The sequence below is a fragment of the Parasteatoda tepidariorum genome, chromosome 3, assembly GCF_982258835.1.
Source record: "Parasteatoda tepidariorum strain Cologne lab strain chromosome 3, Ptep-v5.0, whole genome shotgun sequence".
In the NCBI taxonomy this organism is placed as follows: Eukaryota; Metazoa; Arthropoda; class Arachnida; order Araneae; family Theridiidae; genus Parasteatoda; species Parasteatoda tepidariorum.
The window spans coordinates 19984119-20106014 of NC_141757.1; the positions used below are offsets into that span (position 1 = coordinate 19984119).

Below are 121896 nucleotides of genomic sequence, written 5' to 3' on the forward strand. Positions count from 1 at the left end.
ACCAGCACCGAGTTTTGAGACTGAAGTACCATGGTCCATTCCTTCTAGTGCGGATTCTCAGAGTGCTGTGGTTGAGCCCACAATACTAAAACAAGAGTTTTCTGTTCCAGTTCTAAAACAAACTTCAAGAACTTTGAGGCCCAGACATACCATCGTCAGGCGAAGCAGGTTCAAAGACTTTGTTCTATCGTACGTCAAAGGGGTGTTGTGATGTCAGCCGACGTCATCTTCAGTGATCACTACGAGTTAATGACGACAGCCTGTAGTTTCTGAACAGAGGCGCTGCCTTACCTTTCCAGAGAGTATACAAACACGTTACTAAGAGATGTTCATTCACTAATCTTTGTTACTTGCTGCTAGCATGTGGTTGTTATGTTTTATTGTTTATTAAATATATATTTTAAGTTATAATGTTTCTTACTTGGAATACAACACCAAGGATACTCACAATTCAACATTCTAACACTTCAACACCTGCTTGGAGTTCTAAAAATCTTGAAGGGAGATTCCAGAGGGAAAGAATTTCCCTCTGGAATCTCCCTTCCAGAGGGTACTAACATGTATTCATGAACTAATATGTAATAACTAACATGTATTCATGAACTAAGGACAAGCACAAAACACAAAGCCAACTGATGACACTTACAGCTTTTAGAAATAAAATAAATAATGCCGCAGTGGCCAAGAGTATAATTTTCTACAACAGGTGCAATGCATTGAAAGGATATTTTACTTTTTTCATTCTTCTTTTGAAAACACCAGAGTTTTCAATAGTTTTGTATAGGAAGGTGTTAACTTTTCGCTGCAGTGGGGAGGGGGGGGGAAGCTTTTATTATCCAAACAACAATAGTTTGTGGTCTTGAACACTTTTCTCGAAAACTTCGAGAATGAAGTAGTGCAACGCTGTGTTTTTTTTAAAGGTTATAATTTTTAAATAACATTATGCCGAAACGTAAGAAGGCATTGAGTGAAAAATCAAAAATTGCTGCTCATATCCGATTCGGAATTAAGCGAGTTAATCTGGTGAAGATGATGGATGGCTGAAAGAGTTGATTGAAAATGAAGGCTCATATTTCCTAAAAATAGATGAGGATTTAGAGCAATCCGCTGCAGGCTTAAAAGAAGCAAAAAAATCTGAAGACAATGATATTTTTACATGGAAGGATTACGTAAATAAAAACTTGATTCCGCCACCTATTTCCCACAGTGGTGGATGACCATGCCATGATTTGCCTGAAAGATTTAATCAGTTAGATTTTTTTAAACTATTAGTCACTCCCGATATGATTTATTATACGACTCCCGATATGATTATGATGGTAGCCCTGGATTCGGTGAATCCAGGGCTACCATCAATTCCTTGGTACCACTTTCGAAGAGTTGTGGGGTGAGGCAAACACGAAAATTTTTTTCTAACATAGAGAAAAAAAAAATTCTAACACGAACAAATCAGAATAAACACAAGCAAATATGCGAAGTTTACGCAAGATAAAAATTCTTAAAGAGACATAAGCCTAGATATCAAAGACTTTGATGAAGACACAGATGAGACAGATTCAAAAGATTTTCCTCCAATCACAGACTAACAGGAGCTGTAGAACTTCACAGTGTCTTTTCACAATGAGCACAAATAAACTTCCACGACCCACAGACTATTGGTCTAAAGATCCTCTGATGTCAAATGTATTCATCAAATCAATTATGTCGAGAAAAAGATTTTTGTAAATTTGGCGGTGTCTGCATCTATCCGACAGTTGAAGCAGAAGTGCGGGCGAGCCATGAAAACTATCATGGAATGCAGAAACTTAACCCTTTTATGGCAGGCATTAGAATAAATTTTCAAAAATGTATAAATCCAATGATGTCTCAGTCGATGAAGCCCTAATAAAATATATGGGAAGACTGGACATTGTTCTGTATTTGCCCCGGAAGCTGGGAAAGCGTGGAATAAAATTTAGAATGCTCTGTATGTCAGTTTTTGGCTATGTTCTGAACTTAGAAGTTTATTGTGGTAAAAACGACAAGGTGCGAAGAAGTGAAAATGGGTTAGGATATGACACCGTACAACATGTGTGCAAATGTCTGGAGAAAAAAAACATGTTACAACATTTATTTCGACAGATTCTTGGTGAATGATTTGTTAGAAAAAACACATATTGTTGCGGCACTTTGAATCAGGCACTAAAATCTTTACCGCAGAACATCACATAAAGCTCCCTACAACTGGAATGTCAAAATCAGTCCAGTGTGTAGAATCTCCTAATATTGCCCGCACTCTTTGGAAGGATAAAAAAGAGATTGCTCTTTTTTCTTCGAATTCGCATTTAAAAGAAACTGCCTCGCAAAGAGGGGTACTGCTACTGCTTCCACGTTAAGACGTTTGGATACAGTGCATCATACGGCTTTACGTATATGTAGTGGCGCATTCCGCACCTCACCAGTAGAGAGTTTATATGTCATTTGTCACCAATCATCTCTCGATTTTCGTCGCATGCAATTGTCTTTAGCGTATTACTATCGTGTGAAATCCTGCAAATCTCACCCTCTAAAACACGATGTCCTTCCATCAAGCTTGGAACGATTGTATGACGCCAAACCTTCATATGTCCGTCCATTTCATGCTCGCGTGTGTTCTCTCATACAAACATTTAACATTTGTGAGGTGCCAACACAATCAATAGATCATCTTCTCATACCACCATGGATCATCTCACCATATCGGTTTTATTCCCTTTTTAAGTTGTACAGTAAATCTAATGTTGCATCCATCATTTATCAACAAATATTCAATTCTCATCGCCACCAATATTTTGAGTATATGCCTGTATATACTGACGGGTCAAAATCGACGGGATACGTAGGCTGTGGTGTCATCATCGCTGATGATACTTATAGCTACAAGATCCCAGATATTTGTTCCGTCTTCACTGCGGAAGCTGTTGCCATCCTTTTGGCATTGCGGCTGATTTCTTCACGCTCCGAACGAAAGTATTTTATATACTCCGATAGTAAGAGCGTTTTGAACCAGTTAGAAAATTTTCGCAGTGATACTCACCCAATCTTATGCTTCATTAATCATTTATTAATCGCTCTTCACAAGAAGGGATTTAATATTTCATTTTGCTGGATACCGAGTCACGTCGGTATCCCAGGGAATGAGTTGGCTGATTCTGCAGCACGATCTGCAACTACTGAATTAACAATATCTGTACCATTCTCAGACATTAAACTACATGTTCGACAGCTCATCTCGTCCCTTTGGCAACAGCATTGGGACCTTCAAACTCAAATTAAACTTCATAACATCCAACCATATATAGACCCCTTACCTGTATTACGTTTACGTAATGCAGATGTAAAGCTTAATCGTCTCAGAATCGGCCACACTCGACTCACGCATCTTCATCTGTTGTTTGGAGAATCTCCTCCCAAATGCGACTCTTGCAATACTTTACTTACGGTTCATCACATTTTAACCATTTGTCCTTGTTTTAACTAACATCGTCTTACCTTTTTTAATAGCACGATTTTATGTATGAAGGATTAGTTAGATGATATTCATCATCCTAACATTTTCGCATTTCTGCGAGCTATTGGTATTTTATATTGTATATAACTGTTTTATCTGATTTTATTCACTCTTATTTCCTACCCATGCACCGTTTTACCTTTTCTGTGTATTTAATAGAATTACGCTTTTATCGATTTTATGAACTTTTAAAAATACGTGTCTTGAGATAAACAATTTTATTCGTTTCATTTATTTTATGACAATGAAACTATTATGTGCAATTTACCATTAGATCTAACTCAACAAATTGTTTGGCGCAGCATATCCTCCTTTGGATCTTGTGCCATAAAACTTCTACATTCAATCAATCAAGCCTCGCAAAGAGGAATTGGAGGGGAAAAACACGAAGTTAAATGTCCTATTTCATTTGTAAAGAACAAGTCAAACATGTGAGGTGTTGGTCTAGCAGATCAAAACAGAAAATAATACAACACTACAAGAAAGAGTAGAAAATGGTGGCAGTATATATTCTGGTTCCTGCTGGACACTGCTGTTAATAATTCGTTTATTTTATACGAGGGTTGTAAATTAAATAGTCGCAACTTAACCTCACAACTCACAGAAGGGCGGGCATGCGCAAATAGGATCTGGGAGCGGTGAGATGGCGCTGTTGTCGATGTGTAGAGTGCAGAAAACAGTCGATCTGCTTAGAAGGGTAGTTGTTGTGTGGCGTTAAAGTGAGGAGTTTCGTTCCCATCGCTCTAAAGCATGTTTTTAAAAGGTGATCAGCGGTCGTGGCTTAAAATCGAGGTTGCCCGTGGCAAAAATGCAACAGAATGCTATCGAGGATTAGTGAAAGGCTGTGGCGCAAATGCTTTACCGTACAGTATTAATGAAAAAAGTAATTCTATGTGTAAATTGGCTTAAATGAGAATTCCAATTCTTCGGAAGAAACGAAATTCGCTATATTGGCATGACGATGTATGCGTTAAATCGATATTTCCAGATTTATCGCCCAATCCTAATCGGTAGTATACTTAATTTGTACGGTATTCATATTTAGTGAATTATAAGACGTTTGTGAATATTAAAGAAATCAGATGGGTAAAAAAATCAAATAGTAAGCAGCCGAGCATAACAAAGAATAAATTATATCACTTAAATACAACCAAAATAAAATGCATCAGTTGCTACTAAACTATGAACCACAAGTGTTTAAAGTTCAAACTCAAAATAGATCAACGAGACTGTTGCGAATAAACAATCAATTACAACGGTTAAACTCAATACCTGAATTTAATAAATTTAAATATTTAAAAATTATTTTAAGCAATACCTATACAACTCAAAAAAGTCAATCCAACCTTTAGTTGAATATATGTTTTATCGTTATGGTAAAAATAATTATGAATAATATTATAAACACTATAGAGAAACTAAAATAAATAAATTTCATGAAATATGTGTCAATTAGATGGCTGAGACTGTATTTTAGATACCAGTTACGATATGTTTGGTTCATAGTTGCTGGTTGATATTCTCAAAATTGATTCCAAATGTTCATCAGTTAATTTGCTTCTTGTTTATATTCATCAATGAAAACGTTTGTTCACAAATATATGTGCTACCAAACATTGTAGCACACACATACTTGCATTTTTTTTTAATGTTTTCAAATTCAGATGGCAAGGTTTTATAAAATTCCAGAAGTCCCAATTCCCTAAAATTCGACTTATGTATATCAGAGATCTTAAGATCAATTAACTCTAGCTGAATTTCTTCTGCGGCTTCATCAATTGAAACACCAAATGGATCCCCAAACAGTTTTATTCTGTCCTTTTTTGTTTCAAAGTCTATAATTCGTTTTTGAAATGAATCTTGGAGTACTTTCATTTGATGGGAATAATCTAAGACTTTATCTGGGTGTACTTTTTTTTAAAATACGGGAAAGTTAACGAAATTCTGGCTCTCCAGCTGTTTTAAAAATAAGCTTAACTTTAACTTATCCATCGACTTTCATTTACAGGTTGAGAAATAACTTGATTTTTCCCCATTATTTTCTTATTTAAGTCATTTAAATGCCCTGTTATGTCAACTAAGAAAGCCAAATCACGGACAAAGCTTTCTTATTTCAAGAATCGCGTTGGCTTTCCTTTCTCTTCAAGGAATGTTATGACTTCATTCAATACATCTGCAAATTTTTTTACAGATTCTCCACGACTCAACCGTCGTACCTCTGAATAGTATTGCAAATCATTATGCAATGCATTGGAATTTGACAACATATCCTTAAACTGGCTATGATTGAGCGTATGAGCACGAATGAAATTAATTGCCTCTGTCACCATCTTCATCCGTCTTTCAAACCCTCATTCCTTACCACAGAGCTGCTCTTGGTGTATAATGCATTTCTTTTCGCTTAAATGTTGACGCAGTAAACCGACCATTCCATTTCTTGCCATCATCTTTGCTGGAGCACCATCGGTTGTAATGCTGACAATTTTGTTCATATCAAGATTTTGAGATTTACATAAATTTAATACTGAAGATAAAATATCTGCACTAGTTGTTGTGCTCTTCATGAAGCTCATTCATAGTTCCTTCAGTTACATCAAAATTGTCGGCTACGCCTCTAACAAATAGTAAAAAGCGCGCTGTCAAAGTAATATCCGTAGACTCATCAACTGCCAAAGAAAAATATTTAAATTTAGAGACAGCATTTTGCAGCTGTTCAGTCAAATCTTCTGGCAGATTTTTAACTCTTCTCTGAATTGTTGTTCTACTTAAGCTAACATTTTTGAAATTGTTTGCAGCATCAGGGCAAAGCTTTTCAGCAGCTATCATTAAGCATTCTTTTGAGAAATCACCACCACTGACAGGCCTTCTCGTTTTAGCGATGAGGGTCGCTATTTTTAGACTAACTTCAACTCAAACATCTAATTCCTCTGAGACTTTTTTAAACAAACCTTTCTGCGCAATTAGAGAATGGTTTAAAGTTTCATATTTTTTTTGCATCATTGCTATTTAAATTAGCGAATGTTGGGTGTTTGCTCTCATGTCTTTTCAGATTATATTCCTTGCATGCACTGATAGTTGTGTTGCATATTAGACATGTAATAATATTTGCAGACTCTACAAAAAAAATACTTAAGTCCCCACGAATCAGAAAACTTTTTATTTTCTTCTGCTATTTTCCATAATGTAAAATCAAAATATAATTTATGATTTAAAAAAAACTAGGAGGCTCCGCCCCCTGCTCGCCAACCCCCGAGAATTGCTACGCAATCCCATGTGGTTCACGCCGTGAACCATGGCTCGCTGCACTCGCTCGCCAATGAACACAATGTTCTAGCACAAAGACATAGTATATTATCATCAAAGACATAGTACTGTACTTATGTACAAGAATTCTATCAATGTTCTTATTGGCTTTTAAAGAAGTATATTAGCTAATTAGATTGTACATGGTGAAAAAATCAAAACATTAGCTAAATGAGAAACATATTAGCAAAATAAATTATCAAATATTGCAGTAACTCGCCTAAATTCAACTAAATGTGTACAATAAATTAGTTAATGCTAGAAATTCTGAAAGTTTTAGAAAAAAATTTTAATATTTAAAAATATAAACTTTAAACCCTAACTTTTCCTTGTGAGATAATAACCCTCAAAAAGTCTCTCATTTTCAAGAACACAAAAATGTGTTTTATCGCCCTAATGAAATATTTTTTGGTGATCAGCATTATTGAAATCAATTTCTAATTAATTAACATTTGTGATAAAGTACATAACATTTTAGAACAAAATAAGGATGTTTTACATACAATAAATTGAAATGCATGGCTGTTAGCATTACCCGAGAAATACCACGTGGAGGTCGCCATGCTGCATTTCTAATCGGGGAGTTTTAATTTTGGCAGTTCCCCTTGCCTACTGCCAATAGAAGTTTCAATTAAATTTTTTCCAAAAAACATTTTTTTCTGCAAAGCTCTAAGAAATTAACACTAAGCATTTAGAATTTCTTTGAAAACACAATTATAGATTTAGCATCTTGGAGCAATTACTGAAAGGCTGTCAAATGACTTAACTCTTGACAGGCCAACATAAAGTTGTCCATGACTAAAAACTTGTTTAGTCAATACTAAACTGATTTTCTCAAAAGTCTGACCTTGTGACTTATTTATAGCCTAATTAATTCCTAATTGGGTATAATATAAAAAAAACACAACTACTTCCACTTAGTAGGAATAACATTTACCATGACGCAATGCTAAATTCTATGCCACTCTCCACATAAATGCCACTATCCACATAAATCAATTATTAATCAAAAATCGAATATCAATTACTTTTCTTTATAATGCAATAAAATCTGGCGAGCAGCTATTTAAACGATCAAACACTTCGTTTGTTTACTTGTGGCTTGAAGTTAGGCTCGTAGAAAATGCCGTTCATGGGTTAAATTTAGTAGGAATAACACAACCTGTGACGTAGGCTATAGTATACCCAATTGAGTTTAAATTAAATATTATCATGTTTTTAGGGCATGAATCTGAATTGAACAACCTGATAATACTCACTCTGGTTATTGTTTCCGTTTTTAAAGGAGCTATATGTTGAGCCACCTCATGTGACATTTGCCATGTGACATTTTTAGCAGCAATCATTGATCGATTTTCTAACGTTGCCATTCGGGGAGTTGTAATGAGGCTTTTTTTTTGGTGCCGTGTAAGAGAAATATATATATAGATCCTTAGAAGTGCAGCTTTAAGAACTAGCATAACAGAATCAGCTGTTAAAATGGGAAATTAAACAAGAAGTTTCGATTCTAAGTCCCAAAACAGAAACTAAGACAACGACAGGTAGGAGGGAGGGAGTTCAGGAGTTTCTTTCTTTTTAAAGTTTTTTTTTTTTCTTTTGCAAATATAACTCGTATTTTATTTATTTTTGTTAAGCGAAAATCGCTGCAGAAATTTGATGCCCTTAAATTAGCGAAGGATGTTTGATACAGATAGTTTGAATATTAAGGTGTTATATTTAAATTTTCATAAAATTGTTATTTCAGCTGTGCAGTCAAAAGGGATCTTTTCTAAATTAAATCGGAAATCGCTTAACAGTAACGATTGAATTTCCGTTTTGAAGAATAATACTAGTAAAAAAAATTATAAATAATAATTTTAAATAGCTTTTAAAACTTTCGTTAACGTTTACTATTATTATTAGTTTAATAAATTTTATTCCAGGTGTTCTAGCTGTTTCATTTTTAGCATTTTTATTTATTTTTAATTTTTCATAATCGAGTTGTTATTACATAAATCTCTGGATCCTTTAAATTAAAAGTTACCAACAGTTTATCTTAAATTTAAGTTTTATCACATTTTACATTATCGAAGAGTGTAACATTCATTAGGGAAATATGATTAAAATGACAAAGAATATGGGATAAAAATTACCATTCTTTATACACGGGTGTGGTTCATTTTCGTTCTTCAAGTCTAAACAACAAGTTTTATTATTATAACACCCTGGTGTGGTTCGTTTAACTGAAATATATTTATTTTATTTTATTAATCCATTCAATATCATTAGCATGAAATCTGATTGTTTAGAATTCTTTTTTATTTTCTTTCTCTTGCTTTTTTTTAACTGTGTTTCACGTAATCGATGACATAGTTTATTGTTAAAATCATTTTTTTAATGATTAAACACCGTTTCAACAATACGATTTTTTTACTAAACTGTAATTCTTATATTTAATTAAAGCAAAAATACTTACGAGGAGCGTGATCCAAACATCCACGAACGAAACACAAAGGTCGACAGAGAAGTGCAATAAAGAGTGAAATCGCGGGAAAAACGAATTCGAAAGTAATCGAAAAAAAGAAAAGGGAAGGAATCGCTGATTTTTTCCCTTTCTTTTTGTTAGATATTAAAATACTTAATAAAAAAAGAAGAATAAATAGATATAAAAATAAGATTTTTTTAAACATTTTTTTCATTATGTACAAAATGCGATCGCGGGCGGCAGATTGTGCGTATAGGGTGCATATCACAACTTACTGTATTGTATACACTTTAAATCTAGAATTCGCGAAATATTTTCTTGTTTTCGAAGTTTGTACACTATTTTTTTTTATTTATATAAGTAATGTAAGTTTTTCAAATTTTTTTCAACTTGAAATTATTTACATATTTTAAAAATGTGAATTGTTCATATTTTTTTAAAAATTTTATTGCTTTACAATCGCATTTCCCCCCCCCCCCTTCATTTTAGTAGTGTAAGGTATTTTATTAGTTATTTTTTGAAAATGAGTGTGTGTATGTATATATATATCGCTCAATTTGGTTCAAAATAAAAAACTAAGACTCATCACAGGTTCTACGATTTCAATCCCTATTCCTGCCATGCAGCTACAGACAGAAATTTATAATTTTTCTAACAGACGAACTTATGCTGCCCTTTCTTTTGGTGAAAGATTGTTGAGAAAGGAGCAATTTTGGCTGTACTTTATTCTTCCTCAAACTAGACTCAAATCTCAACATTCTTTTCTTTTTGAGTACCGGAGACTTGCAGAGATCTTTGAGGTCTCCTACTCCAAACTTTGCGTCGATAGGCCGCCGTTGAAAATTCACTTGATACCGGAGAAGATACACAATTTTTATATGAAAATCCCTATTTTCCATCAAATAGGATCTGGAGTCGAGGTTATTAATTTTCTCCATTAAATATGATTACTTTATTTTGATTTTTTTTTATTTTATGTTTATGATTGTAGGCCTCGTATCACGGCGACAGTGAGGATGTACAAGCACACAACTCCGATCATTATCACATCGCTTACGTATTTTTATTGACAACTCTTTTTTTTATTTGCACTTATATTTTGCTTATTATTTCTCATAAAATGTTTTTATTTATTTTTTAAAAAGGGTTGAGGATGCTATTATATTAGAAGAACCGTTTTTAGAGCTGGAGTTAATCCAAACCGTCTGTCGAATAATGTGAGAATTAATCCTATTGAGCTCGATCTCAGCGCAGTCCGAGATTTATTTTCTGCTATAATTCGGCGCATTACCCGGGATTAAAAATTATCTGATCTGACTCGAATATGCATTCAGACAGAGGGGTCTTGATAAGCCAATCAGTACGAGTATTAAGTAATTTGCACATCTCACAGCGGAAAAAGTAATGGCTGAAATTGTCAAAGCTATTCAATCTAAGGAAAAAATAAAATTAGACAAGGCTTTAATTAGTCGACGTCATTACAAAAAGACGTCCTATAGGCGTCGGCTGAACGAACATAAAAGTGATAAACATAAACGTTGACAGGTACTCTAAAAAATCAATTTTGACTGCAACAGAAGACGATGAGGGTCTTTGTTGTGCTAAAGCCATTATATACGCTTTGGCACATAAAAAAGGTGACTTAAGAGCAATAAATGCACTAAAGGACAGACGGTGACCTGCTCTAACAAACCAAACCAAAGCCCTGTTCTTGGCCGCGAATGTTCCTGTTGGACCATGCACTCTTAACAGAAATAAACACCTCAAAATTCAAATTGCTGTATTTTCTGCTGAAAATCTAAACCAAGTAAGAAAAAATGATCTTCTATCAATTTTTCTTCTATTTTCGTACGTACTTTTGTTATTATTCACTTACTTATTTTTATTTCAGTTTATCTACAAAGGAGAAGCACAGGACGTGAGAATAAATTTGTGGCTCCAAGATCATCATAAAGTCTGCTAAAGGGTTCTTTGCCGCAAATTTTTTCTGTACGGAATGCGACAAACCATTCAATAGAATGGAAGACCACCGCTGTGCAGCGCTTTGCCCTATATGCTTAAGAGGTGAATGTTTACTAAATATAAGTCTCAGGAGGTGCAACGATTGCGACAGGCTATGCAGATCAGAGGATTGTTTTAAAGCTCATAAAGCAGTGTCCGGAATACAAGAAAGGTCTATTTGTGACCGGGTAAGTATTACTCTTATTTTCATAACGTATTTAATTTCCCCAAGATTTTTATAGTTATTAATTAATTAATTAGCTTATTTATCAAAGTACTTATTAATTTATGACTGTATATATAGATTTCTCAGGGCAGAAAATGCTGCAAAGTGATTCATTGGAGAGACTGCCTATGCGAAGAACACCAATGTGGTACAAGTTCTTGCGGAAAATATGTAGATGCCACGAAGCATCTATGTCCAACCAACCGAGTAGTCCAACCAAAAAATTCGAATGATAAGATCGTATTCTTTGAATTTGAAACTGATCAAGAATTCGGAGAACATCAAGTAAATTTTGCGGTAGCACAGTACTCCAGTGGTGAAGAATTTTTAAAGGTTACGATGCTTGTGCAGAGTTTTGTACCTGGCTCTTTTCATTGAAACATCAGGGATATACAGCAATACCACACAACATGAAAGGGTATGTTTTTTATGGTAGACGGAAAAAAAGGTCCCGGAAAAAAAGGTACCTTCATAGGGAAAATCTGTAGGGATATTTCCCCTCTCGCTTTCTGGGCAGCATGAATGCTTCTCGCTGTTTCAATGAATATTCTTTTTATCTGTAATAATTCAGATTAGATCATTGAGGTAAGGAGAAGGGTAAGGGCTGGTTGTATTACGCTTTTTTTTTTTTAAATTTTATTTCATTTATTTATTCTTCTTTGATTATTTTTTAAAGCGGGAAGATACTATTTAAATTTTTCAATAATGTTTTACTTTTTTTTTTTTGTTAATTTTTTTAAGTGAAAAATGTGTTATTTTCTATTTTAAATTATATTTTGTGAAGAAGTTGCTAATGTAAGGCTTAAAGTAGCCAATCGGGGAAGTTTGGAGAATTTATGTGTTGGATGTTTATTCGTGATTGGAGGTGAAAGTATTGGTCCTTTTTAATTAGTTAAAAACGCGCGACACGAAAAAAAAAAAAAAAAAACATGCACGGAACAGCAAAATGCGCTTCAATCTAATCTTCTCATTTCAAATATTTTCCCCTACAGAATTTTCCCTACACAGGTACCTTTTTTACCGGGACCTTTTTTTTCCGGGGACCTTTTTTTCCGGGACCTTTTCTCCCAGGTACCTTTTTTTCCGGGACCTTTTTTTCCGTACCTTTTTTTCCTAGAACCGTATTTAATTGTCCAATGCATACGTCCAATATTGCATGTTTGCATTCACGCCAGAATGTAGAAATTTGTATGATTGTATAGGTCATAGGTGGGGAACCTGCGGCCTCCGCGAGGTTCTTGTGCGGCCCTTTGCCACCTAGTACAAAATAGTAGAGTTCGTTTCAAAAAACAACTATTGTACATCAACGCCATGACAGTTGTGCGAAAAATCCCGCCAAAGACTGAAAATTCCACAATGTTTATGTAATTTACATATCTAAAAGAAACGAATAATGTTCTATGTAATATTTATTTGAAAATAAATTAAAATTACAAAATACTATTTACAAAATTTGTTGGTTTCAGATCTCCCATTTGAGTGTCACATCTTGCTTTGGCTTCTCTGACTCGCATCTCTCAACGCTTCCCTGTTGCGATCTTCAGCAAACTGTAGTTAACAGTGCGCGCTTATAACAGTTACACGGCTTATAACAGTTGTTAAAGATATTATTTGATATTCGTTTTTTTAACCATCATGTCAAATAGTAAGAGAAGAAAATTAGGTGATAAAAACAGAACATTTAATGTAGTTAGATTTGTTCTTTACTGCTGAGAAAGATAAAATGATGTGCTTGTTGTGCAATACAGTTTTAAATACTTTAAAAAAAGCGAATGCAAATAAACACTATTTGACTCATAAAGAACATAAATATTTCGCTTTAGAAGGTGAATCACGAAAAGCTGCACTTCAAAAGTTGAAAAATGAGAAGCATCATCAGCAGGCATCTTTTAGTGCCTTTGTAAATCAAAATTCCGCTGCAGTTGCTGTTACGTATAAAATAGCATATATACTTGGAAAAAGGGGCAAACCATTTAGTGACATTGAAATAATTAAAGAATGTATTGTTGAAGCAGTGAGTATGTTAGATCCAAGAAATGTCGACAAATACAAACAATTACCTCTTTCAAGAAGAACTGTAACAGATCGACAGCACGAATTAGCGCAAAATATAACAGAGCAACTTCATACAATTATACAAAATGAAGATGTTTATTTTTCAATTGCTTTAGATGAAAGCACTGATAAAACAGATTCGGCACAAGTTTTATATTTTATTCGTGCTATAACTAAAGATTTTCAATGTTACGAAGAACTACTTGCGTTGGGTACACTAACTGGAAGAACTCGCGGATCGCGGAAGCCGATATTTTCGAAAACTTCAAAGAAGTATGTAATAAATTACAATTGAATGTCAGTAATTTAGTCAGTGTCTGCACCGATGGCGCACCTTCCATGAGAGGTAAAAAAGAAGGATTCGTTGCTTTGTTAAAAAAGGAAAACTTAAACTTGAAAAAATTGATATCATTTCACTGCATTTTGCAAGACACTCTGGATAGAACCATTGCCATTGTCAACTATATTAGCGTTAATGCAATGCGTCATCGTGAATTTCGGCAGATGCTCTCTTTAGATGAGGAAACGTATAGTGTTGACCTACCATACTACTGCAATGTTCGCTGGCTATCAACAGGTCAGATTTTGATAAAAGTTTTGTCTTTACGACGACAAATTTTAAACTTTTATCAAGAACAAGGAAAACAATGTGATCTATCAGATGAAGTATTTCTCAGAAACCTTGCATTTTTGTCTGATATGATGACAAAACAAAACAATTTAAATATTTGCCTGCAAGGTGAAACGAGGTATATTTATGAAATGTGGCAAAAGATCCAAGCGTTTAGAAAAAAATTATCATTTTTCAAAACATTGCTTTGTCGATCGGAAATATCTGCACAACACTTCCCGGAGCTAGCTAAAATGTTAAATGAGCAGAACTGTGAAAATAAAATATTCGAAGAATATGTAGGTGTCTTGGATTATTTAATAGAAGAGTATACTAAAAGATTTTCTGATTTTGACGAGCACACTCCTGCTATGAAACTGGCATTTGAACCACATTTAATAGATATATCCGAGGCTCCTGCAGAACTACAAATGGAGTTAATTGATTTAGGGGAAGATAGTATCATCAAATCCCTTTTTAAAGCTAAAAAGGATTCCATAGAAATCTGGAAAAATGCTGTTGAATATCCATGCCTTCGAGAACATGCTCGCCGTTTACTTTCCTGCTTCGGAAGTACCTACTGTTGCGAGACAACATTTTCTCTCATGTCAAAAATAAAAACAAATTTAAGAAAGCAAATTACAGGTGCACATTTAGAGGATCAATTAAAGCTGTGTGTTACGAAGCTTGATCCAAATATACAATTACTGTCAAACAAAAAACAAAGCCAAATAAATCACTAACTTAGTGAATAAAAAAATATTTTTTATTGTATTTTTTATAATGTTTTTATATTATTTTATATGTACATTATATTTAAAATTTTGTAGTATTATATTTTATTTTTTCTATATAATGCAATAAATTGTTAAATCTATAGAAAAACTATAATAATTTCACAAAAGTCACTTTCTTAGGTCAATCAGCTTATGCGGCCTCTCTTATTGCTGCCTAATTTAAATGTGGCCTCTAATGGTAAAAAGGTTTCCCACCTCTGGTATAGGTTTTGTATGAATAAGCCCATACTTCAACTCGTCGTAAGTAGTTTCTTTCAAAATAATCTCGAAAACTTTTTGAAAGTTGATTTCTTGAAAAAATTTACATATGATAACACTATAAAAGTGTTATGATCTGGTTCTGATAACAGACGTCGTGTGATCCTTCCAAGCGTTGTAGAATGACTCAAGTATCATCCGTCATAAGAACCTTGGGTGAGATATTCTCATAAATACGTTTAATGGTATTAAAAGTTACAGAAATAGCAATGTATACCTACCTGCTACTTTTATAATAAATGCAGCAGGAAAGCCTGCTGTTTTATCGTCTAAAACTACAATGGCAGCAAGATGAGTGAACTCAATACAAATAACATCATTCCCATATTGAGTTAACATATGAGTCTGAGAAGAGTTCACTATGACCAAGAGGAAGTCCTCTGGGGTTAATATATGTGTTGAACTCTGTGGTTTATATAACACAACTGGAGACTCTTCGCTGTTTTTCATACTCTCCGCCTAAGTTTCCACTCTCGTGGGGTCAAGAACAACATTACAAATAATATTGTACTGATTTTTTTATGTTTAAAATGTCTTTTCTGGTCAAGAGATAGACTGCATGCAATGGAATCACGGATATCATCTACTATAGCTGTTATAGGTACTTTGTTCAACAATTTAGAAGCAACGCCATTTCTCTGTTGTTCACTAAACTTCATTCTCACGTCATTCTTATGGTCTTATGTCCGTTATTGTGTATTCTACAAAGAGAGATTTTTTTTCTTCCTACAACCCTTATCAAAGCAGGACAGTTACAATTAATTTTGTTGCTACCCATACATTTTATGTTTCTCTCACCAGTACCTCTTGAATTAAACATTCCATTCCGATGACATTAGTAGTAGATTGTATTATAATTACCATTCTCTTTCTATTCAGGACAAACATAATATGATTTTCGTATTCAATATTTTCTTTCCAAGAAAAAAATAAGTTGAACGAAAAAATTTCTAAAATTTCCTTCTGGATTTTAATATCATGTGTCTGTTCAACATGAAATTCCATTTTCGCTTTCTTTTCATATTCAACACATTTATGTTGAATATCCTCCATTGTAAACTACAAATAACAAACAATAATTAACTTTAAAGTAAAAAAATAAATAAATAAAACGACAAAAACAAAACAGATAATAATTAAAAATATATATAACGAAACATTTCAACAAATAAGGTATTTTAATCTCGTTCGAAAACGATAGCAAACGTCGAAAAAAATAAACAAATACAAAGGTGACTGCCGACCTTTGAAATTTAGCCAAGGAGGCAAATGGAAAAAATCCCCAATATTCGATGCGTAATTTCCCTCCTTCCCAATTTTTTATATTCTGACTTAACTAAGTTTTTTACATTATATAATCTTCCTCTTAGTCGCTTGTTAAATACAAATATATATACAGTGTTCTCTCTTTACCCTTTGTGTAAAAATAAGTTGCCTCTCTTAAAAAATCTGTCTTTTTATTCACAATCCATTTTTAAAGAAAATTAATTCACTGTTTAAATAATTTCACTCTGGTAAAATTATCTGTGTTTATAGGCTTAACTCGGATAACTATTATAAATATTTATTTTGTCAATATTATCCTCAACTAGCTAAATTTTTAAAAGTTTCTCTTTTCTCGGGGAAAAGAGGTATATTAATAAATTTTTAAACGATTTTAAAATTTTTTCAATAAATACTTTTTTTTTTTAAAAAAATGCACCTTTAAATGTTTGTCTCATAATTTTCAGTTTAAATAATAGAAAAAAAGTTTTCAAGTTGTTTATCAATTGTTCATTTTTTTAATTTACTTTTTTTTTTGAAAAAAATTTTACACCATGATTGTCTTTTAGAATGTCTTTATTTTACATAAACTGCAATATTTTTTTCTTATTTTGATAATAAGTGTGTACTAATTTTTGAAATACACACATAATATAGTATAAGAAGAATTTTTGAAGATCAAATTGTTTTTACATAATGTTACAAATTTGATAAATTTTAACGATGTTAAAAGCCCTATCAAATCTTAAAGTGCCCTTTTCTGTGCGGAAGCAGTTCTTTTTTTTTATTCCAAGGGAGAACTCTGTATAAATGTTTATAATTGTGTAATTTACAAATTACTTGCAATTAGAAGAAAAATTCATTCATTCGTTTTTGTGCCATTTCTGATTAAATTTAGTTAAAAATTATACAACTTACAAAATAATTTATAAAATATTCAGTAATTTAAATTAAAAAATTCTCTCACTACCTTAGTGCGCATTATTATAAATTTTAAGTTCTAAACTACACTCATGTCCATAAATTAAGGATAATGAAGTTCAGGCGCAGAAAGAGACAGAAGCCAAACAAATTTGACTTATTTGTAAAGTCTATGTATTAAACAAGAGGTAAAGAGCAAAAAAGATGCTATATGTTTGACATAATTAATAAAAACTGCGATTTTTACTCCCTGGAGCAAATTAAAAAAAAAGAACCTATTTACAAAAAACAGTATAACATGGTTAGTATGATGGTTAATACGGAGTATGTCTCCCGGACGATGCAATACAGGCCGTACAACGCCTAGGCATGCTGAGTATCAAATTATCAATCTGATCTTGGGGAATATTACACCACTCATCAAGCAATGCCCTCCAAAAGTCCGGTAGACAGGTGGGAGGGGTTGACGGGCTGCAATTCGTCGGCCAAGCATATCCCACACATGCTCTATTGGATTCAAGTCCGGTGAGTATGCTGGCCAATCCATACGGGTGATATCCTCCGATTGAAGGCATTCGTCTACAATGTTTGCACTGTGAGAACGGGCGTTGTCGTCCATAAACAGAAATTCAGCACCCATGGCGCCCCGAAACAAACGTACATGTTGTTCCAGAATGACATCCCTATAGATGTGGCCTGTCATCGTTACACTCTGAACATGCAGGTCAGTTCTGGAACCAAGAATAATTCCTCCCCAAACGAGCCATCCTGCACCACCGTAACGGTGTCGTTCAATTGTGTTGTCTTGGTGGTAACGGGTACCTGGCGCTCTCCATATGAAAGTCCGGCGAGAATCAGACTGCAAACTAAACCTGGACTCGTCGGAAAACATCACACAGGACCACTGTTGCGGTGTCCACAATGCATGCTCTCTACTCCAGGCTAATCGCAGGCGACAGTGAGTTGCGGTAAGTGGAACACATCTGACAGGCCTACGAGCATATAGACCAATGTGCCCTAAGCTTCTGTACACGGTCTGCCTTGAAACTGTCGCACTGGTAGCTGAAGAGAGCTGACGAGACAGGTCTGATGCTGTGCTCTGTCTGTTTCTTTTGGCAGTAACTGCCAAATACCGGTCTTCATTCGGCGTTGTAACTCGGGGGCGACCTGTGCTGTAACGTCTACTCACATAACCATCATCTTGGAATCGTTGCCAAAGCCTGGAGATGACACTCTGGGTGATTCCAAGTTCCTCGGATACTTCCTGCTGGGTACGTCCACATTCCAGTCGTCCGATGATTCTGCCACGTAAAAAATCATCCAAATGCTTCCTTTGTGCCATAACTATGCGGTTATTGCACTGAAAGGCTTTTAAAGCGCTTGTGAACAATTTTACTTCTTTGCCACCATTCCTTATATACCCCTCTCTTACACTCTCGTCATTGTGACGTACTACCAGCGTCATCTAGTGGTTTCTTGTAATTTGCATATTCTTCTTCAGGATGTGTGTCATAATTCTTCAGGTGAAATTTTAATTTAGAGTTTGATTTCCGTGTGATTCTGAATTATCCTTAATTTATGGACATGAGTGTATGTCATTTTATTGCTAAGGAAAAAAAAATCTTTATACCTATGCATTTTGCTAGATATAGGAGAGGCACATAACATTTGTCACATAATTTTTTTAAAATCATATAGTTAGTTTAGTTTTAATTACTCTCATCGCACAAATTTAAAAAATTTGTACTTTTTTTTTAACAATGTAATTTCAATTTCAAAATTTGAACGAAATCTCGTGAATACGAGAAGAAATAAAAATATGAGTTTTGAATTTCTTTTCATAAAAAATTGAATTATATTATATTTAAAAATAAATTCCTAGATTACGTTAAACATTGTTACGTTTCTATTCAGAATTTTCTAATCATTATTATATCAAAATATATTACTTATAATAGTAAAAATATATTACTTATTTATTGTGTTAATTTGTTTTTAGATCAATTAGTTACTCAAGTGTGACGCCCGGTGGCTGAGTGGAAGCGCTTCGCGCTCCCGTGCCACAGGTCCTGGGTTCGATCCTCGGACCGGGCAAGGTTGACTCAGCCTTTCATCCCTTCAGTGGGTTGATAAATGAGTACCAAGCATGCTTGGGAACTAAAAAATGGGGGTTTCGCGTTCGACTGACCACCAAACCGGAACATCAGCTCCTGCACCCCAGAGCCCAAGGTCAAGAAAACTGAGATGGGCACAGTAGGCCTTGGCGCTCTTTGGGCTGTCACGCCACTGAGTTTAGTTAAGTTTAGTTACTCAAGTGTGCGAAAAAGCGTGATTAGTTCTAGAGATACAACAAAAAGTGAAAAATAACATTAATGGGACATAACTCTCCAAAAATAGCTAGTGTGGGGGTAAATTAGCATGAGCCACAGAATTATGAAATAAAACTAAATTGCCAAAATAAACTAATTATTAAAAACTTTAAAATAAAGACAGGCCTAAAACATACTTGAACTTCCAAAATAGCTGGAAAAAGGAACTATGCGTCCTGAAGCTCGCATAAAAGCTAAAGTAATAAAAATAATATAAAACCTTGAAGAATTCGACTATTGAATTCTAAGGTTAACACGCTATACGAAATCGGTAATCCAACTGACAAGCAGATGAAATATTCCAGAGTTTCAGAGAGCATGCGTTACAAAGCAACAAATAACAAGAGATTTCTACTAACAAATTATTGGTAAATTATTCATCTACGGCTAAACATTATTCCAAAATTTTCAGAATAACAAACAAAACAAAAATTACGTGTTATGTCTTTATTTTTAAATAAATGTTTTTTACCATACACTTCTGCAAAATTTTCAGCCCTCGACCTTCGATTGACTTTCACAAAAACATAAAATGAGCACTTACTTGCACAGTTTTGGTATCGGAGTAGCATTTTTTTTTCTCACTGCTCTGATTTTCAATTTTTCCCTTAATTTTCGGGTTGCCAATTTCCCTCCGCTTGACTCATGCTTATGGCACACAGCTCGTGCTTTGTACATGTCATTTTTTAACGTGCAGCACATGTACATTTCCAAAATTGTGAACATCTCCAGTTAGAAGGGTCGCCTACTTGTTTCATTACATTAAAAATATTTTCGTTACTCATCCTCCTCTTTTTGACGACATGAAATGTGTTCATAACATGAAACGTGTTCAGTTGAATATAAAATAGGACTAATGGACTGAGTTCTTGGGTTGGGTAAAGAAGAGGATCTTTGCTGTTCGCTTTTATCCTCTCTGCTCGCGTAGTTTTATGGCAAGTATTTCACGCATAGGTCTAAACCCAGTCATACTCAAAATCCAAAAATACATCTCTCGACTATATGACAGAGGTTTCAATATTTAGCTCTGTTGGATACCATCCCATGTCGGTATACACGGGAATGAATGTGCTGATGTAGTTGCAAAAAGTACTCATAATATAAGCAGGAATGTTTTAGCACCATTGGACATCAAGCTAATTTGTAAATCATCAGTTTATCAAACCTGGAAAGAACACGAACCTGCTCCTATTTGTTCATTCTGTCAAGTTGTTATCACCATTAAGCATACTTTTACTGACTGCAGACGATTCAAATACTTGAGAAACAAATTTTTTGGCAGTTTTAACCCTGATCTTCAATCTTCACTTGGTGACCCTATACATCACAATCTTTTAAAATTTATCAAAGCCATAGGATTTTATCCTCTGCTTTAAAAAATAACACCTTAGTTTAACCTTGTGACCAAATTTTAACCTAGCGCCTGGCGCAGTATAGCCATTTCTGGCTCTTGCGCCAATAAAATCCAACCAACCAACTAAAAGGAATATTCGTTGTCTCCCCAAATGTTTGTTAAATGATTAATGGTACGACTTTGGTATTATCAAGAAGCAATTTATTGAAATCTTCTAAACTGACGCGCCTTGACTCGTTGTTTAAAGATAAATTTTTACAATAATAATTTAAACGAACTTTAAAGTATAGATGCACAATTGAACGCATAAGATCCACAAGATGATTGGCAGTAGGTTCGGTATCAAACTGATGTAATTATTTTTTAATTTTAGGTGAACGAGAACAAACTTTTTCAAGAACACTAGGAGCATTTTTCATAATCAATATTTTTGAGTTTTTACAATTGGTTTGAAAGATTTCTTGTCTGAACGCAATCTCACATTCTTTGCAAATATGAAGTACATCATTTGATGGATAAACTTGTCCACTAGTTGTTTAAAGGAAATCAGTGATAACGAAGTTGGCATTTCTTTGGAGTACAACTTTATGGCAGAAACACATACTTCGCATTTTAATTTCGCTTAAACTTTTAACAATCCAGCCTGAAAGGTAATAAATAATGTCATTTGTGCATTCACTCAAATATGCTTCGGTGAAAACAGTATCATGATCAGTAGATGTCTGTGTAGAAGAATGACTATCACGAAATGTTACACTAGTTGTTGCATTTATATGACCGCTTTAGAAGAGATAGTACTTGATACATTTAAAATTTTTATATCTCCTAGTGGAATGCAGTTTCCTGTGGCAGCGGCTTTAATTTCTGAATTTATCAGTATTTTCCTATAGGCCGCTCTGAAATGGTATTTATTCAAAGAAAAAACGAAAACACTTGTCATTAAAAGTTAATCGTAAGCAATGAAAATTTAGGATAAATGAACCCTTAATGTTGTTAAATATACACGATTTTGCGAAGTCTCAAATTGAACAAACAAGATCCTAGTTTACAAAACAAAATCTTACCTGTGAAAAGTGAAGCCAGGAATTTTCTTAGATGTCCTATTTGTGCAGTTAACCGCAGCACAGGAACCCATTGGGTACTGTTTTTTTTTCAACAATAGACTAATTGCTAAAATAAAATCTATTAGTCTATTAATAAAATCTATTAGTATTATGTTAAAACACATACAGCTCTAGTTAAACGAAGTTCGATTTGTTTTGGTTGTACCAATATGGCGCCGCGGTTGCAGTTAAGGCTTCACGTGTTTGCGGGCATGCTGTCTCCTCCTATTTATTACTCTATGTGTATAACTGCCAACAAGGTTACATTTATTCTCACGCTATACCCCTATTACCTATGTAGTGCAACAAATGCATAGAAAGTCCTTATTGAAGAAACGACCTATTCTTCTTAACTGAAAAATGGAAATTCCATTCTAACTGGTGAAACATTTCTTAAAAATAAACAATTTTCTTTCTTTTCTGTACCTCTTCTTTAAGCAATTAAGTGGGACTAGAAACAACAAGTAACCGCTTGAACGAAGAAATTTAACATTACCGGAACCAAATCATTATGTATAAAACTAAATCTCCTTCGTGTTAAGCGGGTTATTCGATTATCCGATATGGAATTAAGTGGGGACGACTGTACTGCTTTCGAAACTCCATACAGCGTCGCCGAAGAATGTCAACATCAGAATACTTGTCGACATTCCAGCATCTCTTTTTGAAAATCGAAAGTATCATCTTCATGTATTTCATACCAATTCAAAAATATTTCTCGGGTTTTGTGATTCATTGAATCTGGATGATACCATTTCAAAGGCATGGGCCCAACGTAATTTTGATTCTCCCCAACATTTAAACCATGGAGAAAGAACCCTTCCTTCAGTTCTGCTAAACCGAAGCCTGCCGGTAGCTTGGCTAATAGCATTGGTAAAAAATTTAATGAATCGATGACAGTGATGTTCAAAGTAGAATGGGTTAAATCCATTATCAGAGATCCATTTGGTAATGCCTAGGCGCTACTCCTTGCTCTAACCGCCGGGCCATCACAAATTGACAATCGAAACTAAAATAGAAAAAATATTTAAATAAATTAATAACAAACGCATGCGTTTATATACAATATATAAATACAAACAAAATTTGTATTTATATATTGTATATAAAATATATTGTATATAAAGTATATAAAATATATTTATATATTGTATATAAAAAACGGTTCTAGGAAAAAAAGGTACCGGAAAAAAAGGTACCGGAAAAAAAGGTACCTGGAAAAAAAGGTCCCGGAAAAAAAGGTCCCGGTAAAAAAGGTACCTGTGTAGGGGAAAATATTTGAAATGAGAAGATTAGATTGAAGCGCATTTTGCTGTTCCGTGCATGTTTTTTTTTTTTTTTTTTTTTTTTTCGTGTCGCGCGTTTTTAACTAATTAAAAAGGACCAATACTTTCACCTCCAATCACGAATAAACATCCAACACATAAATTCTCCAAACTTCCCCGATTGGCTACTTTAAGCCTTACATTAGCAACTTCTTCACAAAATATAATTTAAAATAGAAAATAACACATTTTTCACTTAAAAAAATTAACAAAAAAAAAAAAGTAAAACATTATTGAAAAATTTAAATAGTATCTTCCCGCTTTAAAAAATAATCAAAGAAGAATAAATAAATGAAATAAAATTTAAAAAAAAAAAAAAAAGCGTAATACAACCAGCCCATAAGTCCCCCCCCCTTACCCTTCTCCTTACCTCAATGATCTAATCTGAATTATTACAGATAAAAAGAATATTCATTGAAACAGCGAGAAGCATTCATGCTGCCCAGAAAGCGAGAGGGGAAATATCCCTACAGATTTTCCCTATGAAGGTACCTTTTTTACCGGGACCTTTTTTTCCAGGGACCCTTTTTTTCCGTCTACCATTAAATACATTTACTTATAGGAGGAAAAAAGTCAAATGCTGGACTAAACAATTCATTGCCTCATGCAATTTGTCAGAGATAAGTTGTTTGACAGATTGATTTTGTATAGAGAAAGGCAAGATCTCTAAGTTACGCAACAGACACAAGGCAAGTAATAACTCTAGCATATGATGTATATCTTCAAAATTAAAATGAATGGATAAATACATTCTCAGGCAAGAATTGGGGAATTGTATTACATTCATAAAGCTGATGAATGGAGTAAAGAATGTGGTTCTCGCATTCATATATACGTATATATATTAATTTTTTGGGAAAAGTTAAAGAAGCAACAGTTTAGCTGGATATCCACCGAGAGTTGCCAAAGTTGCGCTACGGCGCACAAACGCTGTTTCTCCATGTTGCCGTTGCTTCCAGTTCAAGAGTTGGAAACGAGTCAACTTTTGTTGACGTTGCCCAATCAGTTTCCGCTCCCAACCCTCGTGTTTGGATTGATCTCTTTAAAACACGTGAATAAAGCGGTGCAGCGATTTGAATTTGATAATTTGTTTTTAATTTTATTATTAAGAAAAATGGAAGAGCAATTGATTGACTTTGTGCGAAACAGCCCGTGGTTATATCATTATAGCCGAGCGGATTTTAGAGATGCGGAAAAAAAGAAACAAACTTGGATTAAAATAGCTGAAAAGCTTAGCATAAGATGATGAGTAAAATTTTACTATTACTTATTTTGTATTATATTTTTGTATTTACTTCATTAATTAAATCAATGTTATGTAACCTATTAATGGAAAGTACTTTTAATTTATTTCTAAAGGTAATTCAATACTAATATTTTTGACTGACATAACATAACAATAGTACTTAAGAAGTCATAGATGTGGAAGAAGTGCAGCTTCTGTGATCAATGAAGACCGGAGCACCAAAAGGCAGAAGGCTGACTCAGCTCCTTCACCAGCATACTTTAGCTGGGCATAGTGGAATGGCCTTCACGCCTAGGGTGGCCCTACCAGGAGATTAAACTCCCGACGTACTTCGCCCAGTGACACCACCCCGCCACGATGAGGCAGTATGCAGGACTTGAGATGGTTATGAATATCTCTAAAGTGGACCTCTTTTCAGATCCACTTTTTGTTACAGACTTGCTCAGAGTCTCTGGAGTCATGGACTTGGTTTAGCTCTGCTAACCGTGTGGGCCAGCAACAACATAGTACTTAAAGTTACTCTTTATAAATAACTAAATATATATTCTGTAAGGAAGTTCATTTCTGATGAATGAATTGTTCCACTGCTATATTAGAACCCTTAATTGATATTTTTAAAGCCAAATAAACAGTATATCCTTTGAACATGGATCTTTTCTGTTAGATAATTTCTTCCATGCACATTCTGCTACAATACATTCTCTCACCTTATTTTTTTTTTTTTTTAAATAATCTTGTTTATGAAATTCACTCTATTAGTTCTTATAAATTATTTTTTTAGAAAAAATTTTTGTGGGAAAAAATTTTATAGATTTCTTAAAAATGTCATTTGAATACTGTATTTGAAATTTTTGTCTTGAGAATTTATTTTTAATATTTTAAAGTGGTTGAAGCCAAACGCAAGAGGAAATGTCTGAGAGCTTCTTCTGTAAGAGAGAAGAAACTAGGACCAAGTGGCACTGCTGCAAAAAAGAAAGCAGAGTGGATCCACATGAAAGCAATAATATGATCGTTAGATATACGAATCAGAAGGCTATAACTGTTTATCTATACATAATAATAAAAGCGGCTGTGTGTGTGTGTGTGTCTGTAATCACAATATATCGCCCCAGAAGCCTCGCCCAGGCACGAAACTCGGCACATAATTGTGTTTTGACATAATGAAGAAGTATTTTTTTTCTTTTTTAAAAATTTGGATTAGTTATTTAGTTATCAGTCATTTTGTAAGTCTATGCTTTTCGTCTGCTTTTTCGTCTTCAAAGAGCCATATTCAAAAAACTATTAAAAAATGCATATACTTTTCCCCACTCTTATAAATGTATGCTAATGCGAACCTTACAATTGAAATATTAATTTTCGACAACTTAAACCAATGATATACGAAGGAATTAATAATTTAATTGTAAAGTTCGCATTAGTTTACATTTATTAAAGTGGAGAAAAGTTTAACTTTTGTATTAAAAATGTGGCAACATATTCGATACGTAAATAGAACGCTTCGATTTGATATATTTGTCGCTGTTCATAATTGTTATAATAAGTTTTTCTTCTTCTTTCCACGCTCTATTTTTTTTTTCTTAAGCGAAGACGATAATTTTTATAGCGATATTGTAGTACTTTGTACAACTAAAAATTCTTTTCACAACACTTTAAAAATATTTACTTTATTTTCTTTATCTCTCTATTTTTTTTTTCTTAAGCGAAGACGATAATTTTTGTAGCGATATTGTAGTACTTTGTACAACTAAAAATTCTTTTCACAACACTTTAAAAATATTTACTTTATTTTCTTTATATATACAGAGAACAGTCGGCAAAGAATTCGATTAGGTTGAAAAACATTTTGCTAAAAAGGAACGAATTCCAAAAGAAAAAATAAGCAACTTAAAGAATAAAAATGCTGATGCCAGCCAATTTTTTAAAAGTTAACTTAGAAATAACAAACCAAACGATGTTAAATAACAAACCAAACGATGTTAACAAAATGACGTAGAAAGCGCAACTAGATCAAAATTATACAAGCACACAACTAGATCAAATTATAATACCTGAGTGCTTGACGTAACAGATATAGAAATAGAATTTGATACCATAAAAAATTATATAGAAATAGAAATTGATACCATAAAAAATTTATTCGTTTTCGTGTTCTTTTCATGTATTTAGCATTTTAGTTTTTTATTTCTTAAGCGTTGTAGCTATATAATTTCAAACATCCTCAAGAGCTATAACACATCTGCAGCAGAACTGGATATGAAGACAAAATTGCAGGACAGGAACACTTTATCTATACATAATAATAAAAGCGGCTGTGTGTGTGTGTGTCTGTAATCACAATATATCGCCCCAGAAGCCTCGCCCAGGCACGAAACTCGGCACATAATTGGGTTTTGACATAATGAAGAAGTATTTTTTTTCTTTTGCAAAAATTTGGATTAGTTATTTAGTTATCAGTCATTTTGTAAGTCTATGCTTTTCGTCTTCAAAGAGCCATATTCAAAAAAATATTAAAAAATGCATATACTTTTCTCCACTCTTATAAATGTATGCTAATGCGAACCTCACAATTTAAATATTAATTTTCGACAACTTAAACCAATAATATACGAAGGAATTAATAATTTAGTTGTAAGGTTCGCATTAGTTTACATTTATCAAAGTGGAGAAAAGTTTAACTTTTGTGTTAAAAATGTGGCAAACGTAAATAGAACGCTTCGCTTTGATATATTTGTCGCTGTTCATAATTGATATAATCAGTTTTTCTTCGTCTTTCCACGCTCTATTTTTTTTTTCTTAAGCGAAGACGATAATTTTTGTAGCGATATAGAAATAGAAATCGATACCATAAAAAATTATATAGAAATAGAAATTGATACCATAAAAAATTAATTCGTCTTCGTGTTCTTTTCATGTATTTAGCATTTTAGTTTTTTTTTTTCTTAAGTCGTGTAGCGTTACACTTACCTTGGATCTCTTTGGTTTTTCTATTCTTTATTTTAACAGTTTTTATTAAATGTAATTAGTTATTTTCAGAAAGTTTCAGTTTGCAGGTAAGCACTTAGATTTTAATATTGAAGTTTCATGACTTGCTTTCATAGTAATTGTTGTTCTAAAGTATTCGTTGACTTTTTAAAAACCCGATTACTGACATGGCAAAACCGCCTTCCAAAAAACTTTGTATTTTGTCAAAGAAAAGATATTAAGAGATTCTCAAAGAAGAAGAAGAAGGGCCCAAGAAACGTCTGTGGAACGTCAAAGAAGGATGGAACATGACCGAATTTCGACAAGCAATTCTAGAGCCCAAGAAGTATCAGAGACGTCAAAGAAGATTAGAAGAGGTTTTCAGCTATTGACCAATGATGATTTCGAAAGCAACTTTTGGGGTAGACTATACTTCAGGGTGCCCTCGCCAAGTTGCGATCGCGATTGACCGCCAAGCTGGGCGATGTTGAAAACCAATCGTGATTCTGATTAGTTTAGAATTTAGCATTGTTTTTAAATGAATTTTTAAATGTAATTTCAGAGATCCGTTAGTTCTACTTTGGATACCGGATGGTAAGGTTATTTTTGCTTCTGGTACTAAAAATGAATACTGTCAATAAGATAAATCTAAAGTTTCTGTACGATTTGAATAACAATGAAAAAAAAACAGTGATTGACTGGTGTCTGAATGACGGTTTAATTAGTAATAGATATAAATGTCCTGTTTGTGGGTTACCACGGCGTTCCGGGCAAACAAGTATGGCGCCAAACATAAGTCGCCAGTTTCGCCAAGGGACACCCTCAAGTATATTTTTCCTGTTATATTATAGGTTAGGTTACCATAGATCTTAGGTTACATAGCAAAGTTACATCTTCAAACATCCTCAAGAGCTATAACACATCTGCAGCAGAACTGGATATGAAGACAAAATTGCAGGACAAGAACACTTTAATTGTCCACTAATCTTTAGATTTCCTGCTATGTTTTAAAAAACTTTATTTGTGAAAACCTTTAGCGTGGCGGACAGCTGGCCGCCTTAAGCGGCTAGTGACAAATATAATCGAGACAATCCACGAAAGAAACAACTAATATGGACGAAATTGACAGCTGAAGAATTTCATGCTTTTATTGGGATTCTACTAACAGCAGGTGCTAATAATTCCAACACTGATGATACACGCGAAATGTGGAAAACAACTTCATATCCGCTTTACAGAGCAAGTATGAGCATAAATAGGTTTTGGAATATCCTTGGATTCATTCGATTTGATAATCAAAACACCTACTGCACGACTCGAAAATGATAAAGCTGCAGCAATTCGTGATCTCTGGATTTTACTAAACGATAATTTGGGTAAAAAATATAAGCCATCGGAAAATCTGAGAATAGATGAGCAATTATTTCCATATAGCGGAAGAACGCGATTTACACAGTTTATGCCAAGTAAGCCCGCAAGGTATGGTGGATATGCAGCTGAAGAAGATGCTCTTAATTTTTATCTTCTCTCTGGACAATTGTATACTGGAAAATCCAGTATATCAATTAATAATTTATTTGTGTTTACTTATTAATTTATAACATGAGTTAATTTTTATTGTTTATTCTGATTACTTTCATTTGTTAATTTTATTTTTATAGATTTTGAAGCAATTCTTATCTTATTTTTATAGTGTGATGATGGAACTGAATTTAATTTCAGTGAACCAGGTTTTGATTTTAACGAGTCAGATAATGAGGAAACTATAATTTTTTTTTTTTTTTTTTTTTTATCTTTGAATTAAAAATATTATTTTTATTTATTAAATTTATTCGACATAATTATTTTAAATCAACTATTATCTTCAGATCTTAGGTGAGTAGTCTCAAAAATTTCTTTAAGGTGAAGATGTAATTGGGGAAACTACGCAAACTTTCTTCGAAGACGAGGATTCATTAATGAGTGAAGTTACTCAGGGTTTTATAGTAGCTACACAAGTTTTTCAGAATTTACCACTTTATTACCAAGTGTGTTCGGGTTTAGAGGTAATAATTTTATTTTAGTATTTTAAATCTATTTTCAAATTGAAAATAACTCTTCCCCCTCCTAATATCATCTAATTTATTTTTATTATCAGTCTAAACCAGACCTTTCCAGTAGTGGATCAGTATATGTTGAAGGATTATCGCCTCCTGCACAAATGGATGATGTAAGTTTTAACTGGAATTATTCTTTTCCGTCTTTTTATTTGTTTTACGCTTATTTATTTATTATCTCAACTAAAGACAGCTTCCAAAACCCCCAATGGTTACTTTTACCACAATCTTAAATTAATTATATTATGTTTCTTGTAACTGATTTTTCCAGATTTTCGTGTTGTAAAGTCTACATGTAATTTTTTACTTATTAATTTTATTTTTATTTAGTTTAACCCTGCGATAATCCTTGAATTACGATCTGGGAGGAGAAATGAAAAATAGAATGCGGATCAAGTCTGTTTCCAGGCAAGGATAGATCCCGAAAAATTACCAATGAATTTGCAAGGGACACCACTTTCAACAGTTGTTGACACTGTACATTACTTATTCGATTTACTAATTCAGAGGGTTTGTAACCCTAATCATGGTTCTCCTCCGTTAAATCCTAGTGATTTAATCCGCTTCTGCATCCAAGCGGAGGGGTTGGACAAACCTATATCAACATGCATAATGCCAGTTTCAGAACTCACAACTGAGAAAGTTGCGTCTTGTGTTATCAAGGTGCTACAATTCAAAGACCAGATCGAATTAGATACTGGATTTTATATTTACATCATAACAATTAGGAGAGACGTTAGCGCAGGAAGAAGTGGAAAATAGAGTGCATAGTGGATTCGACCCACTTGAAAAAGCGTGCAGAGTGGAGGCTATACCCCACTTAGAAAAAAGCAGTGGTGACGTCCACTTTAATAACCGCGGAGTGCACCAGGAGAAGGGTCCTCGTCCCGCACTCTGGATGGTTCATAGAACCAACGGATTCTCCTGTCTTCCTGATTTAAAATTAATGTTAAAGTAATTTTATAGAAAATATCTATTGATCTAACTTAAAGTAATCATTTTAAAATCTTAACTTTAAATCCTTTAATAAAATGTTTTTGCTTTTTGTAAAAATAGTTTCAAACTTTTTATTAACATTTTCCAGAAAATATTTTGATTATTGAGGGAAACTTTCTAATATTTTTTTTTTTAGTAAAAAATAAGATCTATCTTTTAAGAAAATAATTTTATTTTTGTAAAAAAATTTCTAACATTTCAGAAAATATTTCTTATTTTTATGAAAATTTTCTATCTTTTAGTAAAATATTTTTGCTTTTTGTAAAAATATCTATCTTTTAAGAAAATAATTTTATTTTTGTTAAAATTTTCTAGTTTTCCAAAGAAAGTTTTTTATATTTTCTAGTTTTTTCAGAAAATTCTATATATTATTCTGAAACTTTTTGTATTAATTATTAAAGGGTGTATTTTTTTATTGAATAGGTAATATTGAATAGTTTAATAATAATTACAGTCATTTATATCAACTATATGTATATCAAAAAATACCTAAAATGGAGAATTATTAATATATTCTCCTTCTAACATTTTAAGTATAGATGACACCATTAGAATATATATAAAATGATTACATTTATTTTAATAAAACCTTAAGTTTTTCCTCTGATCTCTGTACATTCACAGGATACTGATTAACAAAACCAAGCCCACTACTTGTCGTCGGACTAAGCGTAGGAGGTTTTCTTCTTCATATAACATGGATACTCACAAAGTCCTCTTCGAAGACATGTATTGTCTCAAGATCTAGGAGTTCCCTTGTCTTCTGGGTTCAAAATGACAAGACTACATGTGATAGCCGTAAATCCAAACGATTGTGATAAAATATCTAATCTTATAAACTAATATTCATTGATTTAAAATTAATATTCCTTTAATTATAATACTTTTAATATTCACAATATTCTTAATAAATACAATTTTTACTTTAATATTAAATCAATTTATTTAAAATACATTAATTAATATTGATTAGGTTAATAGTTACAGTCATTTATATCAACTATATTTATGTTAAAAAATAACTAAAATGAAGAGTTATTAATATATCCTCTTCAAGTATAGATGGAGCCATTAGAGTAAAAGCATGTGCGTGATATCATTTATTTATTATGTAATAAAAAGATAACATCATTACTTCATAATATACAATTTCTCCCCCAAATAACAAAGTTTATAAGTATTGCCATCCTAAGCAAGTAAAATAATATTAATAAGTGTTGCCACCCTCAAAAAAGTAATAAATGAAAATAGTATCAAAAAACGAAACTATATTAAAAACCGAAACTAAAAACATTTTAGGCTTCAGAAAAAAAAAGAAATAAGCTCCGATTGACTTTGGGTGATGACATCATTTGCGTAGCTTAGATCGCGTGGCTGGTTTGACGTTTGAAGAAAAAGCAGTAAGAAAGAACATATTCTTTAGAGATAGTGAAGAAAAGGCATATTCTGTCAGGCTAAATCATCGACGCCTAAGAAACATCTAATAAATAAAAATGAGTCTGCTTCTTCATTTCAATCTTTAAATAATACATTAAAAAAAAAAGAAAACTCAGCTGCTGGTGTTCAAATAAGGTGTTATGCAGTCTTATTAAAGACTTTCAAACGATAGATAATACTTTGAAACAATTCTGTCGAAATAAGACCATATCTAATTAAAACTTATATAAAATTAATGAAGAGAAATGCCTGAGTTCATAGAATTAATTAAGACAAAATGTCTGGCCTCCATAGGATTTTCTGATGATTTACGCAATCTAACTCAGTTGTTCAGCAATTCTCAGTGATATTGAATTGAATGGAAGGTTTAGTGGCACAAGGTCCAAAAAAATGACTTGCTGCGGCAAACACACGTTTTTAAAACCAGAATATGTAACATGTATTAACATTTAAAATTATTTAGCTACAAATTAAACAAAACTACTAAAAGCATATTTCGTATAGCAAATGCAGAGTTTTTTTTTTTTTTTTTTTTTAAAGCTTTGAGATCCGAGTAAAAAAAATATTCTTTGAGTAATATTTTGCAAAATTAACTGCACTTATAGCATATTTTAACTTAGAAAATTATAAATGCAGAGGTGCTTTTGAAATTAGAGGACAATAGCCTTAAGTCAGACAGTCTAATGCATGTTTAATCACTTCAGATAAAACAAAGGCGAAGGAAACGATTGCGCGGTATTATCAGTTCAATGTGCGCAAATATAACAGATAAAAAAACGCTTTGTTTTAGACGATAAATGAAAATGCCACCAAACGAAAAATTCTTTATATATATATACAACTGAGTTATATTTATTTTTAATGAAACGTTTAGACGACTTTTACATGAATTCCGCATTTCATTTTCATAATCATTATAGTTGACAAGTCAATCATAATTCAGAAAAATGAGTAGCGCACGATTGAAACTTCGAAATTTTAGATTCACGTATTTATTGCCATGTTTTTTCATTTTCTCATCTGTTCTGTTTTTAATATCATATCATTTAAATACACATCACCAGAAGGGAAAAGATCGACAGCAAAGTAAGTAGATATTTATTATTCCTTATCTATTAAAAACCGTACATTTTATAGTCTGATAACTATTTTCAGTTGTAAATAATCATGTTTTGCATTCAAATTAACCGAAAGATCTTCTTTAGTTTTGATTTGCTGATCGGATTACAGTCCAAAAAATAATCTACTTAACACTAGATTGCCCAAGGGAATCATTTTGACTGCTTTTTAATTTCAATTAGAAAAACAATGATGTATATAATGACACAATTTCTTAGAATTTTGTGACTTCTTGTATAACATATAATTTTTTTATTGTTAATATTTACTAATAACTTGTTATGTAACTGTATAAATTAATTTTAAACAAATTTCACTGTTTTCGGGCAATACAGGTGTATAGTAAGTTTCAGTCTTTCTAGTATTAAGGGGGATCTTCACCACTGTGCCTTGTAGCGCAAACACATTTTAAAACTTAGCCCTTATTTTAAGTGACCACTTTTTTCATCAGTTCTACTTTATATATAGAGGAATTGTCGGCTGAAACAGATAATTGTAATATCTTTGCTTTTTTGAGCCCTTTTTGTAATAACTCTTGTATTCTTTTTGTATTTTTATGCGATTTCATTTCTAAGAACTATACCACTCCGGGCAATTAGGTTAATAACAAAAGTCTGATTTTATTTGTTTACATCCCCAAAATTATATTCCTTAATTAAAAATTTTATAGTCTAAAAAATTTAACAAAATAATTTAATTATCACTTCACAAAAGATGAGGTTGGTGGTTTGGAGTTTATAGGTACAAAAGCCAGAACACAAAACACGAGGAGAAGCTTTTCCACCACAGAAGAATGTTTAAAGAAAGAAAAAAAAAATATATGACGTGAAAATTTTAATGTGCGTTTTCTTAGAGCAATAGATTTTTTTTTATTTATTTACCAATGGAATGTAACCAAAAATTAAGTACTATTAATAATTTAAAAGAATATTTAGTGTAGTTGATAAGCATTTCAAAACTATAATAATTCGGTTTTCAATGTAGAGTAATAATGTCTATAGAAACTTAGCATAAGTTTTATGAGCATGACAAAATGCTAAAATAGTACCAGGAATTCCAAAGTAAAAATTTTTTAAATTAATCAAACTATGCTTTGTCTGAAATAAGAACTCCCCCAGACATTTGTCTGGACCTGTAACGGGGACTATGGTAACGAAGTATGACTATTTCAAGTAGGGGTGCGGGGTCACTGTTTTGGAGTGGTTTCGGTGAGAGAAAGGGAATCTTTTTCTTTTGTCTATTGTGTTATTCCTAGAGTGAAGCTACCCTCCCTAAAATGAGCCATTCTTGTTTCCATAGCACTAGACGGCCTCAGACTTTGTGGCAGGAGGAGTTCTTAGCTTAGACAAATACTTGTGATTTAAATTGTCGTCTCAAGGTCACATTTTCTGCCTTCTTCGCAATGTGACAGGCAATAACACAATTCTTTTTAGTCACACGGCAGTTAAAGGATAAATATGACTCATAACTGTATATTATAATACCTTAATAATAACGTAATGGTGTAGGGAAAAAGCAAGGTTTGTTGATGTCTTAGAAACGGAGAGAAAAAAAAAATTGGTAAATCGCTTAACCTTGAAATACCTATTTTATTTACGAAATGTGACTGGGGGTATCTCAATCCAGACTGGTTGTTGAAACGCGGCATTTGTTTAAGTTAGCAACTGTTCTTCCTACTCTATATTCCTTCACTATATATTTTTTACTCAACACAAAGGAAGGCTCGAAGAAGCCATGTAGAACATATAAAAACTAGTTAGTCACCGAAGTTACGAACAAAACGAACGAAGGTACACAGAACAAAAATATATTAACGTTAACTTAACGTTAATTAACATTATAACTTATGTGGAGAAACTCAGTTTTACATTAACACGCCATCTTGTTAATGGTACTCGTAAACTCAAAATTGGGTCGGCTGTTCAACGACGATTATAAAACAGGCGCTGAGGCCATGCGTCTGTTTATCAGGATCGTCTTTTTCTCAGGTTGCAAAATACCCCATTACTGCTAGAGATTTATTTCATTTTAAAATGGACTTTTTTTTTAAACAATTAACTGTGTAGCGTAAAATTTTGATACGTCTGAATAAATCTTTTCTAAGATATTATGTTACAATACTTTCTTAAAATAATGACAATGTTTTCAAAACAACTTTTGTGAATTATGGTAGGATTTGGAAAACAAAAATTTCTATTAAGAGATGGCGCCATATGCATAAAATAATAAAAAGTTGCAATAGAATATGATTAAAAGTATTAAAAATTAAATTTAAAAAAAAAACGTCCCAAATCCTAAAATAATGCAATTGTACACATTATGATCCACTGAAAATGCCAAATAAATGTGTAATAACTAACCCTTGAAAGTCCCGAAGTTATAAAAGTTTACACTCCATTTCATTAGTTAATTGAAGACATGGCATTTTTTATTTTAAATACTTTTCTGTAGGAGGAGTTAATATTTAGATTAGCTAAATGAGGAAATGGTTATTATTTATTTATTAAAGATAGGTTATTTTTTTTAAAAAAAAAATTTATTATTTATATTAAAAATATTTTTACATTTAACGTTATAATAATAATTTTTTAAAGTATAACTGTCATAAATAGGAAACATAAAATTAGAAGAAGAAAAAAATAGTGCGTGGTGTCCCTCCGCTCGGAAGAAGTTAAACTTCGTAACCTGCGACGTTAATTGTAGAAGAATCGGCAGTCGTAGAAGGATCACTAGTTCTACTCAACGACTATTTTGCTTGCTCCGCTCGCTTCCGTGCTCTGTAATAACGGTAATATTGTGCATTTTTCCCTCGTGGACCTCTTGAACCAGTGGAAGTGCTTGTGGTTGCCTCATCGTCTCGCCATGGAAAATGTATTTGCATTAATAATATATCGATGGTTTATAAAGATACCGGCACAAGTGCAAAAAATGACTTTTTGAGTATTTGGTATCAAAATATTTGTAATTTTATGCTCTATTTTACTAGGATAACGACAGTTTTGTAACTTCAAAAATGTATCTCCTGGAGGCACTAGTGTCTTTAGTGTTTTTAATTTTACGCGCGATTTTGAGCCTATACCAGCAGCCGATAGTGACGCTTTGTCCGTTGTGTCAGTCATTCGCAAAACATTGATGGGAGAAGTCACGCAGCTGGTGAGTAAATTTAACTAATGGTTGTTGCGTCATTATCTTTTTAAAGTCTCTCTGTATATTGATATTGTTTTTATGCTATACCGACACTTCTGCTTAAATAACATGGAATACATCGGTACTAGATAAAACTTGCCTCACTTACAGGGCAAAACTTTAAATCTTATAATGACACATCTGCAAATATTTTCAAAATTTAAAGGTTTATATGAAATTTGTTTCATTTTCCTCGTAGATAATGTAGAAATATAGGTAAGTGCAAAAAATTATACAGATTGAATGAAAACTGAATGAATAGGAGCATTTTTACCAGGAGAGTTTTCATTAATAACTTTAAATGAATCAAATCTCAAAACTATAAATTTGCAGATGCGCCGGTATCTTTATAAACCATCGATATGTGAATGCGTCATAATGTAATTTCAAAAGAGAAAACCTAACAATCAATTGATATTCACAAGAGACGTACCTTGACTTTCCGTGGGATTGTTTTCACTCATTTTTTACAATTGTTATCCACTAAATTTGAAAATAAAAAATACTATCCTATTAAATTATATGTGTATCAAATCAAACTTAAAAAATATTTATAGAAAAACAATACTTTTATGACTTTTATTATTTTTATGCTAGTGAGAACCAAAACAATATGGAAATGAATAACGGAACACTGGATCCTACCACGTGATTTCCCGGCCAATAAAAATGTAGCGTTAAACGTTTAACGCAACCTTGTTGGAAGTCGCATAAGAAGTATAACTTCAAAAAAATTACCCATTGAGTTAATGCAACAACAGAAACTCGATCTTAAATAGAACGGTAAATGAGAGCTTCTAACTCATCTTCTCATTTAAAATATTTTTCCTTACACTGGTAACTCTTTTTCCTTGTCCTATATTCGAATGGCTCATAGGCTGATAAAAGTTCTGTTGATCCTTTTGAAGTGTTGCCAAACACGAGCTATGCTATAATTAAAGATAATATTTAGAGTTGAGTCCTATGTGATGATTTAAAGAAATTGGTGATTTCTAATCACAGCACACTGAGATTTTCAACAAAATTGAAATTACTTTTGCCTTTAAAAAAAGTTCTAAATTTTCATTATCCAACAACAGAGAAACTTTCGATGTAAAGTAATAAGTTAATAAAAGTTTTCAATAATATTTTTGGTAAGATTAACTAAAGTTTCAAATATGCAAAAGAGGTAGTTCATTAACCACTTAATATTTTAGCGTGTTAACCCCTTATAAATTGATTGGCGTACATTTTTGTCCCAAAAACTATGTTTTGCCTCATATCGCGTCTAAAACTAAGTTAAAGTGGAGAATTGGGCAGCTGATGTAGGGCAATTATTTTATCAAAGAATTCAATCATTTAATAATATTTATTATTATTTTGATGCTTACAAAAATCTTCTTCTTTTTTTTTTAAATAGCTATTTACTTGTAAGTTATCTTATCATCATAAACAGAGTAATGATACTATATTGATAATAAAAAATTACGTTCAGAAAAGTGAAAAATCAGATAATCAATATTGATTAAGACACATGATTAGATTCTGACTCAAAAAACAGATAATACAGAGAATAATAATCAAATACAAAAACAAGATTGACATGTAGAAACCAGATGTTTGACGTTAATTATATTATCCGAAGATATGCCTGTGCGTCAATAGACTAAATTAAGATATTCTAAAATTAAAATTTCTGCAACATTTGTTTAAAAAAAGGATAAAAGTCTCCAAAATACGATAAGAGATAAATACGATATGGTGATGTTTTTCAAATATTGTGACAATTGTGGGTTGAAAAATCTAAACGCCATTTTAATTTTTTTTTAAATTCCATAAAATCTTAAAATTTGCAATTGATTTTAAAATAAATTTTTTTAAACAGTTCAGAAATAATTCAATTACAGCAATTTTAATATTTGGAATGGGCAAAACGCAAGGAAACAGATACATCCTCAGGAAAACATTTCAAATCGGAACCTACATAGGATGGCCCGATTTAATGATCACCTCTTCAAAACATCTGGCGAACAATTCAAACAGAACTGTACTTGCAAAAAGAAATTTTAAGTGATCATCACTCAACATAATATATTACTTTAAAGCGTTATAAAATCAATTATTCGAATTCATGTACAATGGATACCCTCACACGTAGATATATCAGGCAATGAAATGGCAGATAGTCTGCAGGTGCAGCTGTCGGCAGGTGCAGCTGAGGCCACTGCGCCTCCAGTGTCTCTTACATTCTCAGAGCTCTTCTCCATTGCTAAAGCCAAAAATCAATCAGCATGTCCACCCAGTCACAATTGGTACCAGGGTACCAGACCGGGTAGCTGTTTGACAGCTGTCAAAGACCGTCAGTCTCAAACCGCCGTCACACGTCTCCGCTGTGGACACCTAAAATCACTGAGGTACTCTGGAGGAGAAAAGTGCTTTGCCCTCTGTACCAAGTGCTCTTCGGCCCAGGCATCCCCTGAACATCTACTGGACTGCCTTGGTCTTTTAAAACAAGACCTAATTGAAAGACCCTTACTTGTTTTAGACTTTTTGAAGGTGAACAATTTCATGGACCTTGTCTAGCTAGGCTAGAAATGGGGATTTGAAAGAAGAAGAAGAAAATCAATTATGGAGATTTTACTAAATTTAATAAACATTGAAGTCCACTTCTCCCCACAATAAAAAACAGCATCTTTTATCACAAAATAGAGATACTCTTGATATTTCAACGGATAACCTAATCAACACAATCATCATCGCCTGCAATAAATCGTTTAAAACAAAAAAAAAACATTAAAAGTTTGAACCCAAATTATCATGGCGGACTCGGAGCTTACAAATAAAGAGAAAAGAATTAAGAGCAATTAGAATAAGATTACAAAGAACGCAAGAAACAGAATAAAATATTATTAAACACTATAATTAAAAGAAAGCATTATATTTCAAGGAAATTAAGAAAATCAATTCGTGGAGGACTTTCTGCACAAACATGACCAAACCATTCGATAGGGTATACAAAATAACATTTAAAAATGGGGAATATCCAAATAACCTAATTAAGCAAGATGAAATTGCAACATGTAAAAACAATGCTCTAAATATCATACAAAAAATTTAAAAATAACTAATCAAAACGATACACAGCAATAACTCAAACAAAAACAAAATGTTCACCCAAGAAGAACTAGACTGAGTTGCTCCAACTCTACCGAAAAAGAAAGCTCCTGGAGTAGATGGAATCGTCAATGAAATTTTAACAGTTCACCATACAGACAAAGAACTTTTCCTGTGCTTGGCCAATGCGTGTCTGCGTATAGGATATTTTCCCAAAGCTTTTAAAGTAGGGGATCTGATTCTTTTGCTTAAAAAAGGAAAAGACAAACATAACATATTCAATTATAGGCTTATTACGCTTCTCCCTATGATTGAGATATCAACAGAAAAATTAATGACATCAAGACTGATGTTTCACCTAGAGGCAAACAACTTACTAAGTGACTGACAATTTGGTTTCAGAAAAGGCAAATCAGTGAACGACCTTCTATTCAACTATTTACATACATAAAAATAAAGAAAAACATATGCTGCTACTCTCAGTGGACATTAAAAGAGTCTTTGACCATCTAAGGCAAAATGATATGCTAAATAGCCTTAATAATAAAAATTGTCCAAGTAATGTCTTTAACATTTTTAAAAGCTTATTAACGGATAGACTAATTAAGGTTTAGCTTCAATAACATAAACCATAGGAACTCCTCAGGGCTCGTGCAGCGGTCCTACCTCTTGGATAATCTCTGCTGATGAGCCATTACAATTCAACTGGACGGATGCTACGCAAAATCTAAAACATCCTACAGCAGCAGACGCCCAACAATTTGCTTTTGCAGATGACTTCAGCTTTGCCATTACAGCTAAGATAGAATTAGATCTTGGTATTATAACAACAAATATATTAAATATCCTGAATAGCTGGGCCATTATGCATGATCTAGAAATCTCAAAAGAGAAAACTACATACATTCTGATTAAAAGCAAACTAGTTAACGGCCCTGTAATAAAGCTTAACAACACGAAAATAAAAAGATCCACACCAGTTAATATTTTAGGCCTTCTAATTGATGAATAGGTTAACTGGACAGAACATATAACAACACAAGGAAATAAAGCATTAGCATAACTTCAAGCAATTCAAAGAATAGCAGGAGGATCTTGGGGAATTAAAAGAGACCATATACTAATCTTATATAAAGCATGTGTAGTGTCAGAATGTTAGCACACAGTACAGTAATATTGTGCTCAGAACCGCAGCAATACATATAAGACAAGATGGACTCAGTACAGAGGAAGTTCCTACAAACAGGCGTATATACGGCAACAACGCCTACAAGCGATCCTGGGTCTACCTCCTCTTCATCTAACATTGCAACAAGAAGCAATTAGAATTTACTTACTAAAAGATTCCTTTTACACAATTCTGATAACGATTTAATTATAAGTAATGAAAAAAATAGATACGAAGATTAACCTCCAGACTTCAACATAAACACAACAGGCAATATTTACACAAAACAAAAAAAATGACCAAAATAGAAGAATTAATATATACACAGATGGTTCGAAGATAGAGGCAGAAACCGGAGCCGCCATAATAATCTTTAATGCCGACACAAAATCAAATACATTAAAATGAAGTTTTCTAATTGGAAAGCAAAAGCTATTTTAGAAGCAGTTGAAATAGCAAAAAATAACAGTAGAAATACAACAATTTGGACTGACAGCCTTTCTACCTTACATGCAATCAAGAATTATAATAAAACGCATCATATTATACGAAAAATCCAAAATATTTTAATCAACAACAATACAGCTAGACAGAATACAACTAGAAATCTCATGAATAAAGGCACACGCCGGTCACACGGGCAAATGAAGATGCGGCAGCAAAAGATGCAGTCATAAACACAAATCTTACATCAACAAATTTGGGAATGCACTTATCACATATTAAAAAGAAGGAAAAATAATTAATTTTAAATTATTGGCAGCACCTTTGGACTACACACAAGAATGGAAGAACAACTCAAGAAATTCAACAAATTATCAGTAATAAAACTCATCTGAAAAAACTAATAACTTCAGACAAAATTATGAAAAATTTCTAACCCCAAGCTAAAATTTACAACTCTCCAACTAATAATCAACATTGAAATACATCCACCTACAATGTAATCCATTACCATAGTGTAGAATCCATACGCTAACCAGGTTTTCATATTATTCAACCCATATAATTTCTCAATTTTTATTTCAGTAAATTCCCTAGTTATTTTTTATATCTTATCAAACAATAGTAATTCACAAAGACTAACATATCTCAGTTTTTATTTTGTATAGTGCATAATAATTAACAAACTTACCAATAGAATATTTCTAAACCTTATATTGTCTTAAGTTCTCATGTAATGATTTTAAGTATAAGCTCAAGCAGTTTCGAATCATACAGTGGAAGAACTTTTTAACATTTGTATTAAGTTATATCAAGTTTATATAATGCCTTAATAATCTTTTATGTATGTATCTACTAGCAAACCATACTTAATTGATTGGACCTACATGAACAAATTGGCATATCCTGATTATAGCCTACCATCATTTAACATCAAGCTTATGTGCATATGCACAATTACTACAAATTTTTGATGGAGTCATTTTTGACAACTATTAATGAAAAGCATATATAGTTGATACTAACAATTCCACAAATGCATATTGTGTTCCAAATATAAATCCCCAAATATAAATTCCAAATAAAAATGTATTTAATTTTCCTACTTCCCATTTTTTTTCTTGTATCATATTAGTGTTTTTCCTACATTATCTCATGCAATGTTAAAACAAAGAATAAAAGTTATAAAATAGATTGAGTAGTTAGTTAATTAATTAAGAATAAATTATTGGCGCAAAAGTCATTTGTGGCTATGCCGAACCTACAACTTGTCTTATAAAGAGCATTCTGCTATGAGTTAAAGCAGAGAGAGTAGAGTTGAGTATAGGTGCAAAAAGTAAATTATTGATATTCAGCTCTTTGTTTTTTTGTGCAAATAAAAAACTTTTAATATAAATGTTAAGTAATAAATGTCTGAGTATGCAAACTTAAATACATTTATGTTTATTTTCCAGATAGAAAGCTTTTGGAGCTTGTGAGTGAGGAGGAAATTTCGTGCATTGAGTCAGGAATACATTCTTTTCCGGAAGATTTCTTTACACAGGAACAAAGGCAGAAGGGAGGTGTAATAATCCATGTGTTAATCACGCTATACGTATGCGCCATGATTGCTAAAGTGTGCGACATATATTTTATACCGTCTTTGGAGATTGTATCTGACAGTAAGTGGGTCTTATATTTACTTCAGATTCTCTTATTCACTTTATTTTTTCACGACAAAAAAGAATAGCGGTGCTGATAATCAGTTCAATACTATAGCTTTTCGTCCTTTGCCGCTTGCCACCCTCGAGCTTGCTTCAGAATTATTTTTGTTTCTAGACGATAGCAAGATTAAAATGACGAATCTAATCTGGTGTAAACTACTCAATAAATAGATCCCAAAAATCTTTTTCTAGTGACACAGACTTAGAATGTGGTTATAATTTGCTCAATTCTTTCAGAACTGAAATTACCTCCGGACGTTGCGGGAGCAACTTTTATGGCAATAGGCGCTTCTTCACCAGAATTGTTTTCCTCTATTTTGGGTGAGTAAATTCTTTAAATATTCATTTTTAACTATGAAATACAATGTTTTTTTTTACAACGATACAAATCTACTAATAATGCACGGAACTACAAAAGGAGAATAAAAATGATGTTAAAATTTGACCTGACTTAACTAAGGGTGTTTCTACAAACAGAAAAAAGGTTTTATTTCATTGAGGTTAACCTAAAGTATGTTAACGCAATTTCTTTAATCATTCGTTCTAATGAACCAAATTTTAACTATAATAAGTTATAAAAAAGTATTAATCCTTACAAGCTTAGAATTTTGCAACTAAGCTCAACACAACACCTTATTTTATCACGTTCGCAAAATTTTTTTGAGGAGTTGAAAACGATAAAGGAACGTTTAGGGAATAAACTTTTCCGTAAAAAGACCTTAAAACAGATTTTCAGCACTAAAGTTTAATTTAATTGAATGTAGAGTTTAATGGCACAAGGTCCTAAAAAGGACATGCTGCGCCAAACAAACGTTTTTTTTCTCCAAAAATTTAAGTTACACAGAGCAAATTTTTGCTAAAATACATGATATTGTTAAAACTATGCATGATGCATAAAACATTAAGAAATCAATAGAATCAGAAAAAAGTGTAAATAGAATAAAATTATATTGAATGATACGAAGGTAATAAAATACAGAATGAATAAAATTAGGTAAAAGCTGTTATATGCAATATTAAATATGAACTAGGCGTAGAGATGCAAAGTTGTTAGGATAATGTGCTTTATCCAACAAGTCTTTTATACACAAAATAGAGCTATCAAAAAAGGTAGAACCATATTATCTAAAACATGGTCAAATGAGATGGATCATGAGTAAAACGTTTCTAGTGTTGCAGTGAGGAGGAGATTCACCAAACATCTTTTTCTTGCTAATTACTAAAACAAAAATTATAAAAATTCATTTTTTACGTAAGATTATCTGGATTAATGAGTCAAAAATTGGAAAAAAGGTATTTTTTTTCAGAAGAAGTACGCTTTTAGGCCTGATTTCGTAGCTTAAAATAGAAGTCTACACAAATGAAATATTAAAGGTCAGTCCATCGAAATATCGATATCCACAAGTACGAGAAAATCTCATCAATGGTTAATAAATTGTTGTTCCTTTTATTATTTTACGAACGATACAAGCCAAAACTAGAGATACATAATCCATAGAAAACTTCCAAGAATGACTTCCTTTCAGCATTCAAATAGCAAGGAATTCAATAACATAGGGTACTGAACTGCATTCTATTAAAATACTCTGGATTTAATATATTGTAGTTAAATATTATTTTTAGGATCTTTTGTGACAGAAGGCGATATAGGCGTGGGAGCTGTGATTGGTTCAGCAGTATTCAATATTCTTGGCATCACTGGAGTTGCAGGAATTTATCTGTGGAATGATGTATGTCATACACTATAATTTCTGGTTCTTGTTCTAACTTTTGGGAGGAACTAATTTCTTATTTTTATTCTCCTCAGGTTCTTGATGTAGATTGGTATCCGATAGCAAGAGATTGTATTTGTTATGGTATCACGGTTATATGCCTGACGTGGATCATTTCTGACAGCAAAGTTATTTGGTGAATATAATGGCATATTTTTTATAGTTGAAGATTTATAAGCTTTAATGGTAACAATCATGTTTTGTTTAGGTGGGAAGCTGTTATTCTACTTGGCCTTTTTGTACTTTATATAATCCTTATGTACTTTAATGAAAAAGTAGAAAAATGCTCCAAGAACCTGGTAATTTTACTAATTTCGTACATTATCTTTTTTACTCCCCCTTTACTTCCTCAATGTAGAAGGAAAATAGAGCACTTCATTAATATTAAACTAACAAATAAATTAGGGTACCTAAAGAACAGCCATTGCTGGCCTTTGGCTGCTGAGTTCGTTACTGGAAGTTACCTGTTAATATCCTAGAGCGCATAAGGCGTTACAAGATTAAAGAGCTGAAACTTACACGTTTATAAACAATATTCCTCAGTTCCACATCTGTCAAATGGAGATCTATAATCCCGCGAATATTTTCCATCACGACGAACAATAGCATTTAAACAAAAACAACACAGTGCTCTGAACTCTCCATATTATGGCAACATACAACAATAAATATAGAATTAAAATCACTGGATCTCCGGAAATTAAAATAACAAGCTGGTGTTAGATAACTTCAATCGTAAGATATAATCATGTGAAGTGGGAAATTCATGATTAAAGTATCATGGTTTGCATTGGTTGTGTTTCTCTGTCAAGGGATCTCTGCACCCTGAACGCAAGATAGCCGACTAATTAGATAATAAGTTTATAAGTAGAACGTATGTGCCCAATTCATTCATAATAATCACTGATTTTCAGTTCAACGATAGTTTAAAATAATTACATTAAACAAATGTATGGAAAAAACTATTTCAGGTCCAGGAGAGTAAATGCTGCATCTGTTATAACAATCAAGAAAGTTCACCCTTATTGACAAAAAGATCTTCATTGTCAGAATCAAAATCAGCCATAAAATCCGATGCAACAGCGTACGTTACTACAAGTATCGATAATACCGACGTTAAAAAAAACCCATCTCAAATAGAAAAGGGTGCAATTGAAACATATGGTAAGTAAACTAGTTTAATCTTTAAATATACAAAATGCTTTTTATTACCATTATGAGCTCAAAATAAAAGGATACTGTCACATTTACATTTAATGTAAAGTGGCAATTAACTGTTAATTATATCGAATCCTTAATTTAATTAAAACTTTATTCCTTTTTTTTCTATAGTCAACGCACTTCCTGTGGGGGAGAATCAACCCCTCTTTCTTTTTTACTTTTTTGATTTTTTAGGGGAGCTAACTAACCAATCTCTTTCCTGGTCCTACACCAGTTAAGGAATTTTTAAGTCACTTTTAATACATTCTTTTTTGGTACTTCCATCTGGCTAGTTATCTTTTTTTCTCCGATATGCGGACTTTGGTCCGTATCGAGGAAATTAATTCTTTTTCCAACATCCCAATTTTTTTAATATCTAAAATATCAATGTAGACTTTTTAAAATCTTTATAATTTTCAGTAATTTAATATTCTTCATATCAACCCTTTTGTAGCTTTAAATTTTCTTCGTAAATCAGTAATTTCTGTAAATTAAATGATTTCGTATTTTTCTTATCACTCTTCAAATTCAACTTTGATTGCGAACCTTTATATTACCTTTTTCTAATTTACTCTTTGTCACTCATTTCTCCGCAAAACCTTGTCATTAGTGAAATAATATCTCTAAATTCTTATTCAACTATTTGTTTTGTGTGTGACTACGTGATTTTAAAATAATAATAAAAATATATTCATTTACTCATGTGTAAATCTTTAATTTATCGTTTTCACTCATTTTTCCGCAAAACCTTGTCATTAGTGAAATAATATCTCTAAATTCTTATTCAACTATTTGTTTTGTGTGTGATTGCGTGATTTAAAAAAATAATAAAAATATATTCAGTTGCAATTGTGTAAATCTTTAATTTATCGTTTTTTTCCCCATCAATTTTTCCTGTATGTGTAGTGAGTACCTTTTATTTATTGTTTTGGGCATGCATATTTGATAATTTTGGAAACATCAGCTTGCTGTATTATAATTTGGATATAGCATCTGGGATAATCATATATTCTGATAATCTGGATAATCATATATTTATATCTGGATATAGCATGACTTTGTCTTATTTATCTTTAATCTTCAATTATTTTAGTTTTGCCCTTTTTCCAAATTTGGTGAATCCAATTTATCCAGACCTCACACTTACAAGGGAAACTAGGGAAGTGTGACTCGCCAATTTTGAAATAAACTAGTGGGATGTATGCCTTATGAGGAATAATTTTAGGGGGCAACATTCGTTTTGGCCCATAGAGGGTCCTATGAGAGATAAAAAATAATTAAGTATGTAGAAAAATCGGCATTTCATTACTTCAGTGCAGACTATTAGTTATTGTAATTATCTTATACTCCAATTAATTTTATGGTACTTTCACGTACTATATAATGCATATTTATTGTCAAAATTGATTTCGAAAATTTTATATATCTGTAGTTTTTCAGAAAAAGAATAAAAAAAATTTGGCATCAAATTTTTTAAATTTTTTTTTTTCAAAAAATTTTTCAATATTAAAACTAGTAAACAGTAATAAATTCCATTTATATGAGAGTCGAAATATAATACGCATTTTCCCAAACTGATGGAATTTTTTCATATTTGCAAGGGAAACTATCCAAAAATGCGATTTATAAAAAAAAAAATTTTTTTCTTCATATTGTTAGATCTTGCAAAAAAATCTGAAATAATTTATGTGATTGCATAAAATTAAATTGCATTTATAAAAATGTTTTCAAATTTGTTTGGCGGGAAATTTGAACTTAAAAAAATATTTCAGTTTTCAATGATTTTCTTTTTTTCTTGAAAGGTCAACCGTACTATATAAACAAAATTTGTAAGTATTTGTCGCTTTAATAGACACATTTTTTTTCTTCATTTTTTTTATTGCACAACTGGTAAAAAAATGGAAAAAAAAATAAGTTTCAAAAAAATTTAAATTTTTTGCCAAAAAATTAAAATATTATTAAAAAAAATTGTCCTGTGAATTGTTCAATATTTCGTCAAAACATTCCTATTTTTGAAATATTATTCATACAATTATCTTTATACCTGATATTCTAGCTAATGCCAACTTTTAAAGTTAAATATTTCAAAAATTAGCTAGGATATCAGATATAAAAATAATATTATAAAGATAGCAATGTTTTGACAAAATATTGAACAATTCACAGGACATAGATATCAACGGATTTTCCACTTAAAGTGACATACTTTGTGTATACAGTACAGTTGATCTTTTATGAAAAAAATCGAATTGAAATATTAAACATTTTTTAAGTTCAAATTTCCCGCCAAGCAAATTTGAAAACATTTTTATAAATGCAATTTAATTTTATGCAATCACATAAATTATTTCAGATTTTTTTGCAAGATCTAATAATATGAGGAAAATTTTTTTTTTTTATAAATCACATTTTCGGATACACATTAAATATGAAAAAATTCCATCAGTCAATATTGGAAAACTTTTTGAAAAAAAAAAATTAAAAAATTTGATGCCAAATTTTTTTTTTTTTTAAAAATGCCAATTTTTTTTTATTTTTTTTTCTGAAAAACTACAGATATATAAAATTTTCGAAATCAATTTTGACAATAAATATGCATTATATAGTACGTGAAAGTACCACAAAATTAATTGGAGTATGAGATAATTACAATAACTAATAGTCTGCATTGAAGTAATGAAATACCGATTTTTCTACATACTTAATTATTTTTTATCTCTCATAGGACCCTCTATGGGCCGAAACGAATGTTGCCCCCTAAAATTATTCTTCATAAGGCATACATCCTACTAGTTTATTTCAAAATTGACGAGTCACGCTTCCCTAGTTTCCCTTGTTAGTGACCCTTTGGACCTATTGGGTTATTGTTATCCCACATTAGCTTTGTACTACCACTTTCCTTAACGATCACGTTCCCCTTAATTTAATTACCTTTTATATATTTCGGCCTTAATTTGTTTATCATGACATTTCAATCATTTAACTATTTTAATCATGACTATATCCAAATACAAACCCAAATATAAGTACTATATGCCAAAGTATTTCAACCTATCAATTTTAATATTAAATAAGTTGACTTTATTCGCACCAATTCATAATTTTATTAAACAGATATGTATATTAGTTCTACGAAGTAACATTAAACACGCGACACTGTGTGTTTTAACTTTTTCCAAAACTATTCATTTCAGGTGACAAATCAGTAGAGCTGGAAGAACAAGAACCTTTGTGTTCGCCACCTCATACAACTTGTAGTTTTATTTGGTGGCTGTTTATGTTGCCAGCATCTGTACTGTTGTTCTTGACAATCCCAAACCCTACAAATCACAAATTCAAAAAACTATATCCAATTACATTCCTGATATCTGTGGCATGGTTAGGAGCTTTGTCGTATTTAGCTGTATGGATGGTAACAATTATTGGTAAGAAACAATTCGTAATTGTCAAAATATTCAGACATCAACGTTTCGATAACGGTTGGCGCAGCAAGTGTGATGGCTAGATCACTTCCACACTTAATGTATTGTCAATGGTTCAAAAACACATCTTTAAATACTTTTTACAGACTTCAGGCTCAAAATACAGCACTCAGTTGGGTTTGAAAGAGAAATTTTAAATGAACGAAAAATCCAATTAACTTTCGGTAAAATGTAACCAGAATCAGTACAGAGCTGCCCTTGACGACTAAATGGAAGGTAAGACGTCTATTCACACTAAACAAAATCATGGCAATGACGACAATTTTTGAAACAGCGGCAACTTTTTTTTTTAAAAATTAGTTACTTAAAGAAGGAAAAAATATACTAGTTTTTTTTTTGTTTTGAGCGCGCTATGAAAAGAACGATTATAATTCATTTTTTCTCTTCTGCTATATTCTTGCATAACATCATGAACGAGTTATTTTTTCTCCTTACCCCATTCGACATAGAGCCCCTGAATTAACTATATAAAAAAAGAGCCTTAATTTAACCAATTGTTCTGGTGACGTGAGCAATAGATACAGACTAAAGATTAATATTTCGGATCGTTGATGTTTGCTCTGAGGAGCCACATATTCTATAGTAGACTATCACGTTCCGACACAGCTTTAAATTTGATAAGTACATTTTTCTTAAAATTTTTTATAACTGCCTAGTAAAATGTCGAACCAAGGAGCACGTAGCGTAGACACCACACTCTTACGAGAATCAAACCGGTAACTCCAGCACCTTATAAAACGCAGCACACGGCAAACATGCTGGTCAGCAAAAAAACCTTAGGATTAATACCAAGTTTTGTATTTGATAACTCGATTTGACTAGGATTAATATTCCATACCTGCCAACTTTCACTGTTTCCAAGAATGGATTTTCAGAGTGGTTGTAAAACATTAAATGAAAAACAATCTGACTCAAAAATATATTTATATTTTGATCCCGTTGAAATTCGCTTGTGCAAGGATTATTATGCTTTGATATATTTATTATAATTATTTATATGTAGTGGTGGTCAAACTCATTTATAATTATCATTATAATTCAAAAAGTTAATTGGAATAACCTGAGTATTGCTACCACTTTAAATATAAAAATAAAATCTTCCTGAAAATCCGGAAGAGATGGTATGTATGATATTCGATTAAGAATACCCGATTTTGGAAAAATCGAGTATTCTTAAAATAAAAGCGTACAAGAAAATTAATGAAACCGTAAAATAAAAACTCTAAAATCTGTAATTTATAATCAGTATTTAAAAGTAAATGAAATAATGTTCACGCACTAGGTCAAATTACACGGATGATTTTAAAAATAAAGAACACAGTGGACAATATTTCTTGAGATTTTTTTTAAAACTTTTTTGCTGGGGGGGGGGGGGGCAGCATGCCAAAATAATATATCTTTTTTTTTTTTACAAAAAGTTTTAACTTTAGGAAAACGTTTATAACTCTAGTGGTACACCCATTATAAAAATGTCTGGGCACGCTTCTGATCGATATTAAGTTTACCAGATCGTGATTCTGCGCGAGTTCATCAGTAGCTCCTTATTCCATTTGAAGAGCACCAGTATGGGAGGTCATATGAGATTGTAGTGACCTCCCCCCCTTCCAAAAAACTTTTTTTTTTCTATTCGAGAAATTCATTAACGAAAACCAATTTTCTCTTATTTTATGCCGAAATAAAATAAAATACACCGCCCACCACGGAGTCGAACTTAGGGAACGCAAGAAACAGATATGAACATTGCTTTCTAATTTAAGCCTCATTTTGCCTAAACTCCATTTATGCCGATCATCTTATACGGTTGGTTGATTAAAGTTTATTGGCACAAGAGCCAGATATGGTTATACTGCGCCAGCCACTAATCATCGTATATCATACAATCTGTACCGAAATTGAAAAATTTTCATACTTTGTTAATAATAAATTTAAAAACTATTTCAGGCTATACTCTCTTGATACCAGATTCTGTTTCCGGACTCACTCTTTTAGCAGTTGGCGCCAGTGTTCCAGACCTTGTTTCCAGTGTCCTTGTAGCAAAAAGTGGTAAGTTAAATATGAATTAATAGCGGAGTACTCAGTCTAGGGTGAATAAAGTATAATTTTTTTATGCGACTAGGATGTGAATGGTATTGCACAGTATACATCAGTTTAAACGAAGTGAATTTGTTGTCACGGTGTGATATGGCCAACAGATTACACAGAAGACGACATCTGGATGAGTTTACGCGAGGTCGAATCATTGGGAACTTGAAACGTTCAAGTGTGGCTGAGTTGTTTATAAAGTCACACAATATTGACTGTCTTATATATTAAATATGTATTGAGAGATAAGCTTACACCTATACTAAATATGGATTTGTATGTATTTTGAGTTCTGTAAGACGGTTGTAATGAACTATAGTATAACCTGTATTTAGCCTAAATTTTTTTTTAAATAACATAATTTTTTGAATCTAGCACTGTTTTTTAAAGGGCTTATTCTCAAGCAGTAAAGCTAAAGTAAGAAAATGGCACTCAAAATAATGTATTCAAAGTTTTAATTTCTGGCAATTATTTAAACTGCCTGCAGAGGGTTCAGTAGTTTGCATAATTATTTTTGAAATGAATTACATTTGGATAAATAAGTTCAGCAATTTCGCTAAACGTCTTTAAATTTTTGCTCTTAAGTGCTTTATTTTAGTATGTTAGTTGCTCATTTATTTTACAGGTGAAGGGAACATGGCCATCAGCAACCTGGTCGGCAGCAATACTTTCGACATCTCAATATGTTTGGGAATACCTTGGCTGATTAAGGCACTAATGTCTGAAGGTGGCTATTTACGAATACAGAGTGTTGCACTGGCTTATGCAACAGGAACATTATTTATAACTCTTTTAATATTTTATTTGGTTTTTAAGCTTTCAAAATGGCGACTGAACCGCAGGGTAGGATACATTTGCTTGTTAATTTATGCAGTATTTGTACTATTAGCTTGTTTGTTTGAATTTAATGTTTTTGGTGATATTAATTTACCTACTTGTTATCCCTAATGATAAAAAATTCTATTTGTTATGCAATTTTAATTTCTTTCTAATATTGTTTGAAACTACTACATCCAATTCCCCAAACAAGGGTGATAACTGCTGTTGGTGTAGGGGAAAAAAGTAAAAAGCAACTGACATTTAAGATTTACAGAAAGGTTTTTAGTTGGAATGATTTAAATCAATGTTCCCCAACCTTTTTATCACCACGGCCCACTGGGGAGGGGGGGGGGCGTTGATTGTTTATATTTATTAATTTTAATTGAATTTTATTTAAACATGCCTTCAAAATAAAATACAGTTACACTAAAGAATAAATATAAAGTGATTTAACAGTTTAACTTATTAGAACTTTAACCCTTTCGCACCGACTGTCACAAATATGTGCCAGCATAAAACCGTATTAATCAGGGTAAAAAGATAAAACTGGCAACCAAAGTAGTTCTTTAGCAGTTTATTTGTGGGCGGAGTTATAATTGTTTGATTTATTTAACTCACCATTACTCTAGTTCAAAATAAAATTATTTAGTTATACTTTGAACTAACATTGATTATATATATGATTAAACTAACAATAATTAAAGTAAAAGCAAAGTAAGTCTGTCAAAATTAGCAACGCCTACATTTAAGCTACCGTTTTTTTATTTATTTACATCCTGATTCTGCACACGAATGCTTTTATGAATCACCCGTCCCCAAGGGGTTAAATGAATGAGAACCCTAAGCTTGTTTCTTTGCAATGAGACGGTTCCATCTGGGGATAATCAGAGACAATGACACCCTAAGTGTGTTGCTTATGTCCAGTTTATTCCGTTGCTTTGTTTTGGTTGCTGTTACTGTTCCTCATTAGTTCCAATGCAAATTTCCGCCGCGCTTTCGTGTTTTATTTATGATATTTACAGTTATGATTATTGTTTTTTTTTTTTAAACTAATTGAAAGAGAAAATAGTTGCTGTGCTTTTTTTTTACTTTTTAAACTTATGTCATTACCTAAGGGGCCCCTTTTTTTCAAATAAATAAAATTTTAATGAAACAGATATTTTTAATTTGGGGTATAAACCTAGGAATTTAAATTCTGTTTCAATGAAATGGGCGGCCCGGTACCATTTGGTGCACGGAACACTGATTTAAATGACTTTTTCTTGTTAGCAGAGTAAGAGGAAGACGTTAGCAGCAGTGTTTTATCTTTGTAAAATATTCAAACCATAATTTAAATCTAATTTAAAAAAAAAAAAACAAACATCATGGCACCTTAGGGTTGCAAGACCTGTGTCTACCTGAAAAAAAGCAAACCCTCGAGAAATATGCCGTTTTTACGAAAGAACACTTCAAACTTTAGTTATATTCTTCTTATTATATTATCCTATTCTTAGTTATATACTTCTAACTACACCTTAAACCAAGATTTAAGTTCACTAATATATTAGCAATACATTCCAGGAAATAAAAATGACTGCATTAATGTAAGTGGAATGCTTTCTGAAGACAGGACAGATTTTAAATGCACAGCTTGGTTAGACTACACTGCACCAAATTTAAATATTCTGTAATATTGGAGATCCTTGAGAACTGTAACCAAATAGGGTTTGAAATTAATTTATACCAAAAAAGATTAAATCAATTGGCCATGTTATGGCTATTGAGAATAGTGTTTAATGGATCAGTTGTTGATACCACAATCAAAAAAAATAGTGGGCCTCTCTGAGGGTGGAATACTACTGAATTTGTTTTTTAATCCAGTTAATTAAATCAATGTATTTCGCCATATACAATATGTACTTGATCCATTGAGAAAAAAGTAGAAAAACGTCAAGATCCAGCTAGGGAACCTCGGGTGCGCCACACCCGTCACACACGAGTGTGCCCTTGAGGAAATAAGATCAAATAAAATAAATTCATGCCTATCAGAACAAGTTACAGTTACCATGTTAGCCCCATTTACATGGTATTCAAAAATGCTCGAAATCAATAAGTAAATTATGACTAACAGAAATATATATTTAAAAAAAAAATGCTTAAGTGAATAAGTGACAATTATGAGATATTTAAGAACACTGAAAATCAAATGGTAGCATAGGTTAAACGTGAATAATTTTTCCCCTCAGCTTGTTTATACTAAAAAAAACTGTGCTTGGATGCGATTGAGAGAACAGTTTATACCACGAACTACCTCTTCCATTTTCAACAGATGAAAAAAGAATAGGAACTTAAGGAGGTACACAATTTTTTTTATTAGTTTGTCAATTTCATATGAGACAGAATTTAAAAAAAAAAAAATACAGTGTAACCTCCAGGAAAGACCACCTCATCTCTATGTACGACCACTTTTGAGAGGCACAGAATTTTTTTGCCATAGATTTTGTGCTGAAGAAATCCTTTAGGGGAGATCATCAAAACCTTTTCCAAACAGGTTAAATGAGGAAACACGAGAAATTATCATAACAAAAAATATTAACAGAAGAAATAAGTAAGTTCAAATATATTTGTGAGTAGCTCTTATCTAGAGAGTTCCTTTTGACAACCTCATAATACAGTCACAGTGCACTAAAGACGATGCTATCAATGATTTAGTTTTACAGTTGAAAGTTAAATGTAAAAATAAAAAAAAAACTTATTTTAGAAAAAAAACAACCATTTCAAACAAACAACTTATGTCCCAGCCAAAAAAAAAGTCCTCCAATTCATTCAGTTACTTAGAAAAAACCCTGAGAGTTGTCAGGTCCTAAGTGAACAGAATCTTTATGAATAAAAAAAAAATCAAAATGAAATCTCAAAATTACTTCTAAATGCTAAATATAAAAGGCAATTTAAAATCTTAACAAAACTAGATGAAGCTTTAAGCTCTGTTGAGACAACCATATTGATAGCAGTGTGTGATTTCTAGAACTTAACTTACAAACTTAATTAAGGTCATATTCTAAGAAAAGAACAACTGGTTGAAAACAATAGCTCGAATAAGCACTCTCTTGGTTAGCTGCATTTATTTTAAAGCTTAATTACTCACAAACACATTAACACAAAATAAATTAATAAAACATTGTAAAAGAAAATTTATTTATTGCTTTCATAAAAGAAAATAGTATCTCTTTTAAAAATACATCTTTTATCAATAGAGTAAAATTATCACTCGGAAAATAAACATGAAGTCTTGACAAATTGGTGGCGAATGGTCTGCAATGATTTACAAATGCAATGAAATTACAATTGCGAGCAATAATGTTCTTTAAACAAACATTAATTAATCAGACATGTCAGAAGAAGAAATTATCTTAAATTTTTTTCTCAATGTGTAATTTTTTTTTATTTTTTAGTACTTAATTTTTGTTTTGCATGAATTTTATTTAAAAGACTCATTTTTATGCACAAAAAGTAACAATAACAAAATTTAAAGACAGAAGAAATCATTTCTCAAATCCAATAATAAGATCGAAGCACAGATTTACAATGATATTAAGTGCATGGGAAAGTGATTAGCTGAATACGCGATTCAAGATTTTCATGTCATAATATCACATTAAAAATAATTTCAATCTAACTGTAGCTAAATAAAAAAGGGGGCAAATACACTACCCTACAATAAAGGAAAACTAGTATTTTCAAGTATCCTATACCAGAAAATCAAGCAATAAGCTTGTAACTTGTACCGATTACTTTAATTGTTATTTGCAATAACTGCATAAAACTTCATAATTTTAGTTTAAATATTAATGGAGATATGGAAATTTTTATAAAAAAAGCTTTTTTTTTGTCGTTTTGCTATAATTTCAAAAATATTCAGTAAAATTATACAAAATTTTTGCAGCAATATAAAATTAAATAACAAAAATCTTGTTGCAAAATTTGAAAAAAGAACTTAAGAAGGCTAGGTTTAAGAAATTTTATGCAGTTATTAAAAATAAAAACTTTAATAATTGATACAAGTTACAAGCTTATTGCTTGACTTTCTGAGATAGGGTGTTCAAAAAAAATTTGTTCCTTATTATTATTTGTTCATTATTTATCATAGGTTTCTCAAACATCTGAAAACTTAAAAATCTTATAGCTAAGTTTGAAAAATCTCATGCACTGAACAACTCTAAAGTTACAGAATAATCCTGAGTACTTTTCGAGAAATTAAAAAACACATTTGTATACATTTACAAAATAATTCTTGTGTTACAAATTTGATACTCATTTAAAAAAATGAGAAAAACACAGTTTTTTTCAAGCTAACAATCTTTTAAATGTTTGCCATTTTGGAATTACTTTTAATATTACCAGTTTTATGTATTTGTCTCAGTAGTTCATTAATTCTAGTTATTATGGATTTTATTTTTCTTAAAGTTTATCTGAAATTGCATTTCTATCAAACAAATCTGTACAAAAAAAAGTCATTGTGCGTGAATGAGAACTTAGAAAAAAAAAAGAGGGCACTGGTAAGGTTGGAATACATGCCTCATTAACAAGATTTTGAATAAGTAACAAAAATTATATTTTAGATTAGCGGAAAACCAAGAAAGTTTCGTTGGAATATAAATTATTGATTTGCGGAAGTCCGCAAAGCAAAGGTCTTGAGATTCACAGAATTCTGTAAATTAGAGGAATCACATGCCTGATTTATGTACAATTATATACAAACATAATATTAAAATTATATATATATATATTATTTAAATAATATAACTACAATCAAAACAATTTAAATATAAAACAAAATAATTAATAATTACAAGCATGTAGAAAATTTGGTTCGTTTGGAATTTTTCAGGAAAGTGAGTATTGCTTTAATGATGCACAATTACAGTAATAGAACAACAAGTATTCTGTAACAAAGTCTTTTAATTCTAGTATACATTTGTACACTTTATACAAAAAATAAATAATAAATTATTTTTTTTTTTTTGAGTTATGAAAAAAAAATATTTCATAAAATAAAACATTTTTTAAAAGAAATTATTCTTTAAATAGTAAATGTATTTATAAATGTTTTAATTAAAATATTAAAACTTAATTTAGCAAAAAAATAATTTTGGCAGATAAAATTTTACAAACATAATAAATGTAATTTTTTTTTTTTTTAAACAAACAAGAATTTTTTTTTTTTTAGAATGACTTACACAACTTTTAAATATTATCTGTAAGTCTATGATAATCTTTTAAGAAAATTTTTAAATGAACGAAGAAGTTACCAGGTTAATTTTCAGTTCAAAAAAGTTTCAATTATAAAGTAAAACAATCTCATGTAAATATTTTTTAAAGTACTGGCAAATAAAATATTTAAACATAGAGTTGCATAATTTTGTTATACAATAAAAACTGTTGCACCATTGACTTTGATAACTTATAAAATGGAAAAACTTAGATTTTGACCTTTTTATAAATGTGAAAGATCACTTAAGTGATTTATTAGAGATTGTATGTATTATTGCACTCAACAATTGTGTGATGTCCTCTTTTAGTTTCTGTTTGAATTGAAAAGATACTTCCTGTACCTTAGTATAAAAAAAAATTAGCACAAACTAAACAAAATATAGCAGTGAAGTATGAATATGAAACTGTATGTATGTAATGAGAATATTATGGAATGAAAACATAATCTTTTTTAGTAAATCATATTTCATTTGGCACAGATATTACACCACATACTGCAAGAAATTCCACAATAGCTGCATACAGTTTTTCTTTTTTCATTGTTGCTGATAAAGCCTGTAGAAGTATAAACAATTAAAATAAGAATAATTTTCATTATTGTTTCATCATTAATTTATGGTAAGAATAATGGAGCAAAAAACACCAGATATTAACTAAAAAGCAATTTTCATTCTCGGCACAGCGCATAGCTTAAATTTAAGTATTAACATTTCTGCTGAAACATCTTTCGTGACAGCTGATGTTTTTGGACTTTTTCTTCTAGATCAGATAAAAATAGGAAAATTTCAAAATGCATCGCATAAGAATGCTTAGTTTAAAACCAGTTCTTACAAGGTGAGAAAGTAGAACTGAGGCAATAAGACCTTAAAAGAAATTTTAAGGACATTTATGTTCTGTTTTAGAACTAATAGATGGTGATATGCAGGATATCGAAATAAGAGCGCTAGCCAATTTTCTTTTTCAAAAAATTTCTCATTTAAATTTACATGCTCTATTTTTATTTGGTTTAACATTTTAAGCCCAATCAACATTTCAAATATAATAGTGCAAAGCCAGGAAAATAGCATCCAAATACTGAATCAATTTTATAGACTTTAACAAATGGGATTAAAGAACAAGGATCAGGCAGAATCTTTAGGAGAGTTATTCAATCAACTATAGACCTTCGCACAAATTGATTGCAAATTACGCCTGTATTTTTTGTAATGAGAAATGGGGCAAAAAAGAAAATGTTTGATTATAAAGCTTTTGACGAGATACTCGATTCAATAAAAAACTTAAGAGTTACTATTTTTTTGTAATTTTAGACACTAGTATAGCATTTTTAACTGAAAGAATATTGAGTGATAACAAATTATTAAAACAATAGGTCTATACTGTGATTAGAAATAAATTAATTGATAAAGAGAAAGCTAATCAAAAGGATATTGACAGATTATTTTATTTGAAGAATTAAAAACTTTATTATTCCAAACATGTCTTTACTTGAAATTTTATATTATTTAAAAATAAAGGTACTTTTCCATTTTGTCAGCACAGGCAATAAATGTTGACAATGCAAACTTACTGAGTGTAAGTTAATTCAACTTCTCTTTTTTGATTTTTAAGCAATTTTTTCTTTGTTTTAAATATAATAAATAGATAAATTACCAAAATTACTTGCACCAGCGAAATAGAACTATCAAGAACAGAACAATATAATATAACAGAACCTTAAAAATATATACAATGGAGACCTGATAATTTGAGGTGTACGGGACCAAGCCTACCTCGAACTTTGGAAAATTCAAGTTTAAATGAAAACTAAAAAATTTTTCAAATTTCAGCATTTGTACTGTATTTACTTTCTTTCCCATAGTTTTTGAGAGGGAAAAAAGCATCTTTGGAATCTCCAGAACCATCTTTAAATTTAAGAAAACCTTGGGGAAAATTAAGGGAACTTGGGCCTTCTTAAAGCAGCTTAAATTTAATTAAACCAGCTTAAACTTAAAATTTTTAAAGCAAGATCAGAAGAAATAATTAAGTTCTTTCACAAAAAAACGTGCCTTTTTTTAAAAACACAAATTCCAAAAAAGAAAATTTCACACGGGAATCAAAATAATATTTTATGACATAAAAAAAAAAAAAAAAACTAAATTTTACATCTGATTGCTCGGGTAAAATTAAGATTTGAAAACCTTTCTTAACCTGTCTAAGAGCATTTAACATATTTTAATAAACGGTATAATATTTTAATAAACGGTATAAAGAAAAAATCAAAGTAATTTAAACTTATATTTACCTCAGGCCAATTAGTAATAACATCAGTTTTAATGCGGCAAAACTGACAAGTAATATAGATACTAGCTACTGCTATTTCACATGCATCATAGTTCAAGCACTTTTTAGACATATATGCGGTGCTAACTACTTTCCATACAATGTTCACAAAAACATCCCATTTGTGTTGAAATTCAGCTATTTCATGAAGATTCCTTAGAAAAGGTATAACATACTAGAAAAAAAAAAAGAAAAAGTCAAGAGTTCTCAAGGTCATGTTTTCTTTATAATGTATAATTTTAAAATATGATTGCAAAGCTTTTTGTTAAAAAAATTTACAAAATTCATTAACTTAAAAAGTTTTGCTTTTATGCAATCATAACTTTTTTTAAAAAAGAAAATAAAGGATATATTTATATGAAAATACACTTTTGAAATTCTTTGATTACATTTTATAATTCAATTGAATAATTTAAAATTTTTTTCTTTTTTTTTGTATTCAAATTTAAGATATTTAAATTATCATATTTTAATTTACATATTAATAAATGGCAAAATTATAAACAATCAGCTAAAGAGTTTCTGTCTTGAATACTAAAAATTTCCAAAATAAATCAGATCTTTATGCACTCATTTTAAAAAATTATTTCAAAAGTTCTGTTTAAATTTTGGTTTTTATCCTTTAAAATTACGCAATTTAAAATTTAACAATTGTCTTTATACCTTGGAATTAACATTATTTTCTGCGAAGAATTTTCTGATGCAAGATTTTAATGATTGTTGGCAAAGAAATTTAATATACTCTTTAATCTTGCTTTTATATTATGGTAGACTTCTTTAACTTTTCATTTTATTAAATTTTCGGGACCCAATTTTTAACAACAAAAATCAAGAACTTTCAAGAACCATCAGCCCTGACATTGCTTCATAAGCTTTTTAACATTAAACTAACCATGCTCAGGGTTTGTTGATTTAAATCAGCTTGATTTAAATCAAATGATTTTTTTAAAAAAATCATTGATTTAAATCAAAAAAATTTTTTTATCTATATATATTGATTTTAAAAGTCAAAAAACAGTGTTTTAAATTTTTGATACTTTTATTATTTTCTTTTCTTAGTATTAAAATTTAATTTAAATAAATTGCTGCATTAATTAATTTTAGTTAATGAAATTACTTTTTTGGTGTGTGTTAAATTCCAACACATTTGAAATTACATTTTTAAAAATGTTTTGATTCTTGAGATTGAAAGTACAGATTAAAATAAACATTTAATGCTGTCTTAATATAGACTTGCATAGCTGTAGAAAGTAATTAATAAACATGAATATTTTTCAAAAAATAATAGAAATAATGTTAATTAAAATTCTACCTTTTGAATGCAAAAGCGTGAATTAAAATCTACATCATATTTTATTGGTGGAAAATGTGTATTTCTGAAGCTTGAGGTTATGTTAAAAAGAAATTACCCTAATATGCCAAAAACAGAAAAAGAAAAAAAGAGGGCTGATGAATTCAGATGTATTTTTCCAAATATAGTGTCATTCTTCCCTTTCAAACTCTTTCAAAGTCTATTTGATGCAGTAGGGTTATTAACTGGTATTTTTTTCTTATAATTTGTTTACAGTATCTTTGACATTACAGATTTTCTGTAAAGAAATTTTGTGAAAAAAAAATTCCAATGAGTAGATAGATTTTCTAATTTTTTTTTTTTTAGCTTAACTTATCTATTTTGATATAGAATTAAAAATGAATATTTTAATATAAAAATATATAGATTAAATATTTATTTATTATTTGATGAATGACTACATTTATAAACACAATCTGCTGCATTTATTTTGTCATTTTAAAAATCAAGAGGAAAAAAAAGAAATCACAATTTTAAATTAAAATTATGGTTTGCTAACTGAAACTTTGTTTTAATAGTTAAAGTGCAGGGGTCTGTCCAAGCCAAATTTACTACCGTTTAACGGTACTTTTACAAATTCAACTTTAGGAAAAATGATAGAATAATCACACAAAATACTTTTTCTTAAAATTTTATTTTTGTGTCTCGTAAGAAACGATAAATGCATATTTTTACTATATTTGTGCTGATTTTTTAATATAATTTTTAATTTTCACAAAATAGGTACCTCTCAGAAAAACGCCAGACAGACCCCTGAAGTATTCTTTAAATTCTCTATTTAATCTAGTCTTTAAATTTTAATCATGCATTTCTTTCAAAACAGTTGCTATGCATTCAAAGCCATGTATTGTAATGAAAAATTATTTTAGTTAGAGCTTCTAAAATATTGTTACTACATAGTTTTAATATTAAGTTAATTTGATTAAACACTTATAACTTTTTTTAATCATAAATTAAAGTTCTTACAGTGTATTTGAATAAAAATAAAAAAAATCTGATTTAAATCAAAAAAATCCGATTTAAATAAAAAAAATCTGATTCTTTTGATTTTTTTTAAAAAAATCAAAAAAATCACGAACCCTGACCATACTCCATAGTTAGGTCTAGAAATTTCAGATTAAGAACTACAGTTTGTAAGAATGAAGCTAGAAAATGTAAACATTTATGACAGGTTAAATTTTTGAAAGGAAAAAGTAAAAATAATTTTAAAAAAATTTACACAAAAAGGATAATGACATTAATAAATACCTGATGAGCCAACAAATGATTCAATTCAAACTTTAATGCTCGACAAATTAAATATTGCACTTTGGTTAAACTGTCGGTCAGCTCTTGGAATTCTTCTGAGTTTAGTTTAGGTAGGCTTACTTGGTCCTTATTAAGCATGCTGCAGGGATAGAAGTAACAGTTTAAAAAGATATAGGATTTTTTTTTTTTAGAAAAAATATAAGACAACTAAAAATATTGCTTTATGCATATTTTTTTAATAAAATCATAATCATTTAATAATTAAAAACTTACCTCAAATAGTAATTTATTAACAAAATTACTAAGATTTTAATTATAGACTAATAATATCAAAATTTATTTTATTTTTTCATTTCCTGAACTAAAACTAATTATATACCTGAAAACAATATAATTAATATCTCTTTTAAGTTTTTTTGCGACTCACATCTATCAGGACCTGAAATGCTTCTATTACTTCCATGCATTTTAGTTTTATTTGTTATAAGACATTGCTTTCATCAATCACTGAATAGGCACTTTATATTCTCCTTTTAAAGTTAAGAAGTTAATTAAATTTTGCTTGTGGTTGCTATTTTTTTCGTGTAAAAGTGTTAAAGGGCTTTGTTTTAAACGTATTCATCCTTATAAAATTTAACCATTTCTTGAGTGATGCAAACTTTTGTAATCTTTCAAATGACTGCATCAAGTAAGATCCAGATTATCTTTCAATATAAGAGTAATAATTTAAGGGTAAACCTTTGTGAGTTAAGGACCATATTCATTGGGGTTTAACCAATGAAGGGTCGAATGCCTAAGTATTTAGATATGTTGGCTGCAATTATGGTAATTTTTACATAAATATCAGTGTTCTAGGAACAAAATTTTCTTTTATTAGAGATATATGAGCTGTGAAGGCTCAGGGGGTAGAGCGTTCGCCTTCCAATGAGGTGAACTGGGTTCGAATCTCAACAATGGCTGGTCAATACGAATTCTGCACCCGGCTTGCACCAATTTGCAGTGCTGAAGTAAAAATATCCTCAGTGGATCATGGGTTTGAGCCCGCTAACCATGGGAGGTTTTCGTGGTTTCTCTCTCCAGGAAAGCAAATGCGGGTTAGTTCCATCAAAGTCCTCCACGAAAGCAAATTTCACCCAATACTTGATCCAGGAGTTCCCTTGTCTTCTGGATTGGGTTCAGAATTTCAAGGCTATGGCATTAGTAGTCGTAAAACCAAAAACTTGGGCCGGCTATTCAATGACAGTTATAAAATAGAATATCAGTGATATATTTGCATAAAATTAAATGCTTTTAAATATTGGAATTCATTTAAAAAATGCCGCTGGCCAGGTGGCCGAGTGGTTAACGTCCGACTGCGGAGCCAATGGCCGCGGGTTCGAATCCCGCTCTGGGCATGGATGTTTCTCTCTCTGTGTTGTCTTCTGTTGTGTGAACGAGTGAATGTGGCCCACCCTATGAACGGGTTTGTGGCAGTATGGCGTGGGTAATGTCGCTCGCCTCCGTAACTTTGGTTCACAGGTGCCCACTGGGTAACGCTAAATGAGTAACAATTCCGGCATCTTCTATGGCGAAGAACGAAAAGTTCAGTGCCTGCCGTTATTTAAAAAAAAAAAATTTATTTAAAAAATGCCAAATGATTTTTTTCCTTCTTTTTTCTATTCATCAAAAATAGATTTATTAAAATAAATATAAAGACAGGGGAAAAGTAACGATTTAATCTTACATAGTGCAAAACTTAAGTTTAAAATAAATTAACATTAAAGATCATGGTTCAAGATGACTAAAATTAAGGGAAAAAACATAATTCAAAAGATTCAACATTTAGTTAGAAATATATATTCAACTTTAAGGCATCTATATTTAGTGACAGCTTTTATGTTCATCTTTCAGTTTCTTGAGCTATAAAAAATTAAATGCAAAGCAGCAAACAGTTAATGATATTGTATTAAAATATTAATTTTTTTTAGTACCAAATTGTTAACAAACAATTTGTTAACAACAATTGTTAACAAACAATATAACAAAATTGTTGAAAAATAAAGGACATCACAGATAAGCACATCAAAAAAATGATTACTTAAATGTGTGATTCATAACTAGAAAAACCATTTTAATATTGTATAAAAAATATCAGAATTTTCACAACCATGTGAAAAAGCATAGTTTATTTGCCAACAAAAAAAAAAATATATATGTACACATAAAAAATCCATTAGATTTACGAGGAGATTGGCACAAGTAAAGCACACATTTAAATGCACAACTCAGATGTTGTAACAAGTGTTAAAAAATATTCAAAACTACAAGGAACTTGCTTCAGTAATAGATTTAAAAAAATTATTTAGCTTCTATGTAAAACTAAAATCATTTTCATTCTCTTGCATAATTTACTGATTTTTAAAGGAAATATTAAAAGTAAATAAAAAGAAACCAAAGGAAAATAACTTAATTAAATTGTATGTAATATATATTCTATATCTTAGGCAAGAAAAATTGAACTTACTCCCAGAACACTATCACTATATTTTGAAGATCTAAAGTCTCTTCATTCGTTTTAGCACTTAATGCTATAGCTGATGCAGCAACAAGCTGAAAGATGTATCAAATAACTTAGTTATAAAATCGTCAATTAACTATCAACTATTTTAAATGTAAAAATTTCAAATAAATTTAAAAACGAAAACAAAATCTAAATTCTGATCTATATGGCAAAAATATCTTGCATTTTACCTAATAAGATTCATTTGAAATTTAAAACTGATCTAGTGATTACAAATACTTTTCAATAACCACATGGAATTAATTAAGCAAGACCACTATTAACCATGATAATTAAAACCACTATATCCTTTGATGTTAATGCTAAATGAACATGAAAACTCTTTTATTCTTTATGAATGAAGAAAGAGAGAAAAGACCCCTTTGTATTTTTCTATATACTATATGCAGCAAAAAATTGTGTGCCACTCAAATTTTATTATGTTATGAATATCCAGTCTGCTTTTATATTTATTATAATACTCTTGAAAGCTTGTATAATCTTGAAATATTTATAAATTTTTTTTAACTAAATTAATTGAAACCCACAATAATGCAAACCACAATTGTATACAAAACAGCATTTTTTGTAATCAGAGTTGGTGCGTCAAAGCATGCTATAGTCAGTCATTTTGTACATTTTTCATAACATAACTGTAAAAATACATTTATCTTTTAATTTGCTGGGGAAAATTGAAAATACAAAGTCATTAAAGATCTGGGTAAAACATCACAGTAAAAACCATGGTAAAAACTATGAGGTGTCAGAAAACTTGTGAACCCTAATTTGGTACCTTATCAAAGGTAGTTGACACTAACAAATATGTAGAAATATACGTCTTAAACGTTAAGTTAGGGGTGCACAACCTTTTTGAGTGAAGGGCCACATGTGCAGCAGATTGACTAATGAAGGGCCGCATGCCAAAAAACATATAAAGTATTTAGACAAACATATTCATAGCAATTTTAGATAGTAATTGTTATAAAAACATTGTTGTAACCTAGGGGTGCTCAACCTGCGGCCCGCGGGCCAAATGCGGCCCGCCAACCCTCGATGTGCGGCCCGCGGCTGCAATCTGAACAAAATGAGAAAAAAATTAAATATTTGTTTTTGAAGAATAATAAAAAAAAATTCGGTAATTTAAATTTACACTTTTAAGTTTTTGACGCACCCAATCTCAATCAATGTAGTTTTTCGATGGTTACGGATTGCAGCATAGTTTTAAAAACCCCAATATTTTTAATACATCATTATTACGATTTACGAATTTTAATTACCACTTTTGACGCTTTTCGTATGTGCCAATGACTTTTCAGTAGTTATTGCTACCCATTTTCAAGTAGTTTCTGAAATAGCGATTTTTGAAAGTTATGAAACGCTTTATATGTGCAAACTTCATGGAAAATCTAAATGACTTTAGATCCTTTCTTCAACAGTTATTGCTGCACATTTCCGCCCGGTTTTTAAAACTTCGATATTTTACCACGATATTATTGCGAATTGCGAGTAAAGAATCGCTCATTTAGGTAACCATTTTTTGACATGGCTTACTTGTAACGATTTTATCGCAAATCAAATTATTTTTCAATCGTTATTTTAGAAATTATTACTACACATTTTTACAAGGTTTTGAAAGTACCGACATTTTTTATACGCTATTGCGACATTTTAATTTCAAATCCGGCATTTAAATTACATAAAATTTTGATGGACTTAATTTACTCCAATTTCATCTGAAATATAAAAGTATTTTGGTCATTGTTTTAGTAGTTATTACGCTTTCCCTGTGATTTAAAAAGATTATGATATTTTTAATACTATGGTTTGACAGCAAGCGAGTTTTGAATCGAGCATTAAAATAATTATTTTTTATGTGCTCTGTTTGTACCGATTTTATCATTTGCGTTGTACCGATTTTAACACGCATTTTTTAAGAGGTTTTTCGAACGTGTTTTTTCTTCTTTCCCGTTATTGCTCCATTTTTATTTGTGATTTAGAATATACCTGATATTTTCACACAATATTACAACTCGCGAAATTCGATTCAGTTTTAATTTTTTTTCGTAACTTAAAAAGTAATTACGTACCTTAGCCAAATCAACACCTTCCCGGGAAAAAAAAACGAGATGTGTTTATATTAAACGCGGTCCGTTTCGCAAAAAAAATAATTCAAAACACGGCATAATTCTTTAGTCCCATGAACACGTGCAAGTTTAACAACACACATCGAACCTATTCTTTTTGTTCTCACATGTAATTTAAAAGTCATACATCGTAATTTGTATTTACGCTCTCTGAAAATTGCGCATTGCATTTCGTATTAACAATAACGAGATTTAAAAATAATCCATCGCGTTTCGTATTTACGGGATTTAAAATCACAGATCGCGATTTGTGTTCTGGCGTTTAAAATATCATCCTTTGCTACTTTTCTCGCAATTAATATGCACGCGTTTTAAAAACCATATATCGCGATTCATATTCATGCATTTTAAAAATCAAGTGTTGTGAGTAGTCCTTTCGCAATTTAAAAGCCACACGATTCGTATTCACGCGATTTGACAGGCATCGAGTTTTTTATTTACGTAATTTAAAAATTACACATGGCAATTCGTATTCAAGCAATTAAAAAATAACACATTGCAATTCATATTCAATCAATTAAAAAATAACACATCGCTATTTGTATTTCCGCGATTTAAAAACCCAGAAAGGAAGAACACCATCTAGGACAAATTCCAAAACTGATTATGTTATTTGCTCTAAGTTTAATACTACCCACAACAACAGCTTCTGTCGAAAGACTGTTTTCCAGAATGAATTTGGCCTGTTCAAAATTAGAGAGTAGTCTTTAAATACAATCATTACATTTTCATTTAATGGCTCAAAAAATATCACATGATCAAGTAGATAAAATTATCACAATATTAAAAAATTTTGCAAATTACAGTATAACCATTAAGAAATTTTTTAAACCATTTTCTACCTTCTTGGAGCATTTTATATCATTTATGATTATATGCTGGGAAATGATTTGTATATCATTAAATTTTAACTGTATAAAAAATTTAATCAAGATAAGTTTCGTAAAGTAATGTAAATTTTATTGATTGTTAATTGATTGTGTATTAATTGTAAATAGTAAGTGTTATGTTAAAAATATATTCGTCATAGAAAGTTGTAAACAAGTATCTTAATAGTTTTTTATTATTAAGGAATATAGTTCCTTAAAATTTAATGTGTTTTCTTTCTTTCTTTCCTCTCTCAGCCTCTTATTATTAATTTAAAATAAAAATGTCTGAAAAAGTAATGTCTTAAAGTACAGTCCCTAATAAATGCTAAATCTTATTTTCCACTTAAGGGGTTTTGTTTTAGTTTTAATAATTTTTAACCGTATAAACTTTCCTTAAATCAAAGTATTTAACTTGAATTTATATTAATAACTAGAATATTTATTTATTTGAAATTTAATTCTATGAAAAAAAATTTAACGTTACAATTTATGTTTAAATGGACTTCTGTATTTTGTAGTGTGATAAAAAAAATTTCAATTTTTCCATAGTTTTTTAATTATTTCAATTTATCTAAATTTTTTCTGATAAATTGATTCTGATTTTCGAATTCTGTTTTCCTTCTTAAGTAATCAGTTTTGCATTTTCTAATTTTAAACGCTTTAAAGTATTGTATTTTCTGCAAAGAGATTACAAGGTAAACCGACAAAAAGAATTTAGTGTTATATAAACAATGATGTTTATATAACAATCACCACCAACAATTGCTTTCAATATGTCGGTCTAAACACTTTGGCATGCGGCCCTTCATTGGTCAATCTGCTGTGCATGTGGCCCTTCACTGAAAAAGGTTGTGCACCCCTATTGTAACCACTAAATTCTTTTTCTAAGTTAACCTTGTAATATCTTAGCATAAAATTAAATACTTTTAAATGTTTAAAGTTAAAAACTTCTAAACTAAGAAAAAACTGAGCCTTCTAAGAAAAAACAGAATCAGTTAATCAGAAGAAAATTTAGATAAATTGAAATAATTAAAAAACTATGGGAAAATACATGTTTTTTAAAAGTCATATTACATAATACATAAGTCCATTTTAACATAAATTTTAACTTTAAAAAATTTGTTCATAGAAAAAAATTTTAAAAAAATGTTCTAGTTATTAAAATAAATACAAGTTAAATACTTTGATTTAAAGAAAGTTTATAGGGTTAAAAATGATAAAAATTGAAACAAAACCCCATTTGCGGAAAATAAGATTTAGCATTTAGAAGGGGAATATACTTAAACTTTAAAACATTTATTTTAAATTAATGATAGGAAATAGGGGCAGAAAGAAGGAAGAAAGAAAGAAAGCATTAATCTTGAATAAACTATTTTCCTTAATAATAAAAAACTATTAAGATACTTGTTTAAAAAATTTTATGGCGAATATTTTTTTAACATGACACTTTCTATTTACAATTAATACACATATGCATAAACAATTAGTAACATTTACATTACTTAACGAAACTTATTTTAATTATATTTTTAACTGTTAAAATTTAATGATATACAAATCATTTCCCAGCGTACAATCATGAATGATATGAATGGTGGAAGTATAAGAAAATGGTTAAAAAAATTTCTTATGGTTATCCTGTAATTTGCAAAATTTTTAAATATTGGGATAATTTTATTCACTTGATCATGTGATTCACTTGATCATGCTTTTTCGAGCCATTAAATGAATTTGTTAAAAGACTGCTCTGTAATTTTGAACAGGCCAAATTTATTCTGGAAAACAGTCTTATGACAGAAGCTGTTGTTGTGGGTAGTATTAAATTAGGGCAAAAAACTTAAGCACTTTTGGAATTCGTCCTAGATGGTGTTCTTCATTTCCATATTTTTAAAACACGTGAATACAAATAGCGATGTGTTATTTTATAATTGTCTAAATACTAATTGTTATGTGTGCTTTTTAAATTGCGCAAATATAAAACGCAATGTGTGATTTTCAAATTGCGTGAATACGAATTGAGATGCACAATTTTAAATTGCGAAAAGACTACTCACAGCGCATGATTTTTAAAATGTGTGTATATGAATCGCGATATATGGTTTTTATATCGCGTGAATATGAATCGCGATTGATGATTTTTAAATATCGTTACTTTTAATGCGAAATGCGCTGCGCAATTTTAAGATCGCGTAAATACGAATTACGATGTGTGAATTTTAAATTACGCGAAGAATTAAAACGTATGATTTTTAAAACGTATAAATACGAATCTCGACATGTGATTTTTAAATCATGTAACAACAAAAAGAATAGGTTGAGTGTGTGATGCTAACTTGCACTTGTTCATGGGACTAAAGAAATATACACGTGTTTTGAATTATTTTTTAACAAAGGGGAACGCGTTTAATAGAAATGTACACAACTTGTTTTTATTTTTTATTTTTATTCTTTTTAGGAAGGTATCGATTTTGCTAAAATACATAATTACTTTTTAAGTTCCAAAAAAAAATTAAAACAGTATCGAATTTTAAGAGTTGTAATATTGTGCTAAAATATCAGGATATTCTAAATTACAAGTAAAAAGACGTTCGAAAAACCTCTTATATTTATGTAAAAATCGACACAAATACAGCACATAAAAAGTAATTATTTTAATGCGCGATTCAAAACTCGCGTGCTGTCAAATTATATGAAAAATATCAATTTTTTTTAAATCACGGGTAAAAAGCGTAGTAATAACTACAAAGGAAATTATCAAAATACCTTTATATTTGCGGTGAAATTGGTGTAAATAAAATGCGTCAAAATTTTATGTATTTAAATGCGAAATTAAAGTATCAAAATAGCGTATAAAAAATATCGGACTTTCAAAATCTTGTAGAGATGTGTAACAATAATTGCCAAAATAACGATTGAAAAATAATTTGATTTGCAATAAAATTGGCACAAATAAACCACGTCAAAAAATGGTTATCTAAATGAGCGATTATTTAATCGCGATTCGTAATAATATCGTGCCAAAATATCAAAATTTTAAACACCATGCGGAAATGCGTAGCAACAACTGACGAAAAAGATTAGATTTTTCATGAAGTTTGCACAAATAAAGCGCTTCATAACTTTTTAAAAATCGCGATTTCAGAAAATACGTGAAAATGGGCAGCAATAACTACCGGAAAGTCATTGAATTTACGATAAAATCGGAGTACTCGAAGAGAGTCAAAAGTAATAACTAACATTAGAAATTCGTATATCGTAATATAATGATGTGTTCAAAATAATGGTATTTTCAAAACTATGCCTAAATCTGTAGAGGTAACCATCGAAAAAAAGCGATCGAAAACTACATTGAGTGAAATTGGGTGCGTCAAAAACTTAAATGCGTAAATTTCAAATTTCCGAATTTTTCTTTATTTAAAAAAAAAATTTATAATTTTTTTTTATTTTGTTCAGATTGCGGTAGCGGGCCGCACATTGAGGGTTGGCGGGCCGCATTTGGCCCGCGGGCCGCAGGTTGTGCACCCCTACGTTAAGTTAATATCATATTAATTACAAACACATGATCTGAGTAATCAATTGCCTAAATTTCAAAGCATCATAACTCATAAATTAGAAATCATCATTTTCTTCAACTTATAAAAAATAAAACTAAGTATAAAAGGTACATATGTCATTTGCCAACATTGTAAAAATTATTATAATATCTGAAAATAAATATTTGAAATTAAAAGATAGAATCAAAATACCTAAAGGATAGCTAGGGTGTCTAAAATTAATTTGGTACTTACTCCGTCCTCAAAATCAATAGTGTCAATGCAGCGTTTAAATTGATGATAAATGTGCATTGCCCTTGCAATAGTATTACTAGCTAATGCCAACCTTTTACCTAAAACAAATAAAATATTTATTAAAACAGTTTTAATTAGCAATTAAAATAAAATTTAATTATGTCAAACTATTAAAAAACATTAAATTATAATTGATGGTGAACACATACATGCTAGTATTAATATTAACTTATTTGAATAATTAATTTACAGCTGCTAAAAAGAAAAAATGCAATAGATTTGATAAAATAATAATACTTAATGCTGATTATAGTGTTTACTATAGCTTCAAAAAACTCAAAATTTTATAAGTCTTTTTTGGGCATGTTAGTCTACGAAATGTATGACAAAATGAATGTACAGTGCCCAAAAAAATAAATGAACCTCCCTAAATAATGTGATCTAATTATCAAATCCTCATGTACTAGGATTTTAATGGTTCGAAGAGTGATCGATGATACTTTAAGTCATAAAATTAGATAAAAACGAACATTCTCTGAATAAACGTTTCTTCATAACGGATTATGAACCCCAAAACATTTGGGGTAGCATTAATTTGGGAAATATGGTCCTAATACTTTGATCAGGGTGGAAGTTTGGACCCCTAAATGTTAAATTTACTTTTTATGTATCTCGCCATATTTAAGCATTTTTGCACAAACTTGTGAAAATCTGACTGATTGAGACTAACAATCTGATTGTATTAGTAAAAGAATACAAAATATAAAATTCTAAAATAACAGAACTTTCTTTGAAAGAAACACACTTAAAAGCAGCAGAATTTTCAAAGGAAAGAATAATTGAAGTAATAAAGAAAAAAACAATGGAAATAAAATAAAAAAAAATATTTTTATTTATATTTTTATTTTACTTCCATTGTTTTTTTCTTTATTGCTTCAACAATCTGATTGATCTATTTTCTAAAAATCTGACTGATGATTATAAATATTTTACTTTCAAAAAATTTGATTTCTAAGGAACTATTCAACGGATTTTGTTCATATAATTATTTTGCCATATAAAATTATATTCTTTAAAATATAAAAATTTATGTATCTTACAAATCAAAATTTTACCAACAATTATTAAATAAAATTATAGATAATAAATAGTTACTAAAAAAATTTTTTTTCATGGAATTAACTCTAGATAATCAAATTTCATAAATGCATGCAAAAACTTTTCAAATTTCTCCAGACATGGAAAAAAGTAAATTGCTTAAAATTTATGTTTAAATAACATCAAAAATGTAATAATTGTTAAATATTAGGAAAAAAAGTACTATGTATTCAGCATTAATAAATTGAAGTTAAACTAGAAATTTCACAATGCAATATGAATTCAATTCATTAATTCATACATAAAATAAAATTATTATATTATAGTTATTTCCTTTTATTAAGAATTAAAAGCAAAGGGACAATGGCCAAATAGATTTTAAACTTGCAATTATATTATTTTAAAAATTTAGTTTCGCAAAGGGGCGCTGCTCGGAAGTTGCCAAGACTTGATAATTATTCTGCTACAGATCATGGTACGGATACCTCCTCAAAAGCAGAGTATATAATATGCAATAAATGTAAATTATTACGTTTGCCGAACTTCCTGTTTTGAATGGAAAGTTAAATGTAAAATTTTCAACATGGATTAGTTAGCTCTTTAAGAGATCCTGTAAGTAAGCTTTTATGCTTAGCTTTGATTTTATATTACGTTATTCTCGTTTCTTTAAAACCTTGATTTTACACTATTGTATTTGTTAAGATTGTGCACATTGTGCTATGTTGACATTCTGCCTGCGATTTTTTTTTCTTTTCCATCTTCTATACTCCGTTCCTGATATCATTATCCTTTTTGTATCTTTCCTCTCCAAGTTATGATTGTGTTTCCTTTTTTTCCTCCTACCCCATGGCGACCTTTTTAGATAGGTCGCTAAGAGACAATTGGAGTCATGATAAAAATAGTCATGATAAAAATCCCATCTATAATAAAATTAAGAAAACATTTAAAATAACAAAAGAGAGGAAATCTTTAGGTACTCTTAAACATTTTATTAACTGCCATTGAGAAATTTTTTTCCAAAAAATTAATCCTCCTTCCAGTTCATCTATTAAAACGAGCTTTCAGAACTTGAATAATAGACAAGCTATCTCTACCAAAATTTCTCTTCTAATTTCTTAACAATACATTATAATTTAATACCGTTGAAGAAAAAAACAAATGTAGATATTTTGTGTAGGACAAGTTTAAAATCGTAAATGAAGAATTATCGTTTCAACATATTCTATATGTAAAACATATTCTAACAATTCGACAGCAAAAAGCATACTAAAATGCCATTTTATTATCAAAAATAAAATACTAACCAGCACTTTCAATTAACAGTATTGCTTTGTCTGGAATAAAGCTTTCTAACATTTTGTAATTAAATAACACAACAAATTACACAAAATTAAACAGACTGAAGAAATTTAAAATTTGGTCTCGACAACAGATTTTGTAAAATACGACGAGTTCTTTGCGAAAGCTTATAGCTTTTGTTTAGGCTTCAGTTTCTGCTCCCATAAATGCATCTTTCAGGGTCATTCACACTGCATGTGTTTCACACATGGTTCAGATCTCAAAATGTTTAATTTCTAAACAAGCTGAAAGCGGGTTTTGCATCGTATATAATTTGATTTCACTGATTCGAGCTCTCATATTTCTTGTGTACTTGTACATTTAGAGCGAAGAGGAAGTCAAAAAGAGTTACTTTAGATTGATATCAAATTAAATCTCTTAAAATTGAGATAAAATCCCTCCTCCTCTTCTTAACTTACGTTGTTATTACTTTCAATTTCTGGAAATAATTTTTTTTCTAGTATGATTTAAAAAATAGAAAATTTTTCCTCAACCTTATCTAATCATCTACTTATCATACTTAATATACAATTGAGATAACGTGATTTTAATTTCGTTAAGCTGAAATTCCTTGTATTATTGAGGAAAAATTCGGAAATGCTTAGAAATTTATGTCTAAAATTGCGTGTTTTTAGCATTGATTCAAATATTCTGCGAAACATGTCCCACTCAGTACTGAAACTATCTGGTAAAGTTGCTGTTGTTACTGCATCGACTGAAGGCATTGGATTTTCAGTTGCAAAGAGATTAGCAACTGACGGAGCTGCAGTTGTCATTAGCAGTCGCAAGAAAGATAATGTTGAAAAAGCCTTGGATCAATTAAAATCAGTTAGTTCAAAAATTGCGGGCATTCCATGTCATGTTGGTAAAGCAGAAGATCGTAAACGCTTACTTGAGTTTGCAAAAACTACGTTTGGGGGTGTTGATCTATTAGTCAGCAATGCAGCTGTCAATCCCACCATGGGTCATGTCCTGGATACTTCTGAAGATGCATGGGACAAAATATTTGACATAAATGTCAAATCAGCTTTCTTGCTGACCCAAGCTGTTCTTCCATTAATGGAAGAACGTGGAGGAGGGTCCATTGTTTACATGTCTTCCATTGCTGGACTTAATCCTATGAATATACTTGGGGCCTATTCTGTTAGCAAAACAGCCTTGTTAGGTTTGGCAAAAGCTGCAGCAACACAATGTGCTCAGAAGAACATTAGAGTGAACTGTGTTTGTCCTGGTATAATAAAAACTAAGTTCAGTGAGGTGATGTGGTCCAATCCCTCTTCTAAAGAGGTTCTTGATCAAGCTATTCCAATGAAAAGATGTGGAGAACCTGATGAGATTGCTGGAATGGTGTCATTTTTGTGTTCAAATGATGCATCGTACATTACTGGAGAGAATTTTGTTGTTGCTGGTGGATATTTCTCACGTTTATGAGCCTGTGTTTTGTATTTATGATGTTTGTTTATATAAATTAGTTAAATTTTGTTATAAATTTCTGGTTGTTCATATTTTATTTATGTGTTGATAAAAATTTCTTGGCAAGTTTGCAGGTAAAATCCTAGTATAGCCCACCTCTTGGTGACTTTTTGAAATTTTGTCAAGTTGACAATTACTGGCCGTTGCTCTTATATAATTAAAAAAAATAACAATTAAAATTAATGTAAACTTATTAAAATATTTTTTAATAGAATAAAAATAAATTACCTTTACTCTGATTGCTTACATATATCTTTTCTTGTCACCCGGGTACCGTACAAAAAAAAAATTTAATAATAACGGCAATAAATGAAATAACATTTAAAACATGAACGATGATTTTAACAGCAAGAGATCAGAAGCATAAATGGTGAAAAAAATAAACCCATTTACCTCTTTTCTAACGTAATCCAACTTTTGCATAGGTGTACATATCAAATAACCAATCAGGTTTAAGAATTTTGGTGGTGTGATCGGACAATCAAAATAATCTCCCTGAAATATCTTCTGGAAACCTAGTTTGGCGAAGATATTGAGGGTGAGCTATTCTAGGATCCACCCGTTAGACCTGCATTTTGAGAAAAAATTTACTTGATTTAGGTTAACTGAATTACTTTGTTTCTATGGAGATGGTATATATTTATATAACACAATGTGTAAGGCAAAATTAACTAAATATAATTATAACAAATGGTGAATAGAAAATGGTCTGTCAATTACCAATTTTTTAGTGGAAATGCACCCCATGTTTTTTATGTCATTTTTTAAAAATATGGATTTATTATGAGTATTTTATAATATTTTGAGAATTAAATTATTTAACACTTATATCTAAAAAATTTTCTCCATTTTACAAATGAACTTAGTAATGTTTGTTGACCAATATTCTGCTTCAAAAAGAAATTCCTTATATTATTTAAATAAACAATTTTTTTTATTACTTAAATTTTATCAGGATATTTTCACCAAGTCTCTCAATATGTCAATTTTTTTGGTACTACATTTTTGAGAGGTATTAAAAAAATCACTTGTTTACAGATATAACTGTGCCAACTCATAACAAATATAAATGATTTTATGTTTGACATAGAAGATGTCAAAGAGATGTGTACTATTTTGATTTATTATTTTTAGCATATTTGACATATTTTGTACGTTGATAAATAAATATTTTATTTTCAATATCTCTTTTTTATTTCCTTTTGTGTTCGTTCTTTCCGTGATTTTTCAGCATTATATTTGTAATCACGAACAATGTTTTTATTTTGTTCTTTAAAGTTAGGTCCTTGTTCCCATATTTAAGTTTTTTTAAATCAGTTTTTGTTCTGTTCAGGGTTAAAAACCCTCTATCACACTTATTGACAAGGGTATTGCTATAGCAGAGTTTGATGTTCTGCATATTTCAAGAATGCACCATGTTTTTTCCTAAATTTTTATTTAAAATAAGAAGTATAACAATACGCTAGTTTAGGTTTTTTTTATAGGCGGATTACGGATTTTTAATGCTTTTAAAAATATGCTTGTAATAAAGCTGAGAAATTCTGGCGCAAAATTATTTGTGTGTATGTTGGAACATATTAAAAAAAGAAAAATAATTTCTATCTTAAAAGCTATCTTGATAAAATAATCATTTTTCTTTATATTCTTAACAGATGGTGCAGTAAATTTTTATATATATATATTTTTTTTATTTCTAATGGCAAGGCAAAAGGTACAAATAGAAAGATGAAATAAATAACGAATACAAATGTACATAGGATAACAAAGAAAGAAGACCGAAGTCATTGCTTTAAAAGTTCTCTTGCTTCCCAATATCTTGAGGACTCAGTGTGTCCATGAAGGGCCCCACATAGAAGCAGGTGGTTCCTGCCCAATTTCTCTCCAGATTTACAAAGTGGACAAAAAGGCATGGTGAAAAGGCCTATGCGGTATAAGTGAGCAGAAAGACAATCGTGGCCTGTGTATAAGCGGAAGGCCGCAACTGCATCACGTCTTGGTTTGTCGGGAATTAAAGAAGAGCTTACATTTCTCCAACTTTTCAAAGCTGTGCGAGTCTGAAGGTCTTGCAATGAGTTGGTTTTACATAAATTTTTAAGGAACAGTTTGATTTTCCAAAAGGAAGTTGCCGTATTTGGTTGTTGTAGCAAATTGGCACCTTTCTTGGCAAGTAAATCTGCCTGCTGATTGCCCCAGACACCACAATGGGCTGGCACCCACTGGAGGACTATTCGTTTTCCCCTCAAAAATAAAGACCTCAAGAGATCTTGACATCGGGAAATCTCAGATGTCAAGGGACGTTCATGTGAGCTAATTGATTGCATGGCCGCTTGTGAGTCCGAGAAGAGAACTGCATTTTCAAATTTGTGTTGGAGGGCCAGTAGCTGCTGTAAGGCCATACTCAAGGCCACTATTTCTCCATCAAAGGCGGTGCCAATGTATCCTGCTGGTACGTAGAAAGAGAAAAGTTCTGAAAAGACACCAGCCCCTACATTAAAATGGCAGCCAAATTGAGAACCATCGGTAAAAACATGTAGCCAATCGTCGACTGGATATCTAACCGCCATTGTCTCCAGGGCAAGATTTTTTAGAATAATTGGAGCAACATTTTTTTTACCATGGACAGTTTTCACAAGATCCAAGTTTATTTCAATGTTTGTTATTTCCAACAAGGGCTTTTTAGGTTTCAAAAGAGGTAGTGCATGACACTGGATTTCAGTGCCGTTTGTAATGTTCAGCACCTGAGTTTCAAGCGTAAACATGAAAATAAATCAGAAGCAGCGACTAGGAAGCCTTATAACTAACTTTACCAGCTAGTGCTACCTGTGTTGAGTTTTGCACAATTAACAATCCATAAAAATATATGAAAATGTATAAATTAATTTTGTTAATTTCATCTATAATATTGCTAGATATTGTCTAACTAACTCCCTGGTATTAGAGTTCATGTTGGATCATGGCCTCACTAACAATTATCCTTCAAAGTCGCCTGTCTCTAGCTCTTTGTTTCCAGTTTTGGACTTTTAGAGTCTTAAGGTCTTTTTCCACCTTGTCTAACCATCTCTTGGCTGGCCTTCCTCTTTTCCTTTGGCCCTGGCACTGCCCCTTGAATATCTTAATATTGTCTAAATAAAACCTTTAAATTCTCATGATTGTAAAACTTGGACCATCTTACTAAGTTAAGGTATTTTCTTTTTAAAAAAATGAGTAAAACTGATAATTTATATTATTTTCTCCTTATATATATATATATATATATATTAAAGCTGCAATTAATTCTAAAATAACAATTTCACAATATTTAAAGAGACTAGTAGCTTTGAGTATTAAAGCATTTGAATAATCATTAAAAATTCATTTTACATTTGGGTAGTTTTTTAATTTTATTTATTCCTATACAATTATTTTTATATTAAATGTGTTTATCAATGTACTTGTCTTGATTGGTTGAATCTGATTAATTCTTTTAAAATTTATTTTACTTAGAGACTGGAATGTAAGTTACCGAAAATTGAATAATAGAAAAGCCAAACTCAATTTTTAAAGCTTTATTTTAAAAGCATGATTGGTAAAAAATTAAACAATAATGTTTATTGCTTCAAATGAGAATATTTCAAACACACAATGAAATGCTAACAAAATAAATTTACACAGGGACTTGTTAAAATGGACGGATTTTCGACTCTACAGAAACTTTTTTACATACACACAGAAGAAATCTTCCATTAAATTATAATGTATATTAACAAAAAAAGCGGAAAGAAAATTTTTTTATGTAAAAAAAGAGTATTTGAAAAACAGTTATTTTTCATAATTATTCATTTATGATATAAATTCACCTGAGAGTATAAAATTAATAAATGGATTGGATAAACCATGAAATGATTGGTAAAATTGTACTTTAAAGCTAAACAGAAGATTTCAGATTTAAAGATATAAACTATCATCTTTCTTATACAAGTATTCATTTTTGAGTTAAGAGACTTGATTAATAAAAATATTGTCACCTACAGTAAAATTTCGATTTCTTGCATCTCTTAAGACAATGAAAAGTTCTTTTACAATGAAGGTTCTGACTAAAAGAAACAAATGTATGTTTAACACTTTTAATTACAGTTAAAAGATGTACTATGTCGAAGATATTAAACAAATAATTAGTTTAATTAATATATTATGTTGTAAGCATTGGTTCCGAGTTTAATTAGTTCATGTCAAGTAAATAGCATTACATGTCATAATATATATTTAAAAACAAAAAATTCGCATTTTTTTCAAAAATTTCAGGTTGTAGTCATTTCAATAATAAAAGGAAAACTACACTAACTTTACAAAGAAAAAATGAAACATTTTAAAATTGTTTTAGAGTTGGTATTAAGTTAAAAATGTATAATTGATATATAGGATTAAACTTATTTTGTAATTCATATTCATAAATAACAAATATTCACATTTATGAATAAAGAACTGAACATCTCAAAATGGTTTTAGAATCTATTTTAAAATGATAAAAATAAAAAGTATTATAATTTCATTAATAAAATAAAAGTAAAATGTCTTAGTATATTATTGCTTGAAAATGTTAATAAACCAAAAAAATGCATAAATAAGTCAGAATATCAATAACAAAAATAGCAACAAATAACAAAATTAAGCAGGAAAACAAAAAACATGAACCTCAGAAGTAACTCACTATGTTACTGGAGTTATAAATACACACTATTCACTTTCAGTTTTAAAACATCAAAATACACACTATGAAGAAAAAAAATTTATTCAAAAGTCTGGATAGGGAATAAATTCATCTCAAGATAAGTTTTATAAAGTAAATAAATCAAAATATCAATTACAAAATTAAGCAGGAAAATAAAAAAATATGAACTTCAAAAGTAACTCACTATGTTTCTGGAGTTATAAATACACACTATCCACTTTCACTTATAAACACATTAAAATACACACTATGAAAAAAAATTGATTCTAAAGTCTAGATTGAGAATAAATTCATCTCAGGATAGGTTTTATTTAATTTGTCTAGAAAATATAAATAAATTGTATAATTTTTATTTAAAAGATTTATATAACTTTTACACAACATATATACAAAATTTGACAAATCATAACAATGATTTTTTATTCTACACAAATATTTTTCAAGTGTTACTACAAACATTCTTTGTGTAAAACTGGACACAGTTTTCCTAAACGACCAATGCAATAATTGTTATACTAGGTTATTTGGCTTTTTGACGTATAGAAAATTAGCTAAAAAAATTTAATATAATTTTTTTCAACAGTTAGTAAACGTAAATAAAGTGTCCTTTAAAAATTATTTTTTACTGTCATATTTAATTGTCATTTTTGATTTTTGCTCAAACAATGACATTTTTAACAAAAGTACTATTTGTTACATATGCTGATTATTTACAGGCAAAATTTATACCAACTATAATAATTACAAGTTTTAAACTTGGTTTCGCTTTAACTCAAAACAGTTTTAAAATTGTTAGAATTAAAAATAAAACTAAATTAAAAGGTAACAAATATCCATAAATATGTAAGCAAAGTTCATAGGACATCAAAAGTGCACAGATTTATATGAAATACTTGTTAAAGCGTAAAAATTTCAATTAAATTTAAAAAAAATAAAACCAGCACAAAAGCACCAATCTACTAAGTATTACTTATTACAACTAGCTGGTATAAATTTTGAACAGATAAAAAAATGACATAGTTTTTAGAGATGCAAATAGTTTTGACACATAAAATTTCCCAGAATCTTGAAGTTAGAAAATACTAATACTGTGGGATTAATAATTGACAGTAACTTTTGGGTCAAAATTGTCATTTCATAAATTAAAAAACAAACAAATATTAAGTAGAAACAATCACAATATATAGAAAAAAATAAACTAATACTAGATTTAAGTAGAAATTTCTTTAATCTAATATTTAGAATTCTAAATATGAGTATATATTTATTCACAAAATGCATAAAAAATTTCTTTCAGTAAAAAGAAAGAAATTACTAAATGCAATCTTTTAAACTAATAATTCTTTAAATTATTCTATGTGTATAAAAATTTCTTATTTAAATAATTTCAAACATAATCTCATAACAACCAATACATATTTTTTAAAAACATCATAAATAAATGCAAAGCACTGGGATCAAATTATGAGATATTACAAGCACCTAACTTAAGTATAGGTGCACAACCTTTTTATGGTAGAGAGCTCCAATATATATATATATATATATATATATATATATATATATATATATATATATATATATATATATATATATATATATATATATATATATATATAAAGGTTTTGAACTTTCTCTGTGGAAAAATAAATTTTTACAATTTTTTTAATGTGCATAAAAAGCAATAAAATTTTTAATAATGTCTCTTTAATTTTTAAAAATAAATCTTTGAACAACATTTATTCTGCTAGATAAAAAATTCTTCAAAAATAGAAATGGTGAACGATTTAAATTTTGAGTTAACTTAAATTAGTACCTCTTAATTTAGATATTTTAATTTTACAAATTTAGTGCTTCTTCAAAGTTTATTAAAATTAATTTAAGAGATAGTTATAAATTTTTTATAATAGTTATTAGTGTTTTCTAATTAATGTTTGGTTTGGTTGACCACACATTTCTCATTAGAGGGCCATAGTTAGTCCCCGAGCCGCAGGTTGTGCTCCCTTTAAAAATGTAATGGCACAAGACTTATCCTACATGAATAATAAAATCCCAAGTGTCCTTCCATCTTAAGTTTAAAATCTGTTCTGGCAGTAAAGGCACAGTTCCATAACAAAAAACGACAAATGATTTGAAGGTGTATAAAACAAACAGAACCCAACAGCAGACAACAATTAAGTATGAATAATGAAGAATCTTCCGTAGAAAACTGTACTTGACTAAGCTAAAGGGAAACAAAAAAAATTATAATTGATACTATGATACTATAGTAAAAACTACTTGACAGGAAAAATGCAAGTAAAAAAAAAAAAAAAAAAGAAAGCTTCTATGAAATTAAAATTTAGTGAAAAGAAAAAACGCCAATTCTTAGTTGAAGCAAACTTGAAAATACACAATGCTCACAGTTTCTCTATGAATTTAAACTTTCATTAAAATAATTAACAAAAACTACTAAATATTGGAAATTATTTCTCCAATCAATATATAAATTTATATGTATACAGCATTAATCTCTTGAAGAATCGAAGTCTAACTAGAACTATTATATCAGAGTCCTATCAATAATAGCAATGATAGAAGGTCAAGGGTTCAATCCTCAGTAGCGGCTTGAACCCCACATAACTTCACACAGGTGGGTACTAACTTGTCTGAGAAGTGATGGCAGCCTCCACAATGCTCTGACTACATTACTACAATCTTGAAATTATGGAGTATTAACATTCATGATCCCTGGGGCTCACAGTGAAGAAAACTTAATTTTTTTTATCAGAAATTCTATGTAACGAGTAATTCCATTATTGCAATGAAATAGAATTGATTATTCATATCGTATGCTACATGCTAACATTCAGAGCTTTATTAATTGATATATATATACACAATTTCAATGTTTGCATAGTATCCAGCCAGTTATATTTTAAATTAAATAAAGACACCTTCATTTCATAACTATAACTATGCTAAGTCTCCAAATGTAGCATGTAAGGAAAAATTAGTGACCACCACCAGGCACAGGGTGACTAAATATAACAAATTGCGGTTAAAAAATTGTGCGCCACACACTGTCCGATTGCCACTTTTTTTTTAAGCTAAAATTGCACCCCATGTACATTTTATTATGTTTTTTAAAATTAATATGAAATTATTTTGAATATTTTAGAATATCATTTATTTCACCTTTGTTTCTTATAACTTTTACTTTATTTTAGAAATGAAAATTTGAAATGCTTATCAGATTTTAAGAAAATAAAAAGAATAACCTTACATTATTAATAATAACAGTATTTTTTATTAAATATTTTCTTTTTTCGAAAAAGTGGCCACTGCTAAAAATACCATAACTGGCAAAATGTCCTTTTTTAGCCCTAAATTGAGCCCTTGAGCAAAATTATTCTGAATAATGTATTTTATTTAAATTATAAAATCTCTAAATTCAGAATTGTGATATACGTGCGCTATAGAAGAATTGCTGGAAGGACAGTGTAGTGTAACCCTCAAACAAATTTACTAAAAAATACTCACCACACAGCAAAACTAATGTGTTCGACAAGGGTAACTAGAAGTAGGAGTTTAAAAAAGTATGCTGGCAAGTAATGATGTAGAAAGAGAGTTCGATCCACAAAGAAGTATGGAACAAAGTGTAAAATGTAACCAAGCAAAAAAACTTTGCCAGATATGCAAAATTTTTCCCACATATCTGAAAATTCAAGAAATAAGGTTAGAAAATCGAATGTTATTAAATAGCTACATCTTTTAGTATAGGTTAAACAATAAGCATACCTTCAGGAATGTCATACAGGCACCTGCGTCGACGAAGCAAATAAAATACCAAAATCACTAAATAAACCACAGTAGCAGTAGTTGCAGAATACCATGTAGTTATATTACCAAGGAGATGAATTTGAGCCTAAATATGTAGTTATAAATAAACAAAATTATTAATTATCTCAAATAATAGATTACATACATAAAGTAAATCATAAGATGAGTAATATACATAAATAAATCAGAGAATTATAAAATTTGCAACACCTCTCTTTGGTTACTACCACAAAAGTCACCTAGCTCGAAGATTATTGTGTTACAGAAAATAATGTATTGAAAAAAGATAGTGATTCTTAAGTTTATTTATAACTAAATCAGAGCAGTAAAACAAAAAATTAATACAGTAAAACCTCGCTACAACAATATTTTGCGGACTAAATAAGAGTATTGTTGTAGAGGGATATATTGTTATATCGAGGGCCCCCCTAATTCTGGGCCGCAATAAGATTTTTTGAAATTTAATGTTATATATTCATTGACTATAAATATATTTATATATTATCGAAAAAATTAAATTGCAAAGTGTTTATTACGGTTAAGCATTAAAAACAATGGATACAGAAAATAAGATTGTAAACTTACCTTAAAAAAACATTTTTATTGAAAAAAATCCGATATTTTTGTTTGTTTATTCATTTTTCTGACTGTTAAGTCAACCAACAAAGTATGCATTGAGTCCAATGCCCGAAAATGATTTTCATTTGTGAATGGAAGACTTGAGAAAAATGTCTTTTGAGATTTTACGGATTGAAGAGCTTCATGGGGTGACAATACGGACTGTGATACACATGGATCATCATCACCGTCTTCTTCCTCATCATTATTTTCCATTTCATCTGTAATTTCAGAGAGAATCTCTTCATCACTAACTCCTGCGAAAATTGTGAGATCGTCATCCGCAGTTAAATAGTCCTCCACGTTATCACTATATGCTTTACCCATTTTTTCCTCAAGTTGGGATAAAGATTTTTGAAGATTCAAAACAAATTCTTTATCATCTGAAAGATCACTGTCTGTGAAATTTTCTTCACTATTAGAAACAATTTCCTCTTCCAAGACACACAAACCGGCCTTTTTCCAACAATTTTGAATGGTTTTTTTTGTTACCTCCCACCAACTACCAGCAATAATATCACATGCGTCCTTAATATTCACAGTTTTAAAAGGATCTTCTACTTTATTTTCGATGTTGACAAGTATCGATTCAACCAAACGCTTCCTGTAGTATCCTTTGAAACACTTAATTATGCCCATGTCAAGTGCCTGCAAAATCGAAGTGCAGTTAGCCGGGGAATAAACAATTTCGACGTTGTGTAGTTTTGAGCGGTGCAGTTATCAATTAATAAAGCAATTTTTTTTCTTCCTCTTTTTCATTTCTTTATCTAACATCAACAACCATTCAGAAAAAAACAGAAGTCATCCAAGCTTTTTTATTGGCTTTATATTCCACGGGAAGACTTTTCACATTCGTGAAACACCTCGGCTTCAATGATTTGCCGATAACAAGAGGTTGAATTTTGTGTGTCCCTGTGCTATTGGCACACAGAAGAACAGTCAATCTTTGCTTTGATTTTTTTCCGCCGTAACATTTTTCACCCTTAAATACCAATGTTCGATCGGGAAGGAGTTGAAAAAACAGCCCAGCTTCATCTTCGTTATAAACGTTCTCTGGTTTATACTTTTGAAGAATATCTGTCATCTTCTCTTTGCTTCCATTCATTTGCTTCGTTAATCGGAGCAGATTTTTTCTCTCCGTGAACTTCCTGGAAAGTTATTCCATGTCGATCCCGAAAACGCATTAGCCAACCATTACTAGAATTAAAAGTTTTGTTCCCTAGCATTGCTGCGAATTTACGTGCTTGTGTGCATAACAAGAGCCCATTTATCGGGATATTTGTTGCTCTCATCTCTTGAAACCATTTTAAGACGGCAGCATCAATGTTTTCATTAGTTGCGACTTTAAGTCGTTTACGCTTTGGATTATTAAATTTGAACTTTGAGTATCTTCGATCTGTTTTCTTTTTTTTACAAACGTTGCAACTGTAGATTGAGATAGTCCGTATTTTCTAGCTGCATCAATCTGCTTCATTCCATCATCAATATATTTAATAACGTTAAGTTTATCTTTAAATGAAAGTTGCTTTCTCCCTGCCATCTTATGCTAAATTACACTAGTAAAAAATATCTAATACACTGAAGACTCACCAAGCTGAAAATGTTAGCAGCACTAAATGCGAAAAGTTCTGATCGTAGAATATGCGCTAGCTCATGAAAACACTAGGTGTAGTTTAAATTAGGGATTAAGTGACAGTGATGAACGATGACCAATGGTCAGAACACATTTTTTTCTCCTCGATTTCAATAAACGTGCTCCACCCACATTCTACAGAAACAGTACCTTCTCAGGGTAGCAGGTGTTACTGTGATGTGTGTGGTCATTTATGACTCATGATGTTACAATTGTGATTTCTTAAGAACTGAGGGAGACAATTCTAAAACATGAAGCTGTTAGGGGGGTCCAAGTACCTCAACAGTGGGGGAATGAAATTTAAATACAAAAGCCATTCTCTGATGTGAAAAGAAATAACAGTGGGGTGAAAGATCATAACCAGCAGTGACCCTTTGAACAGAAAAGATGGGGGAAAAAATGGCAAAAGATGACAAAAAGGCTTTTTACATTATTTGAAAACCAATAAAAAAATTTAGAAAATAATGTTGAAATTTGAAAAAAAAAAATCGTTTTACAGAGGTTTACTGCTTCAGAGAATATCGTTATATTGAGAGGAAGATAACATTAATCCATACGCAAGTTTGGCGGGACTACGGAACATTATCGTAATAGAGGGAGTTATTGTTGTATCGGATATCGTAGTAGCGAGAGTTCACTGTAGTATAAAAAATAAATAAAAATGTGAGTTTTCTGCCGGATGGAACATATTGCAACTGTTAAAGTAGTTACTTTTAAAAAATGCATAATGATAGGTAGGTACAAAAAAGAACAGGTTAACTTCATATTTAACTCATACTATAAATATTTAAGTTTAAATTTTAAAATAATATTAAAATTGCTTTAAAACGAATTTTTTACTTGCTTTTACATTCATCGATAATTAATGCACACATCCCACTTAATGAATTAGGCAGTTTCAAAATAGAATGAGATAATTTCATGTGTGACCCTCCCTACAATAATTAAATTTTTTAACCCACTGGCGGTTAAGGAAATGGGCAAAATTGGGAGAATGTTTCTCCCCTGCACACAGTTCCCCTATCAGTTAACATGGGAAAACCGGTTTTGCTATGCAGAGAAGACTGCAGGTTAAAATGCGACTTTTTACGTGCAGAACCGTCAGTGGGTTAAAAGAATATTAAAATACTAATACTACAATAAAATGCCTTTTTCACATGTTTTTATCTCCATGGTAAATTATTTTATGAATTACAAAATAAAATTATTATTTTTAGTATGTAAGATATTTAATCAAATACATAAACATAAAAAGTTATGAACTTACATTGCTGTGTGGACTGACCCAATATGCAATGCCACGTGTCAAAAAAGGCCAATCAGCTGCATCTGAACTGTAAATATGATCTTGAACATTTTCACTATTTGTAGTAAACATTTTATACTGCAAAAAAGTATGAAATAAAGGTTTACATATCGGCAATGCTTTTAGAATGCAATAAAATAGATTATTGATAATTTAAACAAACCTGTAATTCCCACATTTTTTCAATAAATGATAATTGAGTAGGTTGAAGAGGAACAAATTCAGCCATACCCATATCGCGTTCCCTTTCTTTTTGATCAGCTTCTAAAATTTCAATTAAGAAAAGATTCATGTCCAACACAAAAAAAAACTTTATTGCATACATAGATTTTTTTTTTAAAACTGAATTTTAAAATATGTAAAAATTACAGAATGCATTGAAAATTTTCTCATTTGAATTTCCATGTTGAAAAAATGCACATTTTGAAATTTCAGCAATAAAATGTTCCGCATCTACTATTCATAATTAATTATGGTAAATTAAAATTACTGAGTGTGGAATGGGACAATTTTATTATAAGAATGAGGTTTATAAATTGCATTAAGAAAATGTATAATTTTGTATGTAGCCATTAAAATATTCATAGGTGAAAATATTTTAAAACCCAAGAGGAAAATTCCATAATTATGGAGGCATCTATAAAATTATTTTTTTTTGCGCACATTAAAAAGAAAAATAACTCTCCAATTAAAAAAAAAATAATTTAAGAATAAAATAATTCAGAAAATACAAAATGCATTTAAAAAAATAATTCAGGGTGAACACAAAAAAAATTCTTGACCTTTTCCTGATATTTCCAGACTGATTTTATTGTATTTTTTTTACTTTTGTAATTTTATTATTTATTATATAGTTATGCTTTATTCTCATACATAAAATATAGTAGATAACACTTATCCTTGTTATTGCAGTTAAAAATAAACAATTCTTTCTCTTTTTTAAAAAAATGTTGCTATTTTTTTTTATTTTTTAAATCAATTTTTAAAATACATTAATATTAAATTAAATAATTTCTCTAACTTTCTGGGTATTTTAGTTATATACTCTGCATTTTGCATTTCCTTGATTTATCTGAGGTTTTTTCGGCTCCCCAGTAACTGAAATCATTTTATTCGTATTCTTACAGAGGAAAAAAAATCTATTGTATCTTAATTTAGCTGCGAAATGATCCTGATTAAAGATTAAAAAAGGTTGTTTGGTAAAAAAAGATGTATGTAAATACATAATCGTTAAATAAAATACCAATATTATAAGCCTTCATAATGAGTGACCGAGTTAATATTGATAACAAAAACACAGTATATTTTTTTTAAAGCAGGTTTTAAAGAATTTAAGTTTCAATGCTATAAAACATGCATTAATACTTTGACTTCTCACTGAGGTAGGAGGTATGACAGAGAATTCATATGGAAGTTGTGGTTGCATTAAGGCTCAACTCGACAGCTATGAAATTAAAAATTCAACTCAGAAGACAAGGGAATTTTCCAATAAAGTATTTTATTTTATAATAGGCATTGAACAACTGATCCAATTCTCAGTTTAGGACTATCAATGCTCAACTTTGTAGCTTTGTAATTTGAACGCAACCCTGACAAGGGAACATCGGGATGAACTAGCATTCATGGAAGACATTTTTTATGGAACTGGTCCATAAAAAAAACATAGCATTTGCGTTACATGGAGAGGAAAACCACTAAAACCTCCCACGGTCAGCCCGACAGCAGGGGAACAGCAAGAATGTCAAAAGAACTGCTATTTTAAAATAACTGATTTTTGTTTCTAAAATTATTTTCACTCCAAGTAGTCACTCCTCAGAAGTTGTTATCAAAGTCTAAAGAAATGAAGACTGGTTGCATAGACTTGGGCCAATATTACCTTTTTTGTAACACCAAAATGAAACTAAAACATTTAGGTTTTTCAATTAATGTTTTCAATTTCAATCTTGTGACACTTAAATTTTAAACTTTTATAAAATTGAAATGAACCAATTTTGTTAAAATATGTTAAGAACAAATTCATTAATGTTAAATGTTCAGAAAACAGACATACTTTTTGTGTACCTATGTTCTTCAACATTCCATATAGTATCGTCTTGATTAATCACACGATCTGTAACTATTTCATGCTGATTAAATCCCCATTCAGGCAACTGCTTACCACTAAACTAGTATAAGAAAAAATAATTTTATTAAATTTGTTGCAGTAATTGATGTATGCAGAGTAATATTGGTTAAACAAAATGTATTATGGCTTGTGCAAAAGCAATTTATTTCTCTCAAAAACAGAATATCAGCCATTAGAAACAATTTTTTTGCTATAATACTTTAAAATCAGTGGTAACGAAAGTGTGCATCAAAAAATGTAAGCTTACATACCTTAACATTCATAAAATCTAGAAAAGTAGTAATAAGATAATATATATGATACTCATTTTTATTTGTGGATAAAAGGGATCATGATGATGGTTTAATATATAATTTGCAATTATATATAGTAATTTCATAGATTGTAGAAAGTAAAGTAGGAAAATAAAACTTTCAAAATAATAATAATGAGTATAAACGATTTAGATTAGAGTGAACTTGATAACTATAAAATAAAAAAAAGATGAAACAGAAATATTTAAAAAAAATGGTGCACAAAATTCGTTTTTTGTTATTTAAAAACACTCTGAGTGATTGGTCATAAAACAGTTGTGGCACAAATGGAAATTTTAAGATAAAGTCTTATTTTACAGCTGTGTTATAAAGAAATACATATATTTTCACTGATAAAAGGAAAGTTAAAAAATTAAAAAAAAGGATAAAATCGTATCAAAAGTACAGTGATAAATTTGAATATTTATTTCATTTAAAATTTTCAACTAATTTAATTTTTTGACATTTTTTAATACAAAATTGGTTATTTTTCATTAATTTAAATTCAGACCTGAAAACAAAGATGAAAAAATGCATTATAACTGCTTGTCAGCAAGCACTGAAATGTTAATTCTAAATAATTTAATTCATTTAAATTAAAAATGTTAACAGATAACAAAACAGTCATAAGCATGATAGCAGAAATATTAACTATTTATGTTTTTATATAACTACTTCACAAAATAAAACTACAAGAAAACAAAGAATTTCCAGCTAGGATAATTCTAAATACTCACTTTTAAGGCTTGTCCAGAATTAACATGAGTAAATCGAACATGAGAATGGATTGTGTGCCAAACTTCACCTTCAGCTTCTCTATTTAAAATATCCTATCACAAAATGAAACTTTGAAATATTTCAGAATACATATTTCGATAAATAAAAATTATCAAATTACAAGTAGAATTTATAACAAATAAATCTGAACTAAATTGCAAATTAATAGAAAATATTTTTACAAATTTGAGTTGAGTATTCGAGAATATTTACCTTTCATAAATCATTCATTTTAGCAAAATTACTACAAAGCAATTACACACACAATAAATTATTTATTTTTCAATTTCATTTAATTTTAAAGTGAGAAAAATAAATAATAATTACCACTTTCCACAGATCTTGAGCAGGAAATGAAATGTTATAATCAATATAACATGAAACTTCCTGATTTTGAGGTGACATTGGAGCTGCAACATCGTGGCTACAATGAGAAATGCAAATTTATTAGTATGTATAAATACTCGGAAATGGTGAAAAATTTTAAGCTTTAAAACAACTATACATTTTTATTTTAATATGCATTGTTATTTTATCCTAACAGACAGTGCCTGATTTATCATAAGGCTTAAGAGGCCCAAGCCTAGGGCCCCCATTTTTGTAGTCCTTCTAAATGTTACAAATAATTTATCTTTTATGTTTTTCTTGAAGAATTGTCTATTAGAGTTATCAGTTAACAAAAATATGAATAAATATAAGCTCAAATTTACAGTTCCGTGAAGTTCATCAATGTAGAAGTCTGAAATACCAATGAGACACTTGTGTTTGCTTTCTCATTAAACAGTGATTGGGGTAAACTAATTTTTAATAAAAATAAGCACGACTGAAATAAAATAAGCAAAGATGTCAATGTCACTCTAGTGTTTGTTTTCCCATTAAACAGTGATTGGGGAAAACTTATTTTTAATAAAATTTTTTAATAAAAATAAGTATGATTAGAAGAAAAAAAGGAATAAGCCAACTTTATTTCATAAATTCTTATTCATATAATTAAATGCAAGAACAAACATAAAATTAATATAATTAATAATGCCAAAAATAAAATTATCACCTATTGAGAGGGCGGGTAGACATTCCATGAATCAATTGTACTACATCTCCATGTTTGATTTTGTCAATAGGGTCAGATACCACCAGATCAGGTCTAAAAAAATTTATAAGATGAAATAAAACAAAAAATATACATTTTACAATCGAATCAATATGATTTTTTGCACACATAAAAAATCAAACACTAAATCAGCGGTTCCCAATTTCTTCCCTAAATAAAAGAGCTTCTTCCAGCGGAACCCCGACTTCATAATTTAAGTAAATAAAAACAATAGTGAATATAATAATAATTAAAAAGACTTTTATTTTAACTTCTAGTCTTTTTTTATACTTAATAAGAGGAATGAATTTTTTTATCATTAATAAATCTTAAATTAGGTTTTATGTTTCACAAAATTGGTTTTTATATTGCTTAAAAAAAAAAGAGCTGTTATAAATGCTGAAAATGGTAGACAGGGAAACATATTTCATTATTAAAGAATTAAGTTATTTTCATTTGAAAAGCGCAATGGGAAATATTAGTACGATGCTTTATAAATGCATGTCCTTTTTAAAAACTGTTGTTAAAAAAAAATTTATTACGAAAATTTCATTTTTCTCTTTGGAATTTTACTTTAAATGTTAATTAAAAGTAATCGAAATGATAAGTAAATGATGGATTATTGATTGGACCTAAATATAATTACAGACTTCAAAAATAAATTTTAAAAAAAAACTGCCTATATAAAGTCTTAACTCCCAGAACCCCTTTAAATTTTCCACAGAACCCTAGATTTCCATGGGACATTACTTGGAAACCACTGCAACAGATAACATTTCAATTTTGAATACAGAAAAAGGATCGCTCGCGTTTACCCACAATTAAAAAATCAGCCATAATACTTTAAATCATAGATTTGTCAAAAGACAAACTCACATGTCAGGTCGTTTAACAATCCACCAATTATTCACATCCTTAAAACTATAACAGGTCACCTGAAAATAAATAAATGGTTTAAATTAATTTTAATGACTTCTTAGAATAGATTATGTAAAATAATCTATCTGTTTCATAAATATTGAATAGAATTCCAAAATGTATAACTCTCAGCATTTTTAGAATCACAAAATGAATGCTTAAGAAAAATGTCCACAAAATTCAAAATTAATTAAACTTCTCGACACTGTCTCAAGACATTATATAGGACATTATAGTATTACATTTAATTGATTGTAATACAGTACAGAACCCGTTATCCGGAAATCAGAAAACCGGAAAACCAAGAAACCGGAACGAAATTTGATAAATTTTCTCGACATTTTTAAAAAAAATTCTTTTTTTCCTCATAAGATTTTAGGATTTTTCTTTCTTTTTTGAAAGATGTTTATCTTACCATCATTTTGGAAATAATCATTAGTGTATTACTTCATTGTTTTCTTTTCTTCTTAAGATTATTTCCAAATATTTATTTTTTTTAGTTGGGTTTAACAATAAAAAAAAACCCGGCTTTTTGCAGCGATTCAGAAAACCGGAAAAATCAGTTATCCGGAATAGCGATGGTTCCGACCGTTCCGGATAATCGGTTCCCTACTGTACTATAATGTCTAATATAAAGAAAATTTATGCTAAATGACTTTAATTTTTCCTTTATAAGTAAAAGAAGATTAAATTAATAATCTAATATAACAAAATAAAATTTTAATAAAGCTTTTTAACATCATAAAAAAATCCTGAATAACAGAATTTCTGAAAATAAAAATACTTTTTTATAAAAATATTATATTTAATATTTAATATTTTTATAAAAATATTTTAATTTTTTAAAAAATTTTAAAATTTGTATTAATTATGGAATAAATTTTAGTGTCCCTATAAGTTCTGAGATCTTCAACAGAAAAAAAACGAACTAAAACTGCTGGAAATAAACTGAAGTGTTAGAATGAATTAATGGGTAATTACAAATTTAGCAAACTATTTTATTAATTAACACAAAATAGTTAAAAGTCAGAAAGCAATTATAATACTATATAATCCTCAGCAGTGCAAAGACACAAGACAAAATCTTTATTCAGAATTTCGGCAATGCTCATAATATATTTAAAATAGCTGTAACTCTCTTTTAATAACTTATTTTACAGCTACTTATGCTAATTACCTTATTTGCATTATACATTAGTTTGTTTACAGTAAATAAAAAAGTAAGACACTAAAGAAAGAAACCAAATTTTTGATGTACGAATTTAAAACATACGAATATTTAGAGCAAATTAATAATAGAAATAGGTTATACAATTTGGGGAGGAAAAAAAACGCGAAGAAAATACAAAATTGATAATTTCAAACAAGATAATTGTTAAAAACAATTAAGACACAAGTTTGTACATAAACCAATTAAGTTTTTTTTACGACCAGCGTTGAACAGCCGACCAAATTTCGGGTTTACGACTACTTCTCGGGTTTACTACTAACATTTAACTTCGTAGCTTTGTAATTTTGAACCCAATCCAGAAGACAAGGGAAATCCTGGTGACGGCGAATGGACTTTAACCCATGATCCGTCTACCACTGAGGATATTTATTCAGCACTGTAGTTGGTGCAATTCGGATGCGGCTTTGTATCAACCAGTCTTCGCTGGGATTCGAACCCCGTTCACCTCATTGGAGGGCAAATGCTCCATCCTTATAGCCATCACAATTAAAGCAATTACGTTTTTATAATCATCATTGAACAGCTGACCCAATCTTGGGTTTACTAATACTAATGTTCAACTAAGTAGCCTTGTAATTTTGAACCAATCCATAAGACAAGGAAACTCCTAGATCAGTACCCCCAAAGATATGATTTGTTATGGGAACATGAAGATTGTGACTCGACAGATTTAACATGCATCAGTCACCTTTTACTACACGGGAAGTCTTCGGCCGGCGGGGATCGAACCCATGACCTTTTGGACATGGACACAGTGCCCTACCAATCAAGCTATCTCAGCCCAAGCAATTAAGTTTAAACTAATACTGTATAAAAGTGTCATCAGTCTCCATGCTAGCATAATACAGAATTTTTTTTATATAATTAATAAAAAATTAACTTGGCATAACAATAAATTGAAAAATACATTTTAAATTTCAAAGGAAAATGCATTAACCTGTTGTTGGTGAGAGCTTCCTCGTTTGTCCGGATAGCGCAATGGATAAACTGCAAGGTGAGAGTGCAACCAACAAGCTCTTCCATGAGTATGGCGCAAAGTAATTTGGGAGCCATGAGCAACATCAAGAGGTTGGCCTTTAGTTATTGATGCTAAGCCTCCCTAAATAGGGAAATACGCATTTGTAAACATACATTCAATAGTCCTGTATTTTTAAAAAATGACCAAAAATTTGAAAAATAAATTAAAGAAAAATAGAAGTAGATAAAAATTTTGAGTTTACTACATTCTGCCTAGGTAACCAGGTATTTTTTACATTCCAAGTTTCAAAAGTTCCTCAAGAGAAGGTACTACAAGCTGAGAAAAACTAAAAAAGAATGCTCTCATATTAAGCAAAAAAGCAAATGTAGTACAAAATTTTATTTATTTTTTAAAAAAATGTAGTACAGTCTAAGGATAAAATTAAGAAGTCTGATATGCAGCCGCAAACCTTGTTTTAAGTTTTTCCAGTCAGCAGCACCATCTATTGAGGAAATTAGGAATTCTTGAAACATAACGTGAAAAAATTACATAGTTTCTTAAGCGAAAGGCAAACTGTATCATACTAATATAATTCTTTAATTTTAATGTAATATAATTCTTTATACCTAATTGATCTTTTATAATTTGTCAGTAATTTTGGGGACATTTGGTATAAATTCTCATTATCAAAACTTATGCAAATTTATTTTGCATAATTAGTTATGCTAATTTAAACACAATAATTATTAAAATTTTAGCATTCAAGCAAGTAAAAACATGGCAAAATTTCAAATTTCAATACATTTTGCTTGTATAGTGGTCAAGAAATAATAGAAATTTATATTTTTACATAATTTAGAGCTCCAGTTTGAATTTGAGCAAATTAACTGAAAGTAAAGAGTTCAAAACTAAAATGATCATAAATTCTACGAGTATAGGTTAGGAAAACAATTAAACCTTTTACTGTCATTCTGCATAGAACCCACGTAGAAAGTTGAGAGCTCTAGTTCTTTGGGAAATAATCAAAAATTTAATTGTAAACATACAAAATAGAATTAAAATGCTGTAAAAACAACATTCCTAATCATTAAAGTAAAAAAAAAACAGTAAGTTTTGTTCAGTAAATGGATCTTAACAACATATCATTATTTAATAATAAAACTTTAAAAAAATGGTTAATTGACAAAATAAATTAACTCATGCAGTACTAAATGGATTCAAGAGAAAGGATAAATATAAATTCAAGAGCTATACCTCTAAGCTAGCTTGAAATCCGCTCGTCATTATATTGTCATGTGGTCCAGCTTTAGTTAAAATTTTCAGATGAATATAAAATATTAAAAGATAAATGAAAAGAGGCACGACGAAAATTGCTACAAATCTTGCCAATAAGTGAAATAATAACTGCACCTAAAAAATATGTTACATTATAAAAGTTTAATTTTGAAACTTTATTTCCTTTAAAATTTTGAAGAATAAAACATAAAAAATAGATATCACCAAGACATATTCAAATGAAAGAAAGAAGAATTTTTAACAAATTTGTTAAAGAAAAAGATAAGAATTTTTATATATTTAAAACAAATATTTATTCAAAATTCATTAAACTAGTTTAGCATTAATTCATTAAACTAATTTAGCATTAATTCATTAAACTAAATAAAGCAGATATTAACAAAATAAAAATATTCCTTATTTATAAAAAATATTCCTTATTAGTAAAAATAGTCCTTAATTTATGAATAAAATGAAACCAATTTTTTGGCTATGAAAAATTATAAATGATTGTGTCAGTTATATCCTTTTATTTATTATTTTTTGTGTATTTTAGATTTGAATTGAAACAACTTTTTGGATTCTCTAAAAAAAAAGTACAAAATTATTTTTTTAATCAGCATTTAATCTTTAAGTGCATTACTTTTGGGCATATAAATTTTAAAGTTATTTAAAGTACTATAGAACATTGCATTTTGTTCCAGAGAATAATTTTTTATACATATATTACTAATTTCGTACTGGTAAAAAACTTTAATACTTAAAGTTATCCTTTTTTATCTTTATTTTAATTATATTTCAATATCACTTCTGAAAAACAATTTTAAAAAAAAGATAATTAAGAATAAAAAAGATTCTTAATTGTTAAAATACAATTTATGTAGATTTCAAGTGCAGGACCGCTTGGCATAGATAATAAGTGTTTAGACAAACTGCTTTGCTAAATTATTCCATGCTCTTTTTTTTTTTAAATGAATAAATAAATAATTTTATCTTATTTTTGTTAACAAGATGCAAAAATTAGTTTCTCCAATTCATAAAAATTTAAATTATCAGCAATTATGTCATATCTCAACATCACATTCATAAATATTAAGTTTATTACTAACTATATTAACAACAGTAGATCTAAACCCTTCTTTCAAAGAAAAATTAATATTATTGTCAATATTAAAATTTAACCCTCTAGCATGTTTTTAAATTTTTCATCACTGATGTGTCCTCCTAGGCAAAGTGTTGTGTTTTAGGGGCTTGAAACATACTGACTTTACTTTCCTTTTAACTAGGAAACAAGACAAATTTTTATTTTCAAGTATAAATAGGCTAATGTGTCTTTCTAAGACATGAGATAATTGGCAATAGATTTTTTTCTTCTTTCAGAAACCATTTGTATGAAGTTGTAACATATTTCCATAAGAGGAATTAAATATTATATTTTAAATGAAAATGCATCCATTTTATTACACATTGCTTTGTGATAACATAGCACACAATACTTATTATTGACAATGCAGGAGTTTGATAATAGAGTCAAGTAATAATGGCTTGAATCATATATGACTGGTGTAAGCCTTTGACATTAAATTTTTTTTTTTAAAGTTTTCAAATATTTTTAATAATAATAATAACGATATTTTTGACATAGAATTCATAGATTGATATCAACTGAGGATGTTCACTTTTGATATACATAGATAAAAGAGTATTCTGATGATAGACCTTAATGCTAAGTCCTTCTTGTTCATGATTATATTTTTAAACCCATCATAATTTAGATTTATTTTTCACAACATAGCAGGAGTTTTTAATTTTTACTTTTATATTTTTAGGAGAATAATTTTTTCTAAACAAACTCTAACTGAAAATAATAAACAAGAATTTTGAATAAAATCCAAGAACATGGTGGGCTTAAAATGAATTAAATAAATTTGAATGCATACATCTAGCATGATTTCTTTCATTTCCGAATTCTAATGTATTGGGATGAAGCATTTACGCAAATAATATAAACATAAGAAAGGAAGTTTACTCGTTCCCATAAATAGTATCTCTTTCTCTTACTGTGATTGAATTTCTTACGACCAATTAAGTCGTATAAATTGCAAAGTAAAAAGTGAGAAACTGTTCCCTTCTTTGGAAGTGATTAATTTAAATTTCATTTAATTAATTTTCAAATATGAAATATTGAATACCTTTTTTAAAAAAATAACAAATTGAGTTATAGGGAGTAAAAATCATAAATAGAGAATGATTAACAAGCTATTAATGTAAGGAAAGGGTTTCATAAAGAAAGCCAAGTAATATTATTATTAAAAATATAATACTTAGTAAAAAAAGTTGTTTGCTCTAAATAAAAAAGTTTAAGTAATAACATAGCATTATAGATTTTTTGAGTTAAATAAATCAATAAATCAGACATTCATTAAACAAGAAGCAGAAGATATACAACTTACAGTACTAAGACTTGTATTAGCTATTAACTTCCAATAATCAGAGACTACAAGAGTAATCACTAGAAAAGCTGAGAAAATCCCAGAGTATTTGACACTGAAAATAAATATTTGTGCAGTTAAAATCAAAGTATCACAAGAATTTAACGATAATGATTAATATAAATCAATAATGTTACATACCATATCGCACAAGTAAGAGACACACTGCTTAATAGAAACCATAGCCACCAGTTTAAACTAAATGATCTATTTAAAAAAAAGACATTTTATTAAACAAAGAAAAAACCGTTGAAAATAGGATAGTAGCAATGTCAGATTAAAACAAAAATTCTTTTCTACACATAGTGAAAAAAAAGAATAAATAATGAAATTAGAAAAAAAGGTGATTTTTTTATAGAAAGCTGAAAGGTCACCTCAAAGTGATGTTAAAAAATTATCTTTAGAAAAAAAAAACTTTATTAAGAAACGTATTCATAAATAGATCATAGCAAAAACTAATTTCAACCTATATCATATAAGCATTAAAATGTTTTCCAATAGTTAGTTTTATAGGGATATCACACAATGAAAATTATCACCAATGAAGCCGGCAAGTCAATCTTAAGCGCAATTGTATCTTCAACTGCCACCAAAATTGTTGGTGACATACAGAAACCATAGTTGCCTGAATTATCAGCAACTAACTATTTTTCTCCACTGAGTAAAAATTGCCTTTAATTAAGAGCAACTCAAACTGGGACTATTTAGACCATTTGCATTTCATGCGTTATAATTTGCTTTGATGACATCAGGAGTGATTGTGAGCCCAAGTCAAAATTCCGGAAAATTTCTTGAGTAAAAAAAAAAAAGAAGAAAAAAAAGATTAAATTGAAAAATTGGAAAAAAATATAAACAAGGTTTTTTTTCTCCTTTTTCTCAATATTTCTTAGTTTGCTTAAAATATATTTAAAATTTTACACATACCTATGATGACCTGGAGAAGTAATTAAAATTTACAAATATGTCTTTCTTTCTTGAGTTTATGATTATAACAACTATTTACTGATAAAAAATGAATATTAATCATGAATATAAGCTTATAAAATTTCCCTCTGGCTCTCCCTCACAAACAAATAAAATAAACTGTGTTTTTAAGTTCCACCTTTGAAAGTTTGATTTCCGGAAACTTCATTGATCAATGATTTTTTGAAACGTCTGGACCTTCGATCTCCGGAAACTTCCGGATCACTGTTAGATTTTTTGCGGAGCACAATCAGCCCTGTGACATTTACAATAGTAAATAAACAGGTTGACAGTAGAAATGATGAGGATGATCTGACAGAATAAACAGTCATTGGTGAAAGAAAGCAGTTTTTAAATGTATAAATAATAATTTTTTTAAAAAAACATTTGAACATTAAAAATATTTTTATGCGATGAGTCGGCAAGCTCAATGCTGTTGGTGTTCCATATCAGCAACCTACACATTATTTTAATGGCAGTAAATGATTTTCTATTTCAAGTTTTTTAAGAATAGTTATTTGTTCTAAACTAATAAAATTAAAACTTATCATAATTTGTTCCAATCAAAGTTTTTATTGCTTTAGCTAGAAATAATTTCTGTTTTTATACAGTTATTGCTGTCTTGTGGTAAGAATCTCCCTATAAAAATATACGCCAAGTAATTTGCTAAATTTTATTGCATCATTCTAACATATTGTTATTACAAATATTTTCCACTAACAAGTATTGACATTAGACAGAGTTTTTCAAGATACAACGAATTTTTTAAAACAATTACCAATCTTTTGATTTGAAGAATATTAAAAAACATTTGATAATAAAATGCCTTTCTGATATTACTAAATATTATAATTAAAAACTTCTTATTTCTTATTTATCTTTATCAGGTATGTATTTAAATTATATTTTGTTCATAAATTACACATTTATTTTAATTATTATCCTATTTTTTACTAAGTTTACAAGCACAAGTTACAATTTATAAAAACAAGTTATAATATGAAACTTGTTTTTGAATTAAACTTTTCTAGTGAAAGATCTTTTTTTTTTTTTTTCATTTAAATTAAAAAAAATTTAAGTCATCAACATCCTAGCCTTGATTATATTCAACATTTTTAAACAATAGCCATTACCTTTTAAAAACATAATGAAAACAAGAGATAGACACTCATAAATACCTATCAATTTTTCTGAATTTCAGGTACGATAGTAAACCAAATGCAGAGAACCAAATGAGCATGCTTTCCATTAAAATGAACCTGGACTGAGTTAAATAGGCATTTTCTAAAAAAATATTTAAAAATCATTTGATTAATTGAAACAAAAAGTTTACATATTCAAAGTTAGATATACTTAGACCTACTCACCAAAAATTATGAGTATTCCAGCTAATACTGCTGTTCTATGAGTAAAACCCAACTCAATGATAAGATAATAAACTGTAGGGATAAGTAAACTTCCAAAAAATGCAGGAATTGCTCTTAAAGCACGAATAGGAACAGTAGCTAAGTATTCTGCAATAAATTAAACATATAATAAAAATATAAGCTATATTTCTAATATAGTAAATAAATAAGATACTTCAAACATGAAATACATATGAAGGATTTTGATCAAAATTAATCACATTTTTAAAATATTTAAGGTATTTTTAGTGTAAAATACCACTTTCTCTATGAAAGTAGGCTATGTATGATTTTGTAGATTGTTATTTAGTGAAAATTCAAAAGACTTGTAAAGTACCCATTTGGTAACAATGCTAAAGAACAATTTGATGTAAAAATTTGATATTTCAAAAAAAAAAAAAAAATGTGGCTTACCCCTATATTGTCCCAAGCCTTTAATTGTATAAAAAATTACCATTTATTATAGATTATTCCCAAATATGCAAACACATAGATGTAGTAACTATTATGGGTATACTAGAATTAACATTTAACAAGGTTTGAACTGATAAAACTAAAAGACGTAGTATATTTTACTATAACTCGAAAAGAGATATGAATACCGATACTACGAGACTCGGCTAATCCAAACCAATACCACTTTTTTCAAAAATTGTATTTGAAAAAAACAACTAAAAAAATAATTAATTCATGAAAAATAATAATTTATAAAAATTAAAATTCATTAAATTGCACAAAAATTAAAAGTTTTATTCCTCATTAAAAATTGAAGAACATCATGAAACAGTTAAACGATCATGACCAGATTTTAATGAATTAAAATTTGAGTCTGATTATTTTATTGCTTGATTTTTTATATAATCTCTCAGTGAACTTTCATAATGCCATGAATTTTTCATGTAAGTTCATAACACAATATACTTCAGTTATTAAAATGTCTTAGCAAATTTTACTTTTCTTATCTTATCCCTAGTCAATATTGCTTAAACAGTTTTGTGCCCTACACACATGGCACACTTCTACAAATAACTTACTATAATAATTGCATTAGTAATTGCTCTAAAGATTCAGTTGTTGGCTAAATGGTAGGGTTACAAAATAAACAGAGTATAATTTAAAAAATAATCCTTAAAAAACAATTTAAAAAAAAACATGTTTATTAATATGAAACTTTACTTACCACCACCTATTCTTTCAAACTGAGAGTTACCATCATAACCAGCTAAATAACCTAAAAATTTCAGAAAAAATACTTTTAACTAATAATGAATAATTGCAAAATAAATGTTTTGATTACTCAACTGCTTAAAACACGTATTAAAATCTAAGAAATAACTTTAAAAACTAGTGTAGTCTTTTATCAATAAGAATGACATTAAAGTATACTACTCTATTTCTGATATTTGAACGATATTATTTCCAAAAAAACTACGTATAAATTTTAAAAATATCATATGTCCCATCCTTAAAAATTCATTCGTCAGTATAAATAAAAAAAGAGATATTTGACATTCAAAACAAGACAGTCCTTGTACATTTTAGGGAGTAAAAGACAATGGTTAATTAGTTTATTGTTCGACATTTTCTTTTCTCAAAGGTAAAAATTTTATGCACTTATAGAAATTTTTGAGCTGTCATTGAAGAGCTAGGATTCTATCTGTGATGTTGACATGAAGCCCACCTAGTTTCTGATTGATGGGCACCAGCTTGTCTTGGATGAAAAGGAAGACAATGAGTAGTAATGCTGATCATACACGATCTCCTTTATAGAAGTTTCTACTTGAAGTTATACTCAATTTTACCTTTTCCATGGGAATAACGTTAAAAAACGCAAAAAGCGGTAAAACGTAAAATCAAAGTGAAAACAAAATAATAAGAGTATAATTTTCAAATACTGGCATTTACAAGATGAACTATTGAAGAAAAAAGTGCAATTTTTACTTGTTCTTGGTCTCTAGATATCCCTCTTAGCACTTGCTATATTGCTTGCAAATTTGCTTTTTGGTTTACATTCGCAAATAAATATTGTTTCACAGTTTTTATGCGATTTTCAGAGTATATCCTCTGATATTTTTTAATCATCTACATCGTTTTCATAACTATCATTGGCAGTCAATAAATCAGATATTGAAGAAATTAAAAAGTTATGAGACGTGTGTTGCAGTGGATATACATGTCATCACCTTTTTTAGCAACACAATCTTATCATGAAGGGCCAATATTCCCGTTGGATCACAAGAAGCAATTAACCCCAAGAAGCGTTATTAAACGTATTTGAAATGTAGATACACTGTCCAGTGCTATAAAAATCAAATTTAGAGCACCAGAGCATTTATTTTTGCTTAATTTTGCATCGTGTAGGCCAGTGTTCCCAACTTCTTTATCACCGGGGACCTGTCAACATTTGATAATTTTGCCGCGTTCCACTAGGGGGGGAAGGCGTTGATTGTTTATATTTTAGATTACTTTAATTTATTTGTATTTAAACATGACTTCAAAATAAAATACAGAATATGAAGGGATTTAACATTTTAACTTACTAGAACGTTAAATCAATTAGTCATGATGGAGATAGAAGACGAAGTTCTTCATTAGTTCCAATGTAAATTTCGTGGGGCGTTTTCGTGTTTTATTTATGATATTTAAAGTTATGATGATTGATTTTCTTTTATTAAAACTAATTGAAAGAGAAAATAGTTGCGGTCTTTTTCTTTTCTTTTTTCACTTTTTAAAACATTAAAAAAATTAATGGGCCCCTTTTTTTTAAATAAATAAAATTTTAATGGAACACAAATATTTTTAATTTGGGGTATAAACCTAGAAATTTAAATTCAGATTCAATGAAATGGATGGCCCAGTACCATTTGATCCACGGACTGGTACCAGTCCGCGGACTGGGGGTTGGGGAACACTGGTGTAGGCCATGAAAATCAAGAAAAAGAATATGTAGTTTAGTGTAAGTTAGCAAACGAGTAGTTACTAAATGACAGCCTTTCAGTGGGTCGATAAATGAGTACCAAGCATGCTTGGGAACTAAACACTGGGGGTTCCGCGTTCGGCTGACCACCTGACCGGAACATCTGCTTCTGCACCCCACAGCCCAAAGTCAAGAAAACTGAGATGGGCACAGTAGGCCTTGGCTCTCTAGGGCTGTTGCGCCGCTGAGTTTAGTTTTAGTTACTAAATGAGTATTTTAGTGTAACATACTTTAAATGATTTGAAAATTTCAAGATTGAAGTTAGCTGGGCAGAAAAATCCACTCTCAAATTAGACTTCCATATTTCATTTAACCTCGCTTCCCGTGCTTTGCGCCTACCATCACTCTCGTGATTTCGACTCAAAAGAGAAATCCTCTCTCACAATAAGATAGAACAGAAAGGATGTCAGAACAGGAAAAAACTTGGAAAAAGTTTGTGTGAGCTTCATAGAGAAAATTTTTTTTTTTGATTTGTGAGGAAAAACATATAAAGTGGCATTTTGTCAAGGGTAGCGTAAAATCAACGTTAGCAGGAAAGGCAATTTTTACAGCCCAGCAGAAAATGACGTAGGAAGCAGGATAACCTACAAAATGAACAACATAAAACCAAGGTATTGCCTTTTTATCTGATGCTTTTACAGCACTAACTGATCCAAATAATATAATAATAATAGTTCTACTGAAACATAATTTGATGATTAATAACAGTAATTTTTCTAAACAATTTTCATATTGAATCTTCTCATATCAAACCTAATTATTTATTAATCTGAGAGATGGAAAAGAAAATTTAAAAATTGAATGCTTGATTAATCTAATGTTGTTGTTGTCTTGTCTATGCCAGTGATAAATATTTCCAAAAGTCTGGAGAATAAATTTTGCGAGCTCCAGCCCCTGAAGACTAGTAAGCTGAGTGAGTTTAAAAAGTGCAGTCAGAATGACCGAATAGTTGAAAATGTAAATAGATCTAATGATGATGTTTTATAATGAATTCATCAGAGATACTTTCAGGGGTCTGTCTAGGTTTTTCTGCAAGGTACCTGTTTTGTGAAAATTTAGACATAATTTGTGAAAAATTAAAAATTATATTAAAAAATCAATACAAAAACATGGTAAAAATATAGATTTATCGTTTCTTAAGAGATACAAAAATAAAATTTTAAGAAAAAGTATTTTGCGAAACTACCGTTTTTGCTAAAGTTGAATTTGTGAAACTACCGTTTTACCTAAAATTGAATTTGTGAAGGTACCGCTAAACGTGAAGGTACCGCCTGGACAGACCCCTGACTTGGAATATTAATTCTAGCTTCTCAATCTATCAGGTTTGCTGTCCAGCAGTTACCCAATGAGAAAAAGACACTTGAAGAGATAAAGCGTATATACATGTATAGACTAGATGAACAACGAACTCTAGAAACTTGTAAGAAAATCTAATGTAAATGTCACCAGTAAAACAAAGTGGAATTTAAATAAGTTATTTTAAAATTCAAGCAGATATTTTTTTAAAAACATGCAGTATAGTTCAATCAAATCCATATATAAAAGGGAAAACATTAATCAAGTTGCTTTGTGCATGCTGTAAGTGCAAATAGAGGGTTGCCACTCAAATCTGGAAAAAAATTCACTGTGTTTTCCCTGTACACATTATACGTAACATATTAAGAGGAAACACACAATCACTGGGCTTTTGTGTGTGAGCTATATTGGGTTAGCTAGACTTGTTTTAATTGCAAAAAAAAACTTAAAGAAATAAGGAACGGCTGAACATATTGAAAACAAGTAATGCTACAGCAAATGTTAATAGTTTAGAATATCAGAAATATCATCCTTAAATATCCCATAGAATGTGCTTTTAGTGGTCACCACTTTTTAAAAAATGAAAAAAAAAAAAAAAATTCCCTTTATTTTCCCAGTTTGTAAGGAAAAACTAAAAAATTCCCTACATTTTCTCTGTTATTTTAGGTGATTTTTAAATTCCCTGTATTTTTCAGGTTTTCCCTATTCTCTCAGTGGAGTTGCAACACTGAAATAGTTTTGTGAAAATATAAACAATATTGTGGATTATGAAGCAAAATTAAAGATTTGCTTACAAAAAAAAATAATAAATGTTTTTACCTGCAAGAGCAATTAATTGTTTTCCAAGAGGTGGATGAGAATCAAAGAAAAATGTTCTTTTCATATACATGCTAGCAAATTTTCCATAATGTAGCTCATCAAATCTAATGAGGGGGAAAAAAAAGAGATTAAATGGTAGAAAATGTTAAGGACACTTGCACTATTTTCTATCTCATTTATTATTTTGCGATAGATCTTTATTTAATTATAATTTTTTTATTTTTGCTATACATAAAAATGATATTAAAAGCAATATTTGATTTACAATATAAGCATAAATTATGAAATATTGCTGTACCAAATCTAAATTAAAGCATGGGTGCAAGTTGGAAAAAAGGCCAAGACTGAATATTTTTTTCTGACTGAAATCTTCAACATACATAATACCCTCTTGGCAAACACAACATATGCAAAATACCTAAGAAAGCTTCACCATAGTACAGAAGGGAACCGATTATCTGTATAACTGATTTTTCTGGTTTTCTGAATCGCTACAAAAAGCCGTTTTTATTTTTATTGTTAAACCCAACTAAAAAAAAAGTATTTGGAAATAATCTTAAAAAGAAGAAAGAACGATTAAGTAATATGCTAATGATTATTTATAAAATGATGGTAAGGTAAACATTTTTCAAAAAAGAAAGAAAATCCCAAAATCTTATGAGGAAAAAAAAACTTTTTTTTAATAAAATGGCAGGAAAATTTATCGAATTTCATTCCGGTTTTTTGGTTTTCCGATTTCCGGATAATGGGTTCTGTACTGTATATAAAATTTAAACACTGAATAAAAAATATTTGCATAATCCTTTCCTTAATAAAATAACAGGAGCTTAAGAAAGTACACCAATATAAATAATAAATACATCCACTTTTTACTTACAAATTATATCATTAATTGCAATTTCAAGATTATCACCAGAAATATCGATATTTCTGAAGAAAAAAAACCCATCAAGTTCATAGAAAAGAAAGTTGATGCATTAAAGCTCAGTTAAAAGTATTGACAAATAAAACCGCAGTAATTTTAAAATCTAGTTAATTTTTTTATTCACTATTTTCTCTAGTGATTTCTTGCAAGCATTCTGAATTTTTTTTTTTTCAGTTTTGGTTGTTTTACGCAAATACATAAATATTATCAAATTCAATCATTGATGATATTAAATAATTTTAATCATTATCGCCATGTGTTTTTACCACTTCTTACAATGAAGGTTCATACTTACAGCTGGAAGGTAAGAAAACAGTAAAAAAATTAGTAGAAAAAAATGGAGTTGATTTAGGAGGATATTTCAACCTCAAGATATAAGCATTTTCATTGCAATTGAATTTTACATTAACAATAGAAGAAACAATAGACACAAAATAGAAGGACACGGGTTTACAAAAAAAAAAATTATACAAGATAAAAATCAGCGTATTAAAAAAAAAAATCCCTTGTAAAATACAACATAAAAGAAGTGATTTTTAGGTTAGGCGTCTGGTGCCTGTTAGGCAAATGCGGCTATTAAATGGTCAAAGCAGCATTTTTTCTACACTACCAGTTTAGGCAACAAAAAAAAGTCTTGAATATACTTACACAATTCCTTTAGGTTCTTCTAATCGCCACATACGAGTGCAAATTGCAATTAGAAACATTAAAAGAGCAGCAGAATCTACTTCAAAATGGAAGGAGGGAGGTTTATCCGATTGATTAAAAAAAGTATTTGGATATTGATCTTTGCTAGTTGATGCATCATCTTTGGAAGACTTCTTCTCCTAAAATAGTAAAAAAAAAAAAATTAAAAAAAATCAATATTAAATAAAGAAATTTTTGACATTTCATTGGAGTTTATTTTACCAGCTTGAATGTATTTAATTTAAATGTTTAAATATACCAGAATGTTGAGGCACTACAATAACATGAAAAAAAAATTTAATTGTAAATGAAATGCTGATTCAATTTGAAAGTAAAATGAATACAGCAATATGAATGACACGTGTCTTTTTTCTAGACACAAATTCAGGTAATATAAATTAAAATAAATAAAAAATAGGCATTTTTCCATTTAGTCGACACAAGTAAATTGAGCTATTTTATTTATTTATTATCTTCATTTTTTAAAAAAAATTATTCATCACCTAAAAAAATAAAACAGTTGAATTTACTTACGCCCAATAAATTTGCATAGGTAACCTTATCACCTCAAATCAATAAATCATAAAGCACCTAGCTCATTTTTATTGTTAAAAAAAAAAAATATTACTTGGTTAGACACCAATGCTTAAAATAAGTTCCTATTGTTAAATTTTTGTTTAAAAAATTGGTTGAATAAAGAAAATAGTACAAAAATTTCCTCTAAAGAATGAACAGGTAGGAAAACTCTATATTCTGTTTAACTTGTTAAGTGACATACAAGAAAGCCATAATATTTCCCTTGTGTTTTTATTTTTTAAAAAAAATATCCAATCTAATATTGTTGTGTTTTTCATTTTTTTAAAAAAAATATATGTCACCAAAAAAAAAAAACACACACACTTGAATTTACGTGTGCCCATTAATTTTGCATAAGCGATTTTATTGCCTCGAATCAATCAATCATAAGGCACCTATACCTCTTCTTTTATTATTAAAAAAGATTACCTACTTACTTAGTATCTCGTAAAATTTTTGTCAAAAAAACAAAAAGAGTTGAGCATAGAAAATAATACAATTTAATTGGCTTTCAAGAATAAACAGAAAGGAAAACCCTTTATTCTGTTTAACAAGTTTTGTGACATGTAAGAAATCCATAATATTTTCCTTTTAATTTCATTTAAACTTACAACATTTTAAAAACATCTATAGATTCTTTTTAATACTCTATACAAATTGTAATGTGTGTGTTGTTGTTTTTTAGGTTACTAAAACCTAGGCAATATCAAATATAAATGAAGGACAGTGTATTCATGATAACCTTAAATATGTGATACTTCCAATGAATGAATTACTAGTCTTTACTAAATTATGAGTGTCTAAAAATTTTGTGTTTTTTAAATTCTTCACGTCATTGAAAAAACTGTGTCTCGCACATTTTTCACAGGTCTCAGGTTTTTGTTTTTTAAACATTTTACACAGAAAACAGTAAAATGAAAATTGCAAACAAATGCTAGAAGAGAGTTAAACAATTAAATTGTGAGAAAAAAAATCTAATACAGATAAAGAATTTTTTTTTCTCCTTTATTTATTGGTATAAAGTTATAGAAATTAGTAAAACCTCAGCTGGAATATTTGTAACCTTAATTACATTTCGAACTTAATTAATACAAAATAATGATAAGTCTTTCTAAATAATCAACAAATTTAGACAATCTGCGTCTGAAAATCACCTTTAATAATTTTTTGTTAGTTGTCATTTCGCTTCCATTACACAGTAAATCATTTTTTGAATTAACCATAGTATCAAACCGGTCATACAACTGTTGATCTTCAAGTGACACGTCGTTATCTTCCGTATTTATTTCATCATTTTTCAATAATGAGGTATCGGTATAAAGTTCACTATTTTTTGGAGCCGTTTCGGTTTTTCTTTTTTGTTTAGATTTATTAGTCATATTAGACTAATACCAACGAAAACCACGCGAGGTGTCAAATGAAATGAAACATCAACAAAAACATAACACAAAACAAGACGTTTAATTGTTTATACAGTCGCAGTTAAAATTATATATATGTTCGCAATATTCTATATTTTTAATGTTTAGTTCAATAAATGTCAATATAGATATGAATTTAACTTGATAATCAACGGAAATAGAAACTACAGATAAGATTTGATAAGAACTGTTTGAAAATATATCTAAAACGTTTCATCCCGTGCTTTCGAAAGTGAAAATTGCACCCTTTCTTCGGAATCAATGATAAAATTTTGTATTTATCTAAAATAATGTGTATGTTAAATAACTCTTTTGATGCCTATAATTAATATGTGAGCAATTTTAAAAAATTTCTATTGCGATTAAAGTTTTATCAAGCTTTTGTTTATATGGCAACTTCAATAAAATGAAAAAAACAAACAAAACTTTGTTTGTGTTTTAGCAATTAAAAAGCCAGGAGGGGATTTTTTTTTAACTAGGATATTTTAATGCTAATATATGAAACGCACAAAGAGTAAGCATAAACCCTCTGATAAGCAGTGTTTCGTAAAATTGTATAATGCACACATATTTTTATTTCAATCATAGATAAACAGGCTATTCAAGCAACTGTCACTAAAACTTATGCTTTATGATCTCGTATCTCGATGTGTATCTCGATGGGTTTCGATTTTTTAATTCGTTAGCCATTCACATGTAATAAATTCTATGTTTAGTTTTTTAAAGCTTGGTTTATAAAATTATATTTATATTTTTACAGATTTTTGCTCTTCCACTATCAAATGTTGATGCGAATTCTATCCTTTACTATAACATAGTCTTCCTTTGAAGATATCAGAAAGTGTATGTGAATAAAACATGAATTGATGAACCGAAAGTAGATCTGCATTGTTTTAAGACAGGTAAATTGCATTATTTTTAATAAGCAACTTAATTTTTAATATGTTAAATTTTTCATGTTGAATCATTGTTATAAATTTAATAATGTACTTAAGAAAACATGTATACACTTTAAAATTGTACTCAAATCTTTAGTTCCCTAAAATAAATTTTTAAAATTATTATGACGAAATGCTTCAAAATATGAATTTACACTTAAATTACTATATTTTGTTTAATTTTATTGATACATTAAGTTTCTTTGAAATTGTTGAATTATTTTTCCTGTCAATAATTATTGAATAAATCAAACCATTCATTTACCATGATTTTGAAGTGAAAATTAGTGTTGCTATTATTAAAGTTTAGTTGTTAAAAAAGGATTTTTCAGTCTTGCTAACACTATTAGCCAATTTTGTCTCCAACAACCTGGCCCACTGTATATGCAAGTAATATGAACCGTACTTTCAGAATTGTTAATGATTTTTAAATATACATAAAACTATTTATGTGACAAGAGAAAAAATATATTTTCATAATTGATGTAGTATTTCAAAATTCTCAATTATTTTTTTATTTATTGAAATAAACGTTCTTTTAATTATTTCTTATTTTTATATTGTTTACAGACTCTCTGTTTACCTCTCAATAAGATCACACTTAGTTTGAATTTTCATCAGCAAAGTATAAAAGGTAATCGTTTTTGCTAATTTTTATATTCTGAATTATAAAAAAAACTTTATTTGATTGAATGCTTCTTATGATTGAGTGCTTTATTTGACTGAATGTTTTATTTCTTATAGAGAAAAATATTATAGGATAAAAATATTTTAAAGAAACAGGCCTGGGGTACCAATTAGTCATTTTATTAATGATTAAAATTTTATGAGTGATCTCCTGATTATAAGTGTAATACAGTCAAAAAAATTTCAAATAGCCTAGAATCTTAATACTTTTATATGTAAAGACATGATCAAATTAATTACATAAATTCAACAAGTCATTTGTTTATATTTTAATAATTTTATTAAATGTTACTCAAACTAATAAGTGCAAGAAACTAATTATGAGATGAATATATTTTTATCATCTAAAAAATTGCTTAATGCAGGTTAAATGTGCTTAATTCTTGTATTTCATTAGTCATTTGTTTAACAGCTTTTTCAATGGCTTAGGGTCTTTAATTCGTGAAATATTGATGAAAAATAATAACTTAATATTTCTGATATTAATTCATAATTTTTATTAATATTGAATAAATATTGGTAATGCTAAATAAATTTGCTGGCAAGGGCTTAGTTTAGAAATCAAGGGGTCCTGAGCAAAAAACTGTTTGGGGCACTATTGGTCCTCAAATCTACCTGTTGTTGATTTAGAAAATGCTTTTAAATTCTTTACAAATTATAATATATTTGTAAATTTTTGCTAATATTTATTTCAATTTTTGTTTACTCTTAAATTTAATTCACAATTTTGAAGTAAAATACAAAAAAAAAATTTTTTTTTGTAACATTTTAGGGTCCTCTGATGATCAGACCCTGCTACTGGTTTTATGACAGTAATAAAATAAAAAAAACGTGTTTCATGGACTTAAGAAACTTATTTTTTGTGTCCATTATACATATACTTAATATCTTATCTGCAAAGTTTCATTAAAAAATTTAAATTTAGTGTGATATTGGTTTATGAATGGGTTATTTACAGATAATCAAAAATGACCCTTGCACAATAACTTTTATATTATTTTAAATATTTTATATTTTAAAATTTTCAGCCTCAAATAAAGTCTGGAATAAATGTTACACTAAACAAATGTATGATTTTTAGTGCAAATTTTTTTAAATAAAACCATTTAGGGTCAGTTTTTATCTATTATTTATTTTTTTATAGAATTTTCAATATTTTAAATTTTTTATTTTCATAAAATATTTTTTACAGCAATATATATTGTACTGTAAGGGATTTTTTTAATTAGCTGTAAATTATAATTCTTTTGGAAACTTAAAATATTATGTACTTAGTATGTGCATGATGGACTGCAACATACTGAAAATTGAATTCTAACATCAAAGGTAAATAAAAATTATTTTAAAGATCTTGTGTTATCTTCAGAAAACTTGCAAATTGATGATTTCAAATTTTGATTCAAACAAGCATTTAACTCATTTTAAGATGTATGTAGTTTGATATTTAGTGTGCTATATTTATTTTCAAGAGGCTTTATTTTATTAAAACTTACTATATTTCATTAACAATTATGAGAGATTTATTATCGAAGGCTAAAGAAAAATTACAATCGTTGCAGACTCATTGATTTTCGTTGCCTTTGTAATATTTTTTTAATTATTATTTAATTTTGAATTCTATTGTGTTTATTTGTTTCCCCACGTGTGTGCTGAGTTTTTCACTGGAATGCTAGAGAAAAATTACAATCTTTGCAGACTCATTGACTTTTGTAATATTTGTTTCATTAATATTTAATTTTGAATTCTAATGTCTTTATTTGTTTCCCTATGTGAGTGCAGAGTCAGGGTTGGGTTTTTGCCGTAAAAAACTGGTTTTTGACATGACAGTGGTAAAAACCATGTTTTTACCGGTAAAAACTGTCAAAAACCTACTGTTTTCTTTAATTTATAGCATATAGCGGATAATGTATTTTTTTCACATAATTGCCTTTATAAATGAATATTGTAAATGATTGCTATTGATTTTGCAACTATATACATGTATTCTTATAGAAGGATATACATTCATTTCATACAGAAATATTGTAATATACTTATTGAAAATAGTGATACTTACTTTTATTGTGATACTTACTTTAGCTTGATTTTAGAGGATTTAAAATTTTGCACTTCTTAATTGTTAGAAATAAACAAACAAATAAAAAGCTTGGAACTATTAATAAATTCAAGAACTAAAAAGAATTTAAAATTTGGCATTTCTTAAATATTAGAAATAAGCTAAACAAAGAAAGAAATTCAAGTTTTAAGAAAAAAATTCAAAATACCAATGAAAATAAAAATAACATCCAAATGGAAAAAATGCGCTAAGCATCAGAGAAACCAAGAGGAATAAAACAAATGAGACGAAGAAAAATTAGTAAAAATTGAAAAAATATGACAATCAAGGCTAACGTCATCAGGGGTTTTGCATTTTTATGTCAATTCAGGGATGGTACGCCCTGATGACGTCAGCCTTGATTGTCATATTTTTTCAATTTTTGCTGAATTTTCTTCGTCTCATTTGTAACTACTAACAAACTCTAAGTCAAGAATTACTGCTATTTTGTCAAGTTAAAAACTTTTTTCAGTTGAAAAAGTTCATTAAACAAAACTTAATTACAAACAAAATTACAAGTTCAGTAGTCGGGGTCACTGTGCCGAAACATACGATAGCAAGTGACTAATTTTGCGCATTTTTCATTGCCCAGTTGATTTCTAAGTTTAATATGGATGAGTTCAAAATTCGAGAAGATTCAAAATTATTTCACCAAATACTTATAAATTATTTTACCAAATACTTATAAATTATTTTACCAAATACTTAAAATTATTTTACCAAAACTATGGGTTTTTGACAGAGGATTTTTTGACTTGACGGTAAAAACCGTCATGTGTCAAAAACTTGCCAACCCTATGCAGAGTATTTCACTCGGTAAAATGAAGTATATCAAGTGTAACTGCTAGAAATTTAAAAACAAAAATTGTTACTTGAATGCTTAAACTATATTTGCTTTGCTTTTTGACATCATCCCTTACTTTTTGTCTAATATTTTTTTTGTTTGCATTTTAGCTACCATGAATAATCCTGAATCTCCCGATCAAATTGAATACATTAGAACGGAAGTGGAGTTCAAGAACTGGAACAGTGAGGAAACTGAAGAACTCAATTCTTCTCTAAAGATATGCTGCATACCTCTGCCTAGGCGTTTATTCATGTTTGTAAAATACATAGCACCCACTCTTATTTTGCTAGTTAGTTTTGCTGCTGATATTTTTAGCGGAGCAGCTGTAGCTTACAGGCATTATAGGGATAACCATATTGTATGGTTTAGTTTGACTATACTATTTATTTGCGCACCTGCTGTCATGTTCATTGCTCACGCTGTTTTAAAAACTATTACAAATCAAGATTTCCATTTCAAGAAGAAAATACTTTGGATTGTTTTGTACATTTTCACAGGAGCTGGATTGTTACTGTGGCCATTGTGGGGGTAAGTTTTTAATCGTTACTATTTTTACCAGGGCTGACATGATTTGAATTGCAATTCAAATGTTTTTTTTAAAATCATTGTTCTATTTAACTGATTTTTTTTATTTAAAAAAATACTCATTTATACAAGTAACTAGGGGGCTATTATTTTATTAATCGGTACCGCTCGCCAACCCCGATTATTACTTCACAATAATAGTTGTTTCATAGCAAAATACAGTTTTTCTGCTGAAGTTAAAATTATTCACTTAACCCTATATCTACTGCATTTTGAACTACTGAAAAATTTTTCATAAATATATATATTTTTTTAGCTACCCTATTGATAATTAAAGAATATACAACAAAAAAAATCTCCCTGTTGTGAAATTTTATTTGTAAGAACTAATTAAATAAAATGGTACTTAAAAGTACCACTATAACTAATTAGTTTAAAGTGATTGGTACTTATAAGTACCATCAGTAGATAAAGGGTTAACATATATGTACTGGAAGAAATTCTGTTTGCTTATACTTATGCGTCCACTTCCCACGTCCAAACATTATTAATAAATATTTTTATAATATAAATATTTAGATCTATTGTTGAACTGAAGTAATTTTTCTGAGTAATTTTTTTTTTGTTGAAGCATTTATATTGTTCAAACAAATTTGATGAGTTCACAACCGTAATTTAATTTTTTCGTTTACCGAACGTACAGATATATAATAAATACTATTTTTGCTTGCATCTCTTTGCTCATGAAGCTGATCGTTAAGTTCTAAATCATTTAACAGATCTCTTTAACTGTAATTTACAACAGAATATTAATGTTATTTGCTCAAAAATAATAATTGTAAAATGGTTAATAAGATTAGACCACCTTTCTAAGTAACTTTATCTTAAAATGTAGCTCAGAATTACATTATAATAATAAATATAAAGAACAAACAAACAATTCTCTTATTAATATGATTAAATAAATATGATTTTATTTTAATAAATAAATATGATTTAATAAATGAATATGATGAAAATCTTAAAATAAATATGATTTTATTTTTTCATTGATTATTTTGTAATAATTAGTTAATAATTTTAACCATTTTAGTTAGAAATATAAAGCATTTTAGTTATAATATTGTTTCTAAGTATTATTTAGCATCATTAGCATATTTTTTCAGAGCTTTGATTAATATGTGTAAAAAAACTTAAATAAAAACTAATTTTTTAAAAAAAATTTATGATTTTCATCAACCCTGATTTTGATAATATTGATATAATTTCTCATGCTCCTAAATTTTTTATTCTGAGGGACATTCCAAGTTTTATTTTTTAAAGCCCATTTTTGAGAAAAATTAAAATAATTTTTCTGAACATTTCTTAATTAGTGATAAATATTAAGTTTTAGCAATCACTGTATTTTATGATTAATATCAGAAAATATTTCAAATTTAGTATTGGTAGTATTATAATATTTATAAGCTTACAATCTAAGGAATCATGTTAATAATTTAAATTTTTTTTTCCCAGCTATGTGAAAAAGCTCACTTATGCAATAAGAGCTTTTACGGATGAAGAAAATAGCACTGTATATTTAGAACAATACCACAGTACAACCATACCTAATGATGGTATGCATAAAATGTTAAATGCATTTTTACAATCTGCTCCTCAATTGTTGCTACAATTATACATTCTTTTATCTGCCACTACACCTCAAGATACAAATACAGGTAAATTGTATTTATTTTATTTATTGAATAAAATTATTTTGTATAGACATTTATTATTTAGATCCTTTAAAAGGGTTCAATTCTAAAATAAATTAGGTATGCTTAAGGACTCGACTGTTTCCAAAATTCTTAGCCATAGGGAAAATCCCTTCACAAAAATCCGAACTACTTAAACAAACCATTTTCAAATCTCTAAACTAACAAAGAGATTCAAAAAATCTTATTTATCTAAAATTATATGATTAATAATTATATTTATTTGTATCTTTACAATTAAAAAAATAATAATTCTTTCGTATGTAAAAATGTTCATTTTTATTTAAAGTATTGGTGAGAACACATTTAAATGGACTACTCTTGAAGATGTAACTATTCAAATTTTTCTCTTAGATTCATGGCCAAATTAGTTCATAAACAATATTTCAGATTTGAGTCTATGGTTATTAAAAGAAAAAAAAAACTTTTCTATAGGTGTGCATTAAGATTACTTTCTTATTTAGTTTTTTATATTAAGAAGTCTTAGTCATTAAATTTTCTTGTATTTAAAATTTTTTATCCTCGTGACAAATTTTAATAAAATTGTATGCTTTGTTAGGATCTTCTTTTTTGACAAAAATACTTTTCATTAAATTGCATTAATGAAAAGCTTTAGAAAATGCTGTGGACTTTTTTCACGGAATTTCATGAACCAATCCATGATAAAAAAAATTTTGGATTGATCCCTTTTTCGATATGGCGCTATTAATAATTTTATTGTTAAGAAAACATTTTTGTATTATTTTTTTTACTGTCTATTCCTTTTGGAGTTTTCATGAAAACTAAGTTTTTTGTTGCCATCCTTTTATAATTGCACTTAATTTTTATTTACGATTTTAACTTTGAATCCGAGTTAAGATGGGTAACTTAATATAAATAATTTCTTAAATATGTGTTCTAATATTTTCTGTAAACTCCTTAAAAAAATTAATTTGTTTGAAAATGTAACCACATTGTCTTCCTGAAAGTAGTAAGTAAATTGGACTAAAATAATGAGAAAAAAACATAATTTTATAACTTTTAGTTGGAATAAATAATAAGAGAAAAAAATCAATTTCACAAATAATTTTTCTGTTTTCCTCTGAAGAAAAAGTCTAAAATCATTCTTTTTTCAGCAGTTAATATTGTGTAAAGAAATCTTTAATTAACTAAATGTATTTAAGTCGTTGCAGTATTTATATCATTAAAGCATTATTATATTGGAAGTTAACAAGATTAGTTTTACCCATAAGCATTAAGCATCCAATTTTTCGGGGAGGCGGAATTAAAATACTCAGTTGAAATAGTTTTTTTAAATTTTTACATGAAATAATTGGCAAATAATATAATAGTTGAAATAGTTTTTTTTAAATTTTTAATCGAAATAATTGACAATCATCGACTAAATACCTATTTATTTCTTAACTTGTTTTAACCTTGAGTTAAAATCAATGATTCATGAAAAATTTAATTATTTGTCTAAAACATTAAGGGAGAATTAATAGAGATAGTTTATAAAGAAGGACATATGTCAACTTGGTAGCAACACTCAGAGTTTAATAAGTCATTTTATAAATTTTTAAAAAAAAAATTTATTGAACTGTTTGTTTTTTGCAATTGAAAGCATTTTAAGTAATTTATCTTATTAAATAATTATATATATTTATATATTTACAGTGATTGCAGAAGTCATATCCATCATATTTTCATTAAATGCATTAACCATCGTGGTTGTTCACTTTGAAGTAAACAGCAAACACCATCCTAGCCGAACTGCAACTGCTGATCAGAATCAAGAAGTTAGTGATTTGTGCTGCGTAATTGTGGAATATCTGTGGTGGATATTATCCATCACAGCACGAGTTCTTGCTTTAGCATTCTTTGCTTCAGTGTTCAAATTATGGGTATTTGTTATATGTGGCATTCATGCTGCAACCATATCAACATGCTTGATATTCAACCACCCCAGTTATTCTGTCAACAAATTTGCAATTGCAATTTTCATGGGTATAGTTTATATCTTTTGCTTTGTTGAGTACAAGGTTGATTTTGGAAAACTGGGTAGAGTTGTTGGTTTATACATTTTATACTATGCTTTCACATTCTGTCAAAATGTCTGCATGGTGTTTTCCGCTTATTTTCTAGCTCCCGGGAATTATTCTTTTCATCTACCAATCGTAATTTTTCATTTTGTCAGCTTTTTTCTTGGTATAGTATTCATGCTATTTTATTTAGGCCTATTGAGACCCTTTTACCTCTCCCTATTGACCAAAGCAAGTAAGCCACTTAATACATAATTAGCATTTGTGATTAATTGTAGTGCCAATTGTAATTTCTCTTTCTTTTACCGGTACAATTAGAAACGGTAGAAAAAACTATTTTCTTTTTTATTTGCTCAGATTTCATTCCATTTTTTTGTAAAAAACTTTCTTTTTACATTTGTACCTGAATTTTATTTATTACATTGAGTTGTAGTATTATTTTCCTGAGCTTTTGCAGCTAGAAATATGTGACTGATTTTTTCTTATTTAGTGCTGTCCTTATATAAAATATGCTGAGTGCTCTCTAATCACAGACTGAGGTAAACATTTTGACAATCCTTATAAAAAAAATGAAGTAAAAAGAATATTGGTCATCGCGGGTCACAAATTACTATTTCAGCTTGGACAAAAAGAAATAAATCTTTTGGAATCTGACAAATTGCTATTGAGGAAGAATGGATTAAAAACATCAAAACATCTTTGATTGCAGAAGAAAACAGATAGTAGTTGAAAGGCAGAAGTATCTAAAAATCCCTATAAGTTACATTCAGCAATCTAACAGGTTTTTTTTTTTTTTTTTAAATATTTTTTATTCTCATCTTCTTCAATAGAAATATCTCAGATTTCAGATCCGTATTTCTTTTTATCCCATTTAAATATTCTTTTCCAAACAAATGTGTAAATTTTTAGCAAGGATTCTAAAAATATTTACTAAGGACTGTGATTTTGGATCGCCCTATATTTCTTTTCTTTTTTTATTAAATATTTTCCCTGCGTATTTCCTCTGTTACTTGGTTGGGCTTAAAATAATAGAAGATAGTGCAACCTATTGTAACAAATATCTTTTTGATGAAAATTTTTATTTATCTTAATTTTGTTTGAATAAATTGATTAGTTATAGACAATTTTACTTTTACAAACAAAGGATTTGCAGGGAATGTGTTTAATTCTGATATTTTTTTGTGCCTGATAATAGTTACGTTTTTAAGCTTTTTGTCTGGCATGTTATTTCATTTTACAGTTTTAGAAATGTCCTGTTATTATTATTATTGTATATATTTTGTGTAGTGTAACACAAATTGTTGCTTGTTTTTATTTTTAAAGTGGTGGTCGTTATATTAGTTTTCTTTATGATCAATACTTAAATAAATAAATGCCAAATTTTTTTTATACATTCTTTTTAGAAATTCTGATGCTTGTATTCAGATGTGTTATGTAATTTTTGAAATGATAAGAAAAACTGTTTATTTGAAGTACTGTTCATATGAAATACTGTACTTTTCTTTTTAAATTTAAAATGAATTTTTTATTACTTTAATTTAATGAATAATTGTTGAATAAATTAAGAAAAAATTATCTTTTTTTTAGTTTTGTGTTTAATTTATTGTATGGTTTAAAAAAATGACTTATTTTCTTTTCTGATATAATTTCTTTTTGTTGTAGCTATTATACAAAATTCAATTATTTCTTTTTCATTATAGCAGTATAACTTCTAATGGTATTAGCAATTGATATATTCTAAAAAAAAATTGAAAATTATGTATTGATCTTGAGCTTTTGCATATTTTATAAATTTTTTTAAAAATTATTTTATAAATAACAAAAAGTCTTCTTATTTTTATTAAATTGAAATATCGTACATACTTAAAATCTCATTGCAAGAGGCTAAAATCTAAAGTGCCAAATTGTGTAAAATTTCCTTAAAAAAATATTTTTAAATCCATTATTATATATTTTTTTTTTTTTTGCTGCACTTATGGTTGAAAACTACTTTTAAATATCTGCTTAAGTTTTTACTTTAACATTTTGTATTTTTTGATACAAGTATCATAAATATAAAATTATTTACGTAAACATTAACCGATTCAGAATTCCATCCTCTTTTAGAAAATGAATTACAAGTGTTCCATTTTTCAAAGACGATACTGTTTTTGAGCGCCAGGTATTCTTTATGAACCAGCAGTTCCCCAAAGGTTTTCTGTGGAACCCTAGGTTTCTGTGTTTATAGGTTTTCTGAGAATTAGGTGTTTTTTTTTTTTTAATTTTGAAGCCTGTAACTATATTTGTATCCAATCAATAAGCCATAATTTATTTAATATTTTGGTTATTTTTTAAATTCTTTATAAAAATTCCCAATGAAAAAAAGACTATAGAATAATTAAGAAATATATATCTATAGTTTTCAATAACAATATATTAAGTAAATCACCAAAAGGATATGCATTTACAAATGGTGCATACATATTTGTCTTTTAATATTTCAATTTAAAATAGCTAAATTCAAGAATTATGTTTCGCTGATAACTGTTCTCATGGATTATAACAGTTAATTTTCAAAAACAATAATTCTTGTTCTTCAACTTACTTCATTTTTATTATGCATGTGCCAAAAACAAATTGGAAGCCACTTTTGACCTGTTGATTTAATAACCTAACATTTGACCTAATTCTAATATTGTTATTCATAAAGCTATAAAAAATTTGATTCTTCACATTAAATGTATTCAACTTAATTTGTAGTCTTTTTTATTAGTATATTCGCAGCTGCTAATTAACTTAAATTGTAAGGTCCAGGTTTCGCCACAAGATGTTCAATCATTTATGGTTTCGTAGCTGAAAAAAGTTTGTAACCATTGTTAGAATCTGTGTTGGTCTTGTTTACAGGCTTAGAAATCACTGATCATGGCGCTTTTTG

At 29.5% G+C, this 121896-nt stretch overlaps 6 protein-coding genes across 8 annotated transcripts; 4 read left to right on the top strand and 2 right to left on the bottom strand.

Moving 5' to 3' along the window:
* The first annotated feature begins 14058 nt into the window (after positions 1-14058).
* Positions 14059-14931, top strand: LOC122269715 (general transcription factor II-I repeat domain-containing protein 2B-like). Its single transcript, XM_043044089.2, has one exon. The coding sequence runs from the start codon at positions 14059-14061 to the stop codon at positions 14929-14931; it is 873 nt and encodes a 290-aa protein (XP_042900023.2).
* An 18125-nt stretch (positions 14932-33056) lies between these two features.
* On the top strand, positions 33057-52538 carry LOC107443739 (sodium/potassium/calcium exchanger 5). The gene is made up of 10 exons (XM_043045411.3): positions 33057-33400; positions 42779-42985; positions 43265-43348; positions 44651-44757; positions 44835-44935; positions 45008-45098; positions 45771-45963; positions 49194-49424; positions 51423-51524; positions 52189-52538. The coding sequence occupies exons 1-10, from the start codon at positions 33262-33264 to the stop codon at positions 52509-52511; spliced, it is 1578 nt and encodes a 525-aa protein (XP_042901345.2). The 5' UTR covers positions 33057-33261; the 3' UTR covers positions 52512-52538.
* Positions 52539-57300: 4762 nt separating this feature from the next.
* On the bottom strand, positions 57301-74448 carry LOC107443738 (cyclin-Q). The gene is made up of 6 exons (XM_016057694.4): positions 74293-74448; positions 71891-71988; positions 65054-65139; positions 62551-62689; positions 59914-60126; positions 57301-58187 (listed from the first exon to the last, which is right to left on the bottom strand). The coding sequence occupies exons 1-6, from the start codon at positions 74342-74344 to the stop codon at positions 58092-58094; spliced, it is 684 nt and encodes a 227-aa protein (XP_015913180.2). The 5' UTR covers positions 74345-74448; the 3' UTR covers positions 57301-58091.
* Positions 74449-74608: 160 nt separating this feature from the next.
* Positions 74609-76983, top strand: Dhrs4 (Dehydrogenase/reductase 4). Its single transcript, XM_016057689.4, has one exon. The coding sequence runs from the start codon at positions 74924-74926 to the stop codon at positions 75755-75757; it is 834 nt and encodes a 277-aa protein (XP_015913175.2). The 5' UTR covers positions 74609-74923; the 3' UTR covers positions 75758-76983.
* Positions 76984-82517: 5534 nt separating this feature from the next.
* On the bottom strand, positions 82518-110167 carry rt (Protein O-mannosyltransferase rt). Its single transcript, XM_043045412.3, has 20 exons — positions 109849-110167; positions 108080-108258; positions 106507-106610; positions 102595-102645; positions 101376-101522; positions 101187-101292; positions 99187-99252; positions 99007-99100; positions 96533-96688; positions 95258-95419; positions 93048-93106; positions 92133-92225; positions 91409-91505; positions 91042-91134; positions 89937-90051; positions 88050-88150; positions 87848-87964; positions 84288-84414; positions 84030-84204; positions 82518-82731 (listed from the first exon to the last, which is right to left on the bottom strand). The coding sequence occupies exons 1-20, from the start codon at positions 110071-110073 to the stop codon at positions 82536-82538; spliced, it is 2463 nt and encodes an 820-aa protein (XP_042901346.1). The 5' UTR covers positions 110074-110167; the 3' UTR covers positions 82518-82535.
* Positions 110168-110206: 39 nt separating this feature from the next.
* On the top strand, positions 110207-121579 carry LOC107443735 (XK-related protein 6). 3 transcript variants are annotated; one of them, XM_043045416.3, is made up of 6 exons: positions 110207-110447; positions 110876-111017; positions 111624-111687; positions 114790-115210; positions 116723-116925; positions 118618-121579. In XM_043045416.3, exons 4-6 carry the CDS (start codon positions 114795-114797, stop codon positions 119235-119237), a joined length of 1239 nt encoding a protein of 412 aa, XP_042901350.2. In that variant the 5' UTR covers positions 110207-110447; positions 110876-111017; positions 111624-111687; positions 114790-114794; the 3' UTR covers positions 119238-121579. The 3 variants fall into 3 exon arrangements, with proteins under 3 accessions (XP_042901350.2, XP_042901348.2, XP_042901347.2); XM_043045414.3 differs by having other exon boundaries at positions 110272-110409; XM_043045413.3 differs by lacking the exon at positions 110207-110447 and adding an exon at positions 110492-110629.
* Positions 121580-121896: the final 317 nt, after the last annotated feature.

Excerpts from the sequence above, each read along its gene's own strand:
- LOC122269715 (XM_043044089.2), top strand. The coding sequence starts at position 14,059 with ATGCGTCATCGTGAATTTCGGCAGATGCTCTCTTTAGATGAGGAAACG.
- LOC107443739 (XM_043045411.3), top strand. The coding sequence starts at position 33,262 with ATGAGTAGCGCACGATTGAAACTTCGAAATTTTAGATTCACGTATTTA. Across the intron at positions 42,986-43,264 it reads TTTGGAGATTGTATCTGACA|AACTGAAATTACCTCCGGAC; the intron begins GTAAGTGGGTCT and ends CAATTCTTTCAG. Across the intron at positions 44,936-45,007 it reads TCTGACAGCAAAGTTATTTG|GTGGGAAGCTGTTATTCTAC; the intron begins GTGAATATAATG and ends TGTTTTGTTTAG.
- LOC107443738 (XM_016057694.4), bottom strand. The coding sequence starts at position 74,344 with ATGTTAGAAAGCTTTATTCCAGACAAAGCAATACTGTTAATTGAAAGT. Across the intron at positions 65,140-71,890 it reads CTATTGATTTTGAGGACGGA|CTTGTTGCTGCATCAGCTAT; the intron begins GTAAGTACCAAA and ends TACATCTTTCAG. Across the intron at positions 62,690-65,053 it reads ATAGTGATAGTGTTCTGGGA|CATGCTTAATAAGGACCAAG; the intron begins GTAAGTTCAATT and ends CTATCCCTGCAG.
- Dhrs4 (XM_016057689.4), top strand. The coding sequence starts at position 74,924 with ATGCTTAGAAATTTATGTCTAAAATTGCGTGTTTTTAGCATTGATTCA.
- rt (XM_043045412.3), bottom strand. The coding sequence starts at position 110,073 with ATGACTAATAAATCTAAACAAAAAAGAAAAACCGAAACGGCTCCAAAA. Across the intron at positions 101,523-102,594 it reads GTTTGAAAGAATAGGTGGTG|AATACTTAGCTACTGTTCCT; the intron begins GTAAGTAAAGTT and ends AATTTATTGCAG. Across the intron at positions 82,732-84,029 it reads CACATTAGTTTTGCTGTGTG|CTTAGTCAAGTACAGTTTTC; the intron begins GTGAGTATTTTT and ends GTTTCCCTTTAG.
- LOC107443735 (XM_043045416.3), top strand. The coding sequence starts at position 114,795 with ATGAATAATCCTGAATCTCCCGATCAAATTGAATACATTAGAACGGAA. Across the intron at positions 115,211-116,722 it reads TTACTGTGGCCATTGTGGGG|CTATGTGAAAAAGCTCACTT; the intron begins GTAAGTTTTTAA and ends TTTTTTTCCCAG. Across the intron at positions 116,926-118,617 it reads ACCTCAAGATACAAATACAG|TGATTGCAGAAGTCATATCC; the intron begins GTAAATTGTATT and ends ATATATTTACAG.